Here is a 143675-nt window from a genome sequence, read left to right as displayed (position 1 = left end):
TTTGTGGGTCGGAAATTGGGGGAGCATAGTTTCTGTTCTTGTCTCGCAGATTGAAATCGAGGTGTCGGTGCAGTGGAGTTTGGTTCTGGAGCCTGGGGGAAGAATCCGCTTCCAGGCTTGTTCAGGTTATGGGCAGAATCCTGTTGCTCATGGTTACAGGACTGAGGTCCCTGTGCCCTCCCTGGCTGTCCTCTGGGTGATACTCTGAGTTCCCAGAGACCTCCCCTGAGAAAAACACAAAGCTTCTAAAACTTGAAGGAGGGGCCTCAACCCTTGTAAACCTTGAAGGCTGAGCTCTCAGGGACTGTTGACGGACATCACGCCCAGGGCTTTTAGACATGATGTCTCTTATGATGAGGTCTCAGGGTTCGGGTTGATTATTTTATGCTGTTCCCACTGCCACTGCCTTTCCCAAGACTGCCCTGCCTCTACTTCTGGGGAATCCTTGGTGCTGTGAGATTTCACCTTGATAATTACAGTGTTTTTGGCCAACCTCACCAAATGTTGGGGCCTTTTAAATATTAGGACCTCAAAAAAAAAGTAAATAAATATTAGGACCTCGTTAGACAAGCTTGCTTTGTCAGATTTTTATTTTTAGATTTTTAAAAAATCAAATGTATTGAGTTATAGTTTACATGTAATAATAAGCATCTCTGTTAAGTATATGTGTTGATAAGGTTGGGGGAGTTATTCATCCATGTGATAACCTCTACAGTCAAGATCTACAACACTTCCATCACCCCAAAAAATTTCCTCGCGTCCCATCCCAGTCAGACCTCACCTCTCATCTTCCTCACTCCTCCCTGCCAGGCAGCCACTGATCTGCCTTCTTTTGCAATACCATAATTTGTCTTTTTTTAGAGTTTTCATAAATAGAGAATCATCTGTAGCTACATCTCTATTCACACACACACACACACACGCTTTTATCTGGCTTCTTTGACTTAGAGTGATGCTTTTATTTATTTTTTTAATAAGCCCTTTTTAAAAAAGTTTATTTTTTCTTGAGAGAGAAAAAGAGAGAATGAGCAAGGGAGGGGCAGAGAGAGAAGGACTCTGAAACAGGCTCCTCGCCATTAGCGTGGTGCCCGACTCGGGCTCCAACTCAGGAACCCTGAGAACATGACCTGAGCCAAAATCAAGAGTCAGAGGCTTAAAGACTGAGCCACCCAGGTGCCCCTGGTGTGATGGTTTTGACATTCATCCCTGTTGTCATGTGTATCAGTACTTTGGTCCTCTTTATTTTGAGTCATTTTCTGTTGTATGGATATAGCACCATTATCCCTTTTCTGTATCCCTCGGTTAAATTTGCTAATATTTTGTTCAGTGTTTTCAAATTTTTGTTATGAGGGATATTGGCCTGTACGTTTCTTATAATGTCTTTGGTTTTAATATCAGAGTAACCCTGGTCTCATAAATTGAATTAGGAGGAATTTGGGACATTTATTGCTGTTTTCAGGTGGCTTTTCTTTTTTCTTGTCCCTCTCTCGGGTACTGTTTACCCCAAGGAACCCAGAGATGGCCTTCAAAGGGCTTTCTTTCTAGGATGAGGGAGAGCACAGAAGCCCCTGGCACTGCAGTCAAGACTTTGTGGCTTAGCAGCAATCTCCCATTCCTGTTCAGGTTACCCCACATCAGGAACGCCCAGATGCTTAAGCAGTATACACAGAAACACCACAACCCTGACCTTCCAAACAATTTTAGCCCCCCTGCTGAGTCTGGCTGCTTTTGCTTTTTTGGCGTGAAGCAGAGGCCCACATCCTTCCCTCTGGATGATGTAGTATAATCCCCCTAAACCAGAAATGCTTACTCTTATTCCCTTAGGGATAAAGGAGAGGGAAGGGGGAAGCAGTGCCAGTAAAGGGGATAGGATGTTCAGACCTTTAAAAAAACAATTCCAGGGTTGCCTGGGTGGCTCAGTTGGTTAAGCGGCTGATTTCAGCTCAGGTTGTGATCTTGTGATTTGTGAGTTTGAGCCCCATGTTGGGCTCCGTGCTGACAGCTCAGAGCTCAGAGCCTGCTTCAGATGCTGTGTCTCCCTCTCTCTCTCTCTACCCCTACCCTGCTGGTGCTTTGTCTCTCTCTCTTTCAAAAAAAATTTTTTTTTTCAACGTTTATTTATTTTGGGGACAGAGAGAGACAGAGCATGAACGGGGGAGGGGCAGAGAGAGAGGGAGACACAGAATCGGAAACAGGCTCCAGGCTCTGAGCCATCAGCCCAGAGCCCGACGTGGGGCTCGAACTCACGGACCGCGAGATCGTGACCTGGCTGAAGTCGGACGCTTAACCGACTGCGCCACCCAGGCGCCCCACAAAAATATTTTTAAAAAAAACTAAAAACCAACCGACAAACAAACCCAACAACAACAACAACAACAACAATAAAACAATTTCAGGCTTTGCCTGAGGGTGGAACAGGGAAGGGAGGCACATTAAATCCCTTCTAAGTACCAGAAGCAAAAATTCCAGAAAAATAGTTAGTGTTCCGCTTAACCACTCCCTATGAACGCAGCCAAGGCAAATTTAAATCCATACATAAACTTTTAGAGAAGGAATATCACCCATCACATAATGTCCCTTCTCAACCATTTATCTCTTACAAATCTGGAGACCGTCTCTCATCTCCATACTTCAGAGAGAGCCAAAGATACTTGAAAACTACCATTTTATGAGGTTTTGGGGGGCCTCAGACAAATGAAATTCCTGCCGATTCCACACATATCCTGAGTTGGCATGCAGATCAGGCTCTCTTACGGTTCTGGCCAGCAGAATCAGGAGAAGGAACACATAATGATGACTTCCAGCCGAGGACTGAGTTTACTGCATCATGCTACATAAAATCCCATGATCTCCAAGTGCCTTTTTGTTGATATTCAAGCAAGAATAATGACCCTCAATAAATACGTTCTAGCTCTCGTTGTGTGAGTTTGTGTGTGTAAACGCACACACGTGCAGTTATAATAGTTATATGATTAAGGCATTAGTATACTGGGAGAGTAATGTTCAAAATTTAGGGTCTGTTTTCCTGTGTTGTTTGGTAGACTCACCGTAGACTCCTAAAAGGGCTGGAACAAGTTACCTGAACCCTGGCCACTCATGGAGATTCCTCAGGGATTTCAGTCCCCATTACCAGGTAACTCCATTATAAATCAGGCACGTTGCTGAGATGGAAGCCAGAACTGAGTGGAATGTTTATGAGAAAAAAAGAGAATTGGTTTGTTAGAGCATTTGGAATTTGACCTTGAGTATAGCAAGATATTTGGATCAACCAATTTTCAGGGGCCAAGGAACCAAAATGGTACGGGGAGGCTGGCAGAAAGCCAAGGTGTCGTCAACCTTGGGATGGAGGGAAGAAATCAAGACTGATTTTGAAATCAAGATTTCGATTTAAGATAGACAGTTTGAGAGAATGAAAAGAATATAAGATGGGGAGATAAGTTACCAAGTTCGGGTCCTGTCTCTGCTCCACTATAGTTTTGTGGCTTCCAGACCCTTCACTTACTCTCTCTGGGACTTAGTGTCTTCATTTCTAAAAAGAAAGTTAAAGAGTTTGGTTATTAGATTATGTCTAGCTTTCAAGTTTTAACACTGTGAGGACATAAGTATTCTATGTCTTTGCTTATTTGTTTTATAATGTTCTTTATAAAGTTGTTAGTCGGTCTGAGACCTAAGTAGAAACAAAGAAAGGGAATACTTCAGCTAGACGCAGCAGCAATTCAGGGGAGAAGAATCAGAGACTGCTCAACATTCCTTACTTCTAGAAGATTTTTTTCCGTTCTTGAGAAGATTTTGTATTTTTATTTAAGCACATGGTGACTTGGCTAAAGAAAGCTATAAAAATCCTGGTATCCCAAGACATAAGCAAACTCTACATAAATCTTGTAATTTTCTTTATCCTATAAGCAGTAAGCAGGTCCTATAAACAGTCATACCGAGTATAAATATTGAAAGCTCTTGGGGTTTACAGTGGATTGTTTGACCAACCTCCCTAACTTTCCCTCTCCTGGGAACAGCTCCCTATGCCCCCGTCCTACACACACCTCCTCACACCCACCCACCTGGTCTCAGGGTAAGCAGACATCTCCCTGCTACGTGGTCAACCTCTGGCCGCCTTCTTCTTGCTGGAAATCTGTTCATTTTGAGACGGAGAAAGAAGGCATCATGGGAGTCATTTGGGAATAATTTTTGCTTCCGAGCTCAGGATTTTCATGAGTGAATTAGGAGGAGGAATAGATTTGGGACTGAGAAAGGGAGAGTTAATTACTTTCAAGGCGTTCGCTGATCACGCACTTGGCAGTGTCCTGCAGGCAGTTGAACGTACTGACCTGCAGCTCCCAAAAGAAGTGCAGATAGGAGTTGGAAATCATCAGGGAACAGGCTGTCCACGAAGGTGTGGGAGCAGCTGTATTCTCCCAAGGAGAGTGAGAAAGGCCAAGAATAGACCCTTATGCAAAAGAAGAGGAGAAAAAACCAATCAAAAGAGATTGCGAAAGATGGTCAGGACTGCGGGCCAGACCTGTATCACTGTCCTTTGCTCTCTGAGGGGACAGCCTCTGGCTCACACACATGCCCTCTGTCTGTTTTACCTATAAGTCACCAGTTTTTAATATTTTGTGCCTAAGATGTCAACAGTTCCAGAATACAACAGTGTTCCAGCTTGCCCAGCAATCTGTCCGCATGTATCATTAATTCATAACTACATAAAGATAGTTTATGAGATAAAATATCTGCCCTTGCTTTGTCTGCCATATTTCACATCCCTTACATCCGTTGAGATTGGCAGAAGTACCTGTTAGACCTTTCGGAAGAGACCTCAGGGGCTGGACCACAAGGCCATAATAAGTAAGCGCTAGAATCCAGGTTTTGGGGGCACCTGGCTGGCTCAGTTAAGCGTCCAACTCTTGATCTTGGCTCAGGTCACAACCTCAGAGTTTGTGAGTTCAAGCCCCACGCTGGGTTCTGCACTGATGGTGTGGAGCCTGCTTGGGATTCTGTCTGTTCTCTCTCTGCCCCTCCTCCTCTCTCACTCTCTCAAAATAAAGAAACTAAAAAAAAAAAATTTTTTTTTAATGAATCCATGTTTTGACCTCTTGAGTTTTCATTTCAGTTGAAAAAGAAAATGGGATCTGTGACTTTTCTCTTGTAGGGAACCAGCAAAGGAGGGGATTCTGGTTCTGGTGGGTAAGTGAGAATGTCAGAGTCATTTAAAACCTAGAGTTTTGGGGCGCCTGGGTGGCCCAGTCGGTTAGGCGGCCGACTTCGGCTCAGGTCATGATCTCGCGGTCCGTGAGTTCGAGCCCCGCGTCTGGCTCTGTGCTGACGGCTCAGAGCCTGGAGCCTGTTTTGGACTCTGTGTCTCCCTCTCTCAGACCCTCCCCTGTTCATGCTCTGTCTCTCTCTGTCTCAAAAAGAAATAAAATGTTAAAAAAAAAATTAAAACCTAGAGTTTTGAGTCTTGCCCTTGGGTTTCATGAGACTGACTACTCAAGATCTTACCCTCTTGGGGCGCCTGGGTGGCGCAGTCGGTTAAGCGTCCGACTTCAGCCAGGTCACGATCTCACGGTCCGTGAGTTCGAGCCCCGCGTCAGGCTCTGGGCTGATGGCTCAGAGCCTGGAGCCTGTTTCCGATTCTGTGTCTCCCTCTCTCTCTGCCCCTCCCCCGTTCATGCTCTGTCTCTGTCTGTCCCATAAAGAAATAAAAACGTTGAAAAAAAACTTAAAAAAAAAAAAAAGATCTTACCCTCTTTAAGTCTTACCAAATTCTCGCCTGGAGTGAGATAAAGTTGAATGCCTTACTCCAGCAGAGTCCGGCATTTTCCTCCCATTTTCTTTCTTTTTTTTTTTTTTTTTTAATTTTTTTTTTCAACGTTTATTTATTTTTTGGACAGAGAGAGACAGAGCATGAATGGGGGAGGAGCAGAGAGAGAGGGAGACACAGAATCGGAAACAGGCTCCAGGCTCTGAGCCATCAGCCCAGAGCCTGACGAGGGGCTCGAACTCACGGACCGCGAGATCGTGACCTGGCTGAAGTCGGACGCCCAACCGACTGCGCCACCCAGGCGCCCCCTCCCATTTTCATACCAGAGACAGACTCAAACAGAAACACTGTTTTGGTTGGGTGAATATTTTTATGTTTCAGCTCACCAGTTGCAGAAAATAAATGGATATGGTTTCAGTTTGAACTACATCCTCAGGGTTTATTTATGTATTTAAAACATAAGTTTAGTTTTGCCACTGAGCTAAAAAAAACAAAAGCAAAAGAGGGGGAAATAAGTGAACTCAATTCAAAATTCACAAAATGGAGGCGCCTGGATGGCTCAGTCAGGTAAGCCTCCCATTCTTGATTTCTCCTTGGGTCGTGATCTCGTGGTTCGTGAGATCGAGCCCTGCATCAGGCTCTGCTCTGGTAGCATGGAGCCTGCTTGGGATTCACTTTCTCCCTCTCTCTCTGCCCCTGCTCATGCTTGCTCGCTGTCTCTCTCTCTCTCTCTCTCTCTCTCTCTCTCAATCTCAAAACAAATAAACTTAAAAAAAAATTCACAAAATGTGCAGCCATTGGTATACAATATGGGTCAAATTCCTAGCTATTTATTCTTAGCTGCCTCATTCAGAGAGAAGTGGATAACATTTTAGCCTTTATTAGAAAGGTCTATGAAAAATAGATTACTTCTTATTCCTACTCCATTTTCCTCTGAGTAAAGGTGAATTTTCCTAAATATAGTAAAGTCTAAGTAAATGTTCTTTTCCTTGTCATGTTGTTCCTGTTTTGTTCATGATCTGGCATAACTCTTGTGGTCATATGCGGGAGTTAGTTTTCAGGCAAAGTGTTACTGTTTCTTTTTCTGCCTGACTGTGAAGGACAGAACCTATGTAGTCATTCCGGAGACTGCTGCTCTAGGTAGAAGAACAATGATGAGGTTGATGAAGTGTCAGAAGACGGCAAAATCCGCTCCGTTGTTGTGCTCTCCAACTTTTTAATTAGGAGTCCTGATGAATGGCTTGCTTGTAAAATATTCTTTCACTGAGAGACACCCCCGTCCAGTGAGGAAAGGTGAGGAAGTACATGATGAGATAAAGCAGGGCAGTCTGTCTCTGTCTGCTTTATCCCGAGTTTGTCCAGCTCACATCCAGGGCCTGTAGCTGCCTGTAACTGCCATAAATAATGTCCCAGGGGTTTCCAGAGGCTTCCACAGGCCAGAGCTGCCCCTGTAACATGTATTACCATGGAAACATGCGAGGTTGGGAGTTGTCTGTTACCATTTTCTTCTTGTAGAACTTTGGTTTAGATCCAGGGTTTCCCACAGGTTTTTTGTGTGTTTTCTAGATGGAGCCTTAAGATTTTGGCTCTTGTGGGATGAGCTACTTCCAGGTACTCGTGGTCATGAAGCCAGAAGGTTTTTCTGGAGCTGTCATTACTGAACAGCCTAGGAGACTTATGAGTGAGAACCAAAATTTTGCCAAGTTTGTATCTCAGAGGAAGTACTCTGAATGTTTCCCTTGCTGTGTCGTGATAGATGTGTGTTTTAATAATTTCTAGGACCCTGTGGATATTATCACTGGGACATAGCCACATTTCTTTCCTCCAAGTGAATAGAGATGTCCAATAAAGGCATCAAAGCTAGAAAGTGTGATTTAAAATTTGTTTTATGTTTATTTATTTATTTTGAGAGAGAGGCAGAGAGAGCATGAACAGAGGAGGAAGAGAGAGAAAGACACAGAATCCGAAGCAGGCTCTAGGCTCTGAGCTGTTAGCACAGAGCCCGACTTGGGGCTCAAACCCATGAACTGTGAGATCATGACCTGAGCTGAAGTCAGGTGCTCAACTGATTGAGCCACCCAGGTGCCCCTAGTCACTTACATTCTTAATATTAGATTCATAATTTTTATTTCTTTTTAAAAAATATTTATTTTGAGGGGCGCCTGGGTGGCGCAGTCGGTTAAGCGTCCGACTTCAGCCAGGTCACGATCTCGCAGTCCGTGAGTTCGAGCCCCGCGTCAGGCTCTGGGCGGATGGCTCAGAGCCTGGAGCCTGTTTCCGATTCTGTGTCTCCCTCTCTCTCTGCCCCTCCCCCGTTCATGCTCTGTCTCTCTCTGTCCCAAAAATAAATAAACGTTGAAAAAAAAAATTAAAAAAAAATTTATTTTGAGAGAGAGAGAGAGAGAGAGCGAGCACAGGTGTGTGGGGACGCACGAGTCGGGGAGGGCAGAGCAAGAGGAAGAGAGAGAATCCCAAGCAGGCTCTGCACTGTCAGCACATAGCCCAATGTAGGGCTCGAACCCACAAATCTCAAGACCATGACCTGAGCCGAAGACAGTTGCTCAACCGATTGAGCCAGCCAGACACCCCAGACAGTGTGCTTATATATGGATGAATGAGGTGCAGGGGAAAGAGTTTCTAGGAATAGAAATACGGACCCTTCATTATAATTTTGCAAAACATGATTTCTAGACTGTGATCTTTGGACATTTGTAGAGAGCTGGAAATAACAGGGGGTTCAAAAGAAAATGTAACTCTCCGTTCCCTCTAGCCCCTGCTGACCTCTAATCTATTGTAGGTATTTCTTGTCGATAGAGTCATACAACATTTGTCCTTTTGCGTTTGGCTTCTTTTACTTAGCATAATGTTTTCAAGGTTCATCTATGTTGTAGCATGTATTAGTACTTTGTTCCTTTTCATGGCCGAATAATATTTCCCTGTATTTATATACCACATTTTGTGTATGCATTCATCTGTTGATGGACGCTCGGTGGCTTCCACGTTTTGGCTATTGTGAATAATACTGTTGTGAGCGTGGTTGTGTATGGATCCTTGCTTTCTCTTCTTTTCCACCCCCACTTTTTAATTTAAATTGGGCCTGTATGTGGGAAGTCTAGTTTCTAAAAACCTGGTGTTTTGTCTGAATGCAGTCCTGTTCCTGGTACTTGGCATTCTGAAAGTATTTGAGCAATTCCACCAATTTCTTTGTTCATTAGTCTCCTCAGTATCCTGGGAGAAGGAGGAAGGAGGTCACAATTTGGGTATTCGGAAAGGGGACTCCAGGTCATGGGCCAGAGCCCGTCAGTGGAGCAAGCCTCTGTGCCCAACTTTCTCAGGTTGTGGTGTAATGGCTTACTTGGGTTGAAGTAGTCTTTGATAAATATTTCACATGATGTCCTTTATCTGGCCTTTTGCTACATTTCACTATAGTTTGCCACCTCATCAGGAGAGGACTTAAGGTTAGGGACAAAAATATCAAGTGAGAAGTAACTTTCCCACTCTGAAGGATCTGCTTTTATTTGTAAGATATGTCTGAATATACCCAGACTCAGATAACTCAGCTAATTCCTTACTCATTTAGAAAATTGGCATTAGAGGGGTGCCTGGGTGGCTCAGTTGGTTAAGCATCTGACTTCTGCTCAGGTCATGATCTTTCAGTTCAAGGGTTTGAGCCCTGCATTGGGCTCTGTGCTGACAGCTCAGAGCCTGGAGCCTGCTTCAGATTTAATGTCTCCTTCTCTCTCTGCCCCTCCCCTGCTCATGCTCTGTTTCTCTCTCTCAAAAATAAATAAACATTAAAAAATTAAAAAAAAAAAGAATAATTGGCAATAGGGTCGGTCTGAACTACAAGAAATATGGGGAATAGATTATGATTACTTTCAAGCATGTACCTTTGGGACCAAGAGCTTAATAGACTTTTCTTAATTAAAAGATAGCTGTAATTTATTTTTAAGTAGCTTCATTTGTATACAGTAGAGGCTACAGTCATTTAAAAAATGGTTGTATTTTTTTAAGCAGCAAAATTTATCCTCCAGTGTTGCTAGTTTGCTTATTACACTTCTCTTGATAAACATTGTAAAGAGTTCAGTTTCATCCAAACCTTTCTTACCATAAATTACTATCCCGGAAAGACTAAAACTGTAAGATTTTGTTTTATATAACTGGGCTTGCCCTCTTGGAAGACTGAGTATATAGTGGTTTTTGTTTGTTTTTTATCTTATAAGCTTTCTTTTGCCCCTAAAGCATGGCAGACCCTCCCCTTTACCACTCTTCTGCCACTGCCTGCCACCAAGGCTAAGGTTCTCACCCTGGAGCAACTCCTTTGGCTTAAAACCCTTCATTTCCAGGAAGCTGTTCAATCTAAAGTTGGTGTTGGTGTTGGTAGTCGTGGTGTGTGTGTGTTTCTATTTCAAAGATGCTCTTTAAATGGTTTTTTAATGTTTTTATTTTTGACAGAGTGAGAGAGGGACAGAGACAGAGCCTGAGTGGGGGAGGGGCAGAGAGAAAGGGAGAGAGAGTCCTAAGCAGGCTTCAGACTCTGAGCCATCAGCACAGAGCCCGACACGGGGCTCGAACCCATGAACTGTGAGATGGTGACCTGAGCTGAAGTCGGACACTTAATCAGTTGAGCCACCCTGTCACTCGGTCTGGCCACATTGTTACGGTCCCAGGTTTGCATGGGAATTTATGCTCACCCAAGAAGCAAGGGGCGGCTGTTGACCTCCATCTCAGGGTAGATTTGAGAGAAAACATGGTATGGAATTGGAGTCTTCAGAAGGCTCACGCCAACAGAGGCGTTTCAAATTCGAAAGCCTCGTACGATTGTTACCTTTTTCATTAGAGGCAGAGCTTGTAGGTTCCAAATTCATTAGGATTTTTAGTGAATAGGATGTTTTTGGTCTTGTACTTTAGGAACACTCATTAAATTGATTAGCCTTTCAAAATAATGCAACAGAAGTTAAAATGGGTTTATCAAAAGGGCCAAATTACAACAATGGTAATAATAATTTATGAAGTTCATTTTATGTACTGGGTATTGGGCTAAGTACTTCCCTCATAGTTGCATGTGATCCTCACAACAGCCCTGATTTGGGATTCATTCTCTTCATTTTATTATTATTATTTTTAAATGTTTATTTATTTATTTTGAGAGAGAGAGAGAGAGAGAGAGAGAGAGAGAGAGAGAACATGCATGGGGGAGCCCTGATGCAGGGCTCCATCCCAGGAACTGTGAGATCATGACCTGAGCTAAAACCGAGAGTCGGACACTTAACCAGCTGAGCCACCCAGGCACCCTACTCTCTTCATTTTAGAGGAGATAGGGTGGAGATTTTAAGAGGTTAAGCAGTTGCCCACATCACACAGTGGGATTTCAACACCGGCTCCCTGCCCTCTCACCTCCCTGCTCTGAGCCTCCTTCAGTGAAAGAAAAGATACACAACGACATCTTTCTGCTCTTAAGCACAATTTTAACCAATTTATCTCAGCAAAATAGCATCATCTGTTACATTTTTGTCTACATGTTAGATTTTATTGGTACCATTGTTTTGCTTATAACTTCTTTATAAGTAAATCATATATATTTATTTGTAGATGGTTTGGTTTATGTAGATGGTCTCAGGCTTATAAGCCTGAGAGTTTATACCTAGTTTTATGTATTTTTGTGTATTTAAGTAATATTATAATAAAAATGGCTTAGGTCAACATGGGCAGCCCACAGTATTAAGTCATTAACACCCTCAGCACATTAACACTGTTTACTTTAAATAAAATCCCTTAATAGCCCAAGAGACTGGACATATTTGATGGACCAGGAGTGAAGAGGTAAGAAGGAGGCTCAAAACGGAGCGTGTGTTCAGCAATAGCCCCATGGCTGGTTGCAGGGTACCAAGGAGGGAGGAGGGGTCGAGATCTATTTTCTCTCAGCGCGTTGAAGACCACATTCTCCTCTCTCTTGGCCACTGCCGTTGTGCTGGAAAGTCTGCTGCCAGTGTAAATGCCACTTTGTAGGCAGTCATTCTTTCCTCCAGCTGTTTTTAAGATACTCTCCGTGGTTTTCTCAGTCCTTACAACTCTTCGCCCAGATGTGGCTGTAGTTCTGTTTCCACCGCACAGGAATCCATGTGCTTCCTGAAACTTAGGATTCATGTCTTTCATCAACATTGGGAAATTCTTGGTAAAAATCTCATCAAATACGGTCTGTCCCTATTTCTACTTGTCTCTCGTATTGCAGTTCCTTTTCGTTCTCTTCTCCCTGGCTCTTCTTGACCTCTTGTTGATCTCACCATGTTACATTTTTGTTAATTTCTTCAGATGTATTTTTCTCTTTACCCATACTCCTTGGATACAAGGATCCAGTATAATATTTAGTGCATTTGTTAGGATTTTTAAAAAAATGTTTGTTTATTTATTTATTTTGAGAGAGAGAGAGAGAGAGAGAGTGTGTGTGTGTGAGCATGAGCAGGGGAGGGGCAGAGAGAGAGGAGAAAGAGAATCCCAAGCAGTCTCTGTGCTGTCAGTGCAGAGTCCAACACGGGGCTCAAACTCACCGACTGTGAGATCATGACCTGAGCCGGAATCGACAGTCAGACGCTTAACCAACTGAGCCACACAGGCACCCTAGGATTTTTTTTTTTTTTTAGTGGAAGAGAGAGGAATAGTTCATCGTTTACATTTTTAAACAACTTTATTGAGATAACATTTATGTACAATAAAGCACACCCACCTAAACTGCATAATTAGATGAGTTCTGATTAATGTGTATGCCTGTGAAACCCCCACTATAGTCAAAACATGGACCATTTCCATCACTCCTAAGAGTTTCCTTGTGCCCCTTTGGGAAGTCTTCAGCAATTACTTCTTCACATATTTTTTTCTGGCCTTTTTTCTTTCTCCCCTTCCTTTGGAATCCCAGTTGTATGCATATTGAACATTTGAATATCGTTCCCTCAGGTCTCCGAGGTTCTTCTCAATCTTTATTCTTTCGGTGACTCTGTCTTCAAGTTCACTGAATGTTTCTTCTGCCATCCTCCATAGATAATTGAGCCTATTTAATAAAATTTTTATATCTCAGTTTTTGTGCTTTTCAGATCTAGAATTTCTCTTTTTTTTTTTAGTTTCCATTTTTCTACTGAGAATTCCTAGCTGTCCGTTCAATACAATACCGTATTTTCCTTTACTTCTTTCAACATTTTTATAATAACTGCTTTCAAGTCTGCTAAATTCCACATCTGGAGGCATTCACAGTCAGTTTCTATTGGCTGCCTTTTCCCCTGAATACAGAATGCACTTTAACAATTCTTTGCATGTCTAGTAATTTCTGGTTGAAAATTGAGCCCTATAGATGATACGTTATGGCAACTCTGGATTCTCTAGTAATCTTCGGAGGTGTATTTTTTTTTTCTAGTAGGCAGTTAACTTGTCTGGACTCCAGTGTCCCTTTTGCCACTGTTGGGATATGCAGCATTGAATATCTCTGTTCTTGTGATGTCTCATTGCTATTTGTTTCACCTGGCCCTTTGGGAGTTTTCTGCTTCTTATAATTTAGTGGTTAGTCAAGGATTTCAACAGAGATGGAGGTCACTGTCTTTGGATTTTCTTGCTTCTTCTAGAGGTTCTCCTCTCCCTAATTTCTATCTCTTTGGCTGGTTTGGGGCTCTGTCTCTGACCTTTCAAGCCTATAGGATTCAACTTTCTGGCACCTGACTTGTGCATGTTTGGGAAGTTAGCTCCGTTTAAAAAAAAAAAAAAAAAAGGCAGCAAACTCACAGATAGAGCCACACACAGCTTTCCTATCCAAGAGCTGATTGCTTTCTGGTTTCTGCCCACTTTTTCCCTAGTCCCCTTAGTGCCTCTTCCCACACATGCGTAGTTTAGCTCTTGGCCAGGGATTTGGGCAGAGTTTATATTCAGAGTTTTATACTCCTTCTGTGGTTTTTCTGCTGCCAGTACTTTTCCTGTAGATTTCTACCTACGTTTTCAGCCTTGAACTCTGATCTCTGGCACCTTAGCTGGTAAGGCTGTGGTTTTCCACTGCTATTTTTTTTTTTTTTTTTTTTTTTTTTGCAGCCAGAGCTGTAAGGGTTGGGCATCACCCTTAGTCCAGGAAGACATAAACTCTCAATTCTGACCCCTTCCTGTGGCAGTTTTTTGAGATTAAACTTTCTTGCTTCTGTCAGCTTTTGGACTCTCTCCAGGGTCCCAAGTATCTTTAAATAGTTGCCCTTTAAGAAATATTTCCTTAATCTTATTTTATTATTGTTATCTATGGGAGGGCTTTATGTCCACTTCACTCCTCTGACATTTCTGGAAGCAGTCCACCTATTAGGTTTTTAATTTCAGTATCTCTATTGTTAATTTGAAGTTTTATTTCATTCCTATCTGAGTTAAATCTTCCTGGTGTTCATGATAGTCTTTTTATTTGTCACACTGTAAGTCCCTTTTGAAAAATGTATTTGACCACTTTAAATGTACCTATTTCTGGTCTGTATCCAGTTAATATCCAATAATTACAGCATCTTAAATTCTTGTTTACTGACTTCCTCTTGTTCAACTTTTTATAAACAAGTTTTGGATTGTTTGCTTGTACTTGGTGTCTAAAGACTATCATGTTCCATTGTCTTACATGAATTTCTAAGGCTAAGGGTTCCTAGGTGAGGCAGGTAGTGTAAATTTGTAGCCCAATTCTGCTTGAGGCTAGGCTTATGATTATAGATTCCTAGAGGGACACCTTCCTCTCTCATGTTACAGAGCTGAGAACAGCCATATCCCCAGGCCAATAGGTAGACTTTCCCCCCCCCCCCCCGATCCATCCTTTCGCTGACAGTACACCTCTTTGAAACTCCTGGTTAGCAGTAGGTTCAGTTATAGTTTCTGTTTACCTCCAGCTCAAGACCTCTCTTGTGCCACCGCACTCCCCATGAACTTTTGAAACTTAATCTATCTGTTTACCATGAGAAATGAGATGAAATCCCAATACTGTCAGTTCCCACTTACCACTCTGGTTTTTTATTTTCTAATTGATTTGACTTTCTACTCTGGAAGGTTTTGAACAGAAAAAAATTAAGAAGGGTACAATAAACTCCCATACACTTATATTTATTTGTTGTTAACATTTTGCCCACTTGCTTGCTTGTGTGTGTGTGCGTGTGTGTGTGTGTGTGTGTGTATGTATGTGTTTCCTGAACCATTGTAAATTATATACATCATGATATTTTACCCCTAAATATGTTATCATGCATCTCTAAAAATGAAGCTTTTCTTTAAAAAAATTGTAGTACTATTTTAATACTTAACAAATTGCATTAGTCAGGATTCTCCAGAGAAATAGGACCGAGAGAGAGGGAAAGAACATGTATGTATATAAGGGGTAGGAGAGAAAAAGAATTATCTAAGAAATTTTCCCAGAAAATTCTCTAGAACCAAAAGTCATGTGTTTCTAGTCTGAAAGGGTCCACCACTAATCTACCACAATGTATAACAAGAGCCACACCAAGGCACATTATTATAATGTTTCAAATACTGGAGCCAGAGATGATGATGAAAACTTCCAGAGGAAAAAGAGGTAACATTCAATTGAGCAGGAATCAAAATGACATTATACTTCCTTACAGCAGCACTGTAGCTTAGGGGACAACAGAGTAATGCCTTCATGTTTGTGAGGGAGAATAATTTACAACTGAGACTTCCATACCCAGCTAGACTGTCAAATGAAGACAGAAGACAGAAACGTCTTCTAAAAAGAAACTTTCTTTTTTTTTTTTAATTTTTTTTTTAACGTTTATTTATTTTTGAGACAGAGAGAGACAGAGCATGAACGGGGGAGGGGCAGAGAGAGAGGGAGACACAGAATCGGAAGCAGGCTCCAGGCTCTGAGCCATCAGCCCAGAGCCCGATGCGGGGCTCGAACTCACGGACCGCAAGATCGTGACCTGAGCTGAAGTCGGACGCTTAACCGACTGAGCCACCCAGGCGCCCTAAAAGAAACTTTCTATTTACCATTTGTGAAAAAAGCTACTAGAGGAAATATTAAACAGAAAGGGGCTAAGTCAAGAAAGAAGGTTGCATGGGATCCTGAAATAGTAAATCTCAAGCAGAGAGAGGCACAAGGAATCCCAGGAAAATAATGGCAGGAAGCCATTAGGTGATAGCACTGCCAAATGCTGTGGGGCACAGATCCGGGGGCTCCAGAAGGGACATCTCAATGAAAATTGAACTGATAAAAACATGTAGTTGATTGTATTTAGAGTCATTTTAGAGTTTGTCAGAAAGTTTGGGGTTAAATTAGTGATGAATAAGATGAAAATGAAAGAAATGAAAGATACTTGTATGAAAAATGACAAAATCATCCACTGGCTTATATGTAACTAATAGTTTCAATGCGTTAGTAATGTAAACATTGAATCTTGAACTAACCAGTGGTATGACTCTATAGGCAGGATTGGAAGGGCCTCGGGATGGGGTGGAAGTTATGTTTGTGGCTGGTGGTGTATAGTGTAAAAAGCTAAATCTGTATCTTCCAGAGAATGAAACTAATAGATACTGTTTAATAGATACTGTTTAGAAATACGAAGTTAAGTATCAGGAGAAATATCTAGAAGAAATAAAATTGGTTGTGTTCTAGAGAGCAGGAACCAGAAGTGCAATGGGAAGGGCTACTACTGTTACAAACTTCCTAATACTGTATTTTTTAAACTATGTACCTGCATTAGTTTGATTTTAAAACTGTTACTTAGATATAAAAAAAACTCATTAATTTCAGAATTTCAAGTACTCTTTGTAATTAATTAACTGTGACACGTGGCAAGATGCATCGTGACATCACCATATTGGTAAAGGTGTAAGTATTCCTCACCTTCTTCAGGGACAGGGTATTCCACCTCCTAAATTTGCACTGTCCAACGCACTAGTCTCTGGGCATGCAGAACTATGTTAATTAAAATGAAATAAAACTCAAACTTCAATGTTTTAGTTCTAGTAATCACATTTCCTCGCGTTCAATAGCCACATGTGGCTAGTGGCTATCGTATTGGACACCACTGTCCCAAATCATTCTCAAATTCATCTCTTCTAACGAGCTCATTGCCAGTCTTTTTGAGGCAGTATGCAGTAGTGATGGAAGGTACGGGTGCTGGAGTCAGACTACATGAGCTCAAGTGTGGGCAGCACCTCCTAGCTATGTGACTTTGGGCACATCATATACCGCTCAGTGCTCCAGCTTCCCCGTCTGTAAAATGAGCTCAGTAATAGCACCAGCACCTCCTAAGGGTGGTAAGGGTAGCCTGTGATAATGCATTTAAATGAAATGCTTAGCATTGTGCCTGGCCCATGGTAAGCACTCAAAAAAGGTTACTTATTGCAGCTAGTATCATCAACATCAACATCAATATCAACATCAACATCAACATCAACATCATCATCATCATCCTCTGCTACATATCTCTTCAGCTATTTCTGAGGTTACATATAGCACCTGTGGATTGTCTCCATACAAACCAACACGTTCCCCTCGAGAGCCTGCCTCTCTCTCTCTTTTTTTTTTCCCTGCCCAAGGACTTCCTTGGGTATTATACAAGTTTGCTCAGTCTGGAGGCACAGCAGCCCAAAAGTGCTGAGATTTACACCTCCAGGCAGGGGAAGCCGTTGACTGGAGAAGGATGGCGTTATTTGGAGAAGGATCCTACTTCCATCACTGGGGCAATTCTAAGGTGTCTGCCAGGGGAACTGAGCCTCATTTGTCCACAGCAGTGACCTATTCGCTGAGGCATTGTTGGCCCTTCTCCCATCCCTGTCTCACCTGGGTTTCTTGGGATCTCCTCCCAGCCGGCACCCAAATCGTAGTCTCAGGGTCTGTCTGGGAGAACCAACACTAAGAAAATCATCACCGTCACCGCTGTCATCAATTCAGGACCTCCTCAGCCCAAGACCACACCTTTACAGTACCTTTCTGACTGGTTTTCCCACCTTTTCCACACGATAGCCAGAGCTATCTCAGTTTAATGGAAATGTGGAATGATGACCTACCTGCAGAATGTCTCCATTGGTTCCTTCTCGCCCAAACATAGAGTTTAAGCTTCGTCCTGCCTTAAAGCACCTTACCAGCTTCACCTCTGGCTAGCTGTGCCACTCACCATCCTTGAAACACGCCATTCTCCTTTGCATTTCTCTGTCCTAACGTGTGCTGTCTCCTCTCCTCTGATTGGAGTGATTGTAACAGCAGTCATCGTTAACACTTACCTTGCGTTCTGTGCAGTCCGCATCGATTGGTTCATTTAAGGCTCACAGTAACCTGATGAGGGAGGTGTTCATATTCTCCCCGTATTAGAGATATGGAAACCACCTCCTGAAGAGTGGAGATGGGTCACTCCAAGCTTGTGCCCTATACCTGGAAGGAGAGTGACATCACATACCCACAGTTAACTGAAAAGAAATCACCTTTACCAACTCAGGAGAGAGAGGGGGTGGTGAGGGAGGGAGGAAGGAGAAAGATTACAATAAATAGTGTGGGTGAGCTGCTGACATTGTACTCCATGCATATGTGCTCCCTAGGGAGTGAGAGGAGGCAGGCGTCTGCTGTATTCCCTGTTTTCCAAGCCTCTTGTACCGGAAACACTTGGCTGGCTGAATGTGATCACAGGGCTTCATTATTCACAGTGTTCATATGACACAGGTGCCCCCCAAATGCATGCCAGTCACTCACTGAGAGATGGTACTTCTATCTTTGGGAGCTTTTCAGGGCTCTCTTTGACTCTCCTTTATGAGCACTCTCCACTTCCTATCAGTGAGTGAGGTGACAGTCCATCATCCTGCTTCCCTCTCCTCATCTCCCCACGGTCCTGCTTCCTTTTCTCACTTCCGCACCTGGTACACACCTGCTCAGCTCTTCTGACACAAGTTGAACATCACTTCCTTTGGAAAACTTTCCCTGACTGCCCCGGGAGAGAATTTTTCCTCCCACCTGTGCTCCTGTAGCATCCTGCATGGATTTCTTTCAGTGCTCTCTTATGTTGCATTCTGACGATTTGTTTATAAACCATGTTCCCCAGCTAAGTGGTGGAGTGCTCACCCTCATGTCTGTTTAAGTAACGTCCTCCATAGGGGAGATTCAGGAACTATCTTCTGTGTTTGCTTGTCAGGAAGTCAGGTCTCTTTGTCTTCCAGAAAAAGGGATGAGATTGATTCAGAATGGTTATTGTAAAGAATCACTCATATTTCTTATGGAATCTGGAGCCCCCCAAATAATCTATTCTGTCTCTATTCACTTTCTGTCTCTTTGCTTTCTTTGTCTTTCCCCCAAGGTCACTGTTTGACTGTAGAACTTTAAGAAACCACTCTCTACAGGGCAATGTGGTCTGTTGAGTTTTCCTCATGAGATCTGTGTAAATATATTTACGTTCTTTATTTTCATCCCCAGATTAAGACATCTCCGCCAGCCAGCCAAACCCCCCCTCCAAACCCAGAAATTGGCACCATCTCTGAAGAGTTTCCAAGTTGCCTTTCTGGTTTTTGTTTTTGTTTTATGGGGTTTTTTTCGTTTTTTGTTTTTTGTTTTTTTATCTTATGAAGGATGTGGTTTTTGGTTATGTGATTCTTTTTAAGCCGCTTCATTTGTGTTTGGACTGATTAATAGCATAGCTCCTCAAACTTGGACAGAAACGTCAAATTCAGAATCTCTGGAAGCACAGCAGTAAGAAGCTAATTAGTTCATGTTTTCCATATGAATGAGACTCAAATACACAATCACTGCTTCCTTGTTCTATCTCTCACCCTTGACTGTGCTGGCAAACCTTGCTCTTCCTTTTCGATATCAGGGGATTTGTTGGGAACGAAAAACATTTTCCTGTACTCCACCTGCTGGATGGAATGAATAAAAGCCTGGGGGAAAGGTCGAAATACTTAGCAAATACAACCTCAGCCCCTCAAGTTTCAAGTCTGGAATACATTTAACAGTCCCAGACCAGAACCATGCCTGGTGATGCTGCTTATTTGTGTCCTTTGGCAGAGGGTCTGGGGAAGTGTTACCATTCAGTTGTGTAGGACAGAGAAAGAGGGGGAGAGAATGATTATGTATACATAGCTTCAACTTGGTTCTCTACAGATGATGGAGAATGGAATCCACCTAACTGCCCTGTTCCATCACTGGCCTCTGCTTTGCCAACTAGCCTCAATTTACAACATGCTCCCTATCCCTTGGTCACCACACTTGAGTCTCTTTGGCATTGTGTTCCCTCCTGCCACAGGACCTTAGCATATGCTGCTGCCTCTATATGAAATGTTCTTTACAACACACACTGTATTTCTTTACCTACTCAACTCTTACTCTTCTTTCAGATATCAGCTCACTTCCTCTGGGAAGCCCTTAAGTAAGTTAAAACCCCTTGTTATATATTCTGAAGATTCTGGATACTTCTCCTTTGTAAGCATCTGGCGCACTTACAATTTTACATTTCTCTGTGTGATCCTTTGTATAAACTCCTTCTTAATGTATGGTACATATATGGTACAAATGATATGCAGGTGTTCATTTTTTATTTTATTTTAAAGTTATGTGTTTATTTTAATGTGTATTTAAAAAAAATCTATATACTAATGGCTTATCCTTCTGTGAACATTTTAGCTTACATTGGGCCTACAGTAGATAAAACTGCAAATCCACCATCCAAAAGCCAGAGGAAATAGAGGTATGGTGATTGGGCAATAGGCATATAGGCAACAGTTTTGGAAGCAGTATGCAAATGACTGAAATTTGGAAATATGTTGATATGCTTCTCCTCCCTGGAATATAAGCTCCAGAAAAGAGATCTTTTGGGCACCATTGTCCCTACCAGGCTTGGTGCATATTTGGGCCTTGATAAGTATTTGTTGAAAGACTTGACAAGTGATTGAATGGACAATGTAGTAACTGAACACATGCCCCTGCTAAGTGACATCAGGCTGGCCATAGATCAAACAGTACGAAAGAAGGCTGAGACTTCTCTTGAGGATCACCCATATGGATTCACAGTGGAGACAGATTGGATCTTTGTAGACTTAAAACATTCAGCTTCAGATGCCCAAGGCTTCTGTCAAGTCACAGGGCTGTAGGCGACCTTTGCAGTTATCCTGCTCAAAGTAGTGCCTCTAGCATCCTGGGCAGGTAACTGTCCCAGGCTGGGCTCCCTGAGAAGCAGACTCTGAGGTGAAGATTAGCCTTGCCGGAAGTCATTAGGGTTTCACCTAATGCAGGAGGGGAAGGAAGCAGGATAGGGCAGAAGGAGAAGTAAGGCGGTCTCATTAGGAGCCTTGGTGCACTTACTGAGAAGTTCTGAAGCCGGAATGATCCTTGAGCGCTGTCCAGAGCTGAAGCAGAGGAGCCAGGCCATTATGCCCCTGCGCAGATCCCCTCCGAGGGGCGTGCCCTCGGGCAAGGCATCTCTCTTCACCTAGGCCATCCCTGAAGGGTGCTGATGGCTTCATCTCTGGAGGGAGACCTGGGCGATGCGTCTCAGAGCCTACCACCAGTGACTGTCCAGCCTCTGAATCCAGGAGTTGCAGAGATCAGCTGCTAAATGTGGCTGTGCTTCACCCATGGTTGGAATGGCTGTAGTTGTCAGAAGTTGATGGGTTTTTTTCTTTATACTGAACCCAAACCCCTTCCCTGCCAAGTTCTAAAATACCTGCATTCATTTTGACTACGGGAGCGAGAAAAACAAAATAACCCTTGAGCTATCTGAAGCGATCTAGAGCATCTCATTTTAAATCTCTTAACCAATCACACATAGTTTCCTCAGCTCTGTTCTTGTACGTGGTTTTCTGGCCCCTCACTATTCATTTGCGATCTTCTATATAACTTTTTTTTTAATTTGTAAAGCTTCATTGTTTTAATGTTTATTTATTTTTGAGAGACAGAGACGGTGTGCGAGTAGGGGCGGGGCGGAGAGACGGAGATACAGAATCCAAAGTAGGTTCCAGGCTCGGAGCTGTCAGCACAGAGCCCCATGGGGGGCTCAAACCCACAGACTGTGAGATCATGACCTGAGCCGAAGTCAGACACTTAAATAACTGGGCCACCAGGTGCCCATGTAAAACTTCATTTAAGATGTGCCATGTACAAGTTAAGCTTGGGGTCAGTCAAGACTTTTACATCTTCTTCCAATGAATTGCTATAAGGCGAGATCTCTCTAAATGTAAGTTCCTGGAAACAATCACTGGGAACCTAAGTGGAGACTCTAAGATCATCGTTAGCCCTATCTTATTAGAATATGTAGAATTGTATTTATTCTAAAATAATTGCAAACTTTTATTTAATCCTTTTTGTATGCCAGATACTGCATTAACGATACTTGCATGCCTCCATTTCATTTGACCCTCTCAACAAGCTTGTGAGAGCTGATACTGTTTCAGTCCTCATTTTATGCAGAAGGTCATGGAGGGCAGCTACATCAAGTCACTTGCCCCAAGTTACCAAGTCAATACACAGAGGAGCCAGGATTGCAACTGTTGCTCTGACTCCCAAGCTACCGTCTTCTGTATATGTATATGTATCTGTGTCTGTATATGTATATTACACTGATTTGGGTTGATTTAAAATCACAAATTACCTTACTATTTCGCTGAAAAAGATAGAATAAAATACCAAATGTAGGAAAATATATTTGAAAGTACATGGTGGTCTCTGGAGAGGTTCAGAGCGCTTAGAAAATCATGATTTTTTTTTTTTTTAAAGGGAAGAAAGCCAAAACCACGGATGCCTTCCTTTAGGATCTGTCTCCATCCACTACTACGATAAGCTTGTTAAGGGCAAGGACCACATGTATTCATCTATGTCTAGTGGAGTGACTACATCATGGTTATGCCAGTTGTCAGTCTGTTGTCTCTGCTCGGAATCCATTCTTTGCCTTGTTTTTGTGACACTGCAGCTGGGCCCTAGAACCCCTTCTCCTTTACCAGCTGATGTAACTTAGGGTTTGTCAGCAGAGGGCACTGGAGGGACACCTCAAGGGGAAGGGGCTTGTCTCTGGGGTTCTTGTGCTTTTCTTCTTGCTCCCATGGCGCTGTGGCCTGGCCACCGGGCAGCCTCCTGCACAACACTGGCTCTGCAAACTGCTTCCAGAGGGTTCCACTAGCGCCCCAATGGGAAGCTCCCTGAACCGCCACAGTGAGATCCCCCACCATCCTTGGGCCACAGCCACCCCCTTTGCCAATGAAGTCTGAATCTCATCCCTGAGAGAAGGCCCCCTCTCAAGTTTCTTCCTTCTATGATTAATTTCCTTAGCCTTGGGATAGAAGCCACTCCCTACATCTGCTATTCCAGTATTGCATAGAGATCCCTTAATGCCTTAGTAGTTAATCTCTTTTTATTAGTTAATAATTCTTGCCATTACAATTTCCCTGTTCACGGGGCGCCTGGGTGGCTCAGTCGGTTACGTGTCCCACTTCGGCTCAGGTCATGATCTCACGGTCCGTGGGTTCGAGCCCCACGTTGGACTCTGTGCTGACAGCTCAGAGCCTGGAACCTGCTTCGGATTCTGTGTCTCCCTCTCTCTCTGACCCTCCCCCGTTCCTGCTCTGTCTCTCTCTGTCTCAAAAATAAATAAACATTAAAAAAAAAAAAGAAGAATTTCCCTGTTCACATTGTTGGTGGGTTTCAGTTTCCTGATCGGACCCTCGCTATCTCAGTGCCAGGTACTCAGTAAATGACCAATGAATGAATGCGTTAGTGAGGGGATTGAGGAAAAATGCTTCACTTTCACCTTATTGCTCCTGTTTATTCTTGAGAACTCAACTGTATGGAGTAGCCCTCTACCCTATCAAACTCTTTCCAAATGTGCAGGTTGCTTGAGAGTTACACATTTTCAAGAAATCTATAAAACCCATATCTCTTCTTCACTTGGGTTAAATATTCTAGGACAGGTTCCAGAGGGAGCAAGGGTAATAAGGAAACAAGTTTCTCTCTCATCTGTCCCCTGTGCACATCTGCCCTGCATTTACGATTTTATCCTGTATTATCAGAAGTAATCTGGCTAGTCCTAAAACCTGCACCATTTCCCAGGTCAGACTCTCGGCTCGTAATGCAAGTGTTTTGTTTTGAGAAACCCATAGATCATACTGTTCATTTCTACATGACACTACTGAACTCTCAGCATAGTTGACATCTCAAACTATGAACAGTCTTGTCTTTACAGTCTGGACAAGGCAAGTTAGTATACAATGACATTCCTAAAACTTATTTTGGAGAAAAAAAGTTTTGGTTCAAGGCCTATCAGTAAAATAATCTAACATCTTGCCCTTCTGTATCCCTGGGTGAGACTAAAATAAATTTCTCTTCAGGCAGGAAAATAAGGATGAAAGCCCCAACGATACACGTCTCTGTGACAACTTGCACAAACTGCGTGTCTACACCTACATCCCCAAACACTGCAACTAAGCGAACCAAGTCCTGAAATTGAACACACTTCCAAACAAGGAATGCCCAAGGCTTCATTAAGGCTGATAGAAAAGCCCATGAAGGACATGGTGAGGTTTTGCTTAGTTATATAATAAAATAGACAGTAATGTTTAGCTGCTAAATGTGTAAATTTAGCCTGTGTGACAGTGGGTAGCTAAGAGGGAAGGAAGCAATTTAGGAAATACCTCCTTCCCACATCACAGACATTCTCAGCCCCGTCAGAAGACCCCCAAACTAGGTCCTAAAATACTTGCTTTTATAAAGCAAACCCACCTCCAGCTTCAGGCTGTGAATGATCTGGTTTCTTTTTTAATTTTATAACTAGGGTGGAAAGCTAACAGTGCAGTATGTCATGGTCAATATATCAACTGCAAAGTAGGTACAATGATACAGAAAGATCCCAGTAATGCTTTAGTACATTTCCCTTGTAACTTCAGAGACTGTTAGATGAATCACTGGGGTCCAGAGGGTCCTATGTCAGATCCCGAGATCTCAAGCTCTTACGTTCTCTAACTGGGCTTTAGAATAAATTTTATGTACAATAGCAAGGGAGTTTCTTTCTGGGCATAGAGGACAGGTTTAAGGAGTGGAGGAGGAAGGAGGGGGTGTGCCACTTTTCACAAGCCATTATTTCAGTTTTAACGGTTGTCAAACAAATGCCTAGTGATTTTGAAATGGAGAAGACACAAACAAGTCCCACCTGCTAGGTTGGGCTTAAGTATTCTTATATTGGACTACTGCTCCTACAAATAATTTTTTTTTTTAATTTGTGAAAGTGCAGTTGTTTGATGTGTCACTATTACCATACTCCTCAATGTGACAGTGACACAAGAGCACTTATGGTTAGGGTTCCCCTCCCCTCCCCTTCCCACCCCATGGCAGATAGGCTGTCTGTCACTCAGATAAATATGGAAGGCAACGACTTTATTATATGTTTGTCTTTTGTTGTCAAGTTCACCCATAAGAGGCCAATGCTCAGCCAGCCTAACCCTCTCAAACACTTGGGGCACAGAGTTATGTTTTCAGTTAGTTCAGCAAAGATGAAAAATTTTGAATCCCTGTAGAAGATGCATTCCGGTAGCAATGGTGTTTATCTTATCACCGAGTTATGGGTGGCAAACTCTTCTGGTAGGTCAGAGAGCAGTTGCCAGAAAGTGATGGAGGCTGGCGGGGATGGTCAGAGATCCTGGGCGCCTAGCCTTCTCCTGGCTCAGTCTACTTTTCATGTCTTGTTTGGAAATGGTTATAGAGGTGCCTGGGCGGCTCAGTCAGTTAAGTGCCCGACTTCAGCTCAGATCATGATCTCACTGTCTGTGAGTTTGAGCCCCGCATCGGGCTCTGTGCTGACAGCTCGGAGCCTGGAGCCTGCTTTGGATTCTGGGTCTCTTCCCTCCCCAGCTTGTGCTCTGTCTCTCAAAAATGAGTAAATGTTAAAACAAATTTAAGAAATGGTTATAAGATAGGAATTTGGAGGTAGGGGAACAAGAGGGAGTAATGAAGTGAAGACTGCAGAAGTTGGGGAGGGGATGACCTCCAGCTCCCCAATGATGAGAATTCCAAAGGAGGGGAGGGGTCCAAAGTCCTCAGGGCTGTGCAAGCAGAAACGTGATGACAGCACTGGGGACAATAGAGGCAGCAGTGTGTGCCTGTGAGACCAGCATCCTTACACTCATTCTGCAAGATTAGTGGCAAACCAACTAAGAGAATTCACCAGGCCCTCGGAACAGATGGTTCCTGGGTAACAGGATGTCCCCCTTGTCTTTGAACAAACCGCATCTTTGAAAACACTGAAGTCATAATGCAGGATCCTAATTGGGTCTTGTCATCTTAAGGAAGAAGACCAGTTGCTTTAAGCCAGTTTTTTCAGAAAACTGTGGTTGTGACCTATTGAGTTGTGACCCAATTTAATGGATCTTTGACCAGCATGTTTTAGTGGAATGTAAGAGAAAAAAATGCATCATATATATATATATATATATATATATATATATATATATGGCTTCCTGACCTTCTTTGTTTCAGTTGTGTGTATGTGTGAGGGTAGGCATGTGGTGGGTTGTGATGGAAAATGTAGTTCTTACAGTGGATCAAACTCCAAAAAGCAGGAAAATAAGAGGTTTAGGTGACTTTGAAAGGAAAAGGAGGGATTGATTTTGGGATGTAATTCGTAGAAGGGACAAGCACTGCACAACGCTTTTTAATTCGTGCACGTGCTTGTGTGCGTGTACGTGTGTGAGAGCCGGTGTAAATGTGTGTGTATATGTGTCAGTGTTTGTGGGCATGATCTGATTCTGCCACAAGGTCTAGGCAGCAGTATACTTTCTCCTAAGAATAAGAAGTCAGAAGGTTGACAAGTTTACTTAAAGAGATGTTGTGTAGTATGATAACAGTTTCAGAAGATCTGATGGGCAAACCCATCACCCTTCATCAAGACGCTTGAGATGCAAGAGATAACCCGTTTGTCCTTGACTTAAAGTTGTAAAGTCCTTCATTTTTTCCCCGGGTCACAGTATCTTCGCTTTAGCACAAGCTGGTCAGCTGTACAATAGTAGCATATTTTCATATTTTCTCATAATTTATACTGTGAAGGAGAAGTGTCAGTTAATTATGGTGCTTGGTTCTTCAATTCCCTGAATATACCTCCCTGATGTATCCCTAGAAAAACACTAATATTGCCTTAGGTTTCCAAACAAGATGAAAAATGTTTCTACCTTAGCTTTTCCTGTCAGCCTGTAAGGTCTCCCTTCCACTGACAAGCTATGTGTCGAACACAAAGCAACCACACCTGATGGATGCCTGGGACAGACCTTCCACGGGAAGATGAGACATCGTGATGTTCCCAAACTCAGAGAGACATTATCGCCTTTTAGTGGAACGTTTATTAATACTTGTAGGGTGCCAAAATTAAAGAGACAGTGATGTAAAATGACAGGTGTCTTCTTCATCAGAGGTCTGCTTCGCAGCCCATGGGCTCAGTTCGTTTAGGCAGTCTATTCTAACAAGGCTGGGGAGCTGGGCTCCATTGCCTCCGACACAAAGCGAGGACCTCCATCTTTAGTAACGTATGATGCGGTAGTCCGTTTTTGGTAAGCACACACTGTTGGCCGGGGGAGGCTCTAACTATCCCTTCCAAGGAAACAGATCACTGCCACCTCCACCGCCATCTTGCAAACAATCAAAAGCGTAAATGCTCCTGATGCTTTCTAGAGAATATCAGGCAGTTCTTAACAGTTGGCCTGAAAATGAATCCACATGAGAGACGTGTGACAAGCAGACGGCTACCTCACTTACTCAAGGAAAAGAGAGAGAGAGCAACAGGAACACTCCGTGTGTAAGGAACTCGAACGGAGCCGGGAACTGCCACCTACTTCCTTCTTACAAGATCTGACAGGCTCTTTTCCCAGCCTGAAACCGGTCCTCCTAAAGCTGTCATGGTTCTACAGTTGGAAATATTAGGTTTACCTGGCCAGGTCCTTGGATACTTTGATGGGGGTTATCTTATACTGGGTATCGCGAATTCTTCCAGAACCTGGGTTTCTGGGACTTGCTGTTTATTCAGCGGCAACCTACAAAGTCTCTGTTTTTAACTTGGCTGAAATAAATGAATCCACAGCATCTTTCATCATAAATATAATGCCCTGGGAGAGAATACAGCAGAAAACCAGACAGACATCGTTTCCAGGTGCCCCGGTACCCAGTACAGTGCCTGACACACAGTAGGCACTGAAAAAAATAATTCAGTGAATGAATATATGAATGATGACCGGGTGGAGGCTGGCAAGGCCATGATAGTGTTTCTTCTAACTGCTTTGGGTCTTTGAAACCACAAGCTTCCATCTCATCTGTTAGCAACATTTAATTTTTCTTGGCCAATGTTATATTTGAATTTGATTCATACCCTAAAAATTATGGACCATTATATATCTTAGCTTTCCTCTCTGCATACCCTTTTCTGGCCAAATCTTCATAGTAAAGAAATGTTAAACCACACTGCACTATGTCCAGCTTGCCTGGAAGGATTTACTAAAATAAAATAGTATGGTCTTATCCAAGTTACAAAAACAAAGTTCTGAAGTCGTTTTTCTGTACAAATGCAGAATGATATTATTAATCGCAGCATTAACTTAGTTTGGTTCCTCAATTGCACTATATTGCTTTGAACCTTCACAAACCATCTTTTTTTTCATCATAAATATGACAATGCAATTATAAGGAGTTATTTTTTCCGTTAATAATGTCAATTCCTTAGAACATGAGCTAATATTCTCATCAGTTTGTATCCACAGTTACCCTCTTGTTGCTTAAGCGTCCCTGTTTTCAAAGGAAATCTTGTAATACCACAATTGAAAACAAAGTACAATCTCTTTTTATAGGTAAATGTAGTACAAGTAGTAGATAATTGAGGAGCTTATACATCATGTCCTATGATTATCATTCTCAGTGGCTGAATGCTAATCAGTTAACTGCCTTTGAGCTACATATTTATAAATGTGATTAAAACATACAGTCTCACAGTAAATTTAAATGGCCTATTAAAGACCTTTACATGGCAACAGTATCATATGTCAGAGATGAATGTTGTTTCTAATTTGCTAGCCACTTGGGTCAAGTTTACTCTAAGCAGGAAGCATATTTATACAAGTAATCGTAACACAAATGGTCTCTTGAGAAAAGCTGTTTGTGAGGGTTTAACATTTTTGAAGTATGCTTTTGTATATATTCTAAATGGGTATTTTATAGGCACTGGGCCAAAGCGCCTTAAATCCATGCTCCTTAGCACGGGCCTAACTGCTCCTGATGCTGCCTGAGTGTTCAGGAAGACTCGTGGGGTATGCGTTTTTTATGGGCAAGGCAAGAGAGGCTCGGGGGCCTTGGGCCCCCTTCCTTTGGACAGCATGCTTCAGGACTCTGCTACTTTAAGTATGGTGGGGGGGGGGTGCAAGAGGAAACAGCAGCATCTGTAGCACCTGGGGGCTTGTTAGAAATGCACAGACTGCACCCCAGAACCACTGAATCAGAACCTACACTCAAACACGATCTGCATGTGATTTGTAAGCATTGCCTGGGACCCCAAAGCCTCCGCTTTCTGGGGACCAGGCACAGTCATGGTGTCCCTCCATCTTTCCTTCTCACTTCTGGAATCAACCTCTTTAGGGGAAATCATCCCCTCAGCCCACGTTGCCTTTCTTTCTCAGCACTCCCACACCCCAGCCCCAAATGAATTTACCAATATCTGATGTTTTTGCTTTTATCAAGAACCCACTTCTCATGCTGTCCATCTGACATCATCCAGGGGCTTCCTGCTGCCGAATTATCTTGGGAAAGTCACGGCATTGTAATGACTCCCAATGCTATGCATTTATTCTGCTTTCCTGTGGGCTGAAGCTCCCATCCTTCATTTATTCTACACTGAGAGCCCACCAGAACCCAGTCTCCCCTTGCCATTTTAATCCCTTCTGTTCTCAAGGGGAGATTTTCTTCATCCTAGTTTCTACTCATGGAACACTGCCTTCCCCTAACCTAGCCATAAGCTTCCCTGCTAATATTTGTGGGGTGTTGAAAGGACAAAAGGGCATCATGCCAAGTGTTTCGGGGAATCACAGACAGGATTTTCTCAGTAGAGGGAATTGTATGCGGTTACTAATGACCCTGGCAGCTCCCTGAACACACTTCATTTGGCCCCGCCTTTGCATTGAGAGGCTCAGCCTGCAGCAGGTGCCCAGAGGCAACTGGGCATCCACACACCCAGACTGGCCAGCCAGTTGGCCCCTAGGAGCTATTTGATCCCTCTGTTCAAAACTGTGCTGGGGTAAAAGGCTCTGCAAAAAAGTGAACTGGGCATTTGGAAGAGCACTGCTTACAATTTCAGGCTCTGTGGGCCAGGGGTTAGTGCAGCCAATAGTCAAGGGGACAACCTGGGGTCAGCTGGGTGAGGACCTCCTCTGAGGTGGTCGGCACCCAGGAGAGATTTCTTTAATCAGAGGAGACTGGCAGGGGGAGAAACAAAATTGCCTTCTGGCCATAGTGAGTCCGGGGACCGCGTTTGCAGCTTCCATTCTTCTTGAGACCCACAAACCAATTCTTTTCTGCGTGCTTCTTGGATGTGTAGGTATTGTAATGGTTTTCTTCCAGCCTTTCCAGGAACAAGCATTCCTCATTTGGTGTCTGCTAAAAAGATACAACGGCAAGAGAGTAGAATTACTAGTGATTAGTTTTCAGTGAAGTTTCTCTGTTTACTAGCCGTGTGGCCTTGGGCGAGTTCACTGAGGCTCTTTATGCTTTGGTTTCTTCTTCAGGAAAATTGAGATAATAGTGGAACCTATATCTGAGGGTGGTAATGAGGACATAGAGTAGGACCCAGCACATAATGAGCCCTGGGTCCTGCTTCGGATTCTATTATCTCCTTCCCTCTCTCTGCCCCTCCCCAACTTGTGCTCTGTCTCTCTCTCAAAGATAAATAAACATTAAAAAAATTGTTTTAATAAAATAAAATACATTTGCTATCGGGGCGCTTGGGTGGCTCAGTCAGTTAAGCGTCTGACTTTGGCTCAGATCATGATCTCACAGTTCCTGGGTTCAAACCCCACATCGGGCTCTGCACCAACTGTGTGGAGCCTGCTTGGGATTCATTCCCTCTCTCTCTCTCTCTCTCTCTCTCTCTCTCTCTCTCTCTCTCACTTTGCCCCTCCTTGACTTGTGCTTTCTCTCTCTCTCAAAATAAATAAACTTAAAAAAAAAATAAAAAGAGCTTAGTGTTAAAAAAATACATTTGCTGTTTTTGTAAGATCCCCTTCCATTTGCTGTCCTCAGGAGCCTAAAGTTTCCCCCTGGGGAGATCCTGAATGACCATGAGCACGTTAAGGGCAGGGCTGGGCCTTTTGTCTCTGTAAAGTCCTGGCACATGGACATGACCATGAAAAACAGCCCAAATAGGTAAAATCAGACTGTGATATGGTGGGGAGTTTTAAGTTTAGGCTTGAAGGATAAATGAAAACCTGCTAATATTATTTTATATCCTGATGATTTTCACTAACAATATCAGGATTTTTACCTTAGTGCTGTCATGAATATAAATCCTTGCACAAAATGTGTCTTAAGCATAAAACCTATCCTGGAAGTTAAAGTTATTTTAAAAATGAAAATACCTTTATTTTTTCCTGTGTATAAACAGATCTACTTATACGAAGATCTGTGCTTTTTAAAAATCACAACTTTACTTTAAAAAAAAAGAAAGAAAAAATTTAAAAACTGCCCAAAGCCACCCACCCAGATATAAGGAACTGGTAACAGTCGATTAACATACTTCCTCATGTCTTTATGTACATATACACAAACAGACGTGGATAAGGACATATGGATATAGACTGATGATGTTACCAAAATGGCGGTATAGCTGCCTTTTTAAATGTTTATTTATTTTGAGAGAGAGAGAGAGACAGGGAGAGAGAGAGCACAAGCAGAGGAGGGGCAGAGAGAGATGGAGACCCAGAATCTGAAGCAGGCTCCAGGCTCCGAGCTGTCAGCACAGAGCCTGACGTGGGACTTGAACTCATGAACCGTGAGATCATGACCTGCGCCCAAATCAGACACTCAACAAACTGAGCCACCCAGGCACCCCATATCTGCTTTTTTTTTAAGTTTATTTATTTATTTTGAGAGAGAGAGAGAGAACACAAGCAGGGGAGGGGCAGAGAGAGAGAGGGAGAGAGAGAGAATCCCCAGCAGACTCTGCACCATCAGTGTGGAGACCAGTGCAGGGCTCCATCCCACAAACGGTGAGATCCTGACCTGAGCTGAAACCAAGAGTCAGACACTTAACCAACTGAGCCACCCAGATACCCCTGCTCTAATTTCCTTTTTAAAAAATGGAAAATAAAGCTATGAAAACATTTAATCTCACAAGAAAATACAAGTTAAAAATGATTTAACATGTTGGCTATAATAACTGCAAAGAACAAAAAGATTTACAATGCTTAATATTGGTGAGAGCGTAGGAAATAGACACTTGCATGCACTGTCGTGAGATACATTGGTGGACATTTTCTGAGGGTAGTTAGGCAATATGTATTACCTTTGACCCAGCAATTTCATTGGTAGGAATTGACCCTTAGGAGATACTTGGGCAAGGGTAAAGCAGTATTTTCAACGATGGTCTTTGCAGGATTGCACGTAATGGTACCATTCGAAGCAACCTAAATCTTCATGGAAAGGTGATTGGTTCAAGTAGGTAGTGGTACATCCCTACAGTGGAATTGAGGGCAGCTTCCAATTTATCAAGCTGGAAAGAGTGCTATAACATATTAAATAGTACAGTTGCTTTAAAAATATCTACCAATGATTACTGTTTCACTGGGAGTTCATTGGTTGGAGAGTGGGAGGAGCCCCAGGAATTTGAACTTCCTATTTGTCAAGATTTTAGAATACATTTATTATATTTGGAGGTAAAATACTTATGCTGTATACTGACTTTGCTCCCATTCTAAGGCATGTGATCTCTGTATTATCTCTTCCCCCACAGTGGTTGTTGATTCCCTTTCGGGTGGTTTCCAGGCTTCTTCTTCATTATTCTTAATTTGTGGGCATGTTTGTGTACTTGACTGTGAGCCTTACTTAGGGAAGAGGTGGAGTCTTGTCAGCCTTGTGTCTCCCCACCCCCAGACGCAGAGCGTTGCAGATTACAGGGGCTCGCCAGCTAGGTGGTGAGCTTACCTTGATTCTTGAGATCGTAGAAAGTAGTCTGTAAAGTTCCCTTTGATTAGTAAGGAACTACATAACAGGAAGCTTCCTGCTTCTTATTCATTTGCAGTCTAGGGCATTGACAACTGGGTGAGACACTTTGGGTGATTTTAGAATAAGACGGGACATAGTTGTAATATTTAACTGGGTGACTCTGCTGCCTCTAGAGGAACGTATCCAGACATTAGTGTTTGCTGCACAGTGTCAGGTGTGGGAGGAGGTAGGAAGTTTTGGACCTGTGTGGGTTGCCCGCTCCCCTGTAGGGAGGGTACCCCATGACACCCCTCAGTGGGCGTCAGGCCTGTGTTCCGTGACGAAGCTGAGGGTGGCCACGTCCCTCACCTGATGTCTCCATTGAACTAGAGCGGTCGACACACTCAGAATGGCTGAGTCACAGGCTGAGTCAGCAGGCCAGCTCGGAGATGCTCCAGCCCAACCCCACCAGGATTTGTCAGGGGTTGTTAAGCGCTTGGTGCATTGCCAGCAGCCTAGAGATGCACAGTTGATTCATGACTATTTTAAATTTTTTTCTTCAATGTTTATTTATTTTTGGGACAGAGAGAGACAGAGCACGAACGGGGGCGGGGCAGAGAGAGAGGGAGACACAGAATCGAGAACAGGCTCCAGGCTCCAAGCCATCAGCCCAGAGCCTGACGCGGGGCTCGAACTCACGGACCGCGAGATCGTGACCTGGCTGAAGTCGGACGCTTAACCGACTGCGCCACCCAGGCGCCCCGATTCATGACTATTTTAAAGATTATTTTCTTTTTTTTTATATTTTAGCATGCTGTTTTCCCCTCAACTATTTGGGTGACATATAACCACTTTAGGAAATTTGGGAAATACAGGAAGGCATTCACATATTATAAAATTGGCTACTTATCACCCTTAGAGATAAATGCATTAATGTTTTGATATATATGTATCCTTTCATTATGAAATCTAAAATATGTCATTATTTTATATAACCTTTCACGATTAATAGAAAATATTTCATTAGTTTTAAAAATAATATGTCCTTTCCACAGACATAAACATTTGTATCAAGATGGGTTAATACCTAAAATTGCCTGAGAGCATGAGGTAGAGCTCTGAGATATTTTAGAAATTGTAATTTATTAATGGAGAAGTATATCAATTGTTAGGCATAATATATTAAGATTACCCTCAATATTTCAGGTGAAGCACAGTGATGGCCAGGACTATGATAGGAGCCTAGAGAAAATTGGGTTTGGGTGTTCTTCCTCACTATTTTTATACAAATAAAAGAAGGTTATAATAAGCATCAAAACGGATTTAAAAGAGGAAAAGCCATAAACTGTAAATATAACCTAGGAAATAATGAGGATAAGGGATTTATAAACTTATTATTTGTCTTCTAGCTCTCACTGATGAAGCACCTCCCCCATTTGCCAGCAACATTGGTGGGTGGGTTCTGTGCATTGTCTCTCTGACCCCTCTTAACCCCTGTGTGTGGTAGTGACCATCCATTACTATCCTTATTTTAGACAAGGCTCAGAGTGGGCAAGTAACCTGCTGAAGTTGCAGAGAATTGAGATTCAGTTGTGAGTCCAAGATTCAGTGATTGGTTGGTTGGTTGATTTTATTACCAACAGGAAGAACCACCTTTAAGAAAAATCTACTTCAAGGGCCACCTGGGTGGCTCAGTCTGTTGAGCATCTGACTCTTGATTTTGGCTTGGGTCATGATCCCACAGTCGTGGGATTGAGTCCCACATTGGGCTCTGCACTGAGTATGGAGCCTGCTTGGGATTCATTCTCTCTCTCTCTCTCTCTCTCTCTCTCTCTCTCTCTCTCTCTCTCCCCCATCTGCCCCTCTCCCCCACTTGTGCTCTCTCTCTTTCTCAAATGAATGAATGAATAAAAAGAAAAATGTGCTTCCATGTAGCAGTCAAAGTCTAGCTCCAAACTCTTTAAAGTTGTCCCATTTGATACAGATTTCAGCAAACAGGCTACAGGAGGTGGCCCGTTGCTCCTGACTTGTAGCAGGAGCTACAAGTCACACTATATCCACATCCCAAACCCTGGCTGAAGTTACAGCTTCAGGAGACAGTTTTCTGTGCCTGCTGCCAGTTGGCAATTTGATTTAAGTTAAAGAGAGCCTCAGACCAACCCCCTCCTACCACTGCCTTTTTGTAGACATCTCCAAAAGGGAAAAAAAGGAGTCTGGCCAAGTCTCAATGATCAGTTGTTAGGATAAAGAGAGAGGATCATTGAAATTGAGAAATAATTTCAAAACTTGTGTCCATTGGCTTTAGTTCTCTTTCCATTGAGATCTTTTACCAAAGGTACCACGAGGGGCAAAATCAGATTGTCTGTTTCTATTCTTTTCTCACAAAGATCGGTATGTACTGAGTCAAACCTGTATAAAACATCAACCAGGAGAGAGAGGGAGTAGAAGATGTTGAGGATTTTTAGCTACTGAATAAACTCTCAGACCGTGCTTCTCAAGGACAGGGATGTGGCTCATTTGTCTTCACAGCCCTTCATACTTAGACACAGGAGGCACTCTACATGTTTGTTGGATGACGTATCCCATGCTAGAGTCTGGGCTTGATAATTTTTGTGAAAAGCATAGAGAGTGTGGTGGTGCTCCAGAAACATGTTTGGAGTGAATGAATGAAATGGGAATAGGTATTCTGAAATGACTGACTGGTGCGTTACTAAAATTTCAGTCAATGTCTCCTCTGTGTCTCCGTGATAATTCATTCGAGTATTTTGAGAGAATATCACAAGAAGCTCTTTCATGTCTGAGCCTAAAATAAAGCAGGGTAGAGGGTGGGAATCTTGCTGGAAAAAATAACAAACAGAGACTAATTGCTGCTTTACACTTTGCATCACTCAGCGTAACAAGATTTCTGGAAACCTCCAACCCTGGCCGTGTCTGGAAGCATGTCAGCCTCATACTTACTGAGCCGTACAAAAGCCCGTCGGTGTCCATGGCCAAGTACTGGCCAGTCTCGGTACTCTTTATATACACCTCCCCCACGCTTTCCGCACTGAGCTGCAGCTGAACTGAAATAAAAATAACACGAGCAAAAGTAAATAAACACTAAAGCTTTGGCGATAGGACCTGGCGGCCAGGACAGTTAGCCATGGAAAATTCTGCTCATTCATTTTGCAGTGCCCTCAAGGATGAGCCTCAAATTAATCAAAACATTGAAATACAGTTCCTTTTTCTTTGCCCTCCAAAGAAAGCTGTCCTTTGGGAATTATGTTCTTGAGAGAAGGAGAGATGATGGCAGGCATGCCCACCATCCCCCTGTTTGTTACACAATGACCCCTCATGCACTTCCTCTGTCCCTGTCCCCTGGCAGGAAATAACCATAGGAGGAAGCGACATTTGCTTTCCTAGGTGCTGTAGAGTGGGCAGTTGGCCAGCCTGAGTATGTACTCCTTCAATTATCAGCCTGCTTTGGGGACGCCTTTTTATAGCCCCAGCCTGTTAGGCATGGGAGCTTCTCATGGACAGATTGTTATGAAAAAAATCTGATCCCGCTAGCTTGCCATACAGAGGGTTTTCCCAGGAAGTTGGATTGGTTGGTGCATCTGAAACTCAGGGAACTCTCCCACAGTGAAGTTCAGTCAACTCCCAGCCTCTGTGGTGGCCCAGCTGGGATAGAGGCAGAGGGGAACACCAGCTTCTCATTGGGAAGACAAAGCAGTTGCCTGGGAATGCAGGGATGGGAACAGTGGTTCTCACCCTGGGGTGATTTCGTTCGTCAAGCGACAGTTGACCATGTCCAGAGACATTTTTGGTTGTGCTGACTGCAGTGAGGGTTATGGTACTGGCGTCTGGTCGTAGAGGCCAAGGATGTTATGACACATTTTGCAATGCACAGGGCAGCCCCCACAACAAGAAATTATTCATCCCAGAAGGTCAGTAGTGCTGAGGTTGAGAAACTGTGAGGTTGAAGGCAAGGACATGAGTTCCTCTGAGTTAGTCTCCCCATTTACACCGACTGATACCCCAGAGGAGCTTTGCCCACTGCTGGACAACTAACTGGAGTGTGATACCCATTCAATAATTATTCATTTGTTCATTTGTTCAAATAATTATTCATTATTCATTTGTTCATCCTTCCCATGGTAGTTCTGGAGGGAGAGATCTTTTGATGGCTAGCATTTGAGAATCAAAATTAATTCTGAACTCCCTGGACAATTTCTTTGGCCACTAGACTGTCACAACCATCGTTAGGAGTGAAACCTGCCTAAGGACCAGTGAGCACCCAGTTCTCCAGGAGGACAAACTGACCTCCCTAAAGGTCAGCTTACTCAGGGGCTGAGGGGCAGGGTGGGCTGGAAGGAACATTGGGGTTTGGTCGGCAGTTGGGGACTCCTCATTGCCTTTTCTTTGTTTTCATGTTTTATTTAATTTCTTTGAATAAGAAATACATTCCCATGCGTCAAACCTGGAAACCGTGTAAGAGGAGACTCTGAGGACTCTCCCTTCTGTTGCCTCTACCCCCCAGCCCTCACTTGCAACTGACGGGGATACAGTGGTAAACAGGATGGATGAGACCCTTGTCCTTCCTCCAAGGATACGTTCATTCTCAGGGGGTGGGGGAAGACAGAGACAAACAAGTAAACCCCTCCTGGATATATTTTATGTGTATCCTTCTAGAGAGATCTTAGGTATATATGAGCAACTCCGTGTTATCTTTCCTGCCTTTCTTTTTTTGTTTTTTTGGTTTTTTTTTTACATAAATGGTATGATATACATACAACTATATACCTTGTTTTGTTTTGCTTGTCTGTTTGCTTAGAAATTAACTGGAGAGCTTTCCAGTGCAGTACTGAAAGAGTTAACCGCATTCTTTTTGCCACTTGAATTGTGTTCTACCATGTGGCTATACCATAACCATTTCACCACTTCCTTATTAATATGTCTGTATTTTCTCATTTCCCTCTGTTTTCTCTATCTTATGATTCATCCCAAGGGTGATACATAGTTCCATCACCCTTACCCAAGATGCAGTTCTCTTGTCTTTGGAGGTGTTTGCTACAGAGACTCGGGTCTCCTGTAGCTTCCTGTGGTTAGTGGAGTTTAATCCACTGGGAGGAAACTGGCAGCTACTGATCTCCTTTCCCACGGGTCCTTCTGACATGGGTTACTCGGAGAGGGTGGTCATGATAGAACGGGCCAAAAGGCCTCCATCCTGACTGGGGCCTCCCCTCTAGCCTCATACCACACCACACACTCACTCACTCACCTTGCCCCACTCACTTAGCTCTCCCAACACATCAAGCTGTTTCCTGCCTCAGGATTCTTGCCTGCATTCTACCCTTTGTCTGGCACCTTCTTCCTCCCAATATTGACGAAATTGGCCCTTCTCCTCCTCCAGGCCCCAGCCTAAATGCTCCCAACTTGGAGAGGCCTTTCCTGCCCAAATCCCCTATGACTAGCTGTACAGAGACCCTCCACCCACTGGCCCTGCCAGTGCCACCTTATGATCTTCACATGATCATCTGGCTTAGTCCTTTGTTTGTTTCCTTCATGGCACTTTATACAGCGTACAGTTATTTTTGCCATTTAACAGTTTACTGGTTTATTTCTGCCTCCCCAGGAGAGTGTATACCTGGGGAAAAGGGCAGGGGTCTTCTCTGGCCTGTTCCCCGTAGGTCTCCAGCACCTCACACAGTGCCCTGCGCAACGGTTCAGCCAACATATGTGTGCCGAATGAATGATGTTAGGCTAATATCTGCAGAGATGATCCTACTGGTCCATCATCAATAAGCCGTGCACTTTGAATTATGTTTCCAGTCATGCTTTGTGGAGTGAAGTAAGAGGGACCAAGCGGAGAGCTTTACAGGCTCTTCTACCAGCCAGCTGGGTGACCTTGGTGAGGCTCCTTCATCTCAAGGCCACGGTCTCTTTATCAGTAACATGGGTAGGGTTTATATTCAGTCTCTAAAGTTTTTTCCCAGCTCTAACAGTCTATGAAGCAAGTAAATGCCTTTAATAGCAATGATGCACACAACAGAATAGTGTGTGGCCGTAAAAGGGAATCAAGTACTGATAGGTGCTACAATGTGGATGAACCTTGACAACAGGCTCAGTGAGAGAAGCTGGTCACAAAGGACCACTTATTTTATGATTCTATTTAAATGAAAGTTCCTGAAGGTACAGACCCAGAGAGACAGGACATAGATTAGTGATAGGCAGGAGCTGAGGAGGAAGGTGGAGAGAGCAAAGGGGGCATTATGGTTGAGAGGTATAGGGTTTCATATCTCAATAAAACTTTTTTTTTTTAGTACCCTGTATTTTCATTGGACTTGATGGTGTACATAGATTTTTCTGTCAATTTATCAGCATAATCCTGTATGTTTAAGAGAGACAAAAGGAAGGAACTAACTGTGTATTGATCACCTATAATGTGCCAGGCATTGTGGTAGTTTCTATCCTGGTATAAATAGTATAAAAATATAGCACGGGTTCCAGAATCAAACTACATGAATTGCAATTCTGGCTTGGCTACGATATGTGATCATTGGTCAAATTATTCAGCTCTGTTACCTTATGCGTAATGATAGTACCTGCTTCATGGAGTTGTTTTGAGGATTAAATGATCTAATATATGGAGAGTGCCGAGGACCATTACTGTCATTTCCACCGAGCCACGGTGACCTCATTGCTTCTTCCAGCATCCCCTGTTGGAAGATGGCACTGGCTTTGTCCTACAGGTGAGGAGACCGAAGCTTGCTGAAAGCATATTTTACTCAACATTATACTTATAATCAGGAAAAAAATCGTGACCAGAGCCCAGCTTTGAGTATTTCAAGTATCCTGCTTTTTCTTCTCTTTCATACAACACCTTGGGACCCAGTGAAGGGGAAGATGGGTCCAAATCCAGCCAAATTCCCTTTCTTGCACCCACTTATGTTCAAACAAGACCTACAAGATGGCAGATGGTCATCCAGGATCCCATTTGTAGCTACGGAACGGAATGATGTTAGTTGCCTGGGGCTTTTTTCCACCTACCACCCATATGTGTAGGTATTGAGTCAAACACATTCTAGATGCTACAGGAATCCCATAGGGCAGGTCCTTTTGGGTAATCAAGGAAGATTTTTTTTTTTTTTTTTAAGATAGACTTTATATTTTATTATTTTTTTTTTTAATTTTTTTTTTCAACGTTTATTTATTTTTGGGACAGAGAGAGACAGAGCATGAACGGGGGAGGGGCAGAGAGAGAGGGAGGCACAGAATCAGAAACAGGCTCCAGGCTCTGAGCCATCCGCCCAGAGCCTGACGCGGGGCTCGAACTCACAGACCGCGAGATCGTGACCTGGCTGAAGTCGGACGCTTAACCGACTGCGCCACCCAGGCGCCCCTAGACTTTATATTTTAAAGCAGTTTTTGGTTCACAGGAAAAATGAAGAGAAGGTACAGTGATTTCCCATGTACCCCCTGCGGTCACACACGTGTAGCGCCCCGTTATCAACTCCCCTGTCACAGTGGTACATGGGTTACACATGATGGACCTAAACACTGACACGTCAGTATCATCAAGGAGGATTTTCAAAAAGCTTTTCATTTCCTAGTTCATTTGTGTTCTGCGGCTTACATAGCCTGCATTTGTCTTTCTGTGGGGGTAGGTAGAGTCGACTTTGGACTCCCATCTTGGCCGCGTGAGGGCCTCACGGAGGTAACCACGAGCCAGGGCTGCTTGGCACGGGGACGCAGTCCTCGGCCGTGAGCCCCCACACCAGGGTTGCTGCACTGGTGAGAGTTCGTCTCAAGAGTTTCCTCTGTAAATATTATTTCTCCAGGATGTCCAAGTTTCATAGCTCATTTTCACTGGATTTCTTTCTGGCGAAGTTTCCTAAACATATATCCTCTGCGAGCAGGCCTGGCAGGAAGGAGTAACACCCAGCCGGGGCCGCTCGTGTAACCGACGAGGCGTCCAGCTCCCCAGGGTGACTTCATTCCAGTTTTCTAAACTTACAGTCTCCCGCAGCTGCTGCTGAGGAGGGGAGCGGGAAGGGGGCGTGTGAGAGAGAGGGGCCCTCAAGGAGGGAGGGGCCGGCCCCACAGCCCGGCCGAAACGGAGGCTCCTCCCCCTCGGAGCAGGGCCAGGGGCCTGGAAAGGCTCTCAGTCAACACGCGCGCAACCGCCCGTCTCTTGCGTGCTGGGGACCGTGCCCCGTGCCACACACCGACCCTACCGCAGGAGCCTCGGGGGTTCAGACCCTGAAATGATAAAGCCACACCACAGAACCCCTCCCCCCACTCGCTTTTGAGCTCAAAACGAACACAAGTGCAACAACTACAACAGAGACTCTGTCTCATGCATGGGTATTAGGTATTATTAGATAGAGCAGATATGCCTATGGATGGGGTAGATGCAAAAAGCTGAAAGTAATGTATGCTGAAAACAGCACATTGCAAAAGCATATTTCTAGTAAATCCTTGAAGAAATTCTGTAAAAAACACAAAACAATGTGCATAGCTCACGAATATATAGGGAGTAAGATAGGAAAGTGTGCATTGGATTCAGACCAAATTCATACCAGTTGCTGCCATGAGGAGGATGAGAAGAAGGGCCAAGTCTGGGGACTGCTGGTGGGAGGAACTTCCCCTTTGTCCTAGCTCTTCATTTCCTTACAAATACAATTTTTTTTTTTAATTTGAAAAAATTTGTTTAATGTTTATTCATCTTTGAGAGACAGAGCATGAGTAGGGGAGAGGCACAGAGAGAAAGGGAGACACAGAATCCGAAGCAGGCTCCAGGCTCTGAGCTGTCAGCCCAGAGCCTGATGCGGGGCTCGAACTCATGAACTGGGAGATCATGACCTGAGCCCATGTTGGATGTTTAACCAACTGAGTCACCCAGGCGCCCCAACAAACCTAATTCTGAGGCAAGAACAGCCAGTGGGTGACCCTGGCTCAGTTTGGGTGATGGGGCTGCTGCTGATCGTGGATCACTCCTTTCCGGAGCAGTAGTTGATGGATGAGGCTCAACACAAATACTGATTGGCAAATACTCAGAGCTGGCCAAGATTCCAGTTCTTGCCCCTGATGACCCCTGCTGTGCCTTACGACCCAGCTCAGGCTTGCCCCAAGCACCATGTAGACCTGAACGTAGGTATCCATGAAGGTGACTCCCTTGGCGGTTGACAGGGAGCCAGAAAAGCTGATAAGGCAGGACAGGGCTGAGGGGCCTCTAGGGCCACACATTCTCTGCTCAGTTTCCTTTTCTGCCACATTGTACCAGGTTAACTAACACCTGAGCAAAAGGGAAGGAACACTTTTCTTTATCCCATGCGGGGAATTTAGGACTTGTAGTCTGTAACAGGAAGGTCCTTGGCTCTCACACATCCCAAGGATGAAGGGGCAAGGACTTTTCAAAAAATGAGACAAGTCATTTTATCCACAGAGTATGTATTGTTCCATACTTCCGAAATGGGAATAGGAACTTCTGCACTAGCAGAAGAAATGGAAGCAGTTCTTAATTAAAAAAATTTTGGGGGGCGCCTGGGTGGCTTAGTCCGTTGAGCGTCCGACTTCGGCTCGGGTCGTGATCTCGCGGTTCGTGAGTTCGAGCCCCGCGTCGGCTCTGTGCTGACAGCTCAGAGCCTGAAGCCTCTTAGGATTCTGTGCCTTTCTCTCTCTCTCTCTCTGCCACTACCCCGCTCACGCTGTGTCTCTCAAAAATAAATAGACATTAAAAAAAAAATTTTTTTTAAATTTTTATTTTATTTATTTATTTTTAAATTTCTTTGTTACGGCCACCAGTTCACACAGCCCCCAGGGCCCGCACAAGCACAGAGGCCCTGCCCCTGCCTGGGGCTCTTGCCTTCTCTATCCCCAGCCCGCCTCTTATCTGCCCCCGCTAGCCAGCAATTTTTTGAAACTTACTCTAGAAATACGTTTCTTAGAGAAATTCACATTTATAAAGCATTGTAAAAAATGTCCTAAAAGAAGGTCGTAAATGTTAGCTTGGTGGATTTGTGACCATCATGTCTTCTTTACTAGGAATGCATTAGGGAGTGCTGGTTTGGGAATGGCCTGTTTATCAAAAATAGATGTCAGGGGAGCCTGGGTGGCTCAGTTGGTTAGGCATCTGACTTTGGCTCTGGTCAAAGCCATGATCTCGTGGTTCATGAATTCAAGCCCCGTGTCCGAATCTGTGCTGACAGCTCAGCGCCTGGAGAGTGCTTCAGATTCTGGGTCTCCCTCTCTCTCTGCTCCTCCCCCACTCATACTCTCTCCCTCTTTCTCTCTCTCAGGAAATGAATAAACATTAAAAAAAATGTTTTTTAATACTTAAATGTCATTGCCATCTTCGTGGATCATGCTCCTCCCTGCCCTGTGTTTATAGTTTCGACCCCTTCATGGATCTTTACTGGGAGCCTGTGTAAAGATGAACCCAGAGCTTTTGGGTGGATATGCTAGCCCCCAACTAGGCAGTGTACCTTTTTTTCTGCAGAGCTATATCTCTGGTTTTCTCTTCTCCCCAGTCCCTTCCATTAGCTCTTAGCAGTAGTTTATTTACATTAGATCCACATGATTCTTACTTTCCAAGAAGAGAAAGACAGAAGAGGTATTAGGAGCCTGCCACTGCCAAGATCAGGGAGCTTTGGACACTGCACCATGGTTCCAAGCCCCAAGCCGTCCTGGCATCTTCCTGTCCTGCCCTAGGAAGTTTTATTTTTATTTTAGTTTTCAAGTAATTAATTTTAAAATGACATCCAAGTTAGCGTATAGTGCAATAATGATTTTAGGAGTAGAATCCTGTGATTATCCCCTCCATATAACACCCAGTGCTAATCCCAGCAAATGTCTTCCTAGGAATTTTTAAAGATAAGATTACAGCTGGTGTGTCTGGGGGACAAATGAGTGCAGAGGGAGGTCCTTTCTGCTTTGGTAGCATGTCTGTGGCCTTTAAGCCTGCTTTCCACCTCTGCTCTCCAAAGAGAGGCCAAAAGAGATTACGTGCCTGGTTTATTCTGGGTTGGAGACTTCCCGTCCTTTGCTGTGTTTACCCAAAGTGAGGTCAGCCTCATTCAGAACTCGGTGAGGTTGTTTTATGTCAATGGCATTTATAATTAAAATGTAGCCACAAGCTGGGCTCCCTAAAGCATTAGAGAGAGATGGAGAAGAAAAAGAAATTGAGCTTGTGGAAAAAAAAATTCCAGTGGTCTGGAATATATATATATATATATATATATATATATATATATGAAAAAGACTTTTCTTAGAATGTGTAAAGGTGTCTGCTTCTGCTTTGGGACTGAAAAAAAGGTGCCTGGAAAATTTTGATCTAGTCCATGGACTGTGTGATATTTAAAAAAAAAAAAAAAAAAGGGTTATCTAGAAAAATCTCTTCCGTATAACCAGATAAGGAGTGAGTGGGAGGAGAGGGGCAGGGATCCCTCTGGCATCACATGCCACCAAGATGGGAATACCCCACAGAGGGGAGTTTTTCTGCCCGAAGACCTGCCCTGCTCTCCGGCTTTGGCACCAGGGCCCAGCTCTGCCCACCTTGGTGATTTGAAAGCCGTCTTGACTTTCAGCCCCAGCTGGTGGGGAACAAAGTGCCTTTACCATCAGGTGCCGGGTCATAGTAAACTAGAAACCGGAAGTCTGTACTGCCCCAGTACAAGGAGGCAGGAGGGGTTGCACCCTAGAGGAGTCTGCCCTTTCTAAAGGGCTGCAAAGTAGGATTCCTTTGACCGGTGAACTCCCTTAGTGCCTTTAGGATGTGGTTTGATTTATAAATATTTGATTGGCACACACTTTGCTCAGGAACATTTCCATTTGTGTGGTGAGCACTGCCAGTAATCCTGCTCCTCACACAACCCTCCTGTGTGCTTGGGGAGGCCAGGGGGCGTTGGCCACAGAAGGCAGCAGATTGGGGATGCTCGTGAGCTTATTGTTCTTCTCCACTTACTGGTGTAGATATTCATCCCACTGGGGAACAAGTCATGTCCCTCTTCGCCTGAGAGGAGACTCCAGCAGAAAGAGCAGAATCAAACATGGAGCCCCTCCTTGCTTTGCCCAAGACAGCACACTCTGCCAGAGAAGTTAGACAGGGCAGGCCTTGCTGGGCCAGGCGCCGGGCACATTTTTCCTACATGCCAGCCCTTGAGAGTTCCAAACCTAGATAGTCCCAGTGACACAGAGATGAAGAAAGGTAAGGTCAAGTAAGGAGGAAGGTCAAGTAAGCCAGGAGGAGGGTCAAATAAGCCTAGGGGTGATGAGGGTGATAAATAACATTTTTTGAGCACCTACTGTGTGCCTGGCAGTGTGTATAACATTTTTGAGCTTCCTACTTTCCTGTGACATGGGAACTGTTGTCATCCTTGTTTTTAAAATGAAGAAATTGGGGCGCCTGGGTGGCTCAGTCGGTTAAGCGTCCGACTTCAGCTCAGGTCACGATCTCGTGGTCCGTGAGTTCGAGCCCCGTGTTGGGCTCTGGGCTGATGGCTCAGAGCCTGGAGCCTGCTTCCGATTCTGTGTCTCCCTCTCTCTCTGCCCCTCCCCTGTTCATCCTCTGTCTCTCTCTGTCTCAAAAATAAATAAACATTAAAAAAAATTTTTTTTTAAATGAAGAAACTGAGGCATGTGGGGAAGTAACTTCCCCACAGTGACAAGGAACTAGTAGCCAGGGACCTACATCTGCACCTATCTGACCCACATGGCAGGCTTTGTGAATCCAGTATGTTTATTTGATCAGTTTGTGGGGCAAAACCACCATCACGGTATTGATGTCAACGGTGGTAGTGGTATGTGGAAAGAGACTTAGTCTTGGAAGAAGAAGCTATGGATCTGTGACAACCCTTCCCAGTTACTAGCTGGTCACAGGTCCTGTTAACTCAGTGTTTGCAGAGTGATGACAATTCATAACCTGTGGGTTAAGTGGAAATGAATGAATTTAACATAATTCGGGGCCCCTGGGTGGCTCAGTTGGTTAAGGGTCCAATTTGGCTCAGGTCATGATCTCACGGTCTGTGAGTCTGAGCCCCGTGTCGGGTTCTGTGCTGACAGCTCAGAGCCTGAGGCCTGCTTGGGATTCTGTGTCTCCCTCTCTGCTCCTCCCCCATTCGTGCTCTGTTTCTCTCTGTCTGTCAAAAATAAATAAATGTAAAAAAAAATTTTTTTTTAAAATCTAACACAATGCCTGGCGTATATCAGGAGCTCAATAGGTATTTACTGAATATATTGTTGAATTTGAATTTATCTGCCACCAATACAATGCATCCACTCCTCAAATTAATATTTATTGGGCACTATACCAAATGCCATTCAACATACTGGATGCAAAATTGCAGTGTTGAGCTGTAAGAGACAAAGTCCCATCTTCAGGGAGCTCAGCTGGGGAGAAAACCATTCAATAATCACACAAACAAATGTGGAATTATAACTACAAGGAGATACGCATGGTACAAGGCACTCCTCAAATGTCCTGTGTCTGAAATGGAACCGGTCATCCTTCTCTGTGTCTGTTCCCTCCAGGATCCTCCCTCTCATGGTGACACCACTCTACTCATCTTACAAAGAAAATCGCAGGGAGTCCCCATGGATCTTCCTACAATTTAATGTCCCTTCCCTTGTCTCATAGTCTGCAGCTTTTATTCTGTGCCTGGCTTTCCTAGAATGGCAGTGTAACAGATGTTCACAGCCTATAGTGATGATTGCCTACGACCACGATTTGAGAAGTTGTAATGGGATAAACCAAAAGCATCTTCTCTATGGGCCAGAGATTCCCACCAGTGGGGACAGTTTACTCAGAGCTACATTACAGTGGCCTGTGCACAAGCATCCTTTGTAGGTTTATACCACTCCAAGAAAGGGTTTGTGTCAGGTACTTGGAAATCTACTCTCCTGGAGGTAGGAAGAAGATCAGTTTTGAAAATATCCCAATTTTTCCCAGGACAGATCCGCTGAATGGGGACAAAGAGAAGCTATGAAAAGGGTTATTTTTTTACCTTGTAGAGCTGGAAGGCATATGGTTCTATTTTGTATGATTTAGGTAGATTTATTTCAATATTTGATTGGCTTTTAGAAATATTCTTTCCAATGGAAGTCTTAGAGTGTAGCTCTATACCTGTGACCACAGTGTCTAGTCATGTTCAAACTAATGGGAGGGAGTATCTTTGCTAATCATTTAGCCAGGGCCATCCCACTCTGTCCAACCCTGCCTGTCCAGATTGATCAGATTGATTCAGAATAACCCTTGGCATGAAGATGGACTGTGTCAGTACCGCCACTGGGCAGTAGAGGGCGACAGAACCACACCCAGTGGGTATATCCACACCAGGGAGTCCTCTTGCCTGCAGGACTTTTCAGCCTTGTCAGGCACACAAGTGATTTTATTCCCATTCCATGGGTGAGGAAGCTGAGTCTCAATATTTTCCCCAAGATTACACAGTTGGGAACCCTGGAGACATCTAAATTTCTAGACAGGAGAGGATGGTTGGAAGGGTCCTTGGGTTGAGGGACTTGACATTTATTTTGCAGAGCATTTTATGCAAACTGGAGAGAATGGTCATTGTTTAGTACTGCTGCTGACAGCGTGGGAATATGAATCCGCGCTTTCTGACTCTAAATCTAGGCCCCCCTAAGTCTTTTCAGAGAGTTATGTGGATTATCCCATTCTCCAGGCATTGACAGGTACAGGGATGGATTTCTGCTTACTCACCCCACGTACTCTGATTTCTGTCCTCCTTAGTCCTTGTTCTTAGTTCTAGAGTAAATAAATAGGCCAACACAACTCTGCATTTTGCCAGAGAGACCTTGAATCAAAACCGGAATCTAGACCATTGGCCTTCCTGGGAGACACTGTTATAGAAGTGATGAAAGGAAGGTCCTCAAATGTTATACTGTATTTCCACATGCTGTGGGTTGAGTATCTGGAAGTCCCAGTGACGGTGATGACAACAGTAGCAGTAGTGACCGCCGTGTGCTGAGCTGTTACCCTGAGCCACTCACTGTGCCAGCCACTTTCCTTAGATTATCTCATTTCATCCTCCCAAGGAACCTGGGAGGCAAGTAATATTATTCTTATTTTACAAGTGAGAAAAGGGAGGCCAGAAAGCTTACGTAACTAGCCCAAGTTCACTTGGCAAAGAGTCGACTCAGCATTGCCTGGAAGTCGCCCTCCTCACACATGCCTCCCATTTTCTTGTGCTACATTCCAAGGGTTCCTGACATCGTAGGTCAGGCGGCCGAACTCAGAGCACATTCAGAAGTTGTCCCCATGTTACATGCCCAGAATGCAATCCATAATGCTAATGATGGATGACAACAGTGAAGTCGCATGCCATTTGTACTAAAATTCCAGTACTTGGAATAAGTCCTAATTGTTGCATCTTGTTTTCTCAGATTTCAAGATTTCCCAGAAAAGGCAGCCTAACCGTGAGGAATATATCATCATGGTTGTCTTTCCCTTGGGATTCTGAGCACCAGAGAGCATCCCCATTGGTTCAGAAAACGAGTAAGATTTATCAGAAACATTTAAAACCCCAGAGGAATTATGAGGCGCCTGGATGGCTCAGTAGGTTAAGTGCCCGACTCTTGATTTCTGCTCAGGTCACGATCTCATGGTGCGTTGGTTCGAGCCCCATGTTGGGCTCCACGCAGACGGTGAAGAGCCTGCTTGGGGTTCTCTCTCTCTGCCCCTCCCCAACTTGAGTGTGCTTTCCCTCCCTCTCTCTCAAAATAAATAAATAAAAGAAAAAAAAAATAAAAACAACCCCAGTGGAATTAAAGCTTCTTTCCCTGTGCTGTGTGGGGCAGATCACATGAATTCTATAGCTTGCCTCACACAGTGGACTCCAGTCTAAGTCCATTTGTTTGCAGTAAATGTTACTTATATATACGTTTGACATACTAAGTAGAGTCTTTTTTGACTCGCTCTGGTGCCTCGTTTTCATCAAATATAAGGCATTCGCTAGGCCTATTTGACGACAAACCACCAAAACAAAACCCCTCAAAAATCTAATCCTGTGGTTGCAGGCCTCAACATCAGTTTTCTTGCTCTTTATCTCAAGGGTCTGCCTGGTGGTTGGGAAGGAAGAGACAATGCCTTCTGGTCCATACGTGCTGGCGTCCAACCCCATGGCCTTTGCATCTGAGAGTAGCATGAGCACCACTGAGGTGGTCATCTGTGCTTACGGCCTGCAGCCTTTGGCACATATTACATGAATCATGAAGACTCTCTGGTATATAAACCATCACATCAAAGACAGTATTTTGCATTCTGTTTTAAAGCTAGTTCTGCAGAACCTTACTTTCTACCTGGGCTGTGATTATGTACCTCCTGGTTTCCTCTACGCCTTTCTTCCCTTGATTCACAGTGTGTTTTACCCGTTAGATCGCTGACCCTCTACGCAGGAACTAGGTCTGGCTTTTGGCGTCTCTACAACAGCTAATGCTTCAGGGGTGCTCAGGGAATCCCTGCTAACATCACAGCAGGACGCAGGCACCTAATACCAAACATGCACACCACTCACCGCAAGAAGTACCAAAGCAGAAGGGAAAGATTTTTATCCTTAGATAGTCAGGAAGACTCTTTTCTCTAAAGTCATACCTCCATTTATCAGCACCATCCGAGAGCTAAGCTGGCAGGAAAGCCCAGAAGAGATGCTCGGCATTTGGCTTCAGCTGTTCCCGCTCTCCAGTTTCTCTAAGGTCTGGAGAATGACTTTACCTCTCCCGGTTACCACAACCACATCTGCATGATCTGCAGAGCGAAAGCTGCATAATTTATGATGTGTAAGACTGTGATTATGAACTAGGATCTCACAAATCAAGCTCAGTGGAAACATAACCTGGAGAGTCCGTTCCCATGAAACTGAGCCCGCGTCTGTGTGTGGGGTTGACTGCCCCCGCCCCAGGTGGCCCTTCCTGTCATAGAGCAGGCAGGGTCCTAACCGGCCTTGGGGGCCAGGCCTTTCTTCACTAAATTACAGAAACCCTGAAGAGCCGAACACTGGCAGCCACATCTGATCTCAAAGCAGTTGTGTGAGGTCAACAGACCATCCTTTTACAGTCTTGAAATAGGACCCCTTTAGGTAGGCTGTAGCTCTCACAGCTCCTTATTTTCCACACGTAGGCCCTGTGCACATTTATGTCACCCTGCCTGAACAGAACCTTGGAGAAAAGGGTACCCGTACCTAGATATCCTCCCTTCTCGCGTCCTTGACTAAGAAAGACACCAGGAAGGTCTGGGGCTACAAGAGAAATGGGTGCTTACTGTGCTGGTCGCTCCTGTCCCTCGTCCCATCCACTGTGCCATCTGGAAGGATCCTCAGGAAGTGGCCCCCGTTGCTACAGTAGAGGAGTTTGGGTTTCTTGTAATTCCCTGGAGGCAGATTGAACTTCTCCGTCAGGGCCGTGAAGGTTGTGATTTCCCCTTCAGCCATGGCTCAGCGGCTGCTGCTTAGGGTGTGCTTTCAAGGCTGTAAGAAATTAGACAACCCTATAGAGTGTCCCACCAGCCAAGGTGCTGCGTCCCCTTCCGAGACGGGAAGGAGAGCCTTGGGGCACGGGGCCCCTGCTCGGTTAGTAAACCACAAACTGCCCAGACGATGCCCACAGCAAACGGGTCTGTGCGGTGGGCAGTGGTTAAGGAAGAAAGGTCTCTGGCAGGGGAGGGATTTTCAGGACATTTCTTACTTCCCAATTGGCCACGGCTTTGGACAAAGCCGTGCATTTTTTAGAACTTCAAATTTAATCATTTGGCCAAGGGGAAAAAAAAAAATAATGTTTTGGTCCCTCCTGATCCACACACATCCTCAAATTAAACACTGAAGTTGTACTAAAATAACACCTGGGTTCTGGCTGAAACCCACGAAAGCCGAGAGGCCAGCACTGAGGTTTTGCTCTTCTCCTCCCACTGTGTGGGCTGGGGACTGCCTGCCCCGTGTACGCAGATAGCTCAGATAGCCCGACTGTTTGGGACCTGTAGGAAAAGGTACAGAAGGGCCCTCAGACCGCCCGCCATAGAGACGGCCAAGGGTTCACCTGTAATGGCAAATTCTGGATTTGCTGGTGGGAACAGAACTAGAACCAGGGAACAGACACTTGGGGGTGTTATGCGGGATTTTGAAGGGCAGACACTGTCCCAAAGGAAACTTTATGAGACAGATCTTTTGGAGGTTCTGCCAGTGATTGGCTGCTTCCTCGGCTTTCCATGCATTCTCATGTCACATAGAGAAGGTAGGTCTGGCCCTTGTACAAAAGCCAGCTTCATTTTAAGTATTTGCTAATGAGACATACTTAGTGTGACACAGAAACCATCATATTGCACATTATAATCCTCTAAGATTGTATACACCCACTATAGAGAGACTTATAGTATCAATGTTAAAACACCCAGTGACATGAATCTAAGTTTTAAAAGGCCAAACTAATAGGGGCACCTGGGTGGCTCAGTCAGTTAAGCCTCTGACTTCTGCTCAGGTCATGATCTCATGGTTCGTGGGTTCAAGCCCCACGTTAGGCTCTGTGCTGACAGTTCAGAGCCTGGAGCCTGGTCTGGATTCTGTGTCTCCCTCTCTCTCTCTGCCCCTTCCCTGCTCACGCTCTGTCTCTTCTGCTCTCAAAAATAAATTAAGAAGATTTTTTTAAAGCCAAACTAATAAACAGAATTTTAAAACATCTACTTGTCCCACCATTTAGGAGAACAAAGCGCTGGTGATTCCAAGGACACACAAGGAAGAGGCAAAAAAGAGCCGGGGAACTAGTGCGGGAACTTCCTTACAAGTGTGAGTAGGTCCTGATTGCACACACTGATTATTGAGTGGCCTCATAATGGTAGTGATCATCATCATTAACATTAACTTGTAATCCGGGCTATAAGGTAACTCCTATAACCTTCATTATTACTCTTTGAGACAGACACTCATTATCCCCATTTTTTTGTAAAATGACACCAGAGCTTATAGACATTCGATGGCCCGTCCAAGGTCAACAGCTACTGGGTGGTGGGAGCTGAGCCTCAAAAGGGGTGTGTTGAAACAAAGCCATCACTTGCCCTTCACACCAGGAAAAGGTGAAGTGATTTCACTGATATTACAGTGTCATTGCCAGAAGTGGGATTTTTACCCACGGTCTGGCACTTACATCTGCCCCCATGAGTTCATTATTCATTACGTTATTCGTTTGTGGTCCAGATATTGGCCATCACCACCAACACCCTCCACTTTTGTCCCTGTCGACCTTACAGTGGGACTCCAGGCATCTCCTCATTTCCCAGGAGACTCTACATCACCAGGGAACACTGTGAACTTCGCGGAAGGCCTGCCAGCCTCCCGCATCCCCTGAAGTAACCATCCATCCATCCATCCATCCATCCATCCATCCATCCCCAGAGCAACCTCATAGAGTTGCTCATGTGGAAGGCAATTCCATCATAAACTGAGACAACAATTTGAGCACTTTGTCCTGGTGACTTTGGAATTGGGGTTCATGCTGGAAGCATCTCATTGTTTCTTTTGCTCCAGGCATTTTAACATCTGTGGTACGTGTCTGCCAGTCTGTACTCACGTGAGCTCGTTACTGTCCCCACTTCCAGCCATGGTTTGCCGTTCCTCTGAGTACCCCCAAAGGGAATTTTGCATACACTCTATAAACTATGTTTAAAGTCAGGCCATCTCAAATATCCTCTTCACATGCGGCGAAACTCTGTCCAGCTCATTTCAGATAATACAGTAACAGATTGAAAATGTTACTTACATCCACAGACTTTATCTCCTGTGGCACCTTGCTTTTGCTTCCCAAACCCACATTCTCTCTTCCAAACCCTTCTTATTCATCCACAAGCCTCTACATCTCTGGGCCTACCTCTCTCTCTCTCTCTCTCTCTCTCTCTCTCGTCTCTCTGTCTTTTTCTGCTCAGCCCTTCTTCACCCAGCTTCTCAAGCTCCCTCTCATTCCACTCGCTTCTGGATCCCCTTTTGATATAAAGCTCTTTAGCTCTTTCCAGCTTTGACATCCTCACCCGTCACCTCTCCATTGACATGCAACCGTGATCAGTTCCCCGTTCCTTCAAGTACAGCCAAGAGATAAAAAAGATTTTTTGTTCCTTTTCTCCCCCCAAGCACTTGCTAAGTTGTCTACTTAATTTGGTACAGGAGAAAATAATTATATATTGGTGGATATATATTTGCCGTTTAACTGTACAAATAGCCATTCATGTTGTCAGTCTTCGGGGGATGGACTTTGGTTTCTTGTTGTCCCTGGGTTTCCTCAAGTGGAGGTCTCCGTGGGCCCCTGACTGTGCATCAGGTGCAAGTGAAGGATGGCTTCCCTTCTAGATCCAGCACCGGCGGGGAGTCTCTGTTAAGTTGTTGTCTAAGTGTTGGGTATAGATTTGGCTGTATCCATTTGCATTCGTGCTTCCAGCCCTTTGGGATGAACGGGAACAGATACAGCAGAAGGCTCCTGTGGGTAGAGGCAGCAGCCGTGGCCCGGGATTGTCCCATGCTCACGTGCTCATGTGTGCATAAGCCACGCAGCATAAACTTCACCACTGTGGAGCTCTCCCCAGATTAGCAACCTTGGCCAGAGACCAACAGGCCCTCAGGTGTCCCTTCCTTTCCATCACAGTGCCATCTGCTGTTATAAAGCCACGATTCTGCTCTTTGCCTGCTCCCCGCCGACCTCCACCACCAGTAAGAGGGACAGTAGTGGGGGTGGCTGTACTAACTTCAGATTGCTCCCATGACTCTGCAGTTCACATCCATATCTGGAAACCTGAAGGGGGGACATGTTAATTCCTGAAAATAAGCTTTGAGTCAACCTGAAGCTGATAGTCTGTGGCAGTGGGATCTTTGAATCAGCTGAAACGTACAAAAAGTAAAATCTCTTTTTGTTGCTGAAGGAAACCCCAGAGGCACAAAAAGGCCTTATTTATTTATTTATTTATTTATTTATTTATTGGCTCTATTTACAATTTACCTACATTTGAGGCAGTCGTTAGTCCTAATTTCCTTGCCTCTTCAGGATTTGTTAGAAGATAGGGATAAAAGAAATCTATGACATGATAAAACCATTAAGCAACAGCCTTCGTGGGCCCTTGGGGGTTTTCACAAATTGCTCTAATAAATGAGTCCATTAACTACATGAAATCAGGCATTAAGCCTAATGGAAATTTATAAATTCTGCTTCTTGTTATTATTCTCTTTTTGTTGGCTGTCAGGGGTATATCTGTGTATATTTGTTGGGACATGGAAAAAATCAAGCCCAGTGGACTTCTTGTCATCGCTGTGTGCTAAGCCCAGCCCTTTGAGATTCGGGGCACCGGTGAGATTTAGGGGAAAAGCCGGAAGATTCTCTTGACTTATCAGTGACACCAAAGTAAGGGCAACACGAAGCGTATTAGAACATCTGTGGTAAGGCTGGCATGTTTTGTCAGCTGTAACCACTCAAAGAGAACCTAAACTGACACGTCTGAAGGGTTAATAATCTTTCACAGTATTCATAACAGCACTTAGAAAAATGTGATGTGACCTATAGGAGATGTGAATCACTGGTTATGTTGAACTAGTTGAAGCCTGGTGTGGTCTAGGTCAGCTGCCACTGAATGCTTCGTTTAAAATAATTTTTCAATTGGGGGGCGCCTGGGTGGCGCATTCGGTTAAGCGTCCGACTTCAGCCAGGTCACGATCTCGCGGTCCGTGAGTTCGAGCCCCGCGTCAGGCTCTGGGCTGATGGCTCAGAGCCTGGAGCCTGTTTCCGATTCTGTGTCTCCCTCTCTCTCTGCTCCTCCCCGTTCATGCTCTGTTTCTCTCTGTCCCAAAAATAAATAAACGTTGAAAAAAAAATTAAAAAAATAAAATAAAATAATTTTTCAATTGGAATGAAAATAGAAGTTTTCATTCTCTCTCATATTTGAAAAAAATTGTTTAAGCTCTTTCCTCCATCATTTAAGCCACAAACATAGCAGAGGGGATGAAGGAGGTAAAGGTAAGCTATGGTTATGTAAGAGAGAATCCAGGCCATTTCAGACTCAGTTCTCAGCTCATCAAGAGTTGTTGAAGGGACACTTATCAAGTCCCCGATTTAGGAGACATGTGTGTTCAGTTCAGCCCTGGAAACTAAGCTAACAGGAAAAATTTAGGGTTCTAAGGATCCAGGAAAGGCAGTTGTGGGGAAGAGCAGATAGAGAGGGAGACACAGAATCTGAAACAGACTCCAGGCTCTGAGCTATCAGCACAGAGCGTGACGTGGGGCTCGAACCCACAGACAATGAGATCATGACATGAAGTCGGCCACTTAACTGACTGAGCCACCCAGACGCCCAGGGTTTTTTTTAATTTTTAACCCCTGTCACTGCTTAAGTAATGCAGAATACCCATGAAAGGGAATAGTTTATAAATATTCTACCAAATGTGTAATGCTACCAAAGGTAGATGTATAGACATCTGTCAAGATGATGATTGGATAAGTGTCCTCTGACCAAGCGTACGTAAAATAGGTCTCACCTTTGGTTCCAAATAGGCTCTAAGTTCTTGCTCCCTGTCTCCATCAGTGGCATCACCCAGAAGCATTAACTCTTAGAGATGTTAATTAACCTTACATTTTATTGAGTCACATATGCATGTTAAATGTTAAGAGTAACCACTAAAAAGGGGCACCTGGGTGGCTCTGTCAGTTTAGCATCTGACTCTTGATCTTAGCTTAGGGCATGATCTCACGGTTCATGAGTTTGAGCCCCACCCACGTTGGGCTCCGTGCTGACAGCATGGAGTCTGCTTGGTATTCTCTCTCTCTCTCCCTCTCTCTCCAGCCCTCCCCCACTCATGCTCTCTCCCTCTCTCTCTCTCACTCTCTTTCTCTCCCTATCAAAATAAATAAATAAACTTTTAAAAAATTACAGGCACCTGGGTAGCTCAGTTAGGCATCTGACTCCAGCTCAGGTCATGATCTCGTGGTCTGTGAGTTCAAACACTGTGTGGGGCTCTGCGCTGACAGCTCAGAGCCTGGAGACTGCTTTGGATTCTATGTTGCTCACTATCTCTTTGCCCCTCCCCTGTTTCTCTCTTTGTTCTCTCTCTCTCTCAAAAATAAATAATAGCCATTACAATTTTTTTAATAAAAAAAAAAGATTGACCACTAAAAGAAAAGAAATAGAATGCAGTGATTCCAACCAGCAACTGGTAAGAATAGGGGAAATGAGGTGAAAAAAATCTATACTTATCCAAAATAATCTCGAAAAAGAATAGAAAATCAAAAATAGTACTCAAAATTAGGTGGCAGAAATAAATCCAAATATATTTATATTCACAATAAATGTAAGTGGACTAAATTTACTAGCTACTGGATTTTTTTATGTTTATTTATTTTGAGAAAGAGAGAGAGAGAGAGAGAGCAAGCACCAGCTGGGGAGGAACAGAGAGAGAGAGGGAGAGAGAGAATCCTAAGCAGGCTCCATGCTGTCAGTGCAGAGCCTGATGTGGGGCTCGGTCTCACAAACCATGAGATCATGACCTGAGCCAAAATCAAGAGTCAGACGCTTTAACCAACTGAGCTACCCAGGCACCTTGCTACTGGATTTAAAAAAATGTCACCTATACTCTGATTATAAAAGACATGTTTAAAATGTAAGGGCAGAAAGGTTAAAATCAAAAGGATGAAAAATAGATACCAGACCAATCTTAACAAAAATTAAAAGTTGGTATGGCTGTATTAATATCATAGAAACTAGGTCTAAGGCAAAAAAGAGTGATCAAGGATAAGACTGCATAATGATAAGTAGAATAATTAAACAGAAAGATATAACAACTTTAAACTTGTGTATAGTTAATGACATAGCCTCATAGCCTCAAACTATACGAAACAAAAATTAACAAAAATATAAAGAACTTGGCAAATCCACCACGATGAGATTTTAATACCTTTCTGTCATAAATGATAAAGCAAACAGACAAAAAATATTAATAAAGTTGCAGATCGAAATGCACAATTAACAAGTTTAATTGAGTGAACATATCAGGGAACCCTGCATCCAACAGTTAGTGAACACTATTCTTCCCAAGGATGCATAGAACATTTTTGTAAACCGACGGTGTACCAGGTCATAAAGCAAGACTCAACACAAGTAGAAGAATCCATTTTGTTCAGACTATTCTGTGGGGAGGGTAGAAATCACTCCTATGCGTCCCATTAGTGACAAAACCCTTTCAACTGTACCTTTTTAATGTCTCTTAAAGTCATCCTCTATTCTCCATCCTCACTATGGCTGCTCACCACAGATGGAATACCTTGTCTCACCTGGGCTGCTAAGGCAGGCAAACGGCAACTGACTTCTTCACCTCTGCAACCTTCCAACCCACTTTTGATTCCACTACTAATATCCTTTCGAAGGCATGAGTCTAATCATCATTCTCCTGCTGAAGATCTTTGCGTCACTGGGTTCTCTGCTGCCATCAGGATAAAACCCAGACTCTACCGTGACCTGTGAGGCATTCATCATCAGGTCCCTGCCTGACTCTGTTGCCTTATCTCTTATTGGCCTGTTCTTCTTGTAGCTCCCCCGCCCACCCCACCCCCCCCCCCCCAACACACACACACTCTCACATTCACCGACCAGCGTCCTCTCTCCCTTACTCCCTCCACCTTCTACCATGGCCTGACTAGGTCATACTCACCCTTCAAAAATTCATCTCAGATATTTCTCTTTCAGAAAGTTGATTTGGATACATCCCCCAGCCCTAACCTCCCTTTTCTTCTCCCACACCACACACACCAGTTTATGTTTGAGTTGATTTCCTAATGCTCCCACAGCAACATTTCTTTTACCCTATGGAAGCACTGGGTATAATTCCCGCGTATGTTTCCCACCTATATCATTCACTGGTTTCCCATTGCTCTCAGAATAAAGACTAAGGCCTTATCTGTATCTCTTTGTAATGTATATAATGTTGAGTCACTATGTTGTACACTTGAAACTAACATAATATTGTGTGTCAATTACATTTCAATTACAAACAAAATAAAATAAACAAAAGTTAACATTTTCTTAAAAAAAAAATTCTACCTGCAGGGCTCTGAGGACTAGCCCTGGCTTCCTCCCCTGCCTCCTTTTCCACCATGTTCTCTACCCAAACTGGCCTTCCATTTGCTTGAAACCATTGTGTCCCTTTTCGCCCTATGATCTTTGCCTACACTGCTCCCTCTCTCTAGAGCACTCTTTCTTTCTTTCCCTCTACCCTCCTTGCCTGGTTAACTCCTACGTTTTGTTCAAGCCTTAGTTCAGTTGCCAATTACGCAAGGAAGACTTTCCTGACTTTCCTTAACTGGGTCAGGTTCCTCCGGTTCTCAAAGGACCGTTTAACATTTCCTCAGAGCTCTTACTTCATTTTTTAATTACACATTCATTCTTGTGATTATTTAATTAATGTCTCCCTTTATGACTGGACTGTCAGCTTCACAATAGTACAAACCAATCTGTCTGGCTTACCATGGTCTCTCAGTGCCTGGCAGAATGCCTGGCATCTAATGGGCCCTTGATAAATATTTGTTGAATGAGTGAATGAATATAATGAAACTAAGGTTACCTGACTGTCTCCTTCATTAGTCTCTGCAGCTCTGGAACAAAATCTGTGCCTGTTTTTTCTAGGCCTTGCACTTAGCAAATGCCTCCACATAATCATTGTTCTCTGCATGTTTGTTGATTGAATCCCAGGCCAGTTCCTTCTTGGGAGCCTCTAGTGGAAACATGCTATCATGGGACCTAATTAGTAGGTGAGGTCTTTCAGGTATTAACAGAGAGGCTAAACCAAGAACCTAAATGGATTTTAAGTGGGTTCAAACTAGGCTGCTTGGTTAAAGCAGACCCAGGGGAGCCAGGGTGGGTCAGTCGGTTAAGCGTCCGAATCCTGACTTTGGCTCAGGTCATGATCTCACAGTTGTGAAATCTGTGCTCGCAGTGCCGATGAGGCTGCTTTGGATTCCCCCTCTCCGCTCTGTCTGCCCCTCCCCCACACCCTCTCTCTCTCAAAATAAATGACCTTTTTTTTCTTTAATTAAAAGACAAAAACCAGACCCAGCCTTTTTTCCGTCTTGTAGAAGTTACTTCCTTACTTCTTTGAAGGCAATATCATGGACTTGAAGGATCTCAAGAAAAGATCCGACCGTTTAGTCTCAAGTCTGAACTCTCTATCTAACCACAAAAAAGCTTGTAGGGCCTTAAAAGAATTCTAGGTTTTATTGTTTCTGCCTGGGAGTGCCAGGTTGGCAGGAACTCACTTCACACTCTCTGGTGAAGGAAAACTTGCCTGAAGAAAGAGACAGAGTGTTCTTCTGTCTTTCCCCGTCCTCCACCCGCAGTGATCTATACCAGGTCTGGGGAGGGAATCTAGCCATGGCTGACTGGCGGGACTAGCATCTCGGTGTGCTTCTCCCAGGCCAGTTCTGTTCCATGAGCTGAAATCTCGTCTTCCAGAGCTGGCAGCAAACTCTGGACATGGCCATGGGGTAGGCTTGGTAGTGTCGTACAGGAGATGGTTCCTACAGATTTGTGAAAGCCAATTTTTGAATATTCAAAATATTCCTTCCTTCCTTCCTTCCTTCCTTCCTTCCTTCCTTCCTTCCTTCCTTTTTCTCTGATAGCTGGTTTATCAGCATGCTGCTAGACTCAGGTTTCAGTCCTGGGTGGACACTCACTAGCAAACTCATTCAGTTTCACAGGGCCTCAGTTTTCTCATCTGCAGAATAGGACCCCATAACAGTAGCTACCACACAGTTGCTGTAAGTGTTAAGTGATCGGGCACATAAAGCGCTAAGCCCAGCACTTGAAAACTTGTAAGCATTCATAGATGTTGCTTGATTATCATTCTCCACGTATCTTGTTGTCTTTTGCTAATCACCTGTGCTATTGATTGAGGATTGGACAAACTTGGTTCTTAACATTTAGTAATATTTTAGCAATATTTAAAACATATTATTTTCTAAGTACCATTACCCCTGATGTGCAAGTGATGCCCTCTTATTTACTCAGCAGCTGAATATCATGTACTAGTGACCATCCTCAGTGTGTTTCACAGGTTTGTGTATTACCGTCCAGGATGACAGAGAACCTGTGGATTCAGTAGTCTCTCTCTCCTCTTATTTAATTTAGACTCTTTCTAATCCTAAAGAATCCCCAAGTTACTGAGAATAAACTGTCCCCTGGCTTCCAGAATCAAATATTCCTTGAGGGAGATCAAGATGTTATACTCTAGATGCCAACCACTTGTACTCAGCACCTGCCATAGGCAGACCGTTGGGGAAATTTAAGAAAGAAAATAAGGAGAAAGAAAAGGAAATGAAAAGAAGGACCTCAAATCCCTAATCTACATTCTGAAATGCAACATGCTCTGAAAACTAGACATTCTTTCGTAACTCAGATTGTGGCAAAACCTGACCCAGACGGTCCTGAGACTGCTTAAAGTCTTTATTTATCACCTATGTGTTCATATGTGTGTGATCTGGTGCAGAATCACCAATGTGTTTGATTATAGGGGACTGCTCCAGATCCCACAGAAGTTCTTCCTTAATATACAATAAATGCAACCAATTGTCTTTCTAAAATCCCCCAAATCCTGGGTTCAGAAATTTGTCTAGCTTTTCAGATAAGGGATTCCGGGCCTGCAGTAGAAATCACAGTGTCTGTCATACGGAGGTTAGAGTCTGGCCATACCAGATCAATCAAGCCGAGCTTCCAATAAGAGGGGCATAGATGCTTGGACCACAGATAGCTGGCCGGAAGTGCAGCCTGTAAAGCCAGTCCAGCTGTATCACCCAACAGCTCAATCCCAGTCTTAGCCCCCACACTCCTTTATGAGGAGCAAAAGATATAAGCAGATACACACACTTTCCCAATGATCTCCAATATCCATTAATTGTTCCCTGGGTTCTGGATCTTTAATTCTCTGTGTGGCTTCTCTGCCCCCAAAACGCTGACTCCCATAGAGCATCATTCTGTTGGAGGTCAGGAATTATTTTAATGCTTAGACAAAACACCCTGTGAGAGGAACCACAGAGCACTCCCTGGCATCGCGACATGCTCTGAGGCCCCAGTTGTGCCCGAACTTTAATGGTACACCCTGGCCCAGAGCATCCTGCAGGCTCTCGGCCATCCTGAAGACCAGCACACGTCTTAAATGGAAGTATCCTTCCTACAGACTGATGCTTTAAAGGCCTGGGCTTCCAGCCAAATGCAGAGCAATTCTGCAGGGACTCCATCAGCCCTGGTCCCTTCCTCTAGCCTTCCCTTACAGATGTGCCTCCAAAAATCTTTTGAAAATGTTGTGCAAGTTACAATCTCCAGAACCAGCCCACGAGGACATTCCTTTCTCAAAGACAGCAGACCTTCCAACTCACAGGACGATGGTTTGTTTGCTAGGTCTTTTTTCTTTCCTCCTGAGCTACAAAATTTGGCTTCTCCAAGCTTAGTCTTTTGAAGTAAGTGTTTGTTATCTCTTTGGAAATGCTGGGGGCTTTCCCTACCATATGTTTCCCAACAGTCTGTTCTGAACATACCCATAAATAATCAAATAAGCCCATAAATAATAAAATAGTGACTTTTTCTTGAACATTTACTATGTACCAGATCCTGTCCTAAGTGCTTTACATACATTATTAAAAAAAATTTTTTTTAATGTTTATTTATTTTTGAGAGAGAGAGAGAGAGAGACAGCATGAGTGGGAGAGGGGCGGGGAGAGGGAGGCACAGAATCTGAAATAGGCTCCAGACTCTGAGCTGTCAGCACAGAGCCCGATGCTGGGCTTTGAACTCATGAACCATGAGATCATGACCTGAGCCGAAGTCGGATGCTTAACCAGCTGAGCCACCCAGGTGCCCCACATACATTATTTTAATTAATCCTTAGAGTTCTGTGAGATAGGCATTTTCTTTCTTTCTTTCTTTCTTTCTTTCTTTCTTTCTTTCTTTCTTTCTCTCTCTCTCTCTCTCTTTCTCTCTCTCTCTCTCTCTCCCTTTCTTTCTTTCTTTTGTAGGCTGGGAGATCAATGAATAGAGTGATATCTTCCATGTAATCGTCTTCCGTAGCCTGATCATGTCCCAAGATTTAATTAAATGAACAGGGAGACTTGCCCTGAACTGAACTCAAGGCATTGCTTTTTTTATCCCCAGTTTGCAACTAAGGACACCAAGGCTTGGAGAGTTTAAACAGTTCGTTTAAGGTCATACAGATAAATCAATGTTAGAGCTGCAATCAGAAGGTAGGGTTTTCTGACTGCAGCGTCCATGATTGTAACTGCCACAGAAATATGGGAAACAGAAAAAATGCCTTTGGTTGAGTGATCCTTAGCTTCTCTATTCTGTTTATTCTCCAGTCCCCTAGCCCGCATAAGTCAGGTAGCCCCATGGACAGATACTTGTGTCTTGAGTGGAGTCTTTGCAAGTTCCTCCCTTGACACAGAACTGTCCCCTTTCGAAGCACTATAATGGCCTCACCAGCACTTTCTGATTGGCCCAGTGGCAGTCAAGTCACTCTTAGCTTTTATCACAGTAGAATCACTTGCCATTGCTTTTAAAGGACTGGGGTGAGCCCAGAGCCCACTCTGGGAACCCAGTGGATAGTCCTACTTCAGACTGGGCTGGAAAGGCCATGGAAAAGGGAAGTTCTCATAGACCTGGGCTTTGGTTTCTGCTGTGTCATTAACTATTTGCATGACTGAGCAAGTCGTTTAATCTCTGATCCTCAGCTGCCTCTTCTGTAAACTGAAGCTATTAAGAATACTGATCTCGGGGCGCCTGGGTGGCTCAGTCGGTTAAGTGTCTGACTTCAGCTCAGGTCATGATCTCACAGTCCGTGAGTTCGAGCCCCGCATTGGGCTCTGTGCTGACAGCTCAGAGCCTGGAGTCTGCTTCTGATTCTGTGTCCCCCTCTCTCTCTGCCCTCCCCAGTCACACTCTGTCTCTCTCAAAAATGAATAAATGTTAAAAAAAAAATTAAAAAAAAAAAACCAATGCTGATCTCCTCATGGTGCCACGACAAAGGAATAGAGAAAGGCAGGCCTGGGAAGGGTCTCACATACAGTGAATGCCTAGGAAATAGAAGGTGTTGTTATGGTTGTTAATTAGAGCCTGTGTTAAAAAAAATTTTTTTTAATGTTTATTTATTTTTGAGAGAGAGAGAGAGAGAGAGAGAGAGAGAGAGAATCTGAAGCAGGTTCCAGACTCTGAGCTGTCAGCACAGAGCCTGACCCAGGGCTTGAACTCACGAACTGTGAGATCATGACCTGAGCCGAAGTTGGACACTCAACCAACTGAGCCACCCAGGCACCCCAGTAGGAGCCTATGTTTTAATGCATGGATTATTTGCATTTTTATGGCACTTGGAGTTTCACAAAGCATTTCATGTGGGTAAGCAGGCATCTCTAGGTGCCTGTGGTGTAGATAATATAAGAGGTATTTTATAATCATTTTGTATTTTTTATTCCTCCTATTACATGAGATAGTGAACACTTTGTCTTTTTCTCTAGCCAAGAGAAGTGTGACACAGAGAGGCTAAACAGCATATCAAAGCAAATCTGTGGCTTAGCCAAGAGCAAAACCCTGAGTCCCAAGACATCACTTTATTATGTCACGCCTCTGTCGGGCAGCCTCATTTCAAGGGCCCCATGTTCATTGAAAACACTGAAAAGTAAAAAAAGACAAAACTCACATTTCTGCCAGACAGATGATATCCAGGCGTTTCTGGAAGAATGATTAGCAATCCCGGCGTGAGGTTTTGTGTTGAAGGTGCTTGGATACGAAGGAGGAATTTAAAACCCCACGGAGCTCGTTTCACATGTCACAGTCTATTCTGGATCTTGAAAGTGGGCCTCGGAGGCCCCAGCTGTGCCCCAAGAGAGCTGCATTCCTGCGGAGCCTTCCAACACCATGCAGGACAGGGGGTGGGGAGCAGGGCCCCGGATTTGCAAAGGGACCCAGTGGGTGTCTCAGCCAAAGAACAGGAAGCAAATAATAAGCTACCCCAGCGCCAGCCTTCCAGGGCTTAGTTTTTGCAGAGCCTACATTAGGACAGTATAAACCTTGTTTTCTTTTGCATTATTTCTTTTTAAGGACTTTGGCTATTTTTAGAGGTTCCTTCCACTTGCCAACTCTCTTTGAACCCACACAAAAAGTCCAAAAGGGACCATTCTTCCGTCTCCCCAGTTTGCCCTGTTTCAGCATGCCCAATGCTCTCATGGTCCTGTGACTGTGTCATTGGCATTCTCCACACAGGCCTACACACACCCCAGCTGTTGGCAGGGGCCAGGTGGGTTTTATGGGAAGGAGATGGAGCAAGAGAATACGAGCAAAGGCTCTGGGCAAGGACTGGTGTCTGATAAGGGATGAAAGAGCTTGGAAGTGTGTTGGAATCTCGTATCCAAGAAGGTAAACTCAGAGATAAATCTGCGCCCGGTATCTAGCATCTCCAGGAAGGTGCACACTGTGCGTCCCACTCATAGGTAGGTACCGGGAAGCTCGACAGTGTGCTCGTCTGTCAAACATGGCCTCTCACGGGAGTCTGGTTTCATTTTGGCAGGTAGTTCAAAGCATGGTTTGCTTTCATCCCTGCAACTCCTCATGGCTTCTCTTCTTGTTTATTTCTTTTTTCTACATAACCTTTCCAAGCCATTTATACCCCGCACTATCCACTGCTCCTCTCTCATGCTTTAGAGATCAAAGTGCTACTCTTTTGGGTGGGGTTGTTTGAAAAATGAAGAATTTCTACACTATTGGCCTTTGAGAGTAGATTAGGCAACAGGAGGTAAGAAGAAATGTCAGATGGACTTCTCCTTACTTCTCTTGGCTGCCATCTTTTTGCACATAATTTCTGCTGGCTTTCAAAGGTCCTGCATTCCTTGGTTCCTCCTTGGTGTTGTCAGGTTCAAGGGGCTCCTCTGGAATTTCCATAAATCTAGACATTTAGATGGGTGTGGGGCAGACAGGAGGCAGAACATTTTCCAACGTTCCCCAATGTTGTGTTCTTTTTTTTTTTTAATGTTTATTTTTGACAGGGGGGCAGGGGCAGAAAGAGGGGGACAGAGGATCTGAAGCAGGTTCTGTGCTGACAGCAGCCAGCCCGATCAGGGGTTTGAACTCACAAACCACAAGGTCATAACCTGAGCTGATGTCAGATGCTTAACCGACTGAGCCGCCCATGTGGCCCGCCAATATTGTATTCTTGACCCCTCAGTGGTGAGAATACCTTTCTCAGAGATGTGTTTGTATAGGAAATAAGTCAGTGGTATTGTTTTTCCAAAACTGTCCTCCATAGGAGTAAGTCATTAGGTTGTAAAGTTTCACACTCTATAGTGGGAGTTTGGTTGATTTGATTTGCAAAACTTCTTAACACTGCATTTTCAGCAACGTAAGTATCATGTGAAGCAGGGTTTCTGCCTCCGTGTGCCTAAATGTGTCTGGCCCACCCTGTCTAGGGTAGCTCCCTGCATTCCTCTGTGTATGAGTCCTGTATAACACTTATGATAATTTATGACTTTATGTATGTGTTCGCTTACTAGTTATTGACTGTCTCATGCCAACCCCCTTCCCAAACACACACACACACACACACACACACACACACACACACACACACGGTGGACTATGAATCTAATGAGGACCCGTAATCAGGTTTGTTTTGCTCACATATGTTAGTTCCTAGATCTGTGCCTGGTATGTTATAATTTTGCTCAGTGAATATTTGGGAATGGATGAAGTCAAGAAATATTTTCTTAGTTGGGGCGCCTGGGTGGCTCACTCGGCTGAGCTTCTGACTTCGGCTCAGGTCACGATCTCAGGGTCTGTGAGTTCGGGCTCTGCGTCAGGCTCTGTGCTGACAGCTCAGAGCCTGGAGCCTGCTTCAGATTCTGTGTGTGTGTCTCTCTCTGCCCCTCCTCCGCTCATGCTCTGTCTCTCTGTCAAAAATAAATAAACATTAAAAAAAAAAAAAAAGAGGGGCGCCTGGGTGGCTTGGTCGGTTAAGCGTCCGGCTTCCGCTCAGGTCATGATCTCGCGGCCCGTGAGTTCAAGCCCCGTGCCGGGCTCTGTGCTGACGGCTCGGAGCCTGGAGCCTGTTTCAGATTCTGTGTCTCCCTCTCTCTCTCTGCTCCTCCCCGTTCATGCTCTGTCTCTCTCTGTCTCAAATTTTCTGTGTTTGTCAGAAAATAGTGTTTGCCCAGGGAGCTGGGATCACTGTGATCCATATAGGACTCATAAGGAGTAGAATAAAGCCTGTCCCTTCCTTTTCTCTCATTTTCCCTTCCATCTATACATCTTTGTTTCTTCCTGTATTTACTAAATGCTAATCAAATATATACCAATCATGGTAGGGGAGGGATGATACTATACCTGCCTCACGGGATTGGTGTGAGGATAAAATGAGATAATTGTATTTACCGGCTTCTGGCAAAGTACCTGACATATTAAGAGCCTGATAAATGTTAGCCATTAACAGTATCAGAAGTATTGATGGAGCAACTATTATGTACTTTCTGTCTCGGAGTCTCCAGAATCAGGACAAAGAATAGCATCTGTACCACCAGGGGGCTTGTGATGATTTATGTCCTCCATTTTCTTTGCATAGTATTTATTTTACGAGCCGAGGATTACATGGTAGCCCCCTGGTTTACAGGTGGGGAAGGTCAGCGAGCCAGAATAAAAGTGAGGATGTGAACAAAATATCAAAATTTTAAATACCACCAGGATCAGTATTACAAGGTTTTTCCTTTTGCCCCAGGCTCCTTCTGTGGCTTGGCACAGCACCGTTGTGGATCCTGTCTTTTTAAAAGAAATTTGATTTTTTGTTCATCAAGGACTGTTTTGCCCTAAATTTGATTTTCTAAAAAAATGCTGCACTAAATGGGTGACTGGCTTAGAGGAGCGTGCGACTCTTGATCTCGGGGTCATGAGTTTGAGACCTATATTGGATGTAGAGATGACTTAAACAAACAAACTTAAAAAAAATATTGCACTAAAATATTATTTATCTTGGTTTCTGAGTAAACTTGCTTTGTGCCCAAAGCAAGTACCTCCCTTGCCTCGCCTTAGTCCCAGGCTTGTGTGTTGGTCAACTTTCTCAACTCTTATGTTGAAGTTAAAGGCTGTCAAATTTATGTACTTAGTACCTACTGTCAACGCCCAGTCCAGTCCACTGTCGCAACTTCTGAAATAGTCTCCTCTTTTGTCCTCAGCATGCCCCCCCCCATCATCTTTATACATAGAGTCAGAAGGATACTTGAAAACCTACCTCACCCCCTGCTTGCAACCTTCCATAGCTTTTCATTTCCAAGTAAAATCTGAATCCTTCCCGTCGCCTGCGAGACCCTGTATGGTCTGGCCTGACCTCCCACCACTCCTTCCCTTTGCCCACTATGCTCTAGCCAGTCCTCCAGTCCTGTCTGCCCTTGGATCCTTGAGTCCAGGGTGGTCCCTTCTACCTGCCTGCCTTCATGCAGATTGTTTGCTTTCTGGCCCTTTCTCCTGGCTGGCTCCTGCTAACTCTTCAGATGGCAGCCAAAGCCACCTCCTCAAGAGTCTTCCCTGACCTCCCCATCTAAGTTCTGTTCCCCCCAGCCTCCATTATTCTCTTTTGTACATCCTCTTCTTCCCAATGCTTCCCACCATTTGTAATTAAATATATATCTACCCAGGCATTGCTGGCCTGTCTGATGCCTTTTCCCACCAGTAGACAGAAAGCTCCTGGAAGGCAGAAGCCATGCTTATTCACCATCTTTTCCACAGCCCCTCAACAGTGCCTGGCACAGAGCAGTTGCTCGATTATTTGCTGAATAAAAGGGAATGAGTGAATAAACCAATCTTCAGTTTCCAAAATCTTGACCTGAGGACTCTGCTGCACGCGAAGGGACTTTCATGTCTCATTCTGCTCTTTGTTGTCATGAACTTTGCTCTTCTAGAGCAAGTGTTTTTCACCTAGATTATTTTTATTGGAAAAAGTGAAGCAAATATAGAGATAATTATTGATTGCCACTCATCAGGTCTCTGCTACCTATCACCAACATCCTCCTGGGAACCTGCTGCAGGATTCCTGGGAACCACAGGAAATAAGTCCGTTAACCACTTGAAATGCTTTTATAAAAATAGACCGGAATTGACCTTCTTCCTGTGGAAGGGCCTCTTTCCTCTGGGCAAACATTGCAAAGAAATGTTATCTGCTCTTAGAAACCTCCCACGTCAGTCATCCTCCCAGCAGGATTTATCTGGACTTGGAATCCTGTTCTGAAATCGTCTCCCTACTGCCTGGGTCATTACCTGAGCAAATTGCTCATTTGTTATGTCCGTGCTGTTGTTTTTATATTAAAATGACAAGATTGAAGTCGAGGCCTGGGGGAACTATGGGGATATCCCAGTGCACACTGATATCCTGAAGGCCTTTCACCCTCACAGAGGTTAGCACCACTTTCCTTGGACTTCAGTACAGGTGTGCTAGCCTCAGCATTTTGATCGTTATCCCCTTACCACATCCCTTATTTTTGAATTTGATTTAAATTACTGACATGTGGTTTTCCTTAAATTTTAATTTCCTTATTTAAAGGAAGCTTTATCCCTCCGGTGTAACTGCAGAAGCATCCCATACACAGAAGGCAGTCCTCAAGATAAGTACAGTGCAAGGCCGGCTGTGGTTGACTTCTGCTCACATGCTGTCTCCTGCCCACCCACCTCTTTGGCTTACAGAGAGAGAAAAGCAATTGAAAACCTAATTGCAAGAAACCAAAGCTGTCTCCTTGACTACAATCAAAATGACTGAAGGAAACTTCAAAGAGGGTTCCCTTTATCTCTGCAGTGTTATGGAAAGATATTTTCATATCACTCAGAACTTCTGTATCAACAGGGGCACATGCCTCTACTTTGGGAAACAAAGGGTTAATAGGGTGTGTTACTTTACTGTTCTAGCAATTCAGCCAATAAGCAGAGGATGTCAGTCCCCTTCGAAGCTCTCAAATACAAAAGAGGGAGAGAAAAAAAGATAATACGGGTAAACATCAATAAAAATTTTTTAAGATTGTTCCTGATCCTATGAGGTGAAGAGAACTTCTGTGAACATGTCACTTCATAGAGTTATAAACCTTTTACAAAGCAGCTTATATATAGGAATGTTTGAGATTTTCTGAAACAAAAAGACAGCTTTCTGCTTTGTTAGGTTTCTACGTTGTTTGCCTGATTTGTATTTTGTTGCTAACTTTATTTCTAATTTTTCTTATTTCTGCTTACTTTTAGTTTACCTTGCCCTTTTATTTATTTATTTTCATGCAGAATCTTGGGTCATTAATATTACTTAGACCTTCAAAAAATTTTTTTAATATGAGCAGTTAAAGGTGAAAGTTTCCCTCTAATAATTGTTTTCATTGCATTTCCCAAATTTCCATTACCAGTACTTTATATACTGTTAAGTTTAAACTACTCTATAATTTCTCCTTTGATTTTTTTTTTTTTTTTTTGGTGGGTTATTTCAAAGTGTGTTGTTTAATTGAAAATATTTGCAGTTTTCCAGGGCACCTGGGTGGCTCAGTGGGTTAAGCATCTCTTGATTTCAGCTCAGGGCATGATCTCACAGTTCATGAGTTCGAGTCCTGCATCAGGCTCCGTGCACTGACTCTGCAGAGCCTGCTTGGGATTCTCTCTCTCTCTCCTTCTGTCTGCCCCTGCCCTGCTTGTGCTCGTGCTCTCTCTTTCTCTCTGTCTCTCCAAATAAATAAATTAAAAAAAGTATTTGCAGTTTTCCTAGATATGTTATGGTTATGGATATCTAAGTGAATTACATTGTGATCAGATAACTTATTCCATATGATTTCAATTCTATTGATTCAGGCGTGGTTTGAAGAATCACATGATTCCTCTTTGTAAAATTTGTATACATAGGTTGTTTTATAATCTGCTTATTTATAACCAGGCTGTACTAAATACATTAGGATTTTTTTCCTCATCAATAAATGTAAATCTACATCTCCATTTTTTTTCTAAATTTTTAAATATTTATTTTTGAGACAGAGGCAGAGTGCAAGTGGGGGAGGGGCAGAGAGGGAGACACAGAATCTGAAACAGGCTCTGGGCTCTGAGCTGTCAGCACAGAGCCTGATGCAGGGCTCGAACCCACGAACTGTGAGATCGTGACCTGAGCCGAAGTCGGACGCTTAACTGAGCCACCCTGGCGCCCCTACACCTCCATTTGTAATGGCTACATAGGATTATAGGATTCCATTATGTAGACATGAAAACTCTAATCCTCTCTCGTTTGTCACCATTATAAACAAAGTCGCTGTTACTTCCCTGGGGAGGATTTGTGGAAGTGGAATTACTGGGGAAAGCACATGCATTTTGTTAAGGTTTGTACTCAAAATATTCAGAAAGTTTCTACCTGCTATAGGCTTAAGTTCCGTTTTCACCCCTTGACTTACATGTACATCCTTTCTGATTTAGATGTGTGATCTTTGAAGCAGAGGAGAAATTGATTTGAAAGTTTCAGACCTGCTGACTTTGGTTTCAAAGTCACCTCATAAAATGGGAGCCTTGCTGCCTTTGCCTAAAGTTGCTCTGAGGATGCACATTATCCTTCATAGGATTTCACTGCAGGCGTTTCTGGACACGTGACTCAGCCCCAGGATTGCTTTTCCAGTGTGGGCTTGGGCACTTGCCAGAGTCCAGTGGGCCTAGACAGGGGGAACAGAATGCGCCGAGGCAACACTGGAGCTGTCTTCTGACTGATACTTGGGCCACTTTACTCCCTTGCTGCACCACCCTTACTCTCAGCTCCAACAAACCAGTCCTGACCTCTGTCCAAAGCTCACCTCCTCTACAAATCCCCAGGCATCGATGACTCCATTTAATCCAGCAACTCCCAGACCTCTGGTGAAATCACCTGTACGTGCTTTATGTCCGTCCCTTTATCCACTGTAGATTTGTAAATTCACAGTAAGTTCTTGCAAGGACGACCTCGTCTCCCACTTATTAAACGTGGGGCCTGGCACGGAGCACAGTGTATTGAAGGCAGTCAGTAAACATTTACTGAAATAAGAACCCGGTTTGTCTCCCAGGCGGAGGTGAGGCTTGGCACAGCCAAATACAAATGGCAGACAACTGAAAACTCTTGCTCACGTAAGCACGCCAAATGGTGTCTGTCCTCATGTTTAAAAGAAGAGACAGCCAGGATACTAGTTAAGAGCTCGCTGTGATTCAGACCAATGGATATGATCTCTGACTCATCCCTTTATAGATGTGTGACTACAGGCGAGTTGCTAATGCTCTCTGAATCTGTTTCCTCACGTGAACAGTACCTGCTCACAGCGTTGTAAAGATCAAATTCGATAGGAGCACGTGAAGTGAAATGTGCACAGTATCTAGCGTGTGACAAGCTCTCCATGAACGGTATTATTAATGTCTTTGATATTTTGGGTCTTCACAGAAGACCCAGCCTCCCTCCCGGGTTTGGGCCGTGGAGCTTCCTGCTTGCCTCTTCTTTTGTGAGCCGTGGGGGATGCGCCATGAAGGCTACTTGGCTTTCTCAAAAGCACGCTCACTCCACCCTTCCGCAAAGGGAGATGGTTGCCCTGGTAAGAGGTCTTTGCTTTCCTTTCAGGACTCCTGAAATCCAGATAACAAAGCTTCTGTCCGGTTAATAACCAAAACAGGAGAAGACTCACCAGGGGTCCACAGGTTGATTGCTCATTGTTTCTTAAGGCTGTATATTTTGCACTAACACTTCTGATTTTCTTAGACCGTTTCCATTCATTGGAAGCATCGGGAAGACAAGGGCTGGGCATCTTAAAGGAAACTTACACTGTAACATTAAGACCAGAGACTGCAGTCAGGGAGACCTGGGCCCTGATGTGGGTCTGCACTTATTTGCTGGGTGGCTTTAGGCAAGTAAGTCACCCACTCCCCTGGGCTTTGAGTTTTCTCATCCCTTGAATGGAGATAATAATAATACCTCATAGGGTGGTCTGGAGGATTAATGAGATAATGCGTGTAAAACACCTAGCAGGTACTAAGGTGTCCATGAATGTGAGTTACTGTCATCATCATGTTTGAACGCTGGCATCACCTTTCTGTTGGACCTAGTTCAAGTCCTTGCCTGTGGGGTCAGCTCAGCAGCTTAAATGAATACCATGAATAGAATATGTGCCCCACCCGCCTTCTGCCAGAAGGTGAAATCAGAAATCTTTGTCATTCTGCAGATCCTAACTATAGTTTGTGGTGTTTTACTTTGAACAAGCTTTTTAGTCCCTGACTCTGGGGACCTCAGGAGCACATGTGAGTTTTTTACTTAAGCCATACCTTATGTCACCAGGCATAGGGCATAACTCTGCCTTTGCCTCCTGAGCTTTGTTCCTGAGTGGGTCCCCCCCTGCGTGGGGATCATGGGAGTGCCCCTCCTCCAGGGGTTTGTACTCACTGGGCCTGAGTTGGGGCTGGCACCTGTAAGCTCAACACGTCTCCCCAGGAGAATCTGATGCAGACCAGAGTGAGAACCCCTGGTCTGGGAAATCCTTTCTTGCTACATCAAGAGAGACATAAGGGGGTGCCTGGGTGGCTCAGTCGGTTAAACGTCTGACTTCGACTCAGGTCATGATCTCACGGTTGATGGGTACGAGCCCCACATCGTGCTCTCTGCATTAGGAAGGAGCAAACTTCAGTTCCTGTGTCTTCCTCTCTCTCTGCCCCTCCCCCTCTCAGGCACATGTTTTCTCTCTCTCTCTCTCTCTCTCTCTCTCTCTCTCTCCCCCTCTCTCAAAAATAAACAAACATGAAAAAAGTTTTTTTCTAAGAGAGAGATAAGGAATTCAGCCTAGAAGGGAGAGGCCAGCTTGATTATTTTTCTCCTTTTTAGCAAAGTCACTGAGATATCTCCAAATCTACTCTCCTTGTTTTCTTTAAAAGCAGTGGCCTGAGGGACATTGCCCATTTTGATATGTTTATTTTTTCCTCTTTCTTTCCATTACTCATATTTCCTTTACCGAATTATTGTTTGTCCTTGCTTGGGGGGGGGGGGGGTAGGGAGAAAATAAAACAGAGGGTAAGGCAAAATGAATGAAGGCTACAGGTCCCTGTAGCCTTGTTCTGCTGTGTGACACTGGGGCAGGTGGGCTGACTGTCTCTGCAGCAAGAGGCACAGGCCTCCGGCAGGCACACCAGCGCACCCCGACTTGACTCGGGTTGTCGCAAAACTCTGTGTGTCTGATCACGGGCTGATCACGGGCACGTGGTGGCAAGGCCCTTAGTTCTCCAAACCAAACCAGAAAGCAGTTCTGAAGAATAAACTTGGGCTTAATCACAGCACACAAGCCCATAATAAGATGAAATCGGGCCTCCAGGGTGAGCAAGGTTATCTGGTTTAGGACTGTAATGAGGTTCTGTTATGTTTCCGTTTCTCTCTGCCTCTTATTTTATTTTTATTTTTATTTTTTTTAAATTTTTTTTTTCAACGTTTATTTATTTTTGGGACAGAGAGAGACAGAGCATGAACGGGGGAGGGGCAGAGAGAGAGGGAGACACAGAATCGGAAACAGGCTCCAGGCTCTGAGCCATCAGCCCAGAGCCCGACGCGGGGCTCGAACTCACGGACCGCGAGATCGTGACCTGGCTGAAGTCGGACGCTTAACCGACTGCGCCACCCAGGCGCCCTTTGCCTCTTATTTTAATGGGTAAAGTTGTTCCAACAGTCCACAGATCGGGGCACTCATTTATTCACTTGATGAGTTCCACTGTGTGCCAGACATGAGGAATATAGTGGGAAACAAGGCAGATGCAATGAGGACCTCCTCGAGCTCACATTCTAGCGAGGAAACCCAGCATAAAAGGGACTCCAGTGAAGTGAGTGTTGCAGTGAAGTCCAGGGTACCATGGGAGTTAGATGATAGGGACCTATGGGGCCTAAGAGACAGGAAGACTTCCTGGAAGTGGAATTTATATTCCTAGTGAGTAGGGAAAAGAAGGTAGCAGGAAGAGCATGTGCAAAGGTGCTGAGTCCAGAAAGAGCATGTTTCACTTGGGGAGAAAAGAGTCGGCTGTGGATGAGGAGAGACGGCTGTGGCTGGAGCAGTTGGCAGGGTCAGCCCATGCGGAGCTCTGGAGCTTTTTATCTCAAGGACTGTGGAAAACTGCACGATGCAGGCTGGGCTATGACATAATCAGATTAGCTTTTTTTTTTTTTTTTTTTTTTTTAATGCCACTTGGCTACTTAGCGGAGAAGTATGGGAGTAGAGGCAGAAGCAGGGAATAGGTGAGGTAGCCCAAGTAAGAGGCAGCGGGACCTCAGATAGGGTGATAGACGTGGGCATAAGCCAACATGTGGTGTCCATTCTTCATGGCTTCCCAGCCAGGTTATCTTAGATCACAAGCACCGTAGCTTTCTCTGAGAGAGACAGCAGCATTCAGTCAGTGCATGGCACTGAGAGGTGAGATAAACTTGGATTTTAATTTTTTTTTTTTCAACGTTTATTTATTTTTGGGACAGAGAGAGACAGAGCATGAACGGGGGAGGGGCAGAGAGAGAGGGAGACACAGAACCGGAAACAGGCTCCAGGCTCTGAGCCATCAGCCCAGAGCCTGACGCGGGGCTCGAACTCACGGACCGCGAGATCGTGACCTGGCTGAAGTCGGACGCTTAACCGACTGCGCCACCCAGGCGCCCCTAAACTTGGATTTTAAATTCCTCACTGCCAGATATACCAGGAAATGTATCTCTCCCCATGAGATGGTGCTGCTTTGTGAATGTGGGGCTCATTGATCTTCAGTAGCCAATTTGGAAGTGAGGCACCATGGCATCTTAACAAGATGACAAATAATGCGGGGGAGCCAGAGTGCCCTCGCTGCCTGACCTGCCGGTCTGGGCATTAAGGACTATTCTCCCTGCTCCTGTCCATCCTGCTGTGACTCACCAAATGACTGGACAGATCATCTGTCTCTCACTTGCCTGTGTATGACCTCAAGAACTGCATTTCCGAGTCATGCTACTATACTTTATGAAATATACAAGATCCTGTCATCTCTGAGAGTTTTAAGGGCAGATCAGACAGCCTGGAGGGGAGGGAGTGGACCAGCCAGCTCTCAAGATGCTTCCTGATCTTATGACACCTTGGGGCTTGGTGACACCATAGAAGATGGCTGAGGTCATTCAAGGGCACTCATTCATTTACTCAGCAAATGGTTATTAAGAAACTGCTGTGTTCCTGGCCCCATTCTCAAGTGATGAACAAAGCTGGCAGTGTCTTTACCCCATAGAGCTTAAATTCCAGTAATTTCCTGAGGCACAACCAGTGACCCACACTACTTCCATGCTCTCTTGGTCTTGGTGTTGAATAAGAAGGCCCACATTCCCTGGCATCGGACCTTCCGGTGGCCTCAAACAAGAGTGAACTTCCATTTTGCATATGTGCCCAGCTCTCTCTCACCCTCGGGCCTTTCAACCACTTTTCCCTTGGCCTGGAGCTCTCTTTGCCAACATTGCCTACCACCCCCAATATGTTCCTACTTCTCCTTCAGACTTCACTTTGAATATTACTCAGATAAGCCTTCCTTTGCCACCAGCCCCAGGTCCAGACCCAGCCCTGTGGGGTGGGGGGTGTCCCTTATCCTCCTCTTGTTTTTCCCCCGTTGCTGTTTACTGAACTGTTTCTCCCTCTCGACTTTGCCCCCTTAGGGCAGAGCCCTTGTCTGTGGTGCTCAGCTTTTTACCTGTAGTGCCTTGCATAGTGCTGGTACATAATATGTGCTTAATAAATATTTGCTGAAAAAAATGAGGAAGAGAGGGGAATGATGGTCTGTGCTGTGCAGCATATTGCTTTTGCTGAAAAGACACGCACTGTGCTTAGAAACCCCTCATGAACCAAAGCCTGAGAAACTATGCTAATTAGCCACTTGCCATACTGAACCCAAGTATGGGTATTTTTTTTTTAAGATCTTATTTTTAAGTAATCTGAACACCCAATGTGGGGCTTGAACTCATAACCCTGAGATCAAAATTTGTACACTCTAGCGACCGAGCCAGCCAGGCACCCCCAAGTAAGAGTATTTTTGATTGGTTACATCCATACGACATTAATCCTACATATTTTCTAAAACCGCTGATCTGTCTCTACTATAACTAACAGATCAAGAGAGATGAAAAAACCAGGGAAGAGAAGAGTTAAATTGATCTGTTATTATTCATTAATTCAGTCAACAAATATTTATAAATCAGGCACTAAGGACAAGGAGGCAACAGAAAGTCCCCGCTTTCGTTGTCTTTTTTTTATTCCTGTAGGGGGAGATACTGCAGTTTTAAAAAGTGTCCAGCTGACTAAGAAAATCTGAAGCAGTGCCAATTCCTGTTTTCCTCTGTTGAAATCAAGTATCAACAGAAGGGGGAAGTGCACTGGTAGGGGGAGAGTGGTCCGGGTATCTCTGAGGAGGTGACCTTGAGCTGTGACCTTTGAAGTTGAGCAGGAGTTCAGCGGGTGGGGTCAGGGATGTGTGCAGGGCCACATGCATCCGCGTCCATTTCACCAGCAGTAGGAGACTGAGTGATCCCAGTGAGCAAGGAGCTGGCACATTTCAGGGAAGAAAAGTCAAGATGCTAAACTTTCTTCCAGGTGTTAGTCCAGAAGAGGCAAAGGACTCAAAAACAATTCACCAATGGGGGGAGAGGAGGGTGCGCAGGACTTAATATAATCTTTTCAAAGGACAGATGCTTCTCTGAGGGCCAGTGCTGCCTCTATCCTGAACCTACCCTGATCATCCCAAGCTCGACTTCATCGTTTCCTCCTGCAGCCTGCTGGCTAGAGCTGTTTGTGGTGGTCGCTATGTTCTACCCAGCACTTAGAGCTATTTGCATCTGTTGTTGGCCTCCCTAAGGCCTTTTCAGCTTCACGAGGACAGGCATCAGATCTTACTCATTCCCTTCCCCCATGGATACATGCTTGCCTCGCACTTAGGGACGCTCAGTGAATGTCTGCTGACGTTTATTAAATCAAATACCTAAGATTTCTGGCTAATACTTTGAAAACATACCTATTTTTAAAAAGTCTTGATTTGGGTCACAGGAATGGTAATTTGGAGCATAAAACTCTTTTTTTTCCCCCCCTAATGTTTATTTTTGAGACAGACAGAGTGTGTGCAAGTGGGGCAGAGAGAGGGGGACAGAGGATCTGAAGCCAGCTCTGTGCTGACAGCAGAGAGCCTGACATGGGACTCGAACCCATGAATTGTGAGATTACAACCTGAGCCAAAATCGGACACTCAACCAAATGAGCCATCCAGGTGCCCCTGGAGTATAGAACTTTTGAGGGAGACCCACACTTGGATGGTTCTAGTGGAGAACATTGAATGCCTTGAGGCTTTCCAGTGGAGGGGGCAGGATAAGAAAAGAAAGTTGTGGGGGGCACAGAAAGAAGCAGGGCAGAGAGGACTCAATGCCTATTTTGGCTGTTTTGTTCTTGTTGGTGATTAAAAACCATTGAAAAATCATTTTCTACGCTCCCTCCAGCCCTGTGCCACAGATGTCCGTGGGTGCCCAAAGATTGCTGCTGCCTGGGTTTGTTGGTTGATTTAAGTGTTGTTTGGGGTTTGTTGTTTCCTTGGTCATTTCTTCCTTTGAGTTTATTTTGCATATGTACAGAATGTTTTGTCCTGATCAGAATGTTTTGTCCTGGATATATGCAGCTAGAATGTATCTTTAATTATCACTTAATTAGTATTTTTAAAGTTGAATTAGTGTTCAAACTGGAATTTATATCAAATGGAAGTTTGGTATTGGAAATATAAAATCAGTACCCAATGCCACAGAAGGGAATTGTAAAAGCAAGTATGATCAAAATATAGCATGTTAGGAAATTTAAAAAAATAGGAAATACATAACTATAAAGCCTAATTTGTATGTGCTGTCTTATCAAGTGCTTCCTAGATTTTATCCATGATTTCATATAGCAGCACTTCGACACAAATACTGTTATTCTCATTTTAGTGGATGAAAGCAGTGAGCTCTTGAGAAATTGAGAAATTAAGTAGCTCCCAGAGTTAGGAGGTCTTCCCATCTGAATTATTATTTTGGTTTTCGTTTTTGTTTGCAAATGGAATACGGAAAGAGGACTGCATGAATTTCATGGAGCTAAAAAGTAGAATAGATGGTGGGGCCAGAGTTTATTAGCCTTTAAGACATAAATTTATGTGTTAACTGTTTGCTTTTGGAAGTAATCTAATGAAGCATGGAATCCCAAAGCAGACATGCGAGGATAGAAAGGAGCTGTGTGCCGGGAGGAGCGAAGGAAAGCGCCCAGTGTTAGCAGAGGAGTCGCTAACCCTTGGCTCCTTGGGTTGCTTGGCAGTGATAGCGCCTGAGTTGAGGATGAAGAATGGCCCAGAAAGGAAAGGGTTACATGGAGACAGGGAAGGAAACAGAGGACACCAGTGCTTTGCTTCTCGCTTGGCTGTAGCTTATTAACTAAACCCAAATTCATTTTCCTTGTCCCCTCGGACTAAGGTTAAAATCCTGATGGAGGCCGGAGGGGATGGGCCTGTGGGACGTTTTCAGGGTCAGGAAACTCACATGCAAGCTACTTTGTTTACATCAGCAAATCCAGCTGCATCGTGCAAGCGCTTGACCGGCCACTGACTCTCAACTCAAAACAGATGTTTGGGCTGCACAGAGGAAACACACAGGGCTCCTGACCTGGTAGGACTTTGTCTTGATGAGTTGGGAAAAGGACAAGAGGTGGATGGCACCAGGTGCCAAGAGTGGACAAGAGCAGCGACCTGGTAGACCTGGCTGTGTGCTGGCTCGAGCGTGTGGGCTCCCAGAGGAGATGCTCAGAGAGGACTGGAAAGGCCAAGCTGCTTTCCTGCTTTCTTGAGAAAGGGAACTTTCTGTGCATGTTGGACTGTGGGGTTCTGAACTGCCTTTGGCGGATGTGGAAGGAGTTGAGGCCCCCCAGGCTAGAGAAAGTGGAATCAGAACCAGGATTCTACTTGGAGCTCAGTCCTAGAAATGGACCTTCTAATTTCTACCTACGTAACATTCATTTTTGAATGTTACCCATATGGTAGATGGTGAAATAGATCTCTGCTAATAAATTAAGTGGTTATATAATAAATGATCAGGTTAATCATTATGTTAGACTTATTGCAGGTAATGTTTACCAGTTAGAAATATTAGTAAATGATAAAAAACCAAGTCGTCCTTAAAGAACCAGGCACTTTGGGGTACCTGGGTGGCCCAGTTGGTTAAGCGTGCAACTCTTGATTTCAGCTCAGGTCAAGCTCAAACTGGTCCGGGGGTTTGAGCCCTGCATCAGGCTCAAAGCTGACAGTGCAGAGCCTGCTTGGGATTCTCTCTCTCACCCTCTCTCTGTCCCTCCCCTGCTCATGTTCTCTCTCTCTCAAAATAAATAAACTTAAAAAAAAAAAATAAACAGGCACTTTCACATACACTGTATCCAGTGCCTCCCAGCAAACCCCTTGTTATCTTATTTGAACAAATTAGTTGCATTCCATACCATGCTCTACTCTGTGAACTGATTTTCACTTAATAGATTTGCAAAATTGAATACTGTGATACAATTCTTCCTTGAGAAAAAGGATGAAATCAAGACAATAACAATTATTTCAGCGATGAAGAATGATTTTAAAAGACAGTACTACATATATATGCATTGGAAAGTGAGAGTACAAATTACACAAACACACACACACACCACAACACAACACAACACAAATATGTGCACACACCCCCAAATGTGACAACAGCCATCATTGACTGGTAAGGTTACAGATGATTTTTTTTCTTCTTTATATTTTCCACATTTCCCTAACTTTTTATAAGTAGCATGTATTATTTGTATAAATGGAGAAATTTCTATTTTGGAAATCCACTAAAAATGCTACATATACCTCTAGGTATATGGTCTAGGGGTCCATACCTTGAGTTATTGCTGCAAGTTCCTCACTTGATGCACCTTCTAGGAAAATAGACCTTTTTCCCTTGAGATAAAATTTGAAAATTTCTCAGTAGGGAGCAGTTGCTAAACCTAAGATTCAAAATGGCACCCAGGGGACAGGTGTAGCTAAGGGACTAGGCTTACAATATCTTATGACATATTGAGCATAGAAAAAAAATAATTTCTCCTTCTAGAAACATGACCATTTTTCTGCATCTGACCTTTCTGTCTTTGTGGCCCCTGTTAGGAGACTCTAGTTACAGGAAAGCAGATCTGCATTTGCACCCCAGCTCCACAGTCTGCTAACCATGGGACCTTGGCCAAGTCACGTATCATCTTTGTGCCTCTGTCTATAAACGAATAGGATTATTTTGAGGATTAAATGAATTAATGCAAGTCAGCTCATGTTAGCACAAACAGTAAATGTTGGCTATTACCATTATCTCCTTGGCTTGTCCCAGGCATCTTTTCCAACTATTATATGGAGAACATTTTTCTGATTTAGCTGGTTTTTATTATTTCAAGGCATCCTTTGAGAACCAGGGCCTTCCAGAATGGCCCCAGGAACCCTCAGAAAAGGGGAAGGCTTAAAATGTAGTTCTTCCTTACCTGCTGGCACAGGGCTTGTTTCCCCACAGAAGCTTCACCGTCTGGTTGAGCAGGAAACTTCACTCACTAAGGAAGCCCCTGGGAGCCTGGCTGCCTGGCCCCATTGCCTGCTTCCCTTAATAAGCCAGCACTCTCTTTAAACTGTTCCTTTTGGTGTCTCTGACTCAGACTATCTTAGATCATTCTGAGACAGGCTTCTCCTCCTTCCCTACTTCTACCTGCTGTCCTGGACATTTGTCATGCCTTTGACTGCCCAGTATCTACAGCCACATCCCCAATTTGAGGGATTACCACACACACACACATACACACACACACACACACACACACACACACACACACACAGCGTCTTGGTCTGGCATGTCCCTTCCTCTGATATTGGACCACCATGCCTTCCTAGTGATCCTTTGGGCAACTCCACGTTCTCTGAATTCTCTTCCTGTTTATTCACAGTCAAAATCGATTTTGGTTGCTTACAATTAAGAAGCCTAGCCAGCTCCTACTTTGGCATAAATCCTTCAGCTGTTAGTGCCCCAAACTCTCTGAGCTTCTCATGCTATGGCATTTCTTACACCCTACAGGTTATGACATATTATTATAAGTGTCTGCCCATCTTCCCCAGATTGTTAGCTCCCCGAGGACGAGGACTAAAGCCATCTAGATCCCTGCAGTATCTCTATCATGGAACAGAGTACCTAGTCTGTAGTAGGACCTCAGCAAATGCCACATGAATGAGCACGCACCAAAACCATACCACATAGGTGGGGACCAGAATAACTACAGTAGTTCCACTTGAAGAATCAGTTAACTTGCCAGCTTTCTGATAACCTGGCACCATTCCCAGTCTCATTCTAGGGGAAGCCAGATTTCCTTTAGGCTTTGGCAAGGAAGAGCATATTCCAGCAGCATCTTGAGTGGGAGGGTGCGAAGTTGGCCGCGTCTTAAAGTGGGTGAGTAATCCCCCAGGCAGCACTTAGCTTTAAACTCTGGCTTATAACGTGGTCATCTCCTGAAGCTCCCAGCTTAAAATGGAAAGTGGCATTACTCATGATGAAGAGCAGACAATAAGAAAACATTTAGGTGGGGCCCGACACAATGGAGTGAGTATTCCCTGATGATGGATGAGAGCATCTCTGCCCTCAGCACCCTCAGCCCCGGCAGACCGCTCAGTCATAGCAGGGCTTTTGAATTACACCTCCAACTTAGCTCACCACTCAGTACTTTGCTCTTTGGGGTGTTGGGAGACACTGTGTTTCTCAGCCTACAGCAGGCTTGCTGGGAGGAAATGCCCCTGAATCCGTATCAGCAGGTGATATAAAGCGGTGGTTACCAACATAGGCTTCAGCATTCACCAGACCTGGGTCCGAATCCCAGCTCATCTACTCTAGCTCCGTGACCCTGAGTAAGTTATTTAACCTCTCTGATCCTCAAGTTCCTCACCTATAAAATGGGTTAGATCCTAGTACCTACTACAAGGTCATGGGAAAAGTAAATCAGACCATCTGTATAAAGTTTTTTATCACAATGCCTGGCATATAATCTGCACTCAGTAGATGATCACTGCCAGTACCAATAATGTTCTTTTACCCTTTCCCTCCACCAGCCTCCATTACCTCTCCATCCTTTCTGGTTTTTTCTCTGTTAATCTCCCTCAGCCTCCATGCCCTTCTTCCAGGAGTGGTCCCTTACATCTGGCACCCTCTGAGTTCAGGCCACACCGCAGCCTCCCTTTCATGGTCACTACACTCCATTCCTGTCTTGTTTTTCCCTCACTCTCTTGGTGTCTGTCAGGTTGTATACTGAGAGCCCACTACCCAATATCTGAGCCATCATTGTCTCTTCCCCAGTTCAGAATCCATGACCTGGCATGCCATGAGGCAGAATGCACTATAATAAATCAATCTGATTATAACGAAGCCTCATGGACAGATTGGGCAAGAGGTTGTAAACTAATCCGGGCTCAACACCAGTTTCCAGTGCCCTAGCATAATAGACACGCACCCACGAAAAGCAAAGTGGACTACAGGCCAGTTTTACCAACTTGGGCTTTGGGCAGCATTGGTGATAATTATGAAGGTAGTTTTTTTGTTTTGTTTTTTTTTTTCTTGGAAAAGAACATACCACCAGCTTTTCTAATAATAGGCCTCTTCAGTGAGTTCATAAATTAGATTTCAGATTTTTTTTTAAAGGATCTACTCTTGGCCTAAAGCATGCATTACTATTTAGAGATAAATGATGGCATAATGTGTCAAGACTTTTAGCACTGTACCAGGTGGTTCTATGACCAATGATGCAGAGACTCCACAATCATCAGTTCCTCCAGGGTTAAGAAAACTGTCACCTTTGATCACTGATGACTAGATTAACCTCAGGTGATCCTCTCAGGACATGTCTTAATCATTCTTTTATTCGACACATTTAATGGGTAGCCTTCTGTGTGCTGAGCACATTTCTGGATAACATGGAGGATATGGTAAAGAATAGGAGGCAAGCCTTGCCTTCCAGGAACTTACCGCCCAGCAGGGGAGGTAAACACACACAAGTAACTCATGGGGGGAGAAATGTGACAGATGTCACAAATAAGGCATCAGGTTTTATGGGAGTTCCCAGGAGGCACAGATTACTGATGACAGCGATATCAGGGAGCAGTGGTTACTTGGGATGGTATGTATGCGGGACTAGGGTCTCAAAAGGCCAAGATTGAAGGCACACAGGACAGAGGATACAGCATACAGCATGGGCAAGGAACAGAGTTAGGAAAATGAGGTGAGAAGCAGAACGAGAACCCTTTGAGTTAGGGGTGGCTCATCTATAATGGGTTCTTGCGGGCAGGGAGTAAGGCAAGAAAGACAGTGTAGCCAGATCTCATATCTCACTTCCTGGGCAGAATCTCCACTCGCATGTCCAATAATTATCTTAAACTTAGGATGACCCAGAAAGAGGAGTTAATTTCCCCTACGTCGTCCCTCAGCCTTTCTTTTTCAAGTATTTCAGATCTAAATAAACGTCCCCAGTGTCTCAGCCAATAAACAGAGAAGCCTTTTCTGTATCTCCTTCCCCAAGCTCTATGATTTCTCGCTCCAAGCTCTATCCTCCATCTGACTCTTTCTATCTTCTCCATTACTACCACTGTGTTCCAAGCCATCGTTTCTCACCTGCCTCCTGTTTTAACCCTTGGCTTCCTACAGCAGCTTGCTTACGTGAGATTTTACCACCTTGCTTGGGTAAAACCCTCCAGCGTCTTCCAAAACACAGTGCCCCACAGGCTCATGATCAGGACTTACCCCCGTCACCACTCCCTCCTTGTTCTTTGAGCCCCACCTACACCACCAGCTATCCTCTCTTCCTTGAGCTCACCAAGTGGATCTTCCACAGCAGATTTGCATTTTCTGTTTCCTCCCCCAGAACGCTGTTCCCTCAGCCTGAAATGCTTCTCTTTCCTTACGCCTTTACGTGTCAGCTTGCTCACGGTTCATAGCTCAGCTCAGATGTCACCTTGGCACAAGGGCCTCCTCTGCTGACCCTCCTAAAGCAAACAGCCCCTTCTCAGTTTTTCTCTACTCCGAACTCCAGCTTTTTCCTTTATAGCGCTTATCTGAAATGCTCTCTAATACCGATGTTTGTTTTTCCGTTTTATCACCACCACTCCTACGAACGTGGAAGCTCCATGGGGGCTTTGTCTTAGCACTGTCCCTTCAGTCCTTAGCACAATCCTAGCCTGCAAAGGTACTTAATAGTTATTCATGGAATGCAGGTGGTCTGGGCCACACACCCAGAAATTCTGATTCATTTGTCTGGGCTGGGGCCAGGCAAAAGAAGAGTTAATTAATTTGAATCTTTTAACCGCAGGCATATTTTTTAACCATGTTATACCTAGCATGATCCCCAGGTAGTTCTAAGTTTAAGACAGAGTTGAGACCTTGGTCTTGAGAATGGAAATCTCGCTAGTATCTTACTATTCATGGTGGGGTCCTTGGACCAGCAGCACAGGCTTCACACCGTTACTTGTTAAAGATGCAGCATCTCAGGCCCCACCCCAGACTTAGAGAACCAGAATCTGCAGTTTAATGAGATACTCCAGGTGACTTGTATGCATATTAAATATAAGAAGCACTGACCTAGCAGAAATACACAATTCCCGAGGATTAAGTGCTTTGAATTTGGCAGGGTGAAGTTGTTATATCTGTAGGACATTGAGGTGGGCTTGTCGCTAAGACCATTGGGAAGGTGTTTCTGAAGTCCCAGAATGGGAATTTAAGAGGAAGTGGGTGTCTTCACCAAAATGCTCTTTGAGGGTTGGCGTGTAGGGGCTTGGTGAGGTCATCCGGGGAGAGAAGAACAAGAGACCAGAGAAGACAGAGTTGATGGGCCACAGGAGAGCCCCAGGATGGCACGAGAGGAGGGGAGCTGAGGTGTGGAAGTGAGAAAAGAAAGAGACTGATGAGGAATGCTTCTAAATTAAGTCAGGACAAGGGACAAGGTCAAGAAAGGGGCAACCCAATGTATCAGCTGTGCAGAAACATCAGGGGACATAGTCCAAGAAATAACCATGAGTTCTGTCTCCAGAGATGGGTGGATGGGGGAGCCACGAGAGGGGAGGAGAGGCTTGCACCAGTGTGAGGAGCTGGAAGCAGTGAGCCCGCACCACCCTCCCGGCAACAACTGTGGTCCCGCCAAAAGAAAATTCATGTCTCGAGGGAGTAGGGAGGGAGAGAAGCTTTTCCTGAATGAGAATGAGAGACCTGAGAATGTTTTTCAAGAAGAAGAAACCTGCAAGCAAAGGGACCGAATCGACTGCAGATCCAAAGAGAATTTAATTGATAAGGCCAGGCGTGCAGCACGTAGGAGACAACCAGATGAAGAAGTGTAGACTACACTCCTGTGCGTGTTAACACGGAGACCGACCTAGGCGGGTGCCAGGGAAAATAATAGGCTGCCTTCGGCGAAAGAAGCTGGGTGAGCATGGAAAGGCAGGGGCAGCTTTCTTTTCAATTTAAGAAATAAGAAATGAGAAGTAAAACTAGGGAGAAAACACCTGTGTCCACTCTAGCCAGACTTCACAAATGTTAACATTTTCTCAAATTTATGTCAGATATTTTCTGTGTATGAGATAAGACATTAGAGAGAAGGGTGAAGTTCCCTCTCTTTCCTTTTTGCAGAATATTTCTCTCTTCCTGTGAGGCAGCTACTATTATGAGCTTAGGGTGTGTGTAATGCCCACAAACAGTGTGCTGCCTACTTCTGCAGTTGGCTTTTCTTCACTCAACAGGATATCTGAGATCTATCCACTTGGACACACCCATGCAGATACATCAACAGATGTTATAGGAGTAAATTCTATAAGTAAGGTCTGATCTTACAAATGGCCTCCACTGTAGGTGCATATTTTCTGTAGGGACAGACATTTATGCTAGTTTTTCACTGCTGCTGCGAACACGCTTGCACATGAAGAGGTGTATTTTTTACTGTCGTTTCTTTTGAACTTTCTGAAGTTTTTACCATGTGTATTTTGAACAGGTGTTTGAAATAAGAAAAATTCGTTTTCCTTAAAAACCTGCAGATTAGTGTTTCTCAGAGTATGATCCAAGGGATGCCAAAATTAGAATGACATGGGACGTTTGTTATAAATGCAGATCCCTGGGCCCGGCCTCAGATCTACTGGTTCTACACTATAATAATTCTCCCCAGGAGATTCTCAGGCATTCTCCAGTTTGGGAAGTTTCAGAGAGACAGACCGTTCCTCTGAGAGGGGATGGGGGTGAAGAGAGGTATGCAAGGAAAAGAATGGAGAATAACACTGATTGACAGCTCCTTTGTGCCAGGCACTGTGCTAGGAAATGATATTTGGAGTGGCAGGGAAGGGGAAATCCATGGGGATTTATCAAGATAATACATGTAGGAAGTTCAGAAGTTCGGCAAAGGTGACCATGGCAGTTAAAAATAGGCTCTGGAGGGGTGTCTGGGTGGCTCAGTCGGTTAAGCATCTGACTTCAGCTCAGGTCATGATCTCACAGTTCTTGGGTTCGAGCCTCACGTTGAGCTCTGTGCTGACAGCTCAGAGCCTGGAGCCTATTTCAGATTCTGTGTCTCCCTCTCTCTCTGCCCCTCCCCTGCTCATACTCTGTTTCTCTCTCTCTCAAAAATAAATAAACATTGGGGCGCCTGGGTGGCTCAGTTCGTTAAGCATCTGACTTCGGCTCAGGTCGTGATCTCATGGTTCGTGGGTTCAAGCCCGGCATTGGGCTCTGTGCTGACAGCTCGCAGCCTGGAGCCTGCTTCGGATTCTGTGTCTCCCTCTCTCTCTGCCCCTTCCCTGCTCACCCTCTGTCTCTCTCTGTCTCTCAAAAATAAATAAACATTTAAAAAAATTGTTTTTAAGTAAATAAACATTAAAAATTTTTTTTAAAAAGGCCGTGGAGTCCACCACTTAGTGTCTGTGTGCCCTTGGGAAGTAACACAACCTCTCTGAGCTTTAGTTTCCTCATCTGCAGTATATAATAGTACCTGACTGAAGAATTTTATGAAGATCAAATGATTTAAGGCACATAACCTGCTTAACCTAGAATTTGAAACTTTTTAGGTGGCCACCGAATGAGGACAGTAGTGGTGAGTGCAGAAGTTTAATCCCCCTTCGTAATCCGTACGTACACATCTCATAGTTTGGGTCATAGCCCATTTTTGAAACTACAGCTGAGGTTTATAGTATCCAGATGCTGCTTTCCTGTCACATGGATGGAGATCTTCAATATGTAGTCCTCAGCCACTCTCTTCTTCTCATGGGGAAATATGATTAACGCATACAATCAGCTGTAAGATGCCGGTTCTAGAAATGTATCAAAGTGGAAACTGGGGAGTCCCCGTGTTGTTTGAGGTAGGGGGCTGGGTCCGAAGCGTAGAGATTTTAAACTCTGAGTGTAAATATACACCTTAACATGCACATGCCCCCTCATAGCGTGCACATGGCCCAAAATGATCCCCGTGGAGGAGTAGAGTGTATGTCGACACAGGGGCAGTGGTAACACAGCAGTAGCTACCCCTCTTCCCCAGGAGCGCCTTTCCAATAGGGCCAGTGGCTGGAGGGCGAAGGAACCAGAGCAGAGGGAAAGTCTGCAAGGGTTTGGTCGGAGGGGGTGCGGGGGAGGCTCTGGTCTGCAGACAAGGAACAGAGAACGATGACCCAGGGTGGCCACTACCTTTCCTTCCTGTGTCCTCTGTCTCCATTCACCTTTCTCCTGTGACGTGCCTCAGCCCCCGCAAGCCCAAATCTACCATCACAGCCAGGGGGCAGTGCTCAGGATCCCTGGCTTAGAGTTCACATACAGAGGTCTGAGTCCCAGCTCTGCCTCTTAGGATCTGTGTCACTTAACTTTTTTTTTTTTTTTTTAATAGGCTTTATGTTTTTAAAGCAGTTGTTAGGTTCACAGCAAAATTAAGAGGAAAGTGCAGAGGGTTTCTATTTGCCCCTCCCCCCACATGGCACAGTCTCCCTTGTTAGCAACATTCCCACCTGAGCGGTACATTTGTTACAGTGATAAATCTACCCTGATGCATCATACTCTGCCGAAGTCCATAGTTTGTAGCAGGCTCACTCTCGGTGCCGGGCATTCTGTGGGTTTGGGCAAATATATGATGACAGGTGGGTATCTGCTGCCACTGAAGTATCAGACGGAATCGTTTCACTCCCCTAAAAATCTTCTGTGCTCTGTCTATTCATTCCCTTCCCCCCCAGCCTCCTGGAAACCACCGATCATTGTGCTGTGTCTTTACTTTTGCCTTTTCCAGAATGTTGTAGAGTTGGAATCATATAATGTGTAGCCTTTATAGATTGGCTTCTTTCATTCCATAACATGCATGGAAGGTTTCTCCACATCTTTCCCTGGCTTGATAGCTCATTTTTTTTTTTAATTTTAATGTATATTTTTGAGAGGGGGGGAGGGGCAGGGAGAGAGGGGGACAGAGGATCCAAGCAGGCTCTGTGCTGACAGCAGCAAGCCCAATGTGAGGCTCAAACTCATGAGCCAAGACATCATGACTTGAGCCAAAGTCGGATGCTCAACTGACTGAGCCATCCAGGTGCTCTGATAGCTCATTTCTCTTGAGTGCTGAATCATATTCTAACATGTGGACATACTACCTTCTCTTAGCCTCAGTCTACAGGGCTCTGGGTAGCGGAGGCTGAGAGAATTTGTAATAATGATAAGCATGAATGTTCTAAGTGCTCAATACCACCCACTCTGCTGAATGCCTCTTTCTGCCCTACGTTACCTCATCCTTCCTAAAACTTGTCACATAGGTCTTAGGAACAACCGCCCGCCCCTTCCCGTACAGATGAAGACACTAAAGCTTAGGGGGAGATAAATCATTGGTCAAGGCCACAGATCCAGGAAGGGAACGGTCTGGAATTCGAACCCAAATGTTCTGACTCCAGGTTTTAGTATTGAAGCTATAACCTTCCAGGAAGATTCTTGCCAGTGTTTGGCACATAGAGAAAAACGTGTCACCAAACTTATTATTGTTACAATTTTTGCAGCAGAGCCATTTAAATTGGAAGGTCACGATTCTTTTCTAAAGGGAAATATGAGGCACTGTTGGGGGTGGGGGGGTCAGAAACTTCCTCATGCCTCACAAGCCTGGAACCAGAATTAAAAGCCAGGGTTAATGGAGGCTCTGAGTTGCTCCGAAGAGAGTACTGGTGGGTTTTTTTAAGGTATCATCTCCTGAGCACTTACAGATAGGTTATCCCATCCAATGCTACAACAACCCATTTTAGGAAACAGAAGAGCCCAGGAGACTCAGCTCTGCTCATCATCCACCCCTGAAGCTTCTCCTGTGTTTTCTGCCCCACCCCGCCCCCACCTCCCCGCTCCCCACCACAGCCTGGCCAACATTTGCAGCTCCGGGCGTGCGTCACGGCACAGAGGCAGCCCGGGAACGTCTGGGTCTGACCGGTGTCTGGCCTGAGGTGTGGGTGCCTTGGCAGCCGGCTCCAGCTCTTCCTCATCTTCCTGGTCACAGTACCCACTGGCCCCCGGCACCCTCTGCCGGGGCACACCTGCTCACTCCCTGTCCCCTCCACTTCCTTCTGCCCTGGATTTCCAGACAGAGTCAAAAATGGGTCCACATCAAATAAGATTTGTTTGCTCTCAGTGTAATTTTCCATTTATAGACAGCTTTCTCTCAGGAGGCACTGTCCTCCTTCCTCTGTCTCGGTTTTTTCTGGGTATTTGAGGATAAACTGCTGATGGTTGTTTTTAAGCCCTGCGGTCAGCAGCCCAGCCGGTCGTTCATTCAGAATGTCTCCAGAGAGCCTGCAGTTGTTACCCTTATAGGATTTATGCTAATTTCTGTGGCCTCTGAGATCTCTGTGGAGGTGTGTAGCGTTAAAAAGAAATGCCCGGTTGGGGCCAGCAGGGTCCTCATCCACAGGCTCATCCTGGTGCGATGATGAGGATGAGAAGACAACAGAAGGAACAGCTGCTGCTTAGAGCATACTCCTCCAGGTGCTAAATGGGATTCGCTTCTTCCTCTGACGTATAAGTGCTGCTCTGACCCCATGATACAGATGAGGACGTGGGCAGACAGAAGCCAGGGCCGTGGCTGACCTCTCTGGCCCAGCCACCCCACACGCCCCTTCTAGCCCTGGGCTCTACCCATACCAGCTTCGGTCTGGTCCCTTGGATCACCGTGTTCTCCCACCACAGTTCCTTTGCACACGCTCTTCCCCTTGCCTGGGCCACTTTCTCCTCCACTGTGCGCCGAATCCTCCCTGACCGATCTTTCAGATCTCAACTGCAAATTCTTCAAGGATGCCCTACTGCCTCCCCCCGCCCCCCCACCAGCAAGATGCTCCATTAAAGTTCAGATAGCCCTGCCTGCCTCTGCTCAAGGGTACTGGTCTGGACTGAAATCCTACTTTTACTCGTGCAGTTTTCTGGCTAACATCTGGCTCCCTCTCCGGACCCTTAGTCCACCAGAGCAAGGGCTTGAAAGTGCTACCTTGTACATAATTCCACCGCTACGCTTCCCACGCCAGACCAAAACGATTTATTGATTCATTTTTCTCATCCCTTGGTCTGTGAATTTCCTGAGGGCAGCGTCCAGGTCTTTTTCTAACACGGTGCTCAGCTCAGTAAATATTTGGTGAGTTGAATTGAATGGACGGGATTTAATGGAACAGTGTAAGTGGAGAAAGGGCGCCTGAAAACTCAGAACTCAGAGCCCACAAAATACCGTCATTCTGAATCCACCCCCCACTCTTGGAAATCTGGAGCTGTGTTAGAGAGAAGGTTAGCTTTTTAAAAAAACCAAGTTCCCTTATAATTTGGATTGTGGCATAGAGGGAGCCATGACTCTCCCAAAGAAGCATCGTATTACAGTCCTAAAGCCAAGAGAGGTGAGGAAGAAAGCACATCTGCCTCTCAGAAGTTTAGAAAAAGTCGGAGCGGAAATAACTAGTGGACTCTCACTGGAAGCTGTGCTGGGATTTGGCTCCTTACGGCCCTCGGCCTCGCGTCATTTCCTTATCTCTCTTGGGGGACCTCGCCTGGCTTCTTCCCCACTGCTGTCATTGCTGACTTTGACTCTGTAAATGTTGTGGTCTGGTTGCATTGGAAGCACCCCCGTCTTTGGGGCTGACCCCTTCCAGGCCCTGATGTCCTTTGGTCTGGCAAATGGGTCCTAGGGTTTCCATACCTGAGAGACGGGGTTGGGGAGCGGGGGAAAGAGAACAAACAGGGCTTCTCTTCTGTCTGGGGGATGAGGAGGGCGAGGGGCAGTCTGTGGGTTACAGGCCTGGTGCTCACCCAGCAGAGTTTTATGAAGATAAGTGCCAGGTAACCGCAGGCTCCCACATCCAAGCGGGGCCCAGCCTCAGCCCTACCCACCCCAGCTCCAAGGAAAACACGCAGCTATTTGGAAAAGCTGCTTTCATCCTGCCTCCTCCTTCCTATCGTAACAGATCATGAGCCTGTTCTTCCGAGGGCTGAATAGCCCCTTTTAAGATGTTAGAAACCTTTTCTGAGTAAGAGGATTAACCTAGTTGAATTTAATAGTAGTAGCACATGATAGATTAACAGTAACGTGAAAGAACAGTGAGGCTCCAGTGACCCATTATGACGTTGGCTCGTGGACTGCCAAGCATTTTGCAATAAAAAACGCTGACTAGTTATCACACAGGATGAATTAAAGGGACACTACCCTCCGTTGTCCCCCACTGTGAACCTGCTCCTAGCAGGCTCCCTGGCAGATACGTAAACTTTGCTTTGCTAATATCTGTTAAACTAATTCCGGGATTTACTGAGTGAGGCTAACTTAAGGTTCTGACACTTTTCCAGAGTGGGACAGAAAGCCTTCATTTTAAACATAGTTTGCTCCAACATTTTGGGTAATGGCACATAGAACTATTTGCCATTCTCCTTTAGCTTCTAGACTTAGTTCCCACTCATCCAAAATTTTGAATGTATTCCTGAGAGTTAACAAGTTAAGTGGAATCCCACTGGCGCAAATCAGATCAAAGGAGGGTGTTTTTGTTTTTGTTTTTTTAAATAGCAATCAAAGAGTCATTTTTAGTATATGTGCTGCCGAAGCGAGCACTCAAAGAGTCATTTTTAAAGAGGAGACAGAATCCTTTGTAACCTGAAAATATAGCACAAATATTGAAAGCGAACATCTTGGGGTTCCAGTGGCTGAGGTACGAGAAATATACGGTGAAGTTGGAAATGGAGATTAGAGCAGGTTTCCAAACTGAAAATCAGATCGAAAATCTGACTGCCCTTGGTGGGCTGGGCCCCAGATGGTGCCATGGAACCCTAGGTCCAGAAGAGGGCGCTCTGAACTAAGTGTGCCAACGGCTGTGGTAAAATCTGGAATCTCTAGAAGAGACTGGTTATACTTGTCTTTCCTTTTTTCTACGTTTTTGTGTTGTCTTGTAGGCATAAGAGAGAGAGTTTTCATCCCCTGTGCCAACGAATCTTCTTCTGAAAGTATTAATAAACTGAGGATTTCACAGATTGAATACCAAACCCCAGGAGGATCATCATGTTTAAAAAAATCTTTTTAATGGCCTTCAACCTTTGGTCTCCCGAAAATCTGTGAACAAATTTCCCACACCATGGACTCTCTCACTATGTTTAAATGGTCCCTCAGGAATTGGTGTATTCTTCGAATATCGACCCTACACGTAGAAAATGGATGGTCAAATCAAGCAGGGTGGACTTCCTTGATGTTTCTGAGGGTTACGTGTCAGTGTTACATATTTATCAAGTGAATGAATGAAAGGTACCGATCTCTGTGAGTGTGGTACTTACCCACAGCATCCTGATTAACAAGGAAGCTGTATCTTTGTCAGCTTTAAAGCCTAAAAGATACTTTAAAGCCTTGTTTCCATTTACCAACTTCTTTGGAAATACAGTTTCTTCCCTACAGTTTTTATTCCCAGGCCCTGAGGAAAGAGCAGACAGTTTCAACAAGTACTTGGAGGAGACGGCATACCATGTGCAGGCTCTGTGACTGGCAAATTCGATATTAAGAATTTGTCCTATGTCAGGATTCACACCAGTACCCAGAGGCCAATGCGTGAGGTTCACAGCAGCATTGTTAATAGCAGGAATTTGGAAAGCATGTGCCCCAGTAATGGAATGATAAATTATACAGCCAAGCAAATACCAGGCGGCCATAAAAAAGAGAGCTAGACATAAATGTCCATAGATGAGTGGGGGGGAAAGGAAGCCCTAGAACAATATATGTGGAATTATTCTATAACTGATTTTTAAATGTTTTTTTTTATTCTGAGAGAGAGAAAGAGGGACAGAGCGTGAGCAGAGAAGGGACAGAGAGAGGGGGAGAGAGAATCCCAAGCAGGCTTTGCACCGTCAGCACAGAGCTCGACTCAGGGCTCAGTCTCACGAACCGTGAGATCATGACCTGAGCCAAAACCAAGAGTGGGACGCTTAACTGACCAAACCCCAAGGGCCACCCAGGTGCCCCTGAATTTTAAAATTATGTGTGTATCTGTAGATACAGAGCTAGAAACCTGAAAGCCTGATGAGCTCTAGAAAATGGGATGGGGTGGGTAAGGAGGAACTCATGTTTTATTTTGCTTTTGCAGGTATTTTTCTAACTTAAAGGAAAAATCAATAACATCTTTAAAGCCCTCTGAAAAGAGGGCAAAAATGCTATCCACTCAGTCCTTTCCTACAGCTCCCAAACTCGCTAAATCCATCCTCCTGGAGAATGCTTCCCATGCCCCGCCCCCTCCCGCTCACTTCTGCCCTGAGTCCTGTTGCTTCCTGCAGGCCCAGGCATCCCAAAGGATGCCAGAGCCCCAACACCTCACAGTCCTCCCTGGGCCTCTGGAGTCCTCCTTCCACCTCACTCTTCTATCCAAAGTGCCTATGATCTCCTCCAACACCAGGGTAGCACACTTGTGACCCATGAGCCAGATGTGGCCTAAGGCTATATAGTTTGCTAGAGCCACATATTTGGTTGTGTTTATTCTTAATCGATTTGATGCTTACTACTTGGGAAGTTTCACTTAGAATTCCTGCTCTCTGTCTTCTCTTCAACCACCAGGAAGATCTGGCCCACTACACCCACCTTCCCACGTGGCTAGAATTAAGTGTCAGCCTGCCCCAGGGTCTCCACTGCTCTGTCTTGTGGAATCTCCTGGCCCTGCGGGCAGGAGAGCTTTTCATTCCATTTTAGACCCTTCTCCTCTATCTAGTTTCAACAACAGCACCAGCTTCTAGATCTTCTTCTTTCTCTTTAGCTGCCCTTGTTCAGCATCCTGTCCTGGCCATCTTTTGAAGTCCAGCATTCCTCAGGGGTCCGTCATTGGTATATATGCTCTCCTTGTCTCCCTGAGTATCCGGTCTTCCTCAGGTTCCACTCATGTCTCCAAAATCCCAAATTGCCTCTGCCTTAATTAATGACAGTACAGTGGTTATAAAGTAACCCAAACCACAGACCTTAGTCATACTCCCTTTCCCTCACTACCCACAGGCCTCTCCTAATATTTGACCTAACTATTCCTTACGTTGTCCTTCCTTTCCTTCCCTGCCATCATTGTCTTGAGTCAGGCCAGCAAAATCTTGACCCCTTATCCAAGGCAATTGCTTCTGATTTTTCCCTCTGTAGCTTATTTCCTCTTAACTCCTGCACGACACCTCCAGCCTTGTCCTTTCAAACCACAGATCTGATTGGGCCTCACACTTCCTCAAATGTACTTCATGATTCTTCACTGCCTACAGGCCAAAGTTCAAACTTCTTAGCTTGGCATTCAAGGCTCTTTATGATCTGGTTTCAGCCTTTATTCATTCAGGCAACAAACTGAGCACCCATGATTTGTCAGGCCTTGAAGATACTTTTGTGAAAACAAGTCGTGGTCCCTGCCCTTATGGGACCACATTGTAACTGAGTCCTTATAGACTCCCCACCCTCAACATGCACCACACACGTTAAAGGACAAGGAAAAATTCAATACCAAGGAACTAAGAGAATAAAGAGTAAATCCAACTTTAGAATAAATGGTCAGGCAAGACTCCTTGAGGAGATGACATTTAACCTGAAACCTGAAGGGAGAAAAGATTCTAAACAAAATCCCTCCTTCTCATTCTGGCCTCTCTTCACTCCCTTTTCCTGTCTACTCTGCACTCCATGCAGGCTGAACCATCTTCTAGTACTTGTATACATTGTCCTTGGGGGTGCTTCTGCCCTAACTGTGATCTTCTCAATGAGAACAGTTCAGACTGGGTCCCCAGTTGTTCATTTGGGTCCCCAGTGCCTGGCATGTAGTAGGCTCAATAACTGTGAGATGAAAAACTGGATGGATGGATGGATGGGTAACTGGAGGGATAGGTGAGTGGGTGGGTGAATGGATGGGTAAATGGATGGACAGATACATGGGTGGGGGGTGGGTGGATGGGTGGGTAGATGATGGATAGATAGGTGGATGGATGGATGGATAGATGGGTGAGTAAAAACACACATGCTTTAAGCTGAACTGAGTCTATTGTCTTTGGGGGATAATTTTATAACCAACAAGGCTGAGGCTTTGACTTTGCAGGAGTTGGTTTGTGCTAAAGAGTGACTAAAAAGAATTCTCACTCAGGTTCTCTACCACTTTAGTTACATGTCAGTTTTTCTATCTACTCATCCTTATTATTGTGAAATGGGCAAGTCTTTTTTGAATTGAAGTATAGTTGACATGCAATAATATATTAGTTTTAGGCATACAACGTAGTGATTCAACAATTACATGTGTTACAAAAGGCTCACCACAATAAGTGTAATTACCATCTGTCACCATATAAAGTTAATGTAATATTATTCACTATATTCTGGGCAAACATTTTTTCCTTAGAAATTAAGAAAACAATAACATTTTACATTTTTTCTTCAATAAACAGCTCTTAACCAGATCTTGTTTCAATTCTAAGGGAGTTTTTTAAGGCAGGAAAACGAGAGGCAGTATACACAGTGCTTAAATGTCCAGCCTATGCAGCTAGATCCCTGTGTTCAAATACTGGTCCAGCCACTCCCCACAGTAGATCCTGGGAAACCTCACCAAGCCCTCAATGTCTTTACCTGTAAAATATGACTAATAACAGTACCTACTCTCAGAGGGTGGCTGGGAGGATTCAATAACACGTATAAGAGCAGAGCACCTGAAACAAAGTTAGGACTCAAAAACTGGGAGGTGCCGCTGTCACAGGACTGATGTTTCTTTAGCTCAGTCCATCCAAATGCCTCCAAAAGTTTCTAAGAGAATCCTAACCAAAGACGGCAAAGGACATGCACTTCAAGCTATTTTTCTGGTTGAAGAAAAGAAATTCTCTTGCTCATACGCTCCCTGGCTCCATAGCAGGCCCACAGAAGTGGCCACAGACACAACGCACAACAGGCTTCATTCACATTCTGAACATCTCCCTGCTCCCACTGCCGTACGTTAGCCTGGTTCAAGGCTGTGCTAAGTGGCCATAAACAGGTCCAGGTGGCAGGTCACACAGTATGGCTGTAGTTTCTCTCCATTTGCCTGTAATCTGGGCTTCCTCACAAGACCTCAGCTCTTAGGTGGCTGAAAAACAGTTCAGTCTTGTCCAGTATAAGAAATTAAACAGGCCTGGGGCACCTAGGTGGCTCGGTCAGTTGAGCATCCAATTGTTGATGCCAACTCAGGTCATGATCTCATGGTTCTTGGGGTCAAGCCCCACGTTGGACTCTGTGCTGACAGCCTGGAGCCTGTTTGGGATTCTCTCTCTCCCTCTCTCTCTGCCCCTCCCCTGCTCATGCTTCTCTCTCTCTCTCTCTCAAAATAAATAAATAATCTTAAAAAAACAAGATTTTAAGCAGTCCTGTTAGGCACTACTCTGCCCCTGGGATTCCCTCCCCTTTGGCTGCCCTCCCGCTGCTTTTGGAAGTATCATCTAGCAGTAAGAGGAGTGGAGGTGGAAGAGCTGAGATACTCATTCATAGGCCTCTGGGGCCCAAGGTCTCAGCGTGGAACCCTTTGCCTGCCCTATCACTGCCTACTCACTGCCTTTACGGCTCAAGTTGAGGTCCTGGTCTCTCTTGTTGCAGTCAGAATTCAGGGAGGCTCCTTGGCTGACCAGCTCCTGTTGGCCATGGGCTCCTTGTTTCTCCAGCCAGGAGGTCTCCCCCTGGCCCCACAGCAGGGTCACCCCACAGTGGCCTCTGGCTGTCATCTCAGCATCTGCATCATGCAGGAATCACAGGAGATACAGAGTATGAACTACGCCCACTTGCCCCTGGATCATACTCACCCATACTCTCAACCCTCCAGCCCTCCCCATGTTACAGGGCCAGCCATCCTGCGCTCGGCTTATCGGGATGTTTCCATGGGCAAGCCACCTCCACCCCTCACTCCCCCACACGCACACACACACACCTTCTTTTCCACCTCCATCTTCGGATGCTCCCGTGGCAGATGGCATCCCCTACACAGTGGTAGAAACACCACGATCTGTCCACCAGATGGCTGTGTTAAATGGGAGCTCAAGCAATTTTGCAAGTCTTCTCTTCACAAATCTTGGCAGCTGAGCTGACTGTCCTCTTTATTCTCTGTTCCCTTTTCCTTCTCTGGCGCTGTGTGACAGGTCCCCTGACCCAGGCTCTGGGCAAGGAGACTCCAAGTGGAGCATGGTTTAAAGGCAGCAGGATGGGGTGGGAGGGATCAAGATACATAGCTTCATATTTGCCTTATTTTCTTCCTCAGGCAGCCATGCCTCTCCCAGGCCTACCATAGCTAAAGGAATCATTGTCCTTCAAGGCATTTTCCTTTGTTTCATTCATGCATGTATTCATTCAACAACTGTGATTGAGCACCTGACATGCAGGCACTGTGCCGAGAACCAGGTCAGTAGCTGCCTCACGGACGTAATGTAAATACACTTGAACTCTTTGAACGACATGGGGTTAAACTGTGCAGGTCCACTTATATGTGGGTTTTTCCACATATGTTTTCTCTTCCTTATAATGTTCTTATTAGCATGTTCTTTTCTCTAGCTTAGTTAATTGTAAGAATACAGTAGATAACATACAAAATGTGCATTGACTCTTTACATTATCATTCAGACTCCCAGTCCACAGTATGCTATTAGTAGTTAAGTTTTGGGGGAATCAAAAGTTATACATGGATTTTCAACTGCATGGGAGGTCAGCCCATGTTCAAGTGTCAACTGTATTCTCCTCATGTGAAAAGATGCTCAACGTCATTAGCCATGAGGGAAATGTGGATTAAAACTACAATGTGATACTATTTCACATCCGCTAGAACGGCTGCAATCAAAAGATGGTTAATAACAAATGTTGGCAAAGATGTGGGGGAATTGGAGCCCTCTTCCATTGCTGATGGAAATGTAAAATTGGTATAGCCACTTTGGAAACCAGTTTGACAGTTCCTCGAGTGGTCACCCATAGGGTTACCATATGAAAGTACAATCCCACTCCTAGGGATATACCCAAGAGAAATGAAACATACGTTCATACAGAAACATGTACACTAATGTTCATAGCAGCACTATTCATAAAGCCAAAAGGTAGAAACAACACAAATGGCCTTCAAATGATGAATAGAGAAACAAAATGTGGTATGTCCATATGATGGAATATTATGGGGCTGTAAAAAGGAAGGAAGTACTGATAACATGCTATGACATGAGTGAACCTTGAAGACGTTATGCTGTGTGAAAAAAGCTGCCATGCAGTACTATATTTTGTGTGATTCATTTGTATGAAGTGTCCAGAGTAGGCAAATCCATACAGGCATAAAGTAGATTGGTGGTTGCCAGGGGCTGGGAGGAGGTAGAATGGCGAGTGATTGCTTCATAGGAGTGGGTTATTTTTAGTGTGGTGAGTGTCCTGAAATTATTTAATGGCAATAGTTGCACAACTCTGTGAATATAGTGAAAGCCATTGCATCGAACACTTGAAGTGAGTAAATTGTGTGGTATGTAAATTATATCTCAAGAAAGCTGTTAAAAGATGTTCTCATCTCTCTAACTGAATGTCTTTTCCAGTTCCTTAGCTCTCCTAGGACAAATATGAATACAACTTCCAGTTATTTTAGGACTTTTTCCAACACACTTTTTAGATCCAGTGTTAGGTAGCTAGACATCTATTTAATGATTTTTATTTATTTTTTAGGTTGATTTGTTTTTAGAGGGAAAGAGAGAGAGAGCACAGGCAGGAGAGAGGGGCAGAGGGAGAGTAGGAGAGGGAGAGGGAGAGGCAAAGAGAGAGAGAGAGGGAGAGAGAGAAAGAATCTTAAGCAGGCTCCATGCTCAGCATGGAGCCCAACTCGGGGCTCAAGTCCACAACCATGAGATAATGACCTGAGCTATAGTCAAGGGTCAGACCCTCAAGTGACTGAGCCACCCAGGTGCCCCTATTTAATGATTTTTAAACTGTTATTTCCCATTAGAAAGTAAGCTCCAAGAGAGCAGGAACTTTTGTTTTGTTGGTTGTTATATCCACCATGTTTAACCTGTTCCGTGTCATGGAACTCACATACCAAATGGACACAGAATCCCAGCTAGGCATGAGATGACTGCTATAGGCATCATTCACTCAGGACATGTCTACTGCAGCCTCATGGTGTATGGAGTGAATGAATGAAACACACATGTCTCTGCCCTGGGGGAACTTACAGCAAAGGAAACCTGTCCTGAGCAGGTCTAGCACTTTGATCAAATCTGAAAACAAGTAATATCTAACATTCACTGAAGGTTTACATACACAGAAAGTGGGGATTTTGTTAAAGTTGCCCTTACTGGGGCTTTGTGGGCATTTAGGCTGAGCTGAGACAGTCATGCAAAGAAAAAGAAGACAGATTCTAAAGGATTGGGGGTGAGTGAGAAGAAGGTCAGGCGAGACAAAAAGAAAACGGCATTTTCCAGTACATTTGCTGGTTCCAAGGAGCAATTCCAAGCTGTGATTTTAAGTTCTTGTTGAGGTGGAGGGTAGTATCGAGAAAGGGGAAAGTGCCAAGTACCATCCTTCATGTCCAGTGTCGGGAAGTCTTCGAGAAGAGATATGAAGGGAAAGAGTGACTCAGTGGCTGGGAGGGGAGGGAACAAGGGTGTTTCAAAGGGATGGGGAAGATTTCATTACCGTACAACAGCCTTCTTCACAATGGAAAATTATGGGAAGGATAACCAAGGGGTCAAGATAGAGGGCGAGAAGATATACAATGATGACACAGTTGGGAACCCGAGAGGCGGGCTTGTAGATACGCAGCCCACGGTGGGTGATGGAGGTCTTGGGGTCAAAAATTAAAGCAAGAAAACTCATCCAGTTGACTTTTCCTACACATACAACCTCCTCATTCCACCTCTGTCTTGCCCCATGTTTTCTTTTTTCTTTTTTAAAATTTTTTAATGTTTATTATTTTTGAGAGAGAGAGAAAGAGAGCAAGCAGGGAAGGGGCAGAGAGAGAGGGAGACAGAATCGGAAGCAGGCTCCAGGCTCTGAGAGGTCAGCACAGAGCCGGATGCAGGGCTCGAACTCACAGACCGTGACATCATGACCTGAGCTGTAGTCGGCCACCCAACCGACTGAGCCACCCAGGTGCCCCGACCCCCATGTTTTCATTTTAATACACAGGGTTTCTAGAAAACCTGTAATGAGAAGGAGATGTGAAACAGGGCTAGGAACTGACTGAGACATGAACATGGCTCTTGCACAAGGCAAGGCAGGGTCAGAGAGTTTAGACACTTCAAGAGATGGGAGGAGACAAGGAAGATGTGGGCCGAATAAAGTTCAGGGTCAAGGATGACGCCACAGAATCCAGCGCAAATTGCTAACTAGAGCTTGGGGAGAAGGAAAGATGGGTCAGAGATAGAGCCGAGACCCGGGAGGCTTATGAGCTAGAAAATAAAGATCTTGGAGGATCTTCCTAAAGGGGTTGGCTTTACAACTAGAAGTTGTAAGTTTACAACTGACTTTACAACTAGAAGACACACTCCCGGAGTTCAGGGAAGCTTGAGAATTAAAGTGAACCCAGGCACAGATGAACGAGGTGAGGTTTTCTTTATTCTTGAGGTCAGTCGCCTCCATTGTGTTTTTGATTTGCCCAGCTGTCCACCCACCAGGAGGACCAGGTGACAAAGATAGCCCATCTCCTTCAGAGGCCATCTTGCCTGCTGATCAAGGGCAGGGACTTTGGCCCACGACGCTGCCCAGGCTCTGTGGCTCCCTGGCTCTGTGTCACTGAACATGCACACTGGCTGCACCACACTGAGCCCTGTGCCTCGTCTGTAAAGGCAGGGGTGAGAAGAAAGGACTGTTATTGAGATGAAATGAGATAGTAGAGGCAAAGCTCCTAGCAGTATGGCACCTAGAATGCTTCCCAAGCCTCACAGGCACTTTTCTGTGGGTGTTTTACCACCTCTAAAATCAGGAAGTACAGCATTTTTTTTCACAGTTGTATGTAAAATGATGGTGTATGATTCAATTTATGGTGTCTTAAATTTGATGAAATAGGGAAGTAGACATCCAGTAAAAGGCAGTTGCGGTGTTTTGTGGTTATTCTACCTGTGCTAGATTCATGGTTCCGTCAATGTCTAAAGGTTTCATTCTTGACTCTAGCTGGCTGAGCCTTTTCCCTGGGGGACAGGAGCCTGGGTCCTGGCGTCAGCCCCACTGAGGGTTAGTCTTGACTTGGCTACTAATCACAGTGAGACCAGGGTCATGTGACATCACCTCTATGAACCTTGGTGTCCTCTCCTCTATAAGGGGGATAACAGTATTACGCACCCTCCTAGATTTATGTGAGGATTAAATGGCACAGAGTTCTGTAAAGTGCTTAGCACAGTACTACAGTTGTATATACATTGAATAATGATGATGACAAGAGTAATAATTAAATGGTACATTGACTTAGATAACAAGATCACATTTTCTAAAAAGTGTTATTATTCCTGAGATACCTGGGGAGCCCCACCACAAAACAGCCAGCTCGGACTCTGGGTGGGCAGGGATCTCAGAACCCAAATCAGCCCTCCTGTTCTGTGATGGTGGGTATCTAGGACTGCAGCCTGAGACCTTGAACCATCTCCCCCACTGCCATCCTTCTTCCTGAGCCAGCTTTCCGTCTCTCCAGCACTCCCCTCCTTAGGACTTTGGCATCTCTGGACACATTTGTTTAGGAACTGTTTCCCTTGGAAAAGAGGGCACCGTCATCTCCCTTGGAAAAGACCACCACAGATCCTGGCTGGGGTTTCTCAAGCAATTAATAACCCAAGAGCTCCCCAACGAGGCTCTTCTCTGTCCTGTCATCCTCCTGTCTTGTCTTGCACACTTGCTTACTTCGCCCAGCTATCTGCTTCTGTCCCTCAACCTGCAGTAGCCTACAAGTGCCTTTTACCCCTCCCTAATGAGACTGGCTTATCAGAATCAGTCAAGGTCTACATTTATCACATCAATAACTCATACACCAGAACCTCCCCGTATCTCCAATCTCCCTGGTGTTTCCCATCCAGATTCTCTATTCCTATCCAATTCTTTATGGGTCTGGGCCTGGGTGGCCCAGTTGGTTAAGTATGTGACTTCAGCTCAGGTCATGCTCTTGTGGTTTGTGGGTTTGAGCCCTGCGTCAGGCTCTGCACTGGCAGCTCAGAGCCTGGAGCCTGCTTCGGATTCTGTGTCTCCCTCTCTCTCTCTGCCCCTCCCCAGTTTCTGCTCTCTCTCTCTCTCTCTCAAAAATAAATAAATAAACTTTACAAAATTTAAAAGAAACAAACAAAGTTCTCCATGGTTCTGAAAACATTGCCCAGACTTCCTCTGCAAGCGCTATAAACAGGTTTTCCTCCGGGGAGGCTGCCCAGAGAGTCTCTGCCAGTTCCTTTCTTCACCCCTGATATTTCTCCTCACATCATGAGGACAGAAGCCGGAACTAATGACTCTTCCCCAGACTGGCTCCCTGGCAAGCCTTTCTCTTCTGAGGGGACACCCGCTCCTGCAGTCTGCCTTGCTGTACCTTTAATAACTGGCCTGCCTCGTTGCATCCATCCCAGGGGCAGGAATACCCAGACTTTTATGTACGGCTCTGCCAGTGGAAATTCCAGTGTAACCTGAGTGATTCTAGGATGGCATTTGATGAAAATTCTTTTTTTTTCTTCTTAATAATAGGGGTTTTTTTTTAATGTTTATTTTTGAGAGAGAGAAAGACAGTATGAGCAGGGGAGGTGTGGAGAGGGGGACAGAGGATCTGAAAAGCAGGCTCTGTGCATACAGACAGCAGCAAGCCTAACGTGGGGCTCGAACTCATGAACCATGAGATCGTGACCTGAGCCATGATCAAGAGTTGGACACTTAACCAACTGAGCCACCCAGGCGCCCCAGTGAAAGTTCTTTATCTTTTTAAATGTTTTTTAATGTTTATTTATTTTTGAGACAGAGAGAGACAAAGCATGAACGGGGGAGGGTCAGAGAGAGGGAGACACAGAATCTGAAACAGGCTCCAGGCTCTGAGCTGTCAGCACAGAGCCCGACACGGGGCTCGAACTCATGGACCGCGAGATCATGACCTGAGCCGAAGTCGGCTGCTCAGCCGACTGAGCCACCCAGGCGCCCCGGAAATTCTTTATCTTTAACAGCCACTGGTTTCCCCTCCAGGTCCAGTTATCATGGAATCAGACCTGGAACAGCAGCAGGGGCCCTGTGGATGCTCCTGGGGGAAGCTGTGGAATTAGGACTTTTTTGCTGGATTTGCAACACAACAGAATGGCTCTCATGGTCTTAGGAGCAGGTCAAAAAAGTCCCAGCCTCTCCAAATGTGTTTCTGCTCACTTAGAAATCTTAAGGGCGTAGTGCAGTGTGCTGGCTGGGTTGGGGTGTAAGGTTTCACACAAGCAGCCGTAGTGTGGCATCGCTGAATCTAGTCCCATCGAGACTAGAAAGCACGGCCCCCTACACGAGATTCCCCACAATGATTTATTTATCTGTCTGTCTATCTGCCCATCTGTATATTGTCAGACATATCCCCATCCCCAAAATGCGGCATTTAAGCCAGCATATGGAAGACAGTGTGGCATCAGAAAGATGTCCAGACTGTAACAAGATGAGCCAAACTCAAGCCAGGCAAAGGAAGAAAGCAAAGAAAGGCTGGGCACCTGGCGGTCCCTCCGAGCAGTAGATAGAAAGGAGTGGGCTTTCTCCCTTGCTACATGTCCACACTGCAGAGGTTTTCTTCCGGGGGGATATGAAAGATCAAAGTGCCTTGTACGGCCAGGCTTTGGAACCTGGGGCCACATTCCTCCCGGCCCTCCAGGGCTGGCTCTTGCCTGTTCATACACTGCCCTGTTTGTGCCCACAAAGGATGGAGGAGGCACCCTGGCTGGTCTCATGGTGGCTGCCTGTGCATAGCCCTCTGGGCAAGCAGCTCTTCCCCTTTCCCAACCTTCCCATCCTGGCTCTCCCCTCTGGCCCCGCTCCCATGCAGTAGGATGCCACAGAGGTCCTGCCCTTACTCACAAAGGCAGGTCTGTCTGGAGCTGAGCAGGGCAGGCCCTCAGGGGAGGGCCTGGGCTCCACTCTTCTCTCCTTAAGGAAACAGACAGGTCCAGTCCAGTGAGTTGGGGAGAGGGTGTTGCCCTTGTTAAGTATCTCCTCACAGGCTCAGGCAGAGAGGCGAGGTGACTGTGTGACAGGAGAGTGCTCTGCTCGGGGCACCTGTGTTATGGGGCTGCGTAAGAGGGCCAGGTCACCTCCCGAATCAAATCAGATTAAACCAATCGGGATGCCACGAGCTGTCACCCAGTCCTTTGCCCCCGCATCAGTCAAAATGGCTTCTCTTTGAAACCCGCTTCTGTAACCTAGTTAATACATGTGAGGTGTGGTCACTCACTGCTCTGCCTTTGACATCTCTCAAACATTGTGATTTGTCGTGTGACCTTGAAGTTCACTGCCCTGGTTGTCACTGTCCCCATTCACTTAATATGGAGTGACCTTCATTACGTATAAGGGACCTGACAAAACCCAGTGAGGGAATAAAGGTGGAGTCATGGTCAAAGGCATGGGCTCCTAGGTCAGAATTCCTGGATTTAAATCCAGAAAGTTAGCCTGTACAGTGAGACCAGGGATAGTGTCCCCCCCCACCCCCACCCCCGTTCTTGTTACAAAGATGCAACAAGGTGGGGCACCTGGGTGGCTCAGTTGGTTAAGCGTCTGACTCTTGGTTTCGGCTCAGATCATGATCTCACAGTTCATTAGATCGAGCCCCGTATGGGGCTCTGCGCTGGCAGCACAAAGTCTGCTTGGGATTCTTTCTCTGCCTCTCTTTCTCTCTCTCTCTCTCAAAGTAAATTTAAAAAATAAATTAAAAAACTTTTTTTTAAAGGGTGAAGCACATGACTCCTGTTGCCTGTAAAGCATCTGGTAGGTTTAGCTATTATTTTTGTTATGATTTTTCAGAACAAATAAGACCAACTCCCTGTCCTTGATGGAGGGTGGGAAGTGAAATTGTAAATGAGACTGACTGCGGTAAATGCCGTGGTGGGGGGTGAAGGCCTGAGGGAGAAGGGGCCGTGGAGGATTTGGTGGAAGCAGTGGGAGCTCAACCAGAAGAACACATAGGCTTCATGCATATGGACACGGGATCCCAGGATAGCTTGAACAGAGACCCAGGCATGGGGAGTGGAGGTGGCCTTTTCCCCACAGGAGGACAGGTTCTGCTGGGCAGGGGGATGTGTAGGACTCACAGGGTCCCTGCACACTCATGTGGAGTCAGATCACAGAGGACCTCCGTGCCATTCTGAAGAGTTTGCACTCTTCTCTGCGAGCCCTGGGGAGCCAGTGGAGATTTCCGAGAAGGGAATTTGGAAGATGCTTTCGGTAACAACTTATAGGAAAATGGCAGTGCTGGGAGAGGGCAGGGCAGAGGCAGAGCGGAGGCCAAGGAGCACGGTGCTCTGTGTTTCCCTCCCTGAAACGTTCATCAGTCTTCAAGTCATTGCTTAATGCTCATCTTCTTTACTAAACTGTAAGCTAGTCAAGGGCAGGGGCCATATGCTTCCTGTGCAGTGTCATATCCTCAGCACAGTTCCTGGTGCTCTGTAAAGAGTTGCTGAATTGAAATAGAAGGTCCTAAACTAGAGCTCTGAGTAGAAGGCAGATGATGGGTCCAAAACCACGTGGGGAGGACAATGAGGAGGATTTGGCAGATGATGGGAACTTAGCAAAGGGATCATCAGATGATGACTCAGAGTGTGCAGGAAGGAGACAGGGATGGAGCGCTGTTTACCGACAGAGTGGATGTAACCAGGAGAATCCCATTGTGCAGAGCAGACATGAGCTAGCTACCTATGGTGTGTGCTACGTCTGAAGTAAGAGTCGCCCATCGGTAGGGAGCTGAGGGTAGGGCCCGCAGTGACAGTAGGGCTCTGCAGAGGGGCCAGAGTTGGGGGCAGATGCAGGAGAGGAGTGAGGTGGGATCTTCAAGGGAGAATAACCCGGAGCCTGAGGAGAGAAGTGAACAGAGGCGGGGGATGCCCCGCGGTCTCCAACATCTGCAATGTAAGACCCTTCTCTCAGAGAAGCCACAGGAGGCAGGCCCAAAGGTACAGGATCACGGCATCCAAGGGGGAGGCTGGCACTGGTCCACACTGTGCACGACTACGGAGGTTAAGCAGATGGAAAATGGAAGACAGAGCTTCAGGATTGGTCTCCTGCCTCCAAGCTTTGTTGTTCCAGTCTCTTTTTCTGCTGCCTCTGAAGCCTTTCTTCTAACAGAGGACCTGCGTGTGCCAGTGCTTCCGTTATCAGAAACCTTCCGTTGCTTCCCATTGCCCAAAGTCCTTTGCAAAGCATTTCCGTGACCCCAGATCTGGTCTGAAAAGCCCCACCTCCTACTTTAGCCTTCCCCATCTCATCGGTCTGGGGCTCTCCCTCTCCTTGTTGCATACCAAGTATTCTCGGGCCTTCATGGTTAGTGTATGCTGTTCCCCAGCCTGGAATGCCCTTCCCTTCCACTTGCTGCTAATGACAACTCTTCTTATCCTTCAATGCCTCTATCAAATGTTACCTCTCCATTGCAAAGTGTTCTGTGATATCTCCAGTAAATAAGGTCTTTCCTCCCTTCAAGGACCCATGCAGTGTTTTGCCTAGCAATCATTTCATTCTTTCTAAGTTTCCATGGAGTTGTTGGCTTGTCTCTCTCCTCCCCTAGCTTATGTATGAAAGCAAAGAACACATTGTATCTTTGAATCACCCACAGCATGAGCTCTTGTGCGGGAAGGCAGTCAACCAGTACCAGCCAAGCATCTGAAGAGAGAAATGCCTAAGAGCAGTAGATGCTGGCAGTTCCAGCACCCCCAGTTATTTCTTTGGAAATTGTGGGGTGCCTCATAGTTATTTGTCTTTAGGGGTTTGCCCTATAATTAATGCCTTGGCCCAGTGGTGGGTTGCCTTATAATCATACGTGTTCCCCATGATCTCTCGAGCCATTTTGATATTGAGGATACACTGTTGCACATACACTAATATTTTCTAGAGCGTTTCCCATAGTTAGACAAAATGGAAAAACTTGGTCTGGCCATCAGAAGTGCTTTATCATTCATAAGTGCTCTCCTTGACGGCAGGTTAGAGAAATCCCTACACAATCCCGTCGGGATCATAAATGTATCTCACGGGCCTTGAATTAGGAGGGTAAAGTTTCCCAACACTCGATTTACAGACTCAAAAAGCATCTGTTCACTCAATCTTCTACCCTCTTCTTTTGCCCCTCCAAATAGGCACTGACAGTATTTAGATGAAGTGAATATACTGATTTATTTCTCACCCACTTGCTGTCTGCAAGGAAAACATGTATTCAATAAATATATTCAGCAAGGTTCAGTGAGCACCTACTATGTGGCAACAGTGTGTCTGTGTTAACAGTGTACAATATACAACTCAGGTCATTTCTTTCTGTGGTCTGTGTTTTAGGAGTTAGATAATTTCTGTTTTGTTATAGAACACTGAGAGCAGTTTAAGGTCGATGTAGACAGTAATCCTTTTTTTTTTTTTTTTTTTTTTTTTCTGGTTTTTTTTTTTTTTTTATATAAAAATTTTAGAATTTTTAGGTTTTTATATATATTAATCCTTTTTTTTTTTTTTTTTTTTTTTTGCCTGCTTTGTTTTTATTTTAGGATAGACATTTATAAAACACAGCTGGCTAAATGCTAAATGCAGCTGTGAACAACGTAATTTAAATATATCTCTAATCCAACAAACCTGGCTTTTGGCAAGGAAGGGGGAAAAAAGTTAATTGCTTTTTAACACTTTAGTCTTACAAAGAGGAAAAGGGTAATATAGCCAGAGGGTATGTTCAGTGATTTTTTTTTTTTTTTTTTTTTAAGTTAAGTTCATGTTACTGGGATCCTGCAGTGTAGGCTGGGAGGGAGTCTTCCAAAGCACTGAACTTCGGAGAAAACTCTTCCTCTATCTTTATAATAATAGTAATCACCATTTTATGAGCATTCCTTCTAGGCTGGGCACATACTTAAGAGAGCTTTACCTGGTTTACTTCGTTGTATCCTCCAGGGGATGTGCCATTTACACACCAAGTAACTAAGGCTCAGAAAAATGGACTTACCCGGAGTCACATATCTGGTTAGGGGTAGGATTGGAACTTATGCCTGGCTGCGTAACGTCAGGGCCCACACTGTAGCCACGACTGGGATTTTTCTTAATCTACCTGCATTGAGACACAACTGCACCGGAAACATGCTTGAGAGGTGAGACCGGGAAAACGGAGGGTATGGTAACTGACATCGCCTTTGCTTGAATTCTGAAGGACAGATGCAAGAAATATGCTAGTTGGCCTACCCCCAAAAACCCCAAGATAGGTATCTTTCTCTCTTTGTATTTCAATATGTAATTCTCTTCTTTCTTTGATAAGTAATATAGGTATGCGTAAAGGTTTTTTGGAAGGAAGTTCAAGACGGCATTATTAATATGGGTTCCACAAACTGAATATGCAATAATATAGGGCTCATTAAATAAATTATAGGGGAATGCACTGCCACCGTTAAGAATTCTATTTTAAAAGAATATAAAATGCAACGGAGAATGCCCATGATATATTGCCAAGTGGAAAAGTAAGTTAAAAGCCTCTAAGTATTGTATGATCCCATTTTTGTTTTACACACATACTATCTATATGCATAGATAGGGACAGACAGAAACAGACATGCATAAATACAGGAAAAGGACTAGAAGGACATCACTATTACCAATATTTTAATAATGATTTTCTCTGGATAATGGGTAAATTTTTTTCCGGTATTGCTTACATTTCCTATAATGAAATATATTAATGATGTAAAAGTAATTTTTAAGTAACTTATTAACCCAATAATTTCAGTAAATAAATTATTTTTGAGTATTCACTGTGCACCAGGCACTATGTATTCCAAACATTAAAAGAGAATTATAGGGATGCCTGGGTGGCTCAGTCAGTTAAGCGTTCCACTTCGGCTCAGGTCACGATCTCGCGATTCGTGGGTTTGAGCCCTGCCTTGGGCTCTGTGCTGACAGCTCAGAGCCTGGAGCCTGCTTCAGATTCTGTGTCTCCCTCTCTCTCTGCCTCTCCCCTGCTCACGTTCTCTCTCTCTCTCTGTCTCCCTCTCTCTCAAAAATAAATAAACATTAAAACAAATTTAAAAAGAAATAATAACAAAAGAGAAAATCTACTCATATCCCTGCTTCACTAACATTTTGGATGATCTCCTTCAGGTCTTTTTCAATGGACTTTTTTATTGTGTTTTTTTTTTTTTTTTTAAGTTTATTTATTTATTGACGGGGTGGGGGGGAGAGATAATCACAAGCAGGATTTGCACTGTTAGGGCAGAGCCCTCACCAGAGGGCTCAGACTCACAAACTGTGAGATCATGACCTCAGCCAAAATCAAGAGTCAGATGCTTAACCCACTGAGCCACCCGGGCACCCCTCAATGCAATTAAAAAAATTTTTTTTCTTTAACATTTATTTATTATTAAGAGACAGAGAGATACAGAGCGTGAGCAGGGGAAGGGTAGAGAGAGTGGGAGACACAGAATCTGAAGCAGTCTCCAGGCTCTGAGCTGTCAGCACAGAGCCCAGTGCGGGTTCGAACTCACGAACTGCAAGATCATGACCTGAGCTGAAGTCGGTCGCTTAACCAACTGAGCCACCCAGGCGCCCCTCAATGCAATTTTTAAAACAGAGTAGTCACAAGGCAGACAGCTCCTGAGCCCTGGTCATTAGGAGTTCATTCAGCCAATAGGAGTCAACCAGCCTGAGAACCCTGACTTTGCCACTTGTACTCCGACCTCACTTCCCCCTAAACCTTATCTCCATTCTCAGCAAAAAGGATCAAGAGTGGTACCTACCTCATCAGTCTTTTGGAGGATTAAATGAGTTGCTACAAGTAAAGTGCCTTGAAGTACACACCAGATAATAACTACTATTGTTACTCTCTGTTGAATGTCTCCATTGCCATTCTGTTTTGTTTCTCATCTACTTTCTTCCAAAGAGTAAAAATAGTTATGTTTTTCCTGGACAGAAGAGACCCCTATTGAAGTCATTCAGGCATATAAAGTCACCTTTGAATTTTGCATGTAGGTGAGATCGCTCGGTCAAAGCCATTTGGCTTCCTATCCAAGGCAAAGCTGTAAAGGACAGAGAGAGCTGCCATGGTGTACAGGAGCGTTTATACCTTTCAGAAAGTTGTGGGAGCCACGGTTGAACAAAGACCTACTTAATTGGGTTTGGAAACCTAATATATATGGCTAGTGACAGACAATAGGATATCTAAACTCTACTGCTTATGTTGACTACCTCTTGCCTTTGGGGCCTAGTGTTCTATTGTGTCTTATGAGCGTGGGATACTGTCTTATGACTCTTCGTAAGGAGACTGTCCAGTGGCAGGCTCTTCCAAGAAGTTTCTAGCTGTGGCACTGCCTTGCTCCAGACTAGCCACCATCATCTCCTTCCTGCATGATTCTGGGGCCTCCTACCTCACGCCCTGCTGTTTATCCTGCCCCTCTTAAGATCAGCTCTCCACCCAGGACCCAATAAGAGTCTTAAAAGTCAATCATTGCATGTCACCCCCCAATTCTAATCCCCGGTGGCTTTCCACTGCCCTCAGAAAAAAAGTCCCAACTTTCTGCATGATTCCACATGTCTGCATAATCTGTTCTTTGCATACTTCTCCACTTTGACCATTTCCCCCTGTCCATGATGCTTGAAGTATCCTGGCCTTCTGCTGGATTCTAGAACACACCAAGCACTTGTTCACCTCAGGGCCTTACCCCATTTTCTTCCTTCCACAAAGAAGAATATTCTTCACTTTGCTCTTTGCATGCATGGCACCCCTCATTCTTTTGGTCTTCTCTTCTGCGTCACCACCTTAGAGAGGCTTTCCCTGTCTACCTAATTTGTAACAGCTTCTCTTGTTCCGGTGCCTTGTATGTCCCTTTTATAGCGTAGATCTTAACAAATTTCTACTTATTTCGTTTGTTTATTTGTTGGCTTATTTGGTGTGTGTTTACATACTCCGTCTGTCTATCCCCGGTCTTCCCTACCCTGTTAGAATGTAAGCGCCCCAAGGGTAGAACCGGATCTTTCGCTTTGTTGTTGTGTTCTCTGGCAGAGCCCCTCATGGAGAAGGTGCCCGTTGAAGATGAAAGGAACGGAGGGAGAGAGGGAGGAAGGAAGTCTCCGAAAAGGGGGCTGCTTTTCCAGGCAGCCCAGTTTCCCGTGAATGTGGGCAGTGTGTCCTGTTCAGCCCTAGCATTACTGTGCAAGTTTAAAAATAAAACCCCTGGGTGGAGTGAGAAGCCTTTAAAGAGGATGGGGGAGAGATAATGAGAAACATGAGTAGCCAACGCAGGCCCAGCAGGATGTGGGACTGGCCAGGAAGAGAAAGGGACCTTGACTCCGGGGAAACACTGACTTTGGGGCTGTAATAGTCTGGCGAATGTAGGACTCCTAATTAGTCACCAGAGGTCTTTCTCTTGATCTCCAGTATAAAAAGACTTTAAAGTGGCCAACTCAGGATATGCTTCCATCCTACAACAAGACATGTTGAGAGATTTTCGACAAGACGTTCTTTACAGTTGCTAAAACGGGGGCCTCCACACCCCGCATCTGACTGCCTCTCCAGTAGAAGAAGGAAAGGCCAGGAGGTAACAGAGGCGATGAAGCCAGCTTTGGCTCACCCTCCCCCTGACCTTCCCCAGGGCCCATCCCAGCGTGGGATCTGAACCTCCCACCATAATAGGGCTCCCGCCAGACATCCTAAGGTGTATCCGCCCTCCAAAGTCTTAGCTCAGTTTTGGGGCAGCGTAAGGCGGGGAGGGTCAGGTCAATGGGTCACTAGAGACAACTCGGACATCGCCTTGGAAACGCTCTCCCCCCACGTGCACTGCCTACAGTTGGATCCACCCTGAACCAGCTGTGTGTTAAATCCTCGGGCCTTAGTGGGAGGTGGGGAGGCATCTGGGGAAGGTCAGAGTGGGTCAGGAAGGGGTCCACCTCTTTTAAGGAAGACCATCAATCTTCAGGCCTTCGTGAGAAGTCTGACGACCCAGGGGAACAGCAGGCTAAAAATCCATAATCTCGGCCTGGTCCCTGTGGTGCAAGGATGGGCCGAGCTGAGTGTGGGGGCTGCCAACATCCCCTCCTTCAGACTGTGGCCTGGACCCCTTCCCATAATCCATCTCTCTATGCTGCTCCAGCAGCCAAGTGATGCGCTCATGGTCACCTGGTGCAAGCAAATATTTGCAAGCCTTTACAACATGGATCACCACTGGGTTTTTTCCATATCCACAGCTATGTGATGGTCGAGAGGGCCACAGAGGAACGGGTATGGAGAGAGACAGCTGGAGCTTTGCACACCATGCTTAACCTCCAAGCCACTCTCCAGAGGCAGCTCTTGTAGAGAAGGAACCCAAAGTCTAAAAAGGACCCGTTCCGTACCCAAGGTCACTCCGGAGGGAGGGGCAGAGTACTGGATGGCCCGAATGCGAGATCCAGTGCAGGCCAGCCTCCTGCAGAGTGTCCCTTTCATCCCTGTAGTTGATTTTCAAATGATTTAAGCTCAAAGCCCCGGGCCAGGGCCCTTGAGCAGCATTTCTGAGTCGTCTGTGCCCTGAGAAACCCCGTGCCTGTCTGTGCGTGGGAATCCCAAAGCCCTTTTGTGGATTGAGCAGAAGGAGCCTGCTGGGGTTGACTCCTTCTTTAATTGTTTGTTGGAAACGCCCTCAGCCTAAAACTGCTGAACAAATGGCCTGTGTCTGTTCCATGCTTCAGCTCTGTAAGGGGTCTGTTGCTTTCTCGGCTAGTTCTAGTTTCCTGACCTGAGGCTTTTAAGTGCTGAGAAAGCACAGGGTGATAATTGCCCCTTGCGACAAAAAAAAAAGCTGATGGAGGAACAGCAGGACAGCAGGTGACCACCTTCATGCCCCAGGACCATTTTTTAACATCAAATACATTCTTATGAAGGCTTCCAGAAAAGCGTTAGCCAGACTGCAAACCTATTGGTAGCAATAATTAATATTTTATTGGGCAAATACTGTGCTGTGTGTTGCATACTGAAACATTTTTGGGGCTTTACATGTACTGTCTCACTGAAGTCTTAGGGCAGCCCTGTGAGAGAGCAGCCCCTAGTGCCGATAATGGAACCCAGTATGGACTTCTCCTGGCCACAACCTGAGGAAATAGGTGCCCCTATTCTCTCTATTTTACAGAAACTTGGCCAGGGCCACGTAGCTATTGAGGGTCAGAGCCAAAATTCATACCCGGTCTTGCGCCAGAGTCCATGCTGTTGGCCATTTTGCTACCCTACCGTTATGCACCACTGACTGTCACCCTGAAATAATGAAATAATGAGAAGAGTCTTGGGCTTCCATGTTAGCTCTCTTTCCAAGGAAGTTAGGACTCCGCTTCCAGAGCCCTCAGCAAAGACATCCAGGACCAGCCAGGGAAAATGGCAGCAAGGTTTTTTGGCCAACTGAGTGGAGATTTTGCCTTTGCTCCTGCAACTTAAACACCTTATCACCAAAGGCCAAGAAGCCTGGGCCGACTCAGCCCGTGACTCTGAACCAGGGGAATGTTCTCTGGGCTGCAGACTTGCTCTGTGTGGGCTCCAGGGAATGACTGGAGCCTTCATCTCCGCTCTCCCACAGTTGCCATTTCTAAACTCTGACAGAGATTCTGAGGAAGTAAAAGAAGAGTCTTGTTTTCTAGAGGCTCTTTATGTCCCCAGAGGTATTGGTGCAGCACTTTGCACACATTGATTAATCAACGCAGACTGCTTGTGTTCCCATCAGACCGATGGCAAAGGCAGAGATGCTGTGGTCCATCTGCCCCCATGGGTGCGAGGCCCGGAACACGCCAGATCGATGTCTCCCTTCTAGGCGCCTGACATCACTTGTTTCCCTTTGATGCCCATCAGCCAAAAGAAGTTATTCATCTCTAAGCATGAATAATACCACTAAGCTGGATTTTTCCAGGCAACCAAAGTGAGTTCTCTGAAGAGCTGAGAGTAGGCTGGCTAAGCCAGAGTAGGTGGCATATGGCCTGGGGTCCATGAGGGGTGTGGTCCCCTAAGTCAGGGTCACAGGCCCTAGACACAGACTTGTCAGCTTTGCTTTCACATGTGGTGCACCCTTTTCTAGGACTGTGAGGAGCAGCAGAGAGCGGGAGATCCCACTTCTGTCCTGGGCCTTGGATTTCTCAATCCAAGATTCTATGAGTCACTCATTCATTCATTGGGCCAATATTTACTGAGCACCTCTGTGGCTAGGCTCTGTCCCAGGGATACAGCACGAAACAAGATGGATGAGATCCTGCCCTTGTGAGGCTCACGTTCCAGACAATAGCAAGTGTTTAAAAAGTTGACAAGATAAATACAGACTGAGGCAAGTCCCATGATAGAGACGGGAAAGGAAGCCTCTTTGGGGGAGTTGCTGAGAGAGGTGAGGCCCAAGGATGAAAAGATCTGCTATGTGAAGAACAGGGTTGGGGCACCTGGTGGCTCAGTCGGGTAAGCATCCGACTTCGGCTCAAGTCATGATATCACGGTTCACGGGTTTGAGCCCTGGGTTGGGCTCTGCGCTGACAGTGCCGAGCCTGCTTGGGATTCTCTCCCTCCCTCTGTCTCTGCCTCTCCCCTGCTCATGCTCGCTCACTCTCTTTCCCTCTCTCTCTCTCTCTCTCTCTCTCTCAAAATAAATAAGTAAACATTAAAAAAAAAAAAAAAAAGAACAAGGTAGAGCATTCCAGGCGGGTGGAACAGCAGTCACAATGTCCAAGAGGCTGGTAAGGACATGGAACCTCAGAGGGACAGAAAAGAGGCCAGTGGGGCTCGAGTGGGTGGGAGAGGTAAGAGGAGCAGAGTCAGGGGATCCTGCTCCCCAAGAGGCCTTGGGCTGCTTACTCACCTTCCTGAAAATCCCCTCTATTTTCCAAAGTGTGCCCCGCTTGCCCCCACAACTCATCCTTGCTTAGCCAGATCCAGCCCCTCTCCAGGAAGAAAAAGGAAGAGAGTTCTTTTCGTGGCAGGCGGGGCTCCTGGCAAAGGCGTTGCGTTCACTTTTACATGGGGGCTCCTGAGTGCATTACGCCAACGATACCTGGCACTGACGAGAAGTTTCCCAGCGATGGAGATGGCGTGCGTGTGGTAGTGGGGCGCTCAGGCACCACCCAAGTGGGAACTCGCCGGCTGCGGGCCCATCTTGCCACTGCTCCCGTGAGCTCACCAGTGAGGCAGCATTTGGCATCAGGTCCTTTGCACTGCTCCTTTCAGATGCTTCTCTGCCCACTTGCACCCCTAGTGCCCTCAGCGGTCTCTCTGGGCTCCCTGCCCTTACCTCTTTCCCCTTCATAACCGGAATCTCTGCCATTCTCCACAGCCCCCACTGAATAATGTGCCTCTGGAATGCATGCCTGCTCCTGCACCTTCAGACAAAGTACAGCAAGCAGACGGGTTATATTCGGAGGCCCCCCTGTGTCCTCCAAGTGTTGCCAAATGGGGGGCTGCCCAGCCAACCTGTCCCAGCTGCCAAGCTGGCTCATTAACCGTTGACAGGACAGAACTGTCCCCGTTTGACCCTTCCCAATGGAGCCTTGGCAAACACCTAGAATGTGCTCTGTTGAGGGTCGACAATGGCTAGAACTTCATTCCCTAGAGGCGAAGCAGCCAACCCCAAGTTTGTGAACTCAAACAGTCTGATGTCTTGCTTTTGGAAAGACCCACTGCTAAAGCATGCCTTTGACGTCTCTATCCCAGCATTCCCTTTGTTGAAAGGAGTTTGCCCTATCCAGGATTCCTGCCTTCTCTGGCCTTCTGTGGTTCTCACTTGAAGGACCCAAACTGTCAACCCAGCTGCCATGGTCTGGCCCCCTCCTGGGCCTTGCTCTCTGACCCGTCCCCCTTCTTCCCTACATTCATTCTTCCCTTCCTTCTTCCAGCCATACCAGCCTTTCCTCCACCCCTTGGCAATGCCGCACTTCCTCACACTGTGTGACCTTTGCAGTATTTTCCCTCCGCCTGAAACACTCATCCCTCACCCAGTGGACGCTTGCCCATCCCCTACATCTCAACCCCAGCGTCACGAACTCACCAAAACCTTTCCAGACCCCATGACTGGGTCCGGTACTGCATACGCTTTCTTGAGACACGCAGGAGAATTACTGCGTGATTGAGTCTGTGTCCCTCTCTAGCCTCTAGCTTTCAGGAAGGCGGGAACCGTCCGTTCCAGGCTGTATCACAGCCCCAGTGTCTAGCATGCTCCCTGGCACCCTGGCAGTAGCTCACAAATGAGGTGAATGAACCTGAGCTGAAGGCACTAGCGGCCCTCAAGTAACCCCCCTCCAGTCCCCATTCTCTGTCCTCTTTATCAGGCTGCTTCTTTATTTCTTTACTTTCCCTTCCCTCCTCTCTCCTCCCCTCGTCATCCTTGCCGCTCATTCCTTCTTCCTTCCTGGGACTTAGACTATCCGTGAGTCCCATGAACACTGTTTAAAGTCAACACAAGTTGGGGCGCCTGGGTGGCGCAGTCGGTGAAGCGTCCGACTTCAGCCAGGTCACGATCTCGCGCTCCGCGAGTTCGAGCCCCGCGTCGGGCTCTGGGCCGATGGCTCGGAGCCTGGAGCCTGTTTCCGATTCTGTGTCTCCCTCTCTCTCTGCCCCTCCCCCGTTCATGCTCTGTCTCTCTCTGTCCCAAAAATAAATAAACGTTGAAAAAAAAAATTGAAAGTCAACGCAAGTTGACTCCTGAGTTAAAGAGACGAGAAAGTTGTCATAACTTGGTAGGATGGGTTGGCCTCAAACTAGATCACTCCAAACTCAGGACCTGGGGGTGAACCTAGGCTCTCACCGTAGTAGTTTTCCAGGGCTCCCCCAACAAGTACCACAGACTGGTGGCTTAAACAACAGAAGCGTGTTGGCTCACAGTTCTGGAGGCCAGAAGTCCAAGGTCAGGGTATCAGCAGGGCTGGTTCCTTCTGAGGGCTGGGAGGAGAAGCATTGTTCCAGGCCTCTCTCCATGACTTGTAGATGGCCTTCTTTTCCCTGTGTCTTCATGTCATCTTCCCTCTGGGTATGTCTGTCCCAATTTCCCCATTCTATAAGGATGCCAGTCATGCTGGCATTAGGGCCCACCCTAATGACATCATTTAAACTTGATATCCTCTGTAAAGGCGTCTCCAAATAAGGTCACATTCTGATACTCTGCAGGTTAGGACTTCAACATGTGAATTTAAGGGGAGGACGTAGTTCAGCTCCTAACACCTGCCTTCCACCTGCCCTTTGCCCCAGCCCTTTCTGATTGATTGAATGAGAAAAAAGTAGGGGAGCACAGGGCCGCATCATCTCCTGAGGAAGTTATACAGGGGCCTGGGAATGGAAGCGGACCAGAGAGGAACGTGAACCAGAGAAAGGCACCCAGGAGCGAGAAGGGAAGGCTGAAGTGACCAACAGGTAAAACTCCACTGATAGGAGGTTCCATGATGGTGCTCTGGTAATCTGCTTGTCCAGAGTTCATACCCCAGATCGGCCACTTCCTAGCAGCGAGGGCTTTCCCCTCACTTGTAAAAGGTGGATAATAATTGCACCTAACTTATGCGGTGGTTGTGAGGGTTGAGTGAGGGAATAGCATGAAGGGGTTGGCCCTGTGCCTGGCACATAACAGCTCGGCGTGCAGTGTGGACACTTTCGTGGATGTTGCAACACGTGGAGGGCTAGTCCGAGGAAGATGGTAATTCAGGAAGGAGGGGATGACAAGGAAGAGGCCACTGTCCCTGACTCAGACCAAATGACTCTGTGTTCTCGTTCACAGCAATGAAGGGAAAAGAACCAGAGCCATGGTCAGACTTGGGTTTCCTCAACTGTCCCCTGTGGACCAAAGATGGAATCACCTGGGCCCTACCCAGGAAATGCAAAATCGTGGGTCCCTCCGGAACCTGGCTAAGTCGGGACTTCGGTGGGCCGGACCTGGGTACTTGATTTTTTAAACGAGCTCCCCTGTGATTCTTATACACATTTGTTTGCAAACTACAGGTCCTGGAGAGACAGAGGGGAGTCTTGTCTGAGGTCCCCCCCCCCACACCTGTACAGCTCTGGTGCAAGAGGGGCTTGCTCCTCACGCCTGTCCCCACCACTAGCATTCCTTGGACAAAGTCAGAGGTCGTGAGCAGTTATGCAGAAAACAAATCTCTGTCGCATTTTAAACGTTCTCCTTAGAGGGGTTGCACCGGCAGATCGAGTCTTTTACAGACACCAAGTTCTGGATGGCCCATCCCTTCTCTCTCTACGACTGGAGTCACCCCGTCTTGACGTCGAGCTGAGCTCAAGCTGACCTCTGACCTCAGGCCTGCAGAGTTGAAGCGGGGTGCTGGCCCAGCAGGCTTGTGCCTCTGCCTCTGTGTCTGTCGTCAGGCACCATTTCCTCTCTTCTTGGGCATCATCTGCTGACTGGTTCAGGAAAACCTGAGGCCCCTCTTGTTTCCCCGTGACTGCATTCGTGTCTTGTTCCTGAAGACCTGGTCTCAAAAGCGGTAGGTCCTCAAAGTGGAGAGTCTGACTGGGTCAAGCTAGGGTCTGCCTTTCTTTCTTTCTTTTTTTAAATTTTTTAAAAAACGTTTATTTATTTTTGAGAGAGAGAGATAGAGTGTGAATGGGGGCGGAGCAGACACACACACACACACACACACACACACACAGAATCCGAAGCAGGCTCCAGGCTCTGAGCTATTGGCACTGTCTGATGTGGGGCTCGAACCCACGAACAATGAGATCACGGATCATGGCATGAGCTGAAATCAGATGCTTAACCGACTCAGCCACCCAGGCACCCCCTGGGGTCTGCCTTTCTTAGGAGAGTTTCCAAATCCTGGCCTACTTTCCTAGGTCTTCAAATATCACCTGTCATGAATTCCTGTCACCAAATTCCACCTGTCTCTTAGGACCCCTCCAGTGATCCGATAAAACATACATGGCAAATCAGGTGGGAGCACAGCCTGGGTATGACATGTGACTCTGTCACTTGGTGACTGCGTGAACTTTGGCAAATGGCCCAGCCCAGCAAGCCTCAATTCCTACTTCCCAGGGTTGTTATGAGAATTCAGCAAGGTCAGATACATAAAGCCAAGTCGGGTACCCGGCACATAGTAAGGGCACAGGAAACATAAAGTGTCACTTTGGACTTCGGAACAAAAGGACTTGTACAGCGTGTTCAGAACTCACCTTTCACTAATAATAATAAGAGCAAATACATAGTAGTTACTATAAGCCAGGCACTAAGAGCATGACTCATTTGAGCCTTTCAGCAACAAGGTTGGTACTTTTTTACCCCATTTTACATATGCGGAAACTGAGGTACAAAGCCACAGGATTAATAAACGGCACAGTCTGAATCTGAACCCCAGGGAGCCCCGCTGCAGAATCTATGCACTTGACCACTATATTAGGCTGCCTCTCTTAATTCGGAATATTTAGGAATCAGACACTTCATATTCCCTTCCTTCCTCTTCTCTCTCTGTAGACCACTGGCCTGGATGCTTGCCCTTGTTCCCATACCTTGGACCCTGCCTCCCAGCTGAGTTGGACATCCTGTCAGTCCACACTCACTGTCTGTTACCTGCCCCTGCCCCCCCAGGTAGGTGCCCTCCCTTTTCTGTGGCTGAGTGGGCTCAATCCAGTTGTACCTTGAGATGGGACCCCTTGTCAGTACTCCGTGAGCATGTGTTGATTAGTGAAAAACAGGGGGAAAAAAATCTTCATTCACCTATAATTCGTTTCACGTGTAGGCATTAGATTTACCTAAAACCGGGTATGCTTGCGGTACCCGTGACAGATTGCTTTTCCAGCAGCTTAACTCAAGGAGCATTGTGTTGGCCAAGCAACACCCTTTGATAAGGTGGATGGGGAATGCCTTACACTCTGTACCTCCCTCACTCCTAGAGGGTGGCCCAGCAGGCCTGGCAGCTCCGTGATCCTCCATGGTTTACTAGCATCCACAGAACGCATGTGAGCCAGGCGAGCGAGCACCCTCTCCATCCTGGGTCAGGCATCCCTTCACTTAGTGTAGGTGGAGCCTAAGATGCCGTCCACCCTCACCACTGGAAGCATCATCATCGTGGTTGATGCTACTGGCCTATGACGTCAAACCACTTAACCAACCTCATAGCGCTTCCTTAAATCCTTTTCGGAACCAGGCAAGCCGTATCTGTATGTATGCACAGCAGATCTGGGAGAGTTTACAAGAAACTCTGTTTTTCTCCCTTCATTATTTGTGTATCAGTTTGGCCTTTGATCAAGTACTTCATTTGCAAAGCCATTTACTCATACTAGCAAAGGCAGGGTCAACAGAAGAAAGCCTCCAGTGCTCACCAGCTGCCCTCAGCAGCACCTTTGATGATCTTGCCTTCAGATATACAATCTGAAAAGGGGAATTTCCTCAGAAGCCCTCAATGACCAACACAAAGAAAACAAAGGAAAAGGGAATTTGTGACTGTGAATCACAGTCTCCACCAAAATCCACACTCGTTCACCCAGACAGTCCCAGTAAACAGCCGGCCAGCCCTTCACTGGACGCCACTTTGCAAAGCCGGGCTTATTTCTTTTCAACCCTTTGCCACCATCAGGGCTGGCTGAGCCTCACACTAAGCCCCGGTCGTCCTCTGGCGGATGCTCGCCTCTCCCACCGCTGTTTGCAGAACTACATCATAAACAATCACATCTCTGTGGGGAATGAAAGGGAAAGTGCCAAAGCAGAAAAAGAATGCAGAAGAGTGTGTGGGGAGGTGGGGGGGGGGGGGTGCAGTGGTTAAAGCAGCTAGAGAAAGCACTGAATGTTTACATTCTGCTGAGTCACGCAGGGAGCTCTTAGACCCCAGTGCCCAGATAAGGTGAGTTCCTCTTGGGTCTCTGAAAATGGGCACTTGATGCCTAAATTCTCCCCCAGACCTGGAGGTCTGAATTTTTCAAGTGTTCTTCTCTAGAAGCCTTGCACACTTTGGGCATGTAATAGTGACGTGGATGTGGCTAGCCATTCCCACACCTTCTCCTCCAGTGCCAGTCTCTGCAGGGGCACTGAGATGAGCGTGTGATATTCAAAGATCAGAAGGAAGGTAAGGAATAGTCCAGGTGAGCCACGGGGCCATCTGAATAGCCGCCTATCGTATCACATTCGGCTAATCCTGTATTTCAGCCCGACTTCTGTATCAAAATTTGGATAAAGTCTGAGGTGCTCAGTGAACAGCTTCCCGAGGCAGCTGAATGTCCAGGTTCCCCAAGAGGGTGAGTGTGACACAGCGGCCTCACGCCCTCCAGACTTACTAAAGCCACCGATTTTGGCCTCTGTGGAACCCAAGGGGCTGTATCCAGCGCTTCAGTAAATGAGGACATTCCGCCCCCTCCAGTCCTCATCGGCCCGGCAGTGGAGGAATAAAGGTGCTGGGGCAGCATGGTGCAGGATCGTTTTTACAGTCTCTGAAGTCTAGGTGCTATTTTTACATGCCTGTGCCACGGGCGATGCCTCTCCCCAGGACGGCCAGCACCATGGATTAAACAACCCAGCCAGAGGCGAGCTTCTGGGGATCCACTTGCCGGGGAACTGGTTCCAGTGGTATCTGCTTAAAACATCCCACTGCCTTCAGTCTTCCCGTTTTCCCCCCCCCCCCTTCATGTAATATTATCCTTGCACTTGGACACACACACATACGCACGCCCTCAGCTCTGCACACACCCTGCTCTTTCCTCCCCGGAACGGAGACTCAGATTCTTACCTGAAAACCTTGTAGGCTGAGGACTGTGTCTCTTCGTCCAAGGGCAACACGGAAATCCCCTGGGTGTCGTCTGCTCCGTGTCACTGTCACTGTGCTGCGGCTGCTTTCCCAGCAGCCCCACGCCGGCTCTCTGAACTTCTCGGTTACTGCAGCTCTGTGTCGGGAGAGGGGACGGGCCGTGGCATGCACATCAGGTTGCCGGTCTGCCTCCAGACACCATGCCACAGCGCCGGCTACCAGTCCCGCAGGGCCATGTGGGAAGCAGGGAGGCAGGCTGGGGAGCTGAGAATGCCAGCCTCTGGGTCTCTCTCTGACCTTGTTTATCAGCAGAGGGGACCTGCCTGTAGCCTCTAGCCCGCACTGACCCCACCCACAGGGACATACACAGAGCTCTAAGTGCCCCCAACTCTGGACAGCCAGCAGCAGGCAGAGCTATTGGCCAGCAGGGAAGGGAGGCAGAGACGACAGACGGCAGCTATCCTGGGTGTTATTTTAACGTGGTTTGTCTTGGGGCAAATGGCTGAGCCGAATGGACTACTGGCCTGTCTGAGCAGAATCCTGTTTATTTGGAAGCCTCAGTCACCAGGGAAACAGCAGGTCGTGGCTCAGAGACGCTCCTCTGGAATCAGAAGGCTGCCGGATGAAAGAGTCCTTTTCTGTTCTGTCATCTGGCATCCCTGCGCAGGGTGTAGGTGTCTGCGTGTGGCAGAGTGTGTGTGTGTCTGTTTGTGCCATTCCTAGGGCCAAGCCTTGCAACGGGCATGTTGCAAAGCCATCCAAGGCAATGGCTGTCCAGGCTAGGGCTGGATGGGGCTGTGGAGTGAGTATTTCTGTCGTTCCTGACCAGTGGTCAAGCCTGTCACTGCTGAACCGGGCTAATGAATCCTCAGGTGAGCCCAGCTCCAGGGGCGGGGATTTCATTAAAGGACCACAGGCATCATCTTCATGCCGCTGGCCGGTGCAGGGTGAGGAAGGGAGGAAGCTGCCTGTACAAATAACTCTTTGGCTGGTAGGTAGGGAATGAAGCTGGAAATTGGATTAAAAGGATGTGGATCAGGAGGTATCTTTGAAGAGACTAAATGGAAACATGATGAATAGTTTCCTATAACTGAAGAAGGTCTCTACTCCTTATGTAGGCATTGGAAGCCTGGGAGGTATGTATTTGTATGCATGAATGTTTGTCCCAGCCCGCCCGCCTGCTGATTCAGATAGACAGGTACGGAGTGCCCTGTGAGAGCTAGAAATATGCTCTCTGGGGGCACCTGGGTGGCTCAGTCGGTTGAGCATCCGACTTTGGCTCAGATCATGATCTCTCAGTTCGTGGGTTCAAGCCCCATCTCGGGCTCTGTGCTGACAGGTCAGAGCCTGGAGCCTGCTTCGGATTCTGTGTCTCCCTCTGTCTCTGTCCCTCCCCTACTCTCTCTCTCTCTCTCTCTCTCTCTCTCTCAAAACAAAAACAAAAACATTAAAAAAAAAATAATGCTCTCTGGTCTCCACCTCCCCTTGGAAGGTGGAGGTGGGAGCCTCTCTCCAAAGGCATCACGTGGCATCCAGGGAGCCGTTTTTGTGCCTTTTGAGGAGATGAGCCTCCGAGAAGCTCATTCCCTGGAACAGGATGGATAAGCCACGGCTCTCCTGAAAGGGACTTGAAAAGTACAGAAAAAAAATGATTTCACTAAATTTTATTAATTGGAACCTCCGTGAGCTGCCATGTCTATGTATTCAAAGGTACTCATAATTTGCTTTCAAAAATAATAATCTTCCTGAGTGTCTACACACTTCCAAAGGACCTTCTGAAGCACAGAAAGATAAAAATATTTCAGATAATCGTCTTCTCAATACTGGAGAATTATTATGCTACCTCCAGTGTGCATGTTAACTTTCAACCACATGGAAAGATAGATCTTAAGGTTAGGAAACAGTAAATTAGGAAATTAACCCCATTAAATAGCTAACTAAAAATTCTCAGGACAGAGATGCGGCTCAGGGTCTCACCCAGCGTGCATCCCCTAATAAAAGCCTTTGCTGTGACTAAAAGCAGGTGTCCCTAGCTCAGGGTCATGCCCTTGAACCTGCCCACACTGTGTGGTTGACCCTTCCTGTGCAGCTCGGCCGGGTTCCCATTCCATCCTTCCTAAAGGAGATGGATGAGACTGCTAACCGCATCTTCCCTGCAAGCCAACAGGAGTAATGGGACCATCCAGTGTGCCAAAATGTGTGAAAGCACCTTGAAAATGGGTAACACAAGTGTAAGTCATTATTTTAGTGTTATTTCTCCATTCTATCCAGTTGTGAACTGCTGTTAAAAAAAAAAAACCTACAAGGATTTTCCACAAAGATAATCCCTAGCTACTGATATAAACTCCTTTTTCTTTCTTTCCTTCTTTCTTTCTTTCTTTCTTTCTTTCTTTCTTTCTTTCTTTCTTTCTTTCTTTCTTTCTTTCTCTCTCTCTCTCTCTCTCTTTCTTTCTTTCTTTCTTTCTTTCTTTTTTTAATGTTTATTTATCTTCAAGAGAGAGACAGAGTGCAAGCGAGGGAGGGGCAGAGAGAGGGAGACACAGAATCTGAAGAAGGCTCCAGGCTCTGAGTTGTCAGCACAGAGTCCGATGTGGGGCTTGAACTCATGAACCATGAGATCGTGACCTGAGCCAAAGTTGGATGCCTAATAGACTGAGCCACCTGGGCGCCCCTAAACTAATTTCTTTACTGCATATCTGATATTCAGCAATGTTACTGTCCAAATACTGGGAAATAATGGATCCTCAGTTCCTTAGAGTATTTACTGTAATATAATTCCCCTCAATATTGAATTTTTAAAAATTTCACTTTAATATCCCCCAAATTCCACATTTATTTCAACTTTCATATCAAGGGTCTAAATTTGTCTTTTAAATAATATACATTTGGATGTTTTGAGTCATGAGACATGATAATGTTAATGCTTTCTGGCCTATTATTTAGCCTGGGAAGAGACTTGGAGATTGCCTTGTCTGAAGGTCTGGCCTCAGAATAGCCCTCCAGCTCTGGGCCAGGAAATAATAGCTGTTGAGGCTGTTCATTAAGCATCCATAATACTCTAGATCCTATGCAGGTCATGTAACAGAAACATACCTTCCCTCAAAGCTCTTAGACCACATTTAAAGCCGTTTCTGCAATGATTAAAACCTATCTGCAGGGGGATGCCTGAGGGGCTCCGTCGGTTAAGTGTCCAACTCTCAATTTCAGCTCAGGTCACAATCTCAGGGTCGGCAGATCAAACCCTGTATCAGTCTCCGTGTTGAACATGGAGCCTGCTTGGGATTCTCTATCTCTCCCTCTGCCCCTCTCCCCTGCTTGTGGTCTCTCTCTCTCAAAATAAATAAATAAACATTAAAAAAAAAAAAACTCCCTATATGCAGGCCTACTAACACTGCAGGGGGTGGGTCTGTGAAAGGAAGAACATGACAGATTTGCAAGACCAACAGAAATCCTGTAGAAGCCTTGTAGTTTTATCCACAGAGGTGTGGCCATGGCCGGAGTCATCCACACCTGAAATGTTGTGGCTGCTTCTGGAAGTGAGATTTTTCTTTCCACATCCTAAGAGATTGATTCACAATGGAGCGCTTCAGCAGTTGCTATCACAGAACGTGGCTCTAAACCTCTTATAAGATCCTTAGAAGAGTGCTAAAAGTAGAATGTGGCATTTCCATGCCTTGACTTATTCTGTGCTTGGGGCTTCTGAAAAGCAGACATCACTTTTTAATTGCCCCAACATGAGAGTGGAACCAAAGCATGATAGATAGAATCAGCAGAATTCAAAATGCCCCCAGCAACTATTCTCTCTCTCTCTCTGGGCATAACATAGAAGCAATGGCTTCTTGTGCCTTGAATCTTGAAGCTGACAGTCAGTATTTGCTTTAAAATTTCCCCATTCGTTCGTCCTGTTTCCATACGTGATGCAGTTATTTGAAACACACACCAGACACACTGCATTTTCTTTCTAATTCCATTTGACCTTGTTGGGACATAACAAATCCTAATCAGCTGACAGGAGAAATCAGATGCTGCACTCTCCTCTCTCCCCTAGCAAAGTATTTCCTTCTGTTTATGCCAAATCATGCAATTAAATGAAGGGCATGCTGGCCTCATGGTGAACCAACTGCCAGGATGACGGAGGGGAGGGATTTGACACACAGGGCATAGGGAAATGCCGCAGACGTTTACAGGAAATTGTATTAGTTGCCTGAGGAGACCTGAAAGCCACAAACGTCACAGAGCTGCAGGACAGAAACAGGGCCCAGTGGTTCTCAAGGGGGCAGTCACCTGATCCTATGGTAATCCAAGAACAGGAGCTCACCCCAGGGTCAGCCTGGCTCTCTCGCTTCTTCAGGGGATTGTACTTGGAAGGGACTAACCCATGAGGGGTGGGCTTCTTCTTCTCTGTGATATTGATCATCCACTGCCTCTTCTATTTTATGTTTTCCTTTATCTCAATTTTTAAATTTTTATTTTAACATATTTTATTTTTAAATAAAAGTAATGCTTTGCACACACGGCGACATGCACAATGTACAGAAGGGTATAAAATGACCCTCAGTAAGCCCCTCTCCCCAAAGATAACCACTATTAACTTTTTTTTTCCTGGACCCTTTAGTGGGGAAACGGCTTCATACACCTGAATGTGTATATGCTCAAAAACAATTTACGAGCAATGTCCTGCATTGTTGTTTGCTTTTCACTTAGTAATAAATCTTTGCACATTGGTGTAGTCCGTCCAAGCACCAGTGTTCCTGGACTATTGCAAAATCCTCCTAGCTGATTTCCCTGCTTCTACCCAACTTACTCTCTATAGTTCATTCCAGAGGGATCCTGCTAAAAGATAAATCAGATCATATACCTGTTTGTTCACAACTGTCCAGGGCCTTTGACTTGTTCTAAGAATGGAAGCTAAGCTTGCTATCACCAACCGCTTCCCTAAGTCCACCTCCTATGAGCTGCTTGGTCATTTGTTCCAGTCATACTACTCATCTAGGCCAAACGTCCTACCTCAGGACCTTTGCCCCTGCTACTCCTGCTTCCTGAGGTGTACACATTTGTTTTCTGCCCCTCTTTGTATGGCAAGCTCTTGCTTATCATTCTTGTCTCATTTCAGATCACCTTCTCCCTGACCACCTGCTCTAAATCAGCCCCTATCACTGTTCTTCACATCCTCCTGCTTTCTTTTCCTTCACAGACCTTACTGCCATGGAACATTATGATATTCAGTTAGCTATTTACTGGTTTGTTTCCTGACCCCTCTGCCACACACACTGGAATATAAACTCCATGAGGAAAGCAGGGATTTCATCTGTCTTTTCACCATTACATCCTCTGTGTCTAGACCAGTGGTTCTCAAGCTTGGATGTGCGTTGGAATCACGTGGAGGGTTGATTAAAACACAGATTGCTGGGCCCCAACTCCAAAGCTTCTAATTCAGGAGGTCTGGAGTGGGCCTGGAAATGTGCACGGCTAGCAAGTTCCCAGATGATGGTGAAACTGCGTCCAGGAAACCAAACTCTGAGAACCCTCAGTCTCGACAGTGCCTGGCCCACGGTGGGTGTGCATATGTATTTGTCACATGAATGTATGAGTGTGCACCTGAGGGACTGCCACCTTCTTTGTCATGGCTTTTCCACTTCATTATTTACTTATATTTATGTCTGTAAGTCTCCTCCAATTCTTTGTGACAAGAGGGTCCAAGTTTTGTCAGCTACTTTTAGAACATGATTTATTAGCTCCACCGATTCGTCAGCAGATGAATAAAAACGTAACGTCTTATAGGCCCTGGGAGATCCATGGGAGTCCCATCTTGTTCTCTGCCTCAGTAAACCATGAGAACAAAAGGTGGGATGACTCTCACTTGACATGTGATGGAGAATTTTGCCCAGAAGTAATCGCTCAGGCCTCCCCTGTAGTTGTTTAATAATTGTCCCCTTGGCTTGGATTCTGCCTCGTGCTTTGGAACATACATACATAGTCTACCTGGACCCCAGGTTATGAAATGTAGGGAGTCCAGTGGTTTTCCTGTGAGTCACAAAACCCCTGAGAATCTGACAAGGTCTGTAACCCTTTTCCTGAACACACACACACACACACACACACACACACACACACACCCCTTTTTTATGTTTAATTCCTGGAAGTTACAAGATACCCCAAGTCAAAATTCAAAACTCCTGATTTGTGAATTGTCTGTCTATATGGCAAAAAAACAAAAACAACGTGGATCCTTAGTTTAGCATTTAAATTCCTCAGGAATCAGAAAGTTAAATGTAAGAAGACAAACCTTAGAGGAAAACATGAATTAATAAGATTAATAATCTTATTATTTATTTTAAATAAGGTACAAACTAATAAGGACCCCCCTGTAGAGGCACTCAGAGCCCCAATAAGATTTATAATCTTCTTTAGAAGGGAGAATGCTTTTTGGAGCAGGACTTGAAACCCAGAAATGAAAAGAGAATAGTGAGATCGCTTCCATAACATTTTGAATAATCCTCACAGGAAAGAGGGGAACAGAAATCCTCCCAGCTTAGACTCTGTGGAGAAATCTAAGGATCCCGTTTTTCCCATCTGTATTCTTTCCACTTGGATTGTCTGGGTGGTCTGTGGCCGAGCTCTGTGGGAGAAGACCTAAGCTTATCAGAGCAGATGGGGTGAGGCCACATATTCAGGGAAGCCGTCACTGGGTTCATTATTTGATTAGCCATGGTTGGGTTTTTAAACAACTTTGAGATATAATTCACATACCGTATAGTTCACTCATTTAAAGTAAACAATTAAATGGTTTCAATGTATTCACGTGGTTGTACAGCCATCACCGCTAATTTTAGAACAGTTTTGTCATCCCCAAAAAGAAACCCCATACTCATTAGCAAGTACTCCCCACACCATGTTCCTGCCAGGCCTAGGCAACCACCAATGTACTTTCTGTCTCTGTAGAATTGCTTGTTATGGCCGTTTCGTAGAAATGAAATCATACAGTATGGGTTTCTTTCCCTTCAAAAGCATAATGTCTCTGAGGTTCATCGGTGTTACAGCATGTTTCAGCACTTCATTCCTTTTTATCGCTGAGTAGTATTTCATTGTGTGGATATGCCACATTTTATTTATCCATTCATCGGTGAATGGACTTTTGGCTTGTTTCCCTGTTTGGACTGTGATGAATGATGCTGCCGTGGACATGTATAGTTTTTGTGAGAACATATATTTTCATTTCTGTTGGGTCTGACAGTGGTTTTCCTCTGAAAGACTTACCCAAAGAGTTTTACTTAGCCTGTATAATTCTTTTGGTTTTAATTTTTTTTTTTTTTTTACAGTAAACTCATGGAGAAGCGAGCAGGCTTGGATCCTAAGACCTCAGAGCTCTGTTACCCCCAGGCTAGGCCCTTCTCTGCTTCTAGGTAATCTGGGACCCGATCAGTCTTGCCGTGTCTCACTTGTGAGGGCGCCAGGTCTCTGACCCTCCTGCAGGACCTTGTGAGGATTAATGGCCTAAATCAAATAGGATCTGCTCTTGAGAAGATGCTGACCCGTACGAATAGGTCAGTGTGTGTCACAGAAACCACATACCCTCAAACCAAGGGCCTCGCTGGCATCAGAGGTGACAGCATCAGACAAGAGGCCAGTGGCTGGTTGTTAGAAGCATAGGTAGTCCAAAAAAATACTCACCATAGTCTTAACATTTTGGTTTCCTTTGAGGTCAGATTTTGTTGCTTTCCAAATCCTGCGAGCTACCCTGTGAGGGTAGAAACGTCAGGGCCATCTGCCCAATGATGGACAGCCAAAAGGGCAAGTTGAAATTCTAAAACCCACTTTCAGCGAACATTTCCTCAAAAGTACCTCCCTCTTCAGGGCCCCAGAGGCATCTCCTTTTGTGAAATCCATGCTCCCCTGACCTTTGTGGCTTTGGGGTAGGCAAGTGTCTCTTCGCCCCTGGGTACAAACTAATAAGGACCCCCCTGTAGAGGCACTCGGAGCCCCAAGTGGCAGAAGGTGGGTCCAAAACACCCAAGCTTACTCATGCTCTTTGACCAGCCGACGGTGTTCCTTGGTCTTGAAAATCAGGCAGCCAGAAGCTCCCCTGATAAGTATGTAAATGCCAAATTTAATAGGAAATGAGACGGCAGGCATGCCTGGGTTCTAACTCCCATGTCACCGCTTAAGGGACAAGTAAGTTAATTCTATGGGCCTCAGTTTCCCCATATGTTAAATGAGGGATAATGCCAATATTTGCCTTGTAGGGTCATCGTGAAGGTTACCTGAGATGATGACTCTGAGGCTGCAGCATACAGCTGGAGCTCAATTAATGTTTGCTATAATTATTACATTACTTTTAAAATCAGAATTTAGGACTTCACATAACCTAGCCATCCTCTCTCAGGTATTTATGGAAGCTGGGTTTCTATTGGTCACTTGGCACTCGCTATGTGTCAGACACCACAGAGAGGGCTAGGGATAAAATCCAGTTTCCCCCAGGAATGTAAAATTCAAATTTTTTACAGGGTGCGAGATTGCAGAAAGGCTCGACGAGCCAGGGAAGGCCTCAGGGGAGGCAGCACTGAGGCTGGCCCTTGAAAGGCAGGGTGGGTTCACATCCACAGAGCAGAGGGAGACACAGGTGGACAAGGACAGGGGACCGAGGAGGGGAGATCTGTGTGCACACAGGCAAGGTTGGGGGCCTAGGTGGGTCTCGTCATGATGGGTCGTCTGGGCACTGAGCCCGAGAAAAGCCTTCTGTTTTCTTTTGCACTGTGTGGGGGTCTCTCTAGGAATGAGATGCCATGGGGTCTTTCAGTCACTTCTACTAATAACTATCCTTATTATGAGACTTTCTGTCACTGATTTTTGTGGACTATAAGAGGGAGGAGAAGTGATGTTGGAGGAGTTTTAAGTCTTCATCCAGACCATCACAAAAATAGCAATGCACAGTGGCAAGCATTGTGTCCAGGCCCCTCCTCTAGGATTAGCACCTTGGTTATCTTTGGGGACCCAGCCCTTCATTCCTTCCAGTCTGTGTGGTTTGGGTGGGGATGACTACACCCCATGGCAAGGATGGCCACAGTGCCCACACTGGTTCAGTGAGATGCGACTCTGAGACTCTAGACTCTTGGGAAAAGGACATGCCTGTTCTTCTAGAGGGTGGCTTTGCCATTAGGGTGTCAGCCTGGAGTTGCTGGTGGCTGTCTTGCCACTGCCTTAGGTGAGTCTTCCTGGGATACAATGACACGGGGATGCAGAGCCAAGAAACAGAGAGAGACAGAGTTGGGATGCTACCATCTGGGCACCTGGATCCCACCATACCACAGCCTTTTCAGTTACACAAGCAAACAAATTTCCTTCTTTTGGCACAAGTCTCTTCAAACCGGGTTTCAGTCTATTGTCGCTAAAAGAATCCTGCTTTACTGGAGTATCTTGCTCCCACCTACGTTTTGTGGGCTTCTTCTTAGCATAGGTATTTGTAGTCCATAGTCAGGGGGTGGCGTGGTGTGTAACAGGGTCATTGGTACGCATTTGCTAGTGATGGCGACATCTGTACACATCCCCAGACAGGCACAAGTACATGTCATGTGCTTGGGAGGGGAAGCCGAGACTGCAAAATTGCCTTGTCTTCTTTGTCCCTCGACTCGGCTTACAGAGCAATTCTCCCCAAACCCTGCATTTTATCCCTCTTGTTCTCAACCAAAGAAGTGAGTTCTGGGATCTGTTAAGTATATTTTACAGGGTTCTAAGAAGTCAGGAAAAGGTGTGGAAGGAATGAGGAGAGAGGAAGATCTGCACATCTCCCTTGTGGGTTTTTTTTTTCCCCCTTTTGTCCAATAATAAGGAATGAGCCGGCCTCCTTTTGTTTCCTATTTCATGCAGGGCTTTTTAAAACTAAGATGAAGTCGACTGCAATGGGATTTGTCTAATGGTTTCTTGGAAAACATCTTCTTGGATCTCAGCAAACATAATTCACTTGGTGGGAATCATTTCTCACTTCCCCGCTAAGAACTGGACCTACCCTGTTCTTTCTGGGAGCATAGTAGCCTCAAAATGAGAGAAGAGAGTACAGGTATTTTAAGCTAGCATCCATCACACAGACTCAAGTCTGCCAGAGACCCAGATCAGGGAGGAGAAGAGGAAGAAGAGGGGCAGGGGAGAGCGTTCATGCTGGACCCGAGCACGAAGTCTGTAGTCATGAGCCCCTCAGAGAAACGAAACGGATGCACTCACCTCTTTGCTTTGGCTCTGGGGCACTTTCTTTCTGGGGCGAGGCAGCCACAGCAGCCTACAGCGTCCAGGGTGACCTAACGGGAGTGCTGCAGGCAGGCCGCTGCAGGAGGAAGGGAGTTCCCATTCTCCATCAGAAGGGAGTGTCCTTCACCAAAAGGAGGCGATGCCCTTATTCCCCTGGAGTTGAGGCTGTTGGTTCCGCCTGTCCTCTCTCTCCTGCTCCCTCTCTGGTGTGAATGGAGCTCAAGGGAGTCCTGAGAGAAGAGCTGAGTGCAAAGCACACACCACACCCGGCCTGATACAGGTTGTTTTCCCAGCCCGGGAGAGCCAGGGGAGGGAGGCAGCCAGTGCACTGGGAGGCCACCCTCTCCGGGGGGCCCCCCACCAGTGCGGCTGATGCTGGGGTACCCACGGAAAGCCCAAGGACAGGCACTTGTGTATTTCTTTCTCCCCTCTCATGTGATCTTATTTTTGGGCTGGATACAAAAGCTATTTGGGGGCTGGATAGCTGCCAGGTGAAAGGACCATTATCTTATCCAAGTTGTCTCCGTGCCTCTGTCTGAGCTAGTCTCTGTTGCCTCTCCCCCTATACGGCAGAACTGTGGGGATCTTGCTGTGAACCTTACTTTTCATATATCGCAGCAGTTAGTCCACATTACTAACTTTATGTCAACTAGCTTACCCCCATCCTGTGAGGTTTCACAGAGGACAAGTATAATGAACAATGCCCTTACTTTTATGTCTGAGGCTGGTTGACCTGTCATATAACCAACATACAACACTATCTTAGACATAGAGACCCTCTTATCAGCACTGGGGTGGGACCTTCGGACCTGGAAGGCGCTCAGGAGCAAAGTCAAGGAACAGAGTGAGGTTGCAACACTGAAGGGCCCTGACTCCCCCCTCCCCCAACCGGATGGCTGCTTCTGCTTCTATCTCCCAGGGGTATAAAACTTAAAATGTTTAAATGGCTTGGTTTTTCACCTCTGAGTTTTCCTCTTCAGACATGAATGGAAAATTTTGAAACACTCATGCCTGACAAACGCTGTATCATCATCTTCACGATCATCACTGTTATTTATTAAGCTCTTGCTAAATGCCATTCATGTGCTGAGCCCTTTTCCTGCGCTGGCTCATTTCTCCTCCCAACAGCCCTCTGAGGAAGGTAGTCATGTTCGGATAGGACAGCAAGAGAAGCAGAGGCTGGGAAAGGTGTGCTGGCCAGGGAAAGACCCGAGCCACCCATCTGTCTGATTCCAGAGCAGGAGTTTTGGGCCACTGTGCTTACTGTGTGCTGAAGCTATAAATTACTGAGATTTCACTATTGTTTTCATTTCCTAAGAGGAAAATAAAAAACCTCACGGTGGATTCAGATGCATGACTTCACTCCTCAATTTCTTTCCTAATTCCAGTTCTTGAAACAGAGAAAAAGGTTTTCATCTGTTTACAGTCCTGGGCCCTGATTCTAGATACAGGATAGAGGAGTCTGGCCTCCATTCTCCTTGGAGCCCGTTTTCTATGAATAATTCACTGTGCAAACACAAACACGCCAGAGGGGACCCGGCTGGGCGGCCCACTACCCCTGAGATAGAGCCCCCGAGATCGAGTCGAACAGCTTGTCCAATACTGCCCCCTGCAGGCCTCTAGGCTGCATTACCCCCAGAATGGCCATCCAGACTTCGCAAGGATTGTTTTTAGGGAACTGGTTCCTCTAGGCACACCTTCCTAAAACTGATTTGCCTAAGAAAGTGCCTGTGTTGGTAATAACCCTTACTGGAAAGTGTACCCCTCATTCCACAAATCTTACTAAGGTGCCATTACTCCAAATGTGAAAATCTCCAGCTCCAGGTCCCCAAACTGGAAACTTCCTTTAATAATTTAATTCAGCTTCCTTTAATGATTAATTAAGGTATTTTTCTTTTTTTAGTTTATTTTTGTGTGTGAGAGAGAGAGAGAGAGTGCAAGCTGGGAAGGGGCAGAGAGAGACATGGAGACACAGAATCCAAAGCAGTCTCCAGACTCCAGGCTGTCAGCAAGAAGCCCAACGCGGGGCTCGAACACACAAACGATAAGATCATGACCTGAGCCGAAGTTGGGCGCTCAACTGACTGAGCCACGCAGGTGCCCCAAGTTTGTTTTTTTTATTTATTTAACAAAATTTGTTTCTTCTATTCCTTGAATTTGAGGGAAACTACTGTGAAAGTGAATCATAGGGAATCTCGGAAATAATAACAGATGAATAGGTATATTTAATTTTTTTTTAACATTTATTTATTATTGAGAGACAGAGAGAGACAGAGCATGAGCATGGGAGGGGCAGAGAGAGGGAGACACAGAATCTGAAGCAGGTTCCAGGCTCTGAGCTGTCAGCACAGAACCCGACGCGGGGCTCCAATTCACGAGCCCCGAGATCGTGACCTGAGCCGAAGTTGGACGCTTAACCTACTGAGCCACCCAGGCGCCCCGTGAATAGGTATATTTAAAGAATGATGTCACAACTTAAGTTTTTAATTCCAATATTTACAATATGCTGGAAGGTATTATCTTGAAGCCCCATGAACCTAATGATGAGCATGTCACACATCAACTTTAAAATGTAGGTAGAGGGGCGCCTGGGTGGCTCAGTCGGTTAAGCGTCCAACTTCGGCTCAGGTCACGATCTCGCGGTCCGTGCGTTCGAGCCCCACGTCGGGCTCTGCACTGACAGCTCAGAGCCTGGAGCCTGTTTCAGATTCTGTGTCTCCCTCTCTCTCTGACCCTCCCCCATTCATGCTTTGTCTCTTTCTGTCTCAAAAATAAATAAATGTTAAAAAATTAAAAAAAAATAAAAATAAATAAAAAAAAAAATAAAATGTAGGTAGAGATGGCCTCGTTTTTCAAAATTGTTTCAGAAGTCACAGGAACAAAAACTGGCCGAAGCCTGTTGTACCTGGGGCTGGCCATTGCTGACTGGTAACAGATTGCTGTCCATCCATCCAAGAGAAGTGAGCACCTACTATATGTCAGGCATTGTTTTGGGCACTAGATAGAAACATGGTGAGCAAAAAGTTCCATGTTACATGCCAAATTTTTACTTGTGGCTGCCTGTAGAGAGTTGAGTGAGGCAAATAGCTTAATTTAATAATACTCATATCTAAAATTCATTTTAGGTAAGTACTAAGGAGGAGCATTTGGTGAGTAGAGAAGGTATAAGGGAGATTGACAAATAATGAGGATTGACTTAAGTCATGAAGGAGATGTCAGGGAAATAACATCTGAACCAAGAATAATGCAGAATCTCCATGAAAACCCTTGTAATATGGGAGGATTGGCAGAAGTGTTTTTAGAAAGGGCCTTTGCCCCTACACAAGTAAATCCGTGTTGTAAATCAATGTTTCTCAACTGGGACTCATTTCTTTCCCAGGGGACATTTGGCAATTTCTGCAGACATAGTCGGTTGCTGCGACTGGGGTTGTACTAGTGGCATCTAGTGGGTAGAGACCAGGGATCCTGCTGAACATTCTGCAATGTACAGGACAGCCCCCACATCAAAGCAGGCAGCCCTCAAAGTCAATAGTGCTGAGCTTGAGAAACCCTGTTGAAGAAGAGGGCAGGGCAGACCCCACAAGTGTCTGTAGTAGATGTGGATTCATTTGTTCATTCATTCAACAAATACTTATTTTGTGCTCACTATGTTCAAGACACCATTCTGGGCATAATTGAGGCATACCAGGTACTCCTTAACCAAAATTGTCACCTCAAATGGCCTGCCCGGTTGTGTTTCTGTGATCCAGCCTAAAACTGTCACCATTCAAATAGTGGCAAAACTGGTCTTACTGTCTGGAGAAAGAAGAGATAAAAATGTATGCGTATTATTAGCAAGTTGGTCCCTGAAGCATTGTTTGTAAATAGTGGAAACAACCTAAGTATCTGTCTATAAGGGAATGGTTACACAATTCTAGTATATCCATATAATAGCGCCCAATAAAAAGGAAAGAAGCAAGTCTCCTTGAGATGACACGGAAAATAACCATGAAGGTATTGATAACTGGAAAAAAATGGGAAATAGCACGTAGAGTATAACTGATGTGATTTGTGTTTTTAACTTTTTTAATGTTTATTTATTTTTTGAGAGAGAGACAGAGACAGAGTGTGAGTGGAAGAGGGGCAGAGAGAGAGGGAGACACAGAATCCAAAGAAGGCTCCAGGCTCCAAGCTGTCAGCCCAGAGACTGACACAGGGCTTGAACTCACAAACTACAAGGTTATGACCTGAGCTGAAGTCGGATGCTTAACCGACTGAGCCATCCAGGCACCCTGATGTGATTTGTGTTTTTAAATTGGTTTATGTGTGTGTTTGCATATGCATGCAATTACTAAAGAAATTGTCACCAAATCCTACTAATGGTTCCCTCTAAGGAATGGAAAATAACTCTGGAACATGTTCATTGATAGTAACCCTCTACATAATTTCCTCCTTTCACATCATTTAGATTGTCTCCAGTTTATCCTTTTCATTACTACCAACATTCAACCGCTCACCAACTTCTGGAGATCCTTCAACTTCTAGGACAATTCCCATTCCTTATTAAATACAAGGCCCTTCCAAACTTGCCTCTAGTCAGTCCTCATAGGCTGTTCTTGGGAGCTGCTCGCCCTTCCCAGCCTTTTTCCCACCCCCACCTCCCTGGAGCTTTGGGAGTCCCACGGTGGACTCCTGGGACTTCATCATGCCATATCCTTTCAAGACAAGCTCACCTCTGTGCCTGAAAAGCAGTCCTCTTCTTTTTATACCTTTATTAGGATAGACTAGGTTATACTGTGGTTATAAATAATCCCTGAATTTCAGTGACTTAAAATAACAAAACTGTATTTCTCATTAATGGACATCAACCTGTCCATTTTCAGGTTGGCTAGGCAACTCTGCTCCGTGTAATCCTTAATCAAGGACCCAGAGCTCAAGGAGGTCAAGGAACTCGTCCTCTGCATTCAGGAAAGAAAAAAGAGGTAACGTTTACTACTACTTTAGAACCTAGAAGCTACTTCTTTCCCCATTTCATTGACCAAAACAAATCCTATGACCACATCTTACATAAAATGAGATGGAGAATATATTTTTTTAATGTTTATTTATTTATTTTGAGAGAGAGAGAGCAGGGGAGGGGCAGACAGAAAGGAAGAGAGAGAACCCCAAGCAGGCTCCCTGATATCAGTGTAGAACTGGAGGCGTGGCTCCATCCCATGAACTGCGAGATCACGACCCGAGCTGACATCAAGAGTCAGATACTTAACCAACTGAGCCATCCAGGAGCCCCGATATAGAGAATTTCAATCCTATTAGTTTCTTGGAAGGTAAGGAGTCCTAAATATTTGGGGAACCTGAATTCTATAAGTGTTAGGTATGATATTTTATATAAGTCCATTAAGTCATTTGGTAATCGTGTTCAAATAATCTGTATCCTTATTCATTTACCTGCTCACTTCTTCCTGTGGTTTTGCCAATCTTAGCTTCATATTTTTGACTGTACATTATAAGATGTGTGCAAGTTTTATAATCACTGTCTCTTCCTTGTGAATTTGTTATGATGATAATAAATCTTTCTTTAGCTGTAGTAATGTTTTTGCCTTAAAATATAGTTTGATATCAATGTATACTATTAATATTAATATAATTTTAATTAATATTTACATATTTTCCACCATTTACTTTCAACATTTTTTAATTTTTTTAATGTTTATTTATTTTCAAGAGAGACAGAGTGTGAGTGGGGGTGGGGAAGAGAGAGAGGAAGACACAGAATCCAAAGCAGGCTCCAGACTCTGAGCTGTCAGCACAGAGCCCAGCATGGGGCTCAAACTCATGAACTATGACATCATGACCTGAGCTTTAGTCAGACGCTCAACTGACTGAGCCACCCAGGCACCACTCAACATTTTTAAAATTAATGTTTATCTGTTTCTTATAGATAGCATGCATATCTTTTTATCCAGTTCGATACTCCTTGACTTTTTAAAAAAGTTTTTTAAGTTTATTTATACATTTTGAGATAGAGAGAGAGAGAGAGAGAGAGAGAGCGCACAAATGGGGTAGTGGCAGAGAGAGAGGGAGAGAGAATTCCAAGCAGGCTCCACACTGTCAGTGCAGAGCCTGACATGGGGCTCGAACACACGAACTGTGAGATCATGACCTGAGCTGAGATCGAGAGTTAGACACTCAACTGACTGAGCCATCTAGGAGCCCTGATACTTTTTGACTTTTAATTGAAGTACTTTGTTCATTCACATTTGATGTAATTACTAATATATTTGGATTTAAGTCTACCATCTTATTAAATGCTTTCATTTGTCCCACATGTTCTATATTCTTTTTTTCCTCCTTTCTTGCTTGTTTTGGTGTGGTTGAATATTCTATATTTCTGTCTATTACCTTGGAAATTATATACTTCTTTGACTATTCTTTAGAGGTTATCCTAGACCACAGTGTGTGTCATTGACTGAATCAAAGTCTAGTGTTAATTGATATTTTTATCTTCTTCCACAGTAATACAAGGATCTTAGACCATTTTAATTTCATTTACACCTTCATTCTGACTTATATATATTTGTTATATATTAAAAAAATTTAAATCCCCAATGGACATTGTTAAGTTATTTGGTACAGTCTAATTCATTTGGATTCTTCGAATTAGCCTTTGCATTCTTCTTCATTTTTTCCTATTATCTATAACCTGTCATTTAAAATCGTTTTCCTTCTGCTTAAAGAACACTCCTTTAGTATCTGCTGCTGGTAAAGAATCCCAAAGATTATCTTCATTTCATTTTTATGATTGCAGGCTGTTTTCTCTGGGTATGGAATTCTAGGTTTTCTATCAGTACTATAAAGACATTTAAATTCTCCTAATTTCTAGCTGCTATTATTTCTGTTAAGAAGCAAGATAACAGTCTATTCTTTTTTTTTTTTTTTCTTCAAGTAACGTTAGTTGATTTTAACATTTTTATCCTCCTTGTCTTTGATTTTCATCTATTTTACCCTGATGTACCTAGGAGTGGCTTTCTTTTATTTACTGTTTGGGGTGCCCAGGTCTTCTGGAATCTTGGCATTTTCCCAGCTATTTTTACTTTCACATATTGCTGCTAATTTCTCTCTCATCACCTCCTAGAACTTCAGCCTTCACTTTATCTTCCATATCTCTTCTTCTCTCACCGTATTTTCCATCCTTTTGTCTTTTCGTGTCTTGTCCTGATGTTTTCTTCTAACCTACTGCCCAGTTTATCAATTCTCCCTTCAACTGTGTCTAGTCAGTGGTTAAACTCATCCTCTGAGCTCTTTTGTTATTTATTATGCTTTTCAATTGTACATTTCTATTGGTTATTTTACAAATCATCATTGTCTTTTTTTTTAAGTTTCTAATTCTCTGCCAGAATTTTTAATATTTTATCTCCTTTGCATAGTCTGTCTGATAACTGTAGTAACTGCAGTTTCCTGGGTTTTTATGGTAGTTGTTTCTGCTGGATCTCATTCATATTATTTCCTTATATATCTGGTTAGTTTCATGTGTGCAGAAATTGTGTGTGAAAAATTATTGGTAGAAGTTACACGAGACAGTGTGGTGTTATATTCCTCCAGAGACTATTTACATTTGCTTCTGCTAGGTACTTGGGGATACTAGCAATCTGGGATCACCTTAATCCAATTTGAAGAATTAAGCTCATTGGCAGCTGAGCTGAGCCCCTGCACAATGTGGTCTATCTCCTATTCATCCAGTCTTAAGGTGCAATCCATATGGCCCCTAGCCTAAAATGGGGAGTTACAGGCACTCCTCTCCTTTGATGGGCACTGGATTCCAAGTTTCATCCCCTTACTATGCAAAACTGCTTACTATGCAAAAATGCCTACATGCAAAACTGCCTACAAAGAAGCATCTGAGCTTCTCGGTTGTCTCTTCCAGAAGCAGCAAATATCCCAAGGGGGAAAAGATGGTTGTTGGGTTTGCCTCCCTAAATGCCCATCTTTTCCCAGATCTTGGTTTGGCACCTCTTTATTGTCTTTTTAATTGTTTGAGGCTTTCAGGTTGATTTTATTTTTATTTTGTCCAGCCTTTGTAATTGTCCTCAGCAGGAGAGCAGGCCCCAACTATCTAGTCTGCTGTTTCCAGATGGTAGGAAATATAAATGCAGGAAGCAGGCCAGGTATATGTGCACGTGCACACCTTATGTGAGTGGTGGACACTGGGGTTAACCAGAGAGCATGAGTCTTTTTTGCCTTATAGAAGTGAGAGTCTCATGTTGCCAGATTTTTCAATTTTTTTTTTCAAAAGAAGTAGGAACTGCAAGCTTTTTAAGTGTGAAATCACAATTTTCAATGGTGGCTACAAAAAAAAAAAAAATTAACTCTCAAGAAACCAAAGAAGACACATTTGCAGTTCAAATCCAGCCCATAGGACACCAGTTTGAAATATCTGAACTACAGGATGTGTTGATGGGATAAGGAGGGTTAAAGGTGGTCACCTTTCACTATTAACCTTAGCCTCCAGTAGTCCAGGCTGCCTTGAATAAACCCCAGTCCCTCATATCAAAAAAAAAAAAAAAAAAAAAAAGTTTGAAATAAATTTGTGTCTTTACTGAAATGTCTTAAATATGCCAACCAGGAGGATAGGGTCTATTCATAACACCAACAAGGCTTCTGGAAAATCTCCTCTCCTCTCTCTTCCAAATCCTTCTCATGATAGCCCACCAGGTACGCCAATCCCCTTTAACTTACCTCTTGAATTCCCCTCAGTTCATCTCATCTCTGGCTCTCAGCTCCTTTATCCTCCCTCTTACCTTCTGATCTATTCTGCTTTCCTTTGCAGGTAATTCCCTGCCTTTTCTCTGGTGGGCTCACCAAGCCACCCACGCTCACAGCACTGCGTGACTCAGAATCCCTTCCAGCATTTTCCTACATTCCACACAAGAAAGGCTCCAAAACCTAGCTGCCAAGACTAAATCCTCCGTCACAGGAAGTGGGGGTAGGGAGCCAGGATGCTGTAAATACTCTAAAATCTGTATTTTTTCCCTGTCCCATCAGCTCTGCCATCTGGGATGGGGTGAAGCCAGGACGCGATGTCATTTGCAGAGGAAGCAGAGCCCGTTTCCGGGATGCTTTGGCACCAGGTTGAGTTTTCGGATGCCTGCCTTGTCACTTACCTCCTACTGAAAGGACAGGGCCCCCACCCATGCCACCACCCCTCTCGCAAATGGGGAGAGAGAAGCCAGAAGGAAGAGAAATCAAATGTGGACTTTTCCTGATTTGCCTCATAGTAGAAAGTTAGCAAAGCATGTCAGAGAATAGAAAGCATTTGATAAAAATAGCATCTGTTAAGCCTGGGACTCAAGCTGGAGATGCATGGAAATGAAATTTATTCCTTCCTTGAGTGTTCCCCTACTAGGATAACAATTCTGTCTCCCTCATTAATGAATGACAGAGGCTTAAGATGCTGCTTTCTGTGACCAAAACGCCTCTCCTTCCCAGGGCTGAAGGTGGAGGAGGTGCTGGCCGAATTGAGGAAAGCTACCAGGCTGTGAAGCCCCCTCTGGCCAGTCGGGTGTGGCTCTACCATCCTCACACCCACCCTTGACTTTGAGACATGGTGTCAAGGGCCCCACTAGCCTGTGAGATGGGGGAGCTGGGAGAAGGTTTTCCAGACTAGCCAGTGTCGCTGGCTCATAGGAACCTAATTGATAACCATACCTTTGTAGTATTATTACTCTCCCCGAGGGAGGCCTCTGGCCAGGCAGCCCTCGGTAAAAGGGCAGAGAAAACAGAGGCTGATGTCCTCTCCTTCATAAAGCAGCTCCTCACGGTGCCTGGGGCTTTCACATTTTCCTCGTGCTACCGAGGACATGCAGAGGTGTCCCCCTCAGCTCAGGATGGGAACGCCAGATTGGGCCTTCCTCAAAGCACGTGCTAGAGCCCCCTGAACTCTCCTGGTGACCGTCATGCATGTCACCTGTTCTTCGGGGTCCTGCTCGAGACCGATGGTCCTTTACTGAAAAACAAAGCTGAGCCAAGCTAACAGCAGACGAGAACAAGTGATCAAGTGGCCCTGTTAAATGACCTGGGTTTTTAATGGGCTTTTTTGTGTGTGTTTGTTTTAATTGTGTTGGGGCGCCTGTCTGGCTCAGTCAGCAGAACATGTGACTCGATCTTGGGGTTGTGAGTTCAAGCCCCACGTTGGGTGGAGGGATTATTTAAAAACAAAATCTTTGGGGCACCTGGGTGGCTCAGTCAGTTAAGCGTCCAACTTCAGCTTAGGTCACGATCTCATGGTCTGTGGGTTCGAGCCCCGCATACAGCCCTGTGCTGACAGCTTGGAGCCTGGAGCCTGCTTTGGATTCTGTGTCTCCCTCTCTCTCTGCCCCTCCCCTGCTGGCTCTCTCTCTCTCTCTCTCTCTCTCTCTCTCAAAAATAAATAAAAACTTAAAAAAAATTTTAAAACAAAATCTTTAAAAAACATTTTAAAAATTATGATAAAGTGTATGTAACATAAAATTTGACTTTTTAGCTATTTTCAAGTGTGCGGTTCAGTGGGATTAAGTACATTCATGTTATTGTGCAACTATCACTACCCTCCATCTCCAGAACTCTTTCCATCTTTTTTTTTAGTTTAAATGTATTTATTTTCAGACAACCTACATGATATTTTTTTTTCTTTAAAACAATTTTTTTAATGTGTATTTACTTTTGAGAGAAAGTGGGAGAGAGATGGAGGTGTGAACAGAGGAGGGTCAGAGAGAGGCAGTCACAGAATCCGAAGCAGCCTCCAGGCTCCGAGCTGTCAGCACAGAGCCTAACTTGGGGCTTGAACCCACGAACCGCAAGATCATGACCTGAGCTAAAGTCAGACGCATAACCGGCTGAGCCACCCAGGCGCCCCATGATTTTTTTTTCTTAAAAACAATTCCTTGGGGCGCCTGGGTGGCGCAGTCGGTTAAGCGTCCGACTTCAGCCAGGTCACGATCTCGCGGTCCGGGAGTTCGAGCCCCGCGTCAGGCTCTGGGCTGATGGCTCGGAGCCTGGAGCCTGTTTCCGATTCTGTGTCTCCCTCTCTCTCTGCCCCTCCCCCGTTCATGCTCTGTCTCTCTCTGTCCCAAAAATAAATAAACGTTGAAAAAAAAAAAAAAAAACAATTCCTCTACTCCAAATAAATCAAGGTGAAAATGAATGAAGAGCTCAAGATGACATCTCCCACTTTTCGAAGTCCTGGTAGCATATGGATCAAAAGCAGCAGCAGTG

At 45.2% G+C, this 143675-nt stretch overlaps 1 protein-coding gene, 2 long non-coding RNA genes, 1 other non-coding gene and 1 pseudogene across 12 annotated transcripts in view; 1 reads left to right on the top strand and 4 right to left on the bottom strand.

The window, feature by feature from the left end:
- Positions 1-8664, bottom strand: part of LOC121016439 (uncharacterized) — a 13737-nt gene extending 5073 nt beyond the window's left edge. The window contains exons 1-2 of the long non-coding RNA XR_005784273.1: positions 8581-8664; positions 4037-4040 (exon numbers count right to left, since the gene is read on the bottom strand). This is a non-coding gene — a long non-coding RNA (uncharacterized LOC121016439). The remainder of the gene's footprint in view (positions 1-4036; positions 4041-8580) is intronic.
- Positions 8665-27041: 18377 nt separating this feature from the next.
- FGF1 (fibroblast growth factor 1) lies at positions 27042-132851 on the bottom strand. Of its 9 annotated transcripts, XM_040454026.1 has the most exons (6): positions 132423-132838; positions 122190-122343; positions 71547-71666; positions 50143-50347; positions 35850-35953; positions 27042-30350 (listed from the first exon to the last, which is right to left on the bottom strand). In XM_040454026.1, the coding sequence occupies exons 4-6, from the start codon at positions 50309-50311 to the stop codon at positions 30156-30158; spliced, it is 468 nt and encodes a 155-aa protein (XP_040309960.1). In that variant the 5' UTR covers positions 50312-50347; positions 71547-71666; positions 122190-122343; positions 132423-132838; the 3' UTR covers positions 27042-30155. The 9 variants fall into 9 exon arrangements, with proteins under 9 accessions (XP_040309960.1, XP_040309990.1, XP_040309932.1 ...); XM_040454056.1 differs by lacking the exon at positions 71547-71666 and having other exon boundaries at positions 27042-30347; positions 132423-132840; XM_040453998.1 differs by lacking the exon at positions 71547-71666 and having other exon boundaries at positions 132423-132837.
- On the bottom strand, positions 61885-62009 carry LOC121016993 (small nucleolar RNA SNORA36 family). Its single transcript, XR_005784572.1, has one exon. It is a non-coding gene; the product is annotated as a small nucleolar RNA SNORA36 family (small nucleolar RNA).
- LOC121016440 (uncharacterized) lies at positions 88413-108435 on the top strand. Its single transcript, XR_005784274.1, has 3 exons — positions 88413-89431; positions 101624-101629; positions 108425-108435. It is a non-coding gene; the product is annotated as an uncharacterized LOC121016440 (long non-coding RNA).
- Positions 132852-143561: 10710 nt separating the features above from the next.
- The window catches only part of LOC121042069 (translationally-controlled tumor protein-like), an 816-nt pseudogene continuing 702 nt past the window's right edge, over positions 143562-143675 (bottom strand).

This window comes from Herpailurus yagouaroundi, unplaced genomic scaffold, assembly GCF_014898765.1.
Source record: "Herpailurus yagouaroundi ecotype Mexico unplaced genomic scaffold, PumYag 29, whole genome shotgun sequence".
NCBI classification, from domain to species: domain Eukaryota; kingdom Metazoa; phylum Chordata; class Mammalia; order Carnivora; family Felidae; genus Herpailurus; species Herpailurus yagouaroundi.
The sequence above is the reverse complement of the archived record's forward strand: the minus strand, read 5'-3'. Positions and strand labels throughout refer to the sequence as shown.

Bases quoted from the DNA above. Each gene is read 5' to 3' on its own strand.
- FGF1 (XM_040454026.1), bottom strand. From the start codon at position 50,311: ATGGCTGAAGGGGAAATCACAACCTTCACGGCCCTGACGGAGAAGTTC. The intron at 35,954-50,142 runs GTAAGCACCCAT...TTTTTATTTCAG, and splicing joins GGACAGGAGCGACCAGCACA to TTCAGCTGCAGCTCAGTGCG. The intron at 30,351-35,849 runs GTAAGTATGAGG...GTATCTTTTTAG, and splicing joins ACGGGCTTTTGTACGGCTCA to CAGACACCAAATGAGGAATG.